The sequence below is a fragment of the Microchirus variegatus genome (genome assembly GCF_963457635.1).
Source record: "Microchirus variegatus genome assembly, chromosome: 6".
In the NCBI taxonomy this organism is placed as follows: Eukaryota; Metazoa; Chordata; class Actinopteri; order Pleuronectiformes; family Soleidae; genus Microchirus; species Microchirus variegatus.
In genome coordinates, this window is record NC_139807.1 from 4153761 (window position 1) to 4297939 (window position 144179).

A 144179-nucleotide genomic window follows, 5' to 3' on the forward strand; every position below is an offset into this window, starting at 1 on the left:
GGAAATAAGAAAGGATGGGACAGGGTGAGGACAGAGAGCTCATAAATAAATGGTGGTGGTGTGCTGCATTGGTGAATAAATTGTGTTATCTGCAATGGCAAACCTTTTTTTTTTATGATCAATGGACATCCATGATTTGATTGAAACAAAGAAAATCATTACTGAATGTGGACAGCCTCCACTGGATAGCTTGTTCTATTAAAGTGATGCTGAGAAATGGGGGAGGGTGTTAAATTTACACTGCCCACATTCACCAAATGGCAAAAATGACACCATGCACAGGATGTGTAAACCCAAAAGTCCTTCAGTTTTACAACAGAGAGGCTCATAGAAACCCTTATACCGAAAAAATACACTAAAGCAGTGCAGACAAAGAGGAAATGCATATGACTGAATATCACAAAAAGGCAAAATAACATCAAACCTGTGCTAAAACATTGTATTTGATTTGATTTTCAAACTTCTTTAAAGCGGACCTAGACAGGAAGTTCCAATTAACGCTGTTTTTTTTTGTGTGTATCCGCGTCATTACCTTGTTTATGAAGCCCTGAAGGTTCAAAACAAACAGTTCAGCCACTGCTGAATATGTCACGTCCGTGTACTGGCCAATCACAAGACAGTTGGGAAGCCTCTGCGCTGACTGGCCAATCACAACACACACTGTATTCTGGGTGTGAGAGTTGAGTCTGAAATATCGCGGCTGGGGAACAGCGTCAGAAAAGAAGACTTCTATCGGCTCGTTTACAGCAACTAGGAGGTTTTTGACCATAAAAACAGGTTAATGTATGTAAGTAGACCTCCATAACTAACATATATGTGCAACAGGACCACTCTATGTGAGTTTTAATGTTTCAACTACCACAGCTTAGCAAAACTAGCATGCTAACATGCTAACATAATGGGACACAAAACGAGGAATATATCTAATTCAAGTGATGAAAAGGTATTGGTTTGAAAATAATATCAATGGAACGGTTCTCAGAGCTCACCTTGAAATATCGTTATTGTTGGGTGATTTCATTTAACTGCGGTAAAGTCAATTTATAAAAGCTGTGGTTTTAATTTATCGATCTCGAGACATGAGCAGAATCTCTATTCAGTCTCGCTGATTGTCACCTTGTAGAGGTGAAGGTTGGGGTCTTCTCTGGGCTGACAGGGATAATCCCCCCCTCCAAAACATTTGTGTTTAAATACTAATCACCGCCCCCGGCATAATTGACTAATCCAAGTTTGGCTCAGGTTAATTTATGTGTGCAGCGCAACGAAAGCTTGAAGACAATCCTAGGTGTCATTTATGTGATAGATCTGTCTCCTTATGCCCTTGTCAGTCCGCGAAGTCTCGTGTTTACATAGATTTCCCAGCCTTGGCTTTAAGATGCAAGTCTCTAGGCAATTTCCATGAAAATGTATCCGCCCACACATTATACTGCTGAACCTACATGTTTTCGAATATTACAAGTGAAGTTCTGTTATAGGTGGCCAACATCTGTGATACTATAATTATTAAACCTTTTATAACAAACGTGTCAGAAGTGCAGTTTATCAGACATGTTTTATATCCCCCATTTGTACAGTTTAGATTACGGATGTTCATTATTGGGGACATTTATTATTATTAATGGAGCAACGAGCGCCGGAGTATAATAATGAAATGCGCTGCTTCTGCTTTTCCGCCCAACATTTGGCTCTTTCTGTGTTACAATTAAGTCAATACGAATATGCATTTAAAATGTGACAGTGAGGGATGTCTATATTATATATTATAGACACTCTTTGCTACAGCTGCTTCATTCATTTATTCACATTTTATCCATATAGATTTCCTTTTATAGATTGTGGCTTTGGTTCTAAATTTACATAAGAAGTAAACAAAGGTTTATGATCAGGGATTAAATTTATGGTGGTGGTGATCATGGCGATAAATTGAAGCTGTTTTTATGTCTTCTGTTATGGATACAATTATAGTCGGTCCCCACTTTAACTTTTACTCAAAAAGATGGTAAATAAAACTTTGGGCCAATATATAGCTATAATGACAATCACATATAATAGTAAACTTTCTGCCAAAATCACTCCAATTGGACCAAGCCCTGTAATTCAGCTTGTATAGAAAGTATGCATTACATAGATTATAAGATCATATCTTTGTTTAGCCACAGGTTTACTCCTGTGAAAATAGCATTGCAAATTTTAGCAGCCATTGCTCAAACATTAAGGTAAACATGTGGGAGTGAATTTGAGACCATCCATACACCCATCCGACCATCCATCCATCCATCCATCCATCCATCGTCCCACTTATCTCTTAAGACTTGCAGGGGGAGCTGGCTGATATTGGGCAAGAGGCAGTTTACATCCTGGAAGACCTTTCACAAGGTCAAAATATATAAACAAACCGTTGGCGCTCACATTCACACATACGCTCATCGTAAATATACATTTGGAATCGACTGCAATACTTTTTTTTTGGAAAACAGTCGAAGTCTACAGTGCCAAATTTTTGGCCAATAGCAATCAATTTGTCCTTGGGTTTGGGCTTTTTTTTTGCTGGTTTTGTTGACGTGGAAGAAAATATACAGTACACACGCCAGGGGTATTCTTTAAGTGTAAGTCATGTCAAATTCCCATTTATTACCCTCAAAAACATGTCCATGAATAAATTTAAGATATGAGCTTTACCATATGTGCACAGCCAAATTGCCATCTGCGGTGGCTGCAAACAAGATGGAAATAATAATTCAAGCCCAAGTGTCAGCTGGGTTTGTGGCAAGGACTTGGTGATGAGGTCTTAATTTGAAGGGTCATCTGGAGAAGTGGCAGAGTTCTGCAGAACGGACCCAATCACCAATCATAAAAATAAAAAAAAATCCACTTGTACCCCAGCAACCCAATTCTTTCATGATCGTAATCAAACTTTTTTTTTAGTGGGGGCATTACAATTTACGGGCAGCATCTTTATACCACTGTCCTTAAAAAAAAAAAAGAAGAAGAAAAGCAGGTTATTATAACCATATCTACGTTTTATAGTTAAGGGACCTCTAGTGGCTCTTGTAATTATTACAGGGGGAATCAGGCGATGTTATACAGTCTGTGCAGAGGAAATGGGGGTGAATGACTATGGTTGACAAAACACTGGACATTCATATTGGAACATGTTTGTTAATGGTTCTGTTTAGCACACTTTGAGCAGGTCAGGGACATCATCAGTTTGTTTACCTGAAAAGTGTGTTTTGGGCTTACACTTCCTGCTAATACAGTGTATTATGAAAGCATCTATTCAGGTCAGTACCATGTTGTTGTGCAGACAACATTAAGAGAACACCTAATCATCCCAGTGTTTGATCTCCGTGTGATTTTAAACCCAGCACACGTTGTTGGGTTGTGAAAGAATTCTAAAAGTAAAAAATATATACTATTTGATATATTTATATAAGTGCCAATGTGTGATTTAGATCTTTCCTCAATTGTTTGAGCAGTGTGTTTACAGCATTGGTTTTGGGATGCATTTGGTTGCTTGCATGCTCTTTGTGTGGAAGTAAACACACTCTGAGGAGACTCTGCAAAGGTGCCTGGATTTAAGAGGACTGTGTCACATTGCCTGCATCACCTAACAGCTCTACTTTACTTGTTGCCACAGGCTCACTTCCTCCGTCAGGGAGAACAAAAAAAAAAAAACAATTACATCAGCTACTACTTTGAAAAATTCAAACCCTGAGCACAACTCTGACCTGGCAGAAAATTGTTGTTTGGAGAATTAAATGAATTATGAAAGTGCAGAAAAACAATTTAGTCTTGCATATCCAGCTGCCGTTCTAATAAATCACTGCCACCCAAAAAGAACTAATTTGTGTTGTTGTACTGTGAGCATGATTGATGAGCAAGCTCTAGGTTGCGGTAAAGGAGACACAGTTCAACAATACTGCAGTATATCTTTTAAAAGTCTTCGAACAAAAAAAAAAAAAATAGTGTCCTTAATCTCTTCAACTACATCCATTATTAATATTGATTTACCTGCACTGTAACCTAGGAACAGAATTTCTCCACAGCTCAAAGACATATTGCCCTCATTGTATTTTTTTTCTGTGTCCATCGCTACAGAAACAAACATTTGAGGAATGTTCCACCTTGAAATCATGCGTAGCAGCTGTCACTGACTGTACGCTGAGTTTATTCCAGTGAGCAGTGTCTGTATTGTCAACCTGGTATTTTCTTTATTGTTGTTGACTACAATGAAGGCTTAGCCATTTTCAAGCTTATTTCTTCACACATGAGTAAAGGGCAGCAGTCTTATATATATATAATACAGGCCACCAACTGTGATAATGAACTAATGATGCTGTGTTACCCTAATGCTCTGATATTGTAGTGTGACTTCTTTGTGCTCATATAGTAGACTCTCTTTCATACAGGATGCATGGACAATAGACATTAACATCATACGTCATCACCAATTATAAAATACTGAGGTGATTACCTTCAAGGACACAGACACTTACTTTGCAAAAGGGAGAGAACGGAACAGTGGTGGCCCTATTGAGTACAGGGGCAGATCTGACACCGTAGACATCAAATTGATATTAATATCTATGAGAAGCCTTTACCTTCTGAGTTATCGCTCTAGCGGTCAAATGCCTTCCAGGGGCGAGGCACAGCTGAGAACATGAATGTTTAACAAGACGGCTGCATAGTTCACCTCAATGCAAAGCCTGCAGCTCTCCGCTGAATTATTAACCACCGGGAGCCGGGTCCAGATTCCTACTGATATTGTATTTATACCTGTATATGTTCGGCAAAGTGCTGAGAAACAACAACAAGAAGTTGGAATTCGAGAGATCCTACACCTTCCACCATGTGATAATTGTGACAGGTTCGTTTTGCAAGAAACATACAGTATGAGTATGGGACACAGGAATCCTTCAGTGATACGCTGAATTAATGTGATTTTAAAATAATTGACAGATGCACAAATGGTAATAGTATGAGCATGTTTTTCACTTTGTGCTCAACCTCTAAAAAAAAAACCTAAGACAGACAGAGACACCTATTCATTTGACATGAGTGCTGGAAGACAAGGTTCGACAAAGGGCACAGTGACAGACAGTGGGCAAAGACTCTAGTGAAGAAAGTTGAGCTGCAAATGAGCTACTGTGTCCTTATCACACTGTTCCGTCCATGATTTGATTTCATAAAACCATGGAGCCATAGCTTGCTTTCGAATGTGTCTATTCATTCAAAAAATTATATATATTTCCATAAACAGAATGTGGCAAATTACATGAAACAGATATAGCATTGTGGCACAAAATCTAATTAAAAATGACAACAACAAAACATACAATTGAGGAGTTACCACCTGAAGGTTCTAAACAAACAGTTCAGCCACTGCGGAGAACGCTGTGTTTTATTGTAATCTCGGGCTCAGCGAGATCTCTGAAAAAACCCGGTCCGGTTACGTAAACCACCGGTTCTCCTGTCACTTCCGGGTACTGGCCAATCACAAGACTCTGTCTTCTGGGTGTGAGAGTTGAGTCTGAAATATCGCGGCTGGGAAACAGCGTCAGAAAAGAGGATTTCTATCGGCTCGGAGGTTTTTGACCATAAAAACAAGTTAATGTATGTAAGTAGACCTCCATAACTAACATATATGTGCAACAGGACCACTCTATGTGAGCTTTAAAATGATTGGTGATTAGTTTCCGGCAGAAGTAGACAAAGGCACGCTCTAGTTTAAGCTAGTGACTATGGATTTTATTGTCGGAAATAACGGTTGCCGCTGGCTGTTTGGACAATTAAAGCGTGCCCACTAAATGCAAAACCATCAGCTCAATGAGTTAGTTAAAAGCACAAATCTCTAACTGACTGTTTAATGTTCCCAATTGTTGAGAGCCTTACAAATAGCTGCTGGTTAGTACTGGTATTCATAGATAGAGATCAGGTAACATCAGAGTCCTGTTCCAACGCTTAGCTTTTAAACTTGCTGATTTTTATAAAATGTAATTACCCATTTGTGATGTTAGAGGTGGGGAAAATGGTGTGAAATTCATCCCCATTTTACTTGTGTTTTAATTTTTATTTTGGAAATAAGTAAGTAAAATCATTATTTGATTGATCACTTATTATGATTATGTCTTTTGTACGGAGCCCCCGAAGGAAAAAAATAATAATTTAAATCTCGAGTTTCCCAAAAAAAATCGAGAAAAAACTTGTTTTTTCCCCACTTCACACACTGATGTACGGAGCCCCTGAAGTGACATGAGAAAAAAAAAAAATGACGGAAAGAAAAAATTATGAAATCTCGAGTTTCCAAAACAATGTGAAAAAAAAAATTGGAAAACAAAAAATGTAATTATTTTTTTCAAAATTTTTTGCAAAAAAAAAAAAAAAGGGAAATGTTTTTTCAAATTTTTTTGGAAACTCGAGATTCCAAAAAAAAATAAATAAATGTTTTCGTCATTTTTTTTTCTCATGTCACCTCGGGTGCTCTGTACTTTTGCTTATTTCAGTCTAAAGAGGAAAAAAAAATACTGCCTAGATGCAGCTGCTTTGTTTGTGAAGTCAATGTTGAGTGGAGTGCTTTTGCAAACTTGGCACAGGCAATGAAAAAAAGAGAGAATTGACTACTGGTATGAGTGTGCGCCGCACTTGTGTGTTTCAAAAGTGATGGATGAAAACGTTTTTTTTAATGTTCTAGTCAAGATATACGATTACTTATCTATTTCTGTTACACCATTAGAATCTTGTACCGCTCATTTTGCAGCTTCACACGACCTGCATGGGTAGGGGTGGACCCCAAGGAGCTAGTACCAGCCATAATGAACAGAACTTGCACTAGGCGGCTGTGTGTGTGAAGCTGTTATGAAGTCCACTGTGTGATTGTCAGCTGCATTGATAAACAGCTCTCTAACAGGCTGCAGATAGGAACATCCCACCCATGACTGACTCTGACAGCCACCCTGCTTTGCTTCAAAGCAACACATCCCCTCTCCTCACTTCAGCACCAGGCCTCATTTTCACCAACTGCCTCGGAGGAAATACATTAGATGGCAGCCATCGCAGCCTCACAAACCAGCCACAACATCCGCACACTTTCTCTACAGTGCAACACACACACACACACGCTGCACTGCAGCAGCGCTGTTGTCTGTTAACGCCGTGATTTACCTTTCGCGTGGTAATTGCTTGATTTGCCTCGGACACGATAGTAATGAATGCAGCATGTAACTGCCGTAGACTTGAAAAGGCTCGGGTGGAGGGGGCTTCTTTTGTGAACGTGAGCGAGGGGGCAGCGAGGTGATGTGGAGTTAAGAGGTCAGCGCGGTGCAGTAAGAAATCAAATACGCAGACACGTCGTTCATAAACCACACATGCTCCGCTTGGTATAACGCCGGAAGCTCTTGTGTAGTGAAACCTGAAATACAGTCAGCCTCCCCATGCGCTGGTACAAGTGAGATATGTTGGTGGCTGGACTTCTCCATCAAACAGTGCTGCACTGCACACCCATGAGCCACATTACATACAGCCAAAAGGGAATTTACAAATATTCACTATACACAGAGATGCATGATTTGCAGAGTGTGTTATTGTCCTCACCAGTAAGATGATGAATACATGCCTGCAGGTCTACATCACAGCTCTCTGTGACGGGTCATTGTAGGTTATAGTTTTTATTAATGGCCATATTACTAAATATATGTATCTTATACATAAGAAAGCAAAGAACCACTTCACTTCATCATGTTTGAAAACTTTGAATAATTATCCTGGCCTCTTAAGATTAACTGCTGGTACATGTGCTGCAGAAGAGCTTGATCATTATAGCAGTGTGTTATTATTATTATTATTAATAATAAGGGTTTGTATTTGTACTCAAAGGTTAACTCACTTTATTGGTGTGCAGTGGAAAACAGCAAGTCCACTATGGTACAAATGATGGACATTTCATCCCCTGCCCATGTCTGCAGTGGTGTACTGTGCAGCAGTGTTGTTTTCGTCAACGATGACGATGACGATGACGAAATCTTTTCGTTGACGCCACTTTTTTTCACGACGATAACGAAGCGGTGACGAGATAAACATGACTCTTTGATGACGAAAACATGACGAGACGCGTGTGAGTTTTCGTTGACGAGACGACAATGGACGAAAATGTCAGTGGGTGTGGTCTGTCAGACGTTTAAAACGCATGACATTTCGTTTTTTCGGCCAATCACCTGACGGTCACGGAGAAAGCACATGGCTACTTAATATGCACGTCCCCCGCTACTGCTACTGCTTCTGCTTCTGCAGTGTGTGTGTGTGTGTGTGTGTGTGTGTTCACCGTTGAATGAGGATGGATAAGGAATATCCCACAGAGGGACTTCTTCTAACCCGACACTTATGTAAGTGGAGTCGTTAGCATTTTAAGCTAGCGATCTTAATGCTAACGTGTTAGCAAACAACAGACAGATGGATTATTTAGGGACATGACAATAACTGGACACAGTTGTTAGTAGTAGTGGCTAAAGTTAGCTCTTGTTACGCTAACGTCAATTCATTACGTGTGTGTGTTTCTTTAGCAGCATGTTTAGCCATGTTTACATTCAGTGACAGCGTGGTGATCTCTTTGTGTGTAATAATAGCCAATCTGCAAGCTCACAGTGTGTTGAACTTATAGATCTGCTGCTATTTTCACAACTTATGTGCGACACTGCCCAACAACAATCTCCAATACTTATTGACCTAAATACATTTGTTAAAAGACTATACTTCTTTTTTCGACTAAAACTAGACTAAAACCCTTTTGAGTTTTCGTCGACTAAAACTCGACTAAAACTATCACATATAGAAGTGACTAAAATGTGACTAAAACTAATAAGCACTTTCGTCCAAAAGACTAAGACTAAATCTAAGATGGTTGTCAAAAACAACACTGGTGTGCGGACAATTTTGTGGACGAACACGGACACCTCCACATTTTGTGACTACGTGGATCGTACTAGCTTTTTCAGTCCAAGTCGTGAGCCCCTCTATTTTTGGTAAAACAAAAAAGACAACAAAGAAGACGGGAACCATGCACATACGTGTATATATGTACAACCCATCATTGCTGAAAGAATACAAGGTGTGCATGGTGCATGTGCTGGAGTGATGAGGACCCTCATTTGAATGGAACCTCGGCTGTGTTTGAGTGAGACCTGGGCCTCATAGGAATAAGAGGGTGGCAATTCTGAGCTAACAGTGTAAATGTTTGTTTCTTTCCCCGTCTCTCATGTTTCCTTGTTACTCCTCTTCTTTTTTTCTCTCCGCTCGATCTGTCCATCAGCACGGTACGGCACGGAGCCCCCGAAGTGACATGAGAAAAAAAAAAAAGAATTACGAAAAAAAAAAAAAAAAATTGAAATCGAGTTTTAAAGTCGAGATCTTTAGTTTCAAAAAAATGTAGAAAAAACATTTCACTTTTTTTTTTTTTGAAAAAAATTTAGAATTTTTTTTTTCCATTTTTTGTTTTCCACATTTTTTTCCATTTTTTTTTGGGAAACTCGAGATTTCATTTTTTTTTTTTTCGTCATTTTTTTTTTTTTCTCATGTCACTTCACGGTCTCCGTACATCAGTGTGTGAAGTGGGGAAAAAACAAGTGCCAGTACTCCCCCTTATCCATATGAGCCATGTATGTCTGCATTACTTAATCAGTAAACACTAAATAATGAAACTAGTTTGTGAGGTCTTAATAAAATGAATGAAAATGTATATCTTAATATCTATTTGTTTTGCTATTAAGACACACAACCTTATGTGGTTTAAAAGTAAATAAACTTGTTATTTCTTGTGTAAATGTGGATTTTGATAGTGAAGCCTTGTTTTTGTTAAAGTACTGCGAATGCCCATCATAATTCCACTATCACCACAACTGGGTTTTGTGCTGCGTTATAGTGATCAAAATGCTTCAGATCAAGAGCGCTGTCAAAATGTAATTGAAATTTCAGTGAGTCGGGAGTTGTTTTGAAGGAGGTGTGGGACAAAAATCTGCAGTCTTTGTTCTTTGCAACAGTTAATCCCAAGTTCAAGAAAAGCAACTGAACCACAGGCTTCAAAGTTGTTTTCTTAGAATCTGTTCCTCCACTGTAGCTCAATATGGAAAACCACTGTATGTCTTGGAAATCACAAAGAAAGATTGAACTGAACGAGTGAAACCTTTGGAAGAACTGTTGTTTCCTGACCTAAAAACACTTGCGATCACAGTTGAGAGAATATTAAGAAAGTATTTAAGCACATAGATATCTCACCTGCTGCCAACGCTGCTGAATGAAGTAAGGTTTCATGCTGTTTGAGTTGAGTGTTCTGTGTGTCAGTAAGTGAAAACATTTCTGCATCTTCCCCTTTCTGTGCCAAATGGCCTCTGTTATCTCACATTTAGAGTGAGGAGGGAGGGATTGAGGTATTTTCTGCAGCTTTTCCTGGTTAAAAGAATGAGTGAAATGTTATGCTGAGACGGCAGATTTGGGGTGAATTCCAATTCCTTGCTTAACCCTCAATCTTAACCCTCAATCTCAAAAATGCGCGCTCCCGCTAGTGCAAGTGCTGTCCCGATTCTCAGGAAAATTAAGTTGAGGGGCGAGTTTAAGGGCTGTATCGCCCTCAATATTGAGAATTTCCGAGACCACCCTTGGGAGCAAGGGCTACCCAGAATGCATTGCGTGATTTGCCATAAGAAAGATGGCGCCGGAAGCAGCGAAACGAGTACGCTACAAATTAGGTGTTTTTTCTTTGTTAATAGAGATATAAAAATGATGAAAACCATTGTATTATCCTAGTTTAGGCCCATATTATGGATTACTGACGTCATTGTTGCGTAACATTTATTTTTATTTTACGATCTTTTGTCAATAGCCGGTCGGTGAGGACAAGCGATCGTTTGCTATGGTTTACTTTTCAATAAGCCGTGGTGTGTGGTAACTGTCAGCTGAATATGTCCGTGGTTGTGGTATTTGTATGAGTATCGTCTTATAACTAACTGACAACCTAATAACTTGACTGACAAACGGATCGTAATAAGTAATCGTGACGTAAATGTGTTCTTCTTCTTCTTTGTTGTAGTTGACAGACTGGACGCAGCTTTCGCGTTATTCTGCCCCCCGCAGTCTGAAGACGTATCTGCATTTAAGGGGTGTCCCATTTCTAAGTGACAAAATAACCCTCAACACTTGGTTTTGAGGGCCAGTTAAGATTAAGGGTTGAGCTTGAGGGTTAAGATCAGAGGGTTAAGATAGGAATTGGAATTGGCCCTTGAACACTGATTCATTAACATGACAAACAAAATGAGCAGTACTTGGACTGGAAGCTTGTGACTTGTTGCGTTTAGCTGTAACATGCGCTGAGAGCAGGTTGGAGTTCATTGTGTTACGATGAAAATAAATGCTGGAAGGAGAATTGTCGACTGGTAAACTTCTTAAGGCGGTTGCACATGTTTGTCTGTCTATTTTTAGAAGCATTACTTCAGTGCTTTTCATACTCACCATGGTTCAACGACAATTTACCCTCTGCAAAAGGAGAAACATGTTCAAGGTCGTATGAGCTGTAACAAATGTCATCTTGTGTGTTTGCAGTCTGTCAAAGTGTTGTTAGAAAAACATCCATCTCGGTTCTGTACACACACGCGTTCAATGTTATTCTGCTCACGGACATGCTTAGATTCAGTCTAGCTAACATTTCCCCCAAAAAATCTCTGACATTCTATCTGTTACTATTTGAAAACTTTACAGAAGAAAGAACCTACTCTTTTAAAATAATAATCACGAGTGAGTATAAGACAGCAGCGTTTTTTTTTTTTTTAACTGTGGACTTTCTTCAGTTATTCCGCTTGGGCATATTCTGGGTTAAATAGCTGAGTGAAAGCTTGAAAAGCAGCGCTAGGAGAAAAGCATAGAGCTGCAAAACCTTAATGCTGAAAAACCCCGGGGCCGCTGCTCCCATGCCTTCCAGTGGGAGGCAGATAGAGTCATCATTAGAAAAGGCTTGAGAGAGAAAAGCAAGGGAGTCAGAATCAAACAGAGAGAGCGAGCGAGCGAGAGAGAAGAGTCAGAGAGAGAGAAATAACAGGTTTCATTTCAACTCCCTGCTCTCACTGATTCTCTTTGAACTCGCAGCCAATTTTGCATGCTCGCGCAGACCTATGCCTCTAAGCCAGAAGAGCCCAGTGCTTCCGACATCTAACCCCAGTGCTCAACCTGTGGAGCTGACTCACATTCGCCGCCTCAGCTACCTGCTTGAGAACGAGGGCAATTTAAAGGAAGGGAGTCGACACGCCCCTCAGCTTCAGTAAACACCTGCGGCATTAGTATATCCCTCTCTCTCTCATGCCCGTGTGAAGCAGTTTTAACACAAAGACACGTGAAATAAATGCTACAAAGCAGATCGGTGATGGTTTTGAAGGGCAAGTGGGAATGTGCACATTATTTTAATACTGAAACCAATATTTGATTTCCTACACAGATCATACAAACAACCTTGAGTGTCATTGTTTTTCTGTGTTTGATCTTTTCAGTAGACATAACAAACCTTGTTGGTCCAACATACCGTACTTCAGTGACACGACATCGCACATGCATTTTAGACCAAAACAAAGTATTTTGTGGCAGCTACTGCTAGTATGATATCATCCCTAATAATGGAAATTATTATAAGGGAGCATTTCTGACATCTTCTCTCGTAAACATAGGGAACAGCCTCAATGGATACAATACAACTGCTGGACCAACTATATCAAAACAAAGGCATCAATAACAACACACAAGAAAAGGGAGTGTGACATCACTCTCTACCCAACATCAATGATAAATTCACATAGGGAATATTTGTTTGTTTGAATGTTGCATATTTTTTTCCAATTATTTTTTCAATAATACACAACACCTTATATGGACATCCTGTGGGTGTGTGTTTATAGGTCACATATATTCAGGCTTTAAAACAGTGTTTTTTTCCCCCGTCTTCTTACGTGTTGTTTTGTCAAAGTAATGATTCATTTGATATCACATATATTTTTAGTAGTGATATAAAGTAGCAATAATTGTGCAGAAGTCACAAAATAGTTTCCTATTATAAATAGTATACCTCACTGTGACGTATTTCCAAATCTGATTTTAAACATTTTGAGTACTTTTCTCTTAGGTGTGTTACTATAGTTGGTGAACATGTTTCATCAGATTGCCTATAGGTTGTGCTGAAAATAAAGGATATACACAGGGTATATGAATGTGTAATTTAGAGTGTCTTATAAGTATGTTTAAACATAGTAATGGAAAAAAGCAGCCACAATGTTCTGTGTTCTAAGGGTTAATACCCACTCTCCATTGATGTCGTCATAGTTTCTGTTTTGTGAGTTGAGGGTCACATTTCTTTGTGTTTTCATATTAATCAGAAACTTAGTCACAAAATATGTTCAATACCTTTGGTCCGTGTGTAGAAGTCATTGTTTGTTCGAATTTCTCATTATATTTCATTTGAATAATTCTATTCAGTTTTGTTTATACCATGACCTTTTTTTCTTGTTTTTCCTCATTTCTCACTTTTATACGCGAGACAATATTTTTTAACAGTGCCTGAGGTACGGATAAAGGTTAGGAACCATAAACACTATAGGAACGGATAGGAAAAATGTGGTTGTGTGAAATAAATAGGCAAATGTTTTAGGACAGGATACATAATCATTTCTCCTGAACCACCATGACCTCCGCACTCTTTCTGCCTCACCATAATAAAGCACACTGTTCCCTGCACTGGCACTGAACATTGGTTTTACACGTAAATCATGAGGTGCAGGTCATCCAATATCGATGTAATTATTAGGGATGTTGAAGTGGACCAGCAGTATCTCACTGTACTTACATACCATATGTCTATATTGTTCACTGGAACAATATGACCTTACCACTTCAGGTTAATTGTTATGCACCAGAAGCCCCTTACAAAATCTTAACTGCTCCATCAATAACCCCACACAGTGAGCAGCAGATTGTCACCCAACAAGCCTCTGTTCCACATGCCAACTTTTCCGCCTCCTCCCTGTTGTTGTCGTCTTCACAGAGGTATCGTGCTCTCTCGTAAGAAAGGAATAAGGCTGGCGTTGGATCTCAATTTAGAGGAGCTGAGAATGTGTGAGAAAGTGAGGTGACAGCACAGATCACTAAGTCATGCCATTGTGAGTCTGTGCACCTTTTTTTTTTTTTTGAGAATAAATGATTTATATCTTTAGCTTCCAGGCCTACAAAGGTTCACAAAGGCTCACTGATTAATGATAACTGCACACATCCTGCAGTTGATTAGTCTGAGACTGAGGTCATATCACAACCTTATCTCCTAAAAATTACACTCCTATACAACGGCGTTTATTAAGTAAAGGACTTACACATCTTTATATGAGGGGCCGTGTAGGCCATAATTCATTTTTTTACCTCTCACATACACAATTTTACCTCTCACATACACAATTTTACCTCACACATTCAAATTTTTACCTCTCGCATACAATTGTTTTACCGCTCACATACTCTCTTTTACCTTTCACATACATTTGTTTTACCTCTCACATGTAATGTGTAACAACATTTAATGTGTGAGGTAAAAACATTTAATGTGAGCGGCGTTTTTTAAGTAAAGGACTTACACATCTTTATATGAGGGGCCGTGTAGGCCATAATTCCTTTTTTTGCCTCTCACATACACAATTTTACCTCTCACATACACAATTTTACCTCACACATTCACAATTTCACCTCTCACATACAATTGTTTTACCGCTCACATACTCTCTTTTACCTTTCACATACATTTGCTTTACCTCTCACATGTAATGTGTAACAACATTTAATGTGTGAGGTAAAAACATTTAATGTGAGCGGTAAAAAAACATTTAATGTGAGATGTAAAATTGTGTATGTGAGAGGTAAAAAAAAAGGAATTATGGCCTACACGGCCCCTCATATCTTTACATGATCGAGTTATAAACAGCTGTGGCATTTTCAGCATGAATGAGGAAGTGAGGGTCATGATAACAATTTCCTGGTTATGAATGTGGTTAGGTTTGGCCACAGTGATTCAAATGTTGTTAGGTTTACGCCCAAAAGCACATGGCTAGGGCTATTTAAAGATAGAGGAAAGACAAAGAGAAAAAAGTAAAGGATGCAAAAATAAAAAACCTCACAACAATCCACAACAATTTGGTCTGACCAAGCGTCATCTGCATCCTGCTTTTGATGAGAAAAATACCTTTTGTGATGTGTCAAAAACAAATGGCACCTGGGAGAAACTTTGCTCTTCATGAAACATAATTCAATACTGCAGCTTAGTTGTGTGGGCGCATACGTTTGAGACATATTACTAAATGGTTTTAACTATACTTTTGACCAGACGACTGACATAAGCATGCAAATTCCCCGTGCACATGCACATAAAAAGAGAATCACACTGAATTATGTCTCAAATGTTACCGTGCCATTTTCATTTTGACACCTTTTCCAGTTTGTGTATGCGATGTGTTCACTCTCTATTTATTTGTTAATCAAAACAAAATATGAACAATATTTTGACATGAATGTCTCGGTAATAACTGCAAGTATATGTATAGTGTTTAGTCTTTGGTCCATGGTTACATGCACTCCTGTCAATTATAAGGTTAGCAGAAAGTGTTTTAACACCAAAGTGCAAAACAGTACAGTGACGCGTGTTCACATTTATTTACACTTTCTGAGTAGTCTATAAACATGAGTGATTCTACTGTCTACATCCAGTCTTTGGTAATCGTAATTTTACTATGTTTACTATTGCGGTTCCTTGTGTGTGTGTGTGTGTGTGTGTGTGTGTGTGTGTGTGTGTGTGTGTGTATATGATATTGCAGCCATATTGTCCTGCAGCTTTGTCAAGATATGAGATGTGTGACTGTTTAGACATACAGCAATATATATATGCACAATATTTTATGCATTGAGGATTAGCCACATTCAGTTTGGTTGGACTTTTCCAAAAGTGTTTTTCTTTCACTAGAATTTTTAGGTCGAGGAAAAACCAGCCATCAATGGCGACAACTCGGTTATAACATACTACAATGTAACATATATATATATATATATATAGTAATATAATTAATCCTTTGCAAAACTCCTTTGCAGTACAGGAATGGTCAGGGCTGCTTGATGCAGAAAGGGGATTTGTCTTTGCAAGTTACATTTGCAGCTAAATACACTGAAATGGGAGTGAGTGAGATTGTGGCAAAAACAAGTGGTTCTCACTGCAGTCTCAGAGAAAGAAGCATATAATACTTTTGTGGAACGTACACGACTGTCTTTTCGATCAAAGGAAACAAAACCCGAGTAGCAGAATATTCTCTCTTTCAACTCGGTAGAAATTCACCCATGTGTAGGCCATCTCCTTACTTTTCAAATGTGGTGTAAAGAAAGGAAGCAAATGATGCTATTAAGTGGCCTCAGTGGAGGATTTTTAAGTAGCCTTGTGGTAATGATAGCTTCCACCTTCTCTCTTTGCTCTCTCTTTCTCTTTTACTTTCTCTTACGTTTCCTCTCCGCTCAGTCCTCTTCTCAGCTCCAACTGACCCTGATAGCACTAAGAGACACTTGTCTCCTCATCTCTTTACAACGAGGGAGAAAAGAAGATGACTCCCTCTCTCTTATTCCACCACCTTACGCATATCTTAGGCACTTTTAAAAGGTGGCTGTCAGAATTTAGCAGGGCCGTTTTGTATTCAGCCCTCTTATGGTAGGGATGAATGCAGATCAGTGCTTTTACTTGAGAATCCTTGATACATCCAAAAAAAAAAAAATCCCTCGCACAAACGATTATGAATTCAGGAGGAATCTTGGTGCCCTGTTTGAATAGCATGAGCTGTGGGCTGATTCTACTGCTAAGAGGAACAGAGGAGATCAGCCCTCATTGTCAGGCCTGACAAGATTAAGCCAACTCGAAAAAGATGATCAAACTAAGCTCGATCCCGGGTGGAGAAGCTAAGCGAGAAGTGGTGGCATAGGTGGCTACTCTGAGGTGCAAACTGAGACATAATGCATTTCTTAGCCCCTTTTATCCCAAACTAAACCATCCATCCATTTTCTACCACTTTATCCTCCACAGGAGGGTCATGGGGGGAGCTGTACCAATCTCAGCTGACATAGGTGCAATAAGCGTCAAAGTGTGCCAGTCCATCGCAGGGCCACATAGAGACAAACAACCATTCACTCGCACTGTCATTGTTTAGAGTGTCCAGTTTTTGGACTGTGGGAGGAAGCCAGAAACCCAAAAGGCCCTTGTTCTAACTGGTTCTAACTCTGGTCTTCTTGCTGCAAAGGCAAGAGTCCTAACCACTACACCAACCGTGTGGCCCTCTACCAAACTAAACCATCACGGAAAAATGTCCAACACTAACCTAACCCTGACATAAAACAAATTCTAAGACTCTTAACCCTCATATACACTTTAAAGCTCAAATGGAGTGGTCCTGTTGCACATATATGTGAGTTATGGTGGTCTACTTACATACATTAACTTGTTTTTATGGTCAAAAACCTCCTAGTTGCTGTAAACGAGCCGATAGAAATCCTCTTTTCTGATGCTGTTCCCCAGCCGCGATATGTCAGACTCAACTCTCACACCCAGAAGACAGACTGTGTTGTGATTAGCCAGTACCCTCTCTCAGAAGCACCCGCTCTCAGAAGCACAGCTCCCCCCTCTGGAACGGTGGATGCACTGCTACTCATTATCAAAACATTGTTTGAACAATGTTTTAGAAGAGCTTCTTCATGACTCCCCGCCTTTTTTATGACTTTGACCCGGAGTCAGACCCAGAGTCAGAAGACACTGTCGCTCGTCAAACACCTCCACAACGCACTTTATTCTTCTTCTGCAGTTCAATGTACGCAACCGGATGTGCCCGGACTAGTGCCCGGAGCAGGACGATCTGCTGTTCCGGAGAACCGCTGTTTACGTAACCGGGCCGGGTTTTTTCAGAGATCTCGCTGAGCCCGAGATTACAATAAAACACAGCGTTCTCAGCAGTGGCTGAACTGTTTGTTTAGAACCTTCAGGGCTTCTTAAACAAGGTAATGATGCAGATACACACTAAAATTGGAACTTCCGGTCTAGGTCCGCTTTAAATTTGTGAGGACTAGTGCAAAAGTGATTGTTATCTTTAACCTCATAATTCTGCTGCACCTTCAGCACGTGTGTGTGTTACCTGAGACATTCTGCTCACCTCAGTAGCGGAGCTTCTTTTTTTTCGGGGGCTCTGCTAATAACTGTCGCCTGGTAATGAATGTGGTTATTACAGGAACAGCTGTACAGTGTAGTCGAAACATAAATCGGGAAAATTTCCCTGCTGGAGAAGACAACCGATTTCATAGCGTATCAGATAAATACATCTCATTTGAAATGTCACCGCATTCACCCCCGCGCCCATCTTCCGTTATTCTAGTTTATGCGTGGTCTCTTATGACCAGCCATGCTAGTTGATTATAACATTATAAGAGTTGCCTGCTCAGCATTCAAAAGTATTACAGCTTCCACTACTGTAACAGCCATGTGTCTTCCTCTCGACATTTTCATCTCCTATGCAAATACAGACCCAATGGAGCCAGTAATCATTCATCAGGAAACTGTCTCCAAATGGTAACTGCTTCTGTCCTGCTCATTTATTATTCATCACCATGGTCCAGTCAGGCAGCAAGAGGCTCCACTGGTGCCACATACACAGTCAGCCTCACTCCACTGTTTATCTCTCTCACTGGGGGTATTGAAATAAGGGGAAAAAGTCCAATGTTCACTTAGCCCGCTGCTGAGTGTCAGAAGTGCGTCCGTGTAGTAGCTCAGTTCACTTCTTTGCCCCCGGTATTGATAAAACACCTTGCCTGCTGCTGATACTCCTGTTCATTACTGTGTTTAATGAGAAACTTCTGCATAGACTGCACACGGCACACATTTCACAAATAAGAGGGAAATTTATTTAGGGAGGAACTGCGGGAAGAGTTTCATCACAAACGTGACAGGCAATACGACAAATAAGAAACTGCCTCATAAACAGGGCAATATACAAACACCTCGGTGGAAATTCATATCGCTCTCTCTCTCTCTCTCTCTCTCTCTCTCCCTCTCTTCTGCTATCATGTGCGGTGTTTAACTGAAATTACACAGAAGCAGTGGAAACATCAAACCAACATGTTAACCAAGCGAAGGGAAGAAAAACGAGCTATCTTGGACGCAGCAGCGTGCTGCTACTATGTCTTTCTGATGTCTTGTCTTAATCCCTGCAGGAATTTCCTGTCTCTGAATTAATAACCACTTGAAAGTGAATGCACTCCCCTGAATGTGTTGTGCATGCATTTAAGAGCTCTATCTTATTCTCTGATGATCCCCACAGCAGACTACATGTAAACATACCTAAAGACAGGTGCTCTCAAACCTTCTTGGCCGCATGGTCTGTCGACGTGTAAAGGCGAACATTATACTTCTCCGACTGCGTAATACGTTATCCGACTGCGTGACCACGGAGACCCCTCGAGCCTTCATACTTCTGAGTCGTGGTGACGGATACTAGCTGCAATTTCCCCGCCCGATCAGTAGGGGTCGCTGCGCAAGGTTGTTGTGCTTTTGGCTACAGTGAGCAATGGCGTTCGAGAGAGAAAGACTGTTGTTGTTGTTGAAACAGTGGCCGTTTCTCACTTTTCTGTGTCACGGAACGCAGTTTTAGGATAATTTGAGGCGAGAAATTGGCCATTTAGAGTCTAAACATGTGCTGTGTGTGTTAAGATATGACGTATTTATAGTTTGGCAGCGATGTTGCCAGCGGTGATCAGCTCCGCCTCTGTGGACACTCGGTGCCCACTGTCAGCCGGCACAGAGCAGCTTCGCTCGGCCTGTCCTGAGGACCAATCGCAGCTTTTACCGTCTCCGTTGTCCCTTGACGGAGTGACGGACACTTAAAAAATATTTTGTGCAGTCGGAGACGACGCAGAGGCTATCGACGCAGAGTGCACTTTACGCAGGAGTATAAATTGGGCTTAAGTCAACTGTGTTGAGTTTTTAGTTTGAATTGTTTTCTACCTGGAGCCTGTACTCGTGATGGATGAAATCCATGTACAATATTCATCAAGGCTGTCAAGTTGTGAAATGAAGAAAAGAGTGTTTGTGTAATGCTATACAACTGTAGCCTGGCAAAGTTTAAATGTTAGGAATGGAACACATCCTGAAACATTATGTTTTGTGTCTTCAAGTTGGCTTATAAGTTAAATTTGTGGCAGTTGACTTTTTGCCCCATGGTGACAACTTTGGCTAGATATGCCAACTGTTTAAGTTTTCAACCGTGAGAGGGTTTTGTGAAGTTTATAAAAAGGGCCTGGGTACATCCCCTCTAGTCTGTCATCACACTTAAGTGAGGCATTGTCTAGGCCCTGCAGCTTCCCCAGATATAACTGCCAGTGATGCAATTTACCCAAGACCCCCCCAGGGCCCATAATTCTCTTTGTAGCTTGTCTGACAATTTGCTAAGCAGTTGAGTCAGGGACACAGAAAGACTGAAAAGTGCAGCAATTACGGATGGTTTTCCCGAACGCGAGACACTGCAGATGTTTCTGCAAGGTTGTGTGAACCATTTAATTTTCAGACATAAAGTGAAAACGGAAATATTGGACTCTTAGTCCCAGCTATCACAAGCCCCCAGCAATACACTGACATATAAATATATAGGGAGTTTTCAGAATTCAAATAATGCAGCATGGGGGGGGAATATTTATTTTGTGGCAATCATCAAAAGAACTACAGATATGGTGCAAGCCAAAGGGCAAAAATTGGCAAAAAAATATATATTTGGAGACCCACTTTATCTGCTATTGGTGCTTTCTTGGCAACCCAGATTCACTGCATCACATTAATCACACTGCCAAGTGTAAAAAATTGCACCAGAGGAAGGCGTTGGCTGTAAGCTATAATGACATACATTCAGCACACATGAGATGCTTCAACTGATGAACTACATTACGTGGAGGGAGCCAAGTCTGTCTATGTGATGATGATGCTCAGCGTTTCCTTCCACATTTCATGTTTCAGACGTTTTTTTTTTTTTGTTGTTTTTTTCTCCGCCTTTTTTATCAAGCCATCTGCAATACTGCAAAACTATCACCATGCTGTTCACAAGGACACCAGTTTCACTGAAAAGTTGAATTTATGCAAAAATCTGTCATGCTGCCTTCATATTTGTGGTAACTTCTGTGTATGTGTGTGGATATAAATGAGGTGCAAACAAGGACAGGGAGAGATAGTCTTTCTATTTTTCTATTTTTCATATTGATGCTGTTATCTATGGAAGTAAAATAATGTTTTCATTTTTCATTCTTTTTTTTTTTTTTTTTTCACCTTCTTCCCTCACAGTAAACCATTCACAATCAACACATAATTGATTGTAAGAGTGAAATTGCACATTACAATCTGGGATACAATTGCCAGAGGGATGGCGTGAAGGAAACTTAATCACAAATGAGAGGACAGGATGAAAGACGCTGCTTTAATTCACCTCAACTGATTTGATAATAAAACTTGAGCCCATTTCACAGTACAGCCAATTATGTCTTCACTAAGTTTTGTCATCACGACTGAAAATACCTTGACAGGACCTTACAAATGTCGACATTTCTCTCCAGCGCTCTCTCTACTTAAAACTTAAGCTCTTTTTTTTACTACTGATTCTGCAATGCAAAAACATGCAAGACGGCCCCAAGGTGACATGAAGTATGAGTCAATTCTTCATGTGAGGGAAGTAATTAATTAGGATGTCAAATTCATGGAGCATCCTTGCCTTCATTTCTCTTCTTAATTGGGAAATAATTTGGAGTTTGGATAGGTGGCAGATCCAATCTAATGAAGATTGACACCTGTTATTCCTCCATGTCCTCGACACCCACCACAGACGTAAAATGTATTAATGTGCCATGCCCTTCTGTAAGGTTACACACACACACACACACACACACACACACTCTTCCTCAGGGTTTCTGATGGACAATGTTGATTGGTGGGCCGCTGTGTACCGCCCTTCAGGGCAGACCTAGGTGACACAACATGACTGCTCTCTCGGGCTTGGCTGCTCATATCCTGTGTAACAGCTGTCACTCCCAGAGTGATGGCTTCATTTTGACTGCAGCGATACCTCCTGGAAGGCTGCTTGAGAATATTGCCCCCCCCCCTGAAACTAATATCACTGTTAACATATGTCCAACCGTCAAGTATACCTGCATTTTCACCCAGCCTGACTGAGGCTGTGATGAGCCCACCTTAAAAATTATAGATCCTAGATGGAAGAAAGATTAATTGACCGACGGGGAAGGATTAAAGGTGCATTATGTAATAAATCTATAGCAACTGGCCATAGAATCCTCCTAATATGTCACAGAGACTCAGGAATAATGTTCATATAACAAACTGAACTTACCAACAACAACAGTGCAGCCAAAATATTTGCATTACAACAATATTTTCCAGCCTGCAAATCATGTTTATGTTTTGAAATCATGTTTTTGGCATGTGGCGCCACCTACCGCGTCTACCAATCATTGCAGTCGGTAGAGTCTCTGCTGCCGAGCAACCACGGGTGGTTGCCAGTTACGTCAGAAAACGGAAACTAAAAGACCTCTGTATTTTGAATTTGAATGTAGTAACCGTTTTTGGCCACATTCTCACATATGGCACCTTTAAGGCTCTTGCTATACACGCTGATAAGGACGTGTATCTAAATGCATGCACACGTATGTAAATCATAACTCACATACAAATATGTGGGTGGTTAACGAAACATGCAGAGGAAACCTATGCACAAAAATATGGCTTACGTGTGTTTGTGCAGCTATGACTTCCGTTCATCTGGGCAGCCTCCATAAAGTAACCTTAACCCTAACCAGTTTAATCCAAACCCTAATCTTAACCTAACCACACTTCAAATCTTAGCCCTAAGCTTAACTACTTCCCCAGAAATGATATTCTGCCTCATTAGGACCAGGCTTTGTTTCCCATGAGGACTGCTGGTCCTGATGAGGTCAGTGTCTGCGCCAGAAAGGTCCTAAAGAGGGAACAAATATAAGTATGCACACACACACACACACACACACACACACACACACAGCTGGTAAACCAGACACCAAATGTCACTTTTCAATCCAGAGCCATTCACCAGAGACACAGAACTGTGCTGTGTTGTCACAGGACAGAGAATCTTAATCAAACCTGAGCTCTGTCAGTATACGCTGCTCACTTTTTTTTTTTTCTGTTTTCTTTTTTCCACACAAAGCCAAATGAAATGTGTGACAGTGGGAAGAATTGCACTTGTTGTGGAGACCTAAACCTGTTTACGCAGTGACACGCAGACTTGTCATCCTTATGGGGACAAAATGCAAACAGGAAACAAGTAGGAACAGTTACTGTTAAGATTAGAGTAAGTCTGTAGTAACTGTGTGTGTGTGTGTGTTTGAAGTTAAAAGCAACAGCAACAGAGGAACTAATACTTATTATTTGTGAGTAGTCAATTGGGCAGTTTGAAATGGTTAAAGGTACAATGTGTAGTATTTATGGGTTTATATAACCCAAAATCCACTTTTTTATACATATTATGTGCTCCTGCGTTGTCTAGTCGCTGTATAATAGTTTTTGTTTCATTTTCGTAGTGTTTCAAAAAGTCATGTAAAATAACATGACCGCGGACCGCGGTTGCATAGCCACTGTTAGCCGCAAGAAGCCATGTTTCTACCGGAGCCTGTAAGGACAAACGCGAGAGAACAAAACAAGCGTCTCTTTACTTGTAGCGGAAGTCCCGCCTCCTCTCTCTCCGCTTCGTCTTCTACGGCCGCGGTAGCTCCGCCCTCTCCCTCGCCTCACGAACCTCATCTGCTGACACGGAGAAAGACAACGAGGACGACATTTGACCAGCTGCGGATACCGTAGCGCTCAGGGAAGGGAGGGGGTGAGCAGAGGAGCAGGTCTTTGTTGTAAATTTCAGCCTCTCCTCTAGATGGCACTATAAACTACTTATTTCCCCTTTAAGAATGACTGGATTAAAACACATTCGTTTTTAAACTCTAATCCTCTCAGTGCCCACTCCTAATACGTTTTTTTATATCTTTCCTATCTCTTACTGAAAGTGACATATCAGATTGGATGCCAGGCTTTGACTCTATCTCATTACAACCTTATCTGACACTGAGGGGTTGTGCACTTTTGGTCAGGTGGGGCCGGCTGGAGTTCTGTGCGCTGGACTCTCTGCCCTTTTTGTTTTAAAGATGCAGAATGAAGATTTTGATGGGGATGGATATTTGTTTTTTTTTTTTTAAACAAAAAAGTATCCATCACACTGCAATGTTTACCGCTTGCTGATATTATAAAATGTAATAGTGGAAATCAACTTATGACAGGCAATAATATGATACGATGAATGTAAATACAAGGCTTCACCTTCACATCTATGACTAAAAAACAAAAGCTCACCTGAAGCCTGAGGTCTATTGACTGTGACGTGTATAAACCTGTTTGCTAACATAATACCTACACATGCAACTGTGCGACGGTATAGTGTTAACCCAACAAACAAGTAGTCTATCAATTTGCGACCTTGATTAGATTTTTAACCGCCTCAAGCTGAGCTCGATCTCACACTGCTAAAAAAAAATCAATCACTTTCTTGCAAAAAGATAATGAAACGTATGAGAACACTGGATTCACTATAAATCAATGGATTTGCTCTCATGGAAGCTGTCTCTAATGCCATATTTCATAACTATCTCATGCAGACAGGAAATGCTATTGTGTTGCTTTTGGCACTAGAAACACAAGCAGAGGGGAGTGAGATTTAAGCACAGTGGCAGAGGTACAGCTTGTGCAGTGAAACAATGTAACTTGTCATTCATATCAAAGGCAAGTAGGTGCACTTTGACCTAGAATAAGTGATCTAACTGGGTCACACGTATATCCAGTACATCCATGCCAAGTTGGGAGGCCCTCAGTGATGTTCCTATTAGTCAGATATATTTTTCTGCTAGCCTCGAAAACCAAATGAGCAAGAAGTGGCTGAAACGAGCAACTGATGATAATTAAATTACATGATTTAAAAAAAAAAAAAAAAATCATAAAATTTAATCGGATACAAAGAATACTGAGACACAAAGATATATACAAAGTGCGTGTGGCTCCTTTTTAAACCATCTCCAGCAATTGTAATTGTGTTATTATTGGATTTGTTTAACACCGAACCGCCAACACTGTTGCTTTATTAAAATGTTGGCATGGGTTTATTGACACTTCAGCCGTTCTCATCGAGCAAGTGGTGGGTATCACAGCTGCCAGAAATTGCACATTTCTCACAATAACAGGACAGAGTGACTGTCCTCCTCTCTGGCATATTCAGTTTGACAGTCGGTAAAATATGACCACCATGTGAATGCAGCATACACTGTGCACTTGAAGCGTCTAAATGGCACATTAGTTACCTCACGTAACACTGTGGGCTCCAACGTACATGCGGTTTAAAGCATACTGTGCAAGTTCGTTTAGGGTGTTGCCAAAATAATGTTTTGCCTTTGTTTTATTATTAATGGATGTTTTTATTTTCTGCGTAAAATGCACCGACTTAACTGGAGACGCCTCTTTCAATACCCCAAATAAGTCAGGTGCACCTGCATTATATATTTGCTACAACAGAGGGATTACACCAGTAAGTAAATGATGTAGACACTGGATGGGGAAATGAAACGTGAAATGTGTGACTCGGTACTGCTTTGCTCCAGGTGTGAGAGAGGGTCCTTAGGATCACTTATTCACACTGATAGTGTGCCAGAGTCCCGTGAGGTTGCTAATAGAGATAGATGCCAGAACCTATGTCTCATTGATCTAAATATGGTAAACCAGCAAAGGGAATGAGGAAAATTATCTCTGAACTTTGGCTAGTATATACTGGACGCCACATAGTGGTAGCTAGTGCATTGCTCCCCAGTACCAATGCAAGACAAGGGTAAGCCCTAGACTGATTAGCATAAACTTTCTACGCTTTCTGAAGGGAGAGAATGGTAGTGGCTGCAAGGGTAAAAATATAGAAACAACACATATATCGTCTGGAGAGTCTGCAAATGGTCCTTATTCGCCTGACATGACGACAAAAAAAAACAGTGGAGAAAGGGTGAAAGTTCAACATCTTTATTTATCCACCTTGAGATGATCCTGCTTTTTGCAGTCCTCAGCAGCAAAGGAATCAGTCAAGAGTCAAGCAGAGAAGAAGGACACACGTCTGTGTTGAAAGTCCATCCTGAGGCTCGGCCACAAACAGAGTTTTTCCTATTTTTGTGATCATCAAGGGACACAACAGAGGAGGACCAACAGCAATATAACCATATTGATGGGGAAGTTTAACTTTGTAGCTGCGGGAGAGATGCTCGATGAAGCAGTTTCTAGTCTCCATTTTTATATATATATATAATCCATTAAATACGGAGCCCCGAAGTGACATGAGAAAAAAAAAAAAAAAGACGAAAAATTTTAAATCTAGAGTTTCCAAAAAAATATGAATTTTTTATTTTTTTTTTATTTCAAAACTTGAGATCTCGACTTTCCCAAAAAAAAATTTAATTGAAAATCGATTTCAAAAAATTATGAAAAAAAATCTCGACTTCCCAAAAAAAAAATCTAGACTTTCCAAAAAATTATGAACATTTTTTTTCAAATTTTTTCTTTTCAAATTTTTTTTTTTTTTAATTTTTTTTTTCAAATTTTTGTTTCATAATTTTCAAAAAAAATATTTTTCAAAAAAAAAAAATCATATTTTTTTGGAAACTCGAGATTTAAATTATTATTTTTTTCGTCTTTTTTTTTTCTCGTCACTTCGGGGGCTCCGTAATTATTAGACTTTACAAGGTGGACAGAGTTAAAAAGTTAGATGTGTGAGAGATGTAGAAAACATATCGTTTCTACCCTAAGTTCCTATTTTTTGTTCGAAGTACACTGCGGCCAAAGATATACAGAGATGTCCAGTGTTCTGATTGACAGCAGCATTGAAAAGACCTGGAAAAGAAGAGCCCATGTGGTAATTCTGTTTGACTCAAACCTCATGTCACTTTGTAAAGTATACTTCATCATCGCAGTGTTCTCGGTCTGAGTTACATTTGTTCCAGTCATACATACATGCCATGTATACTAGTCTGGCGGTCAATGCATAGCTACCTAATCATTCAATACACTGTCCTCGAGCATGTTGCACTGGTTCTGAATAACGTCTTGGAAAATAGCCAGTGTCTAGGGAGCACGAGGAAAACTGTTGACTAGTAATTCCAGAGTAATGCCCCCCTCCCTGAAGAACTGCTGATATCATCTACATCTCTTGGCTTGTAGGGCTCTCATAAATGCAGATGTACGGTTGGTTGAAACACGTGAATGAAAGGAACAACTCAGGTGGAATACAAATAGCGTAGCTTTACTCCCAAATTGTGAAGCGGTTTCCAGGGAAGCAGTACACTTGAGCGTTGATATCTCTCTCACTATCTCTTCCTTTCCCCCCTCTGTCTTTATCTCCGGCTGCAGTGTGAGGCTCGCTATGGGGAAATTGCCCATGAATGAAACAACTGTTGACACAAAGGGAATTATTTTTTTTTGCCCTCGCTCCACTGTACTGGCAGTGGATTATGAAATACTGTGATCCATCCTCAGTCCTCAGGCCTCAGCAAACATTAGCTGACACATGGGGGAAAGGAATCCCCACAGCCTCAGGGCCAGATTGCCTCCTGCCAAAAGATACAGTACCACCCCAATACAACGTAAGAGAGATAATAAAGCCAGTCGGTTGCCAGAAAGAACAATTATCTTAAATATTCAGGGATGAAGGACATTCATATGCCTCAAGGTTGTGTGGAATAATATAAGAAGTGAAGAAACATGCTGCTTCAATGGAAATAGGTAACCTCTGTAAGTATGAATATAGTACGTGGGACGACACCGAATGACTTCCCTCATGTTTATACTATACAGTTTGTTTTCTGCCATTCGAGATTCCTCTTGTTAACAAGCAGCGTTATAGGCATTTCTTTTTTTCTTCCTCCCTTGCCTACACTAAAAATGACATCATTGTTTGTCTGTTCAGATGTCAAATAGTGACAAGGAATTCTATATATGAAGACTGCTGTCAGATGCAAAAGTGGAGATAGCACAGCATTGTAGTGGAACCACAAAAACCTCTTCTCTCAGTGTTTTGGCATGGTACCAGTACCGAAAAAGTAAAAACAGGAAGATGATCCCTCGTTTACCATTGCCAGTCCATGTGAGACTTTGTCCATTCTCTGACTAGGTGCTATGCAGACTGAACCTTTGTATAATTATATATATATTTCTTTCAAAGAAATCCTAGGTTCTTGGTGTTATTGTTTTGGTTCACACCACAATGTGGTTATTGTTCACGCCTGCTCAAATTAATCGGCCCGTGAGGAAATATTAACCAAAATCTTAGGAAAATGGACTTGAATGTGCAGGCGGGTTTGCGAGTTGCATAAATATAAATCACACCAATGCCTGTTCAGAGACCAGTCACAAGGGGGCAAATGTGTGATTGTCAAATGCACTGGGTTGGGCTGGTCTGGGGTTTAGGAGAGGAATATGGAAGGAGGGCAGATTTTGCAAAACAGATGGAAATGGCTGTGGTAAATACATATTTCAAGAAGAGGGGGGGATCATAGGGTCACCTAAGAGTGGTGGAAGATGTTGACTATGTAGAAAATGCAATCTGAAGAAAATAGGAAACTGCAAGGTGATGCCAGGGGAGAACTAGGCAGCATGGGATGGTAGTCTGTCGAAGAGGGAGCAAGTGGAGGAAGAGCCAAGGATTAAATGGTGGAAGCTGTAAAAGGTAGAATATTGTGCAGGGTTCAGGGAGGAGTTGTGACAGGCTCTAAGAGGCTGTGAAGACTTATCAGAAGACTGGAAAAGTGCAGCCAAGGTGGTGAGAGATACAGCCAAGAAGGTGTTTGGTGTATCCACTGGACAGAGGAAAGAGGATAAGGAAACTTGGTGATGGAATAAGGAAGTACTGGAAAGTATCCAAAGGAAGAGGATGGGGGAAAAAAAAGTGGTACAGCCGGAGTGAAAGTAGTCGAAAAGAGATGTGGCATTGTGAGAGACTCGACACCTAAAAAGGAGGGAAGGACTTCTATCGATTGGCTAGACGGAGCTGGAAAGGGTGTGCAGCAGGTTATAGTGATTAAGGACGGGAATGGAAATGTACTAACGAGTGAACAGCATGTGTTAAGATGATGGAAGGAGTACTTTGAGGAGCCGATGAATGAGGAAAATGAGGAACCGGTGCCTTAGGAAGTGCAGAGGATTAGTAATGAGGGAGTGAGGGCAACTGAAAAGAGGACGAAGAGTGGAAAGGCAGTTGGTCCAGATGACACACACATGTGGAGGTATGGAGATGTCCAGGAGAGAGAGCAGTGGACTTTTTGACCAGATTGTGTAACACAATCTTGGAGAGCGAGAGAATGCCTGAGGAATGGAGAAGGAGGGTAGTGGTGAGAAAGTCAGGAGTGACAGAGAAGTATGTGAGGGTGGTGCAGGACATGCATGAGGACAGTGAGACAGCGGTGAGGTGTATGGAGCGACGAATGGGTTAAGGTGGAGGTGGGATTACATCAGGGATCAGCTCTGAGTCCCTTCCTGTTTGCAATAGGGTGACGGACAGGTTGACAGATAAGGCCAGGCATGGAGTCTCCCTGGACTGTGTTGTTTGCAGATGATATTGTAATCTGCAGTGAGAGTATGGACGGGTAGAATAGAACCTGGAGAGGCGGAGGTATGCGCGGGAGAGAAGCGGAATTTACAGTTAGTAGAAGCGAGGCAGAACACCTGCGTGTGAATGACAGTGAGACAGGCAAGGAGTAGACGTAGCAAAAGTAGATGACTTTAATTACCTGGGGTCCATCATCCAAAGGTTGAGAAGAGAGTGCACGCAGGGTGGAATGAGTGTCAGGGGGTTATGTCACATATAAAAAGATAGTAGTGGTCTCCAAGATAGCAGACGAGACGAGCAGAGGTGAGGATGCTGAAGTTTTAGTTGGGAGTGACCATGATGGACAGGATTAGAAATGAGGACTTTAGAGCAGTGCAGGTTGCAGGCGTTGTGAATATATTGGAAAGGTTCATGGATGTTGTGAAGGAGGACATGTGTGACAGAAGAGGACACAAGGGAAAGGGCAAGATGGAGGCAGATGATCCACTGTGGCCTAAAGGGAGAAGCCAAAAGAAAGCGTGTGCTGCATGAGCTTACCTGTAGTATTACAATGAGGAAACTGCAGATTTTTACCTTTAAATATGCTTTGACATTGAGACTTGAATCTAATTTTGAAATGTACCCTAAGATGAGCTAACAGCTACAGGTTTTCCTTTGTCCCTTGCATAGCAGATGCCACTATCTGCCTCGAACACAGTCACGGAGGCTCGAGTCGTGAAGCCGTGACTGATGTGACGTGCAGCAGTAAAACTAAAAGCAACGCTTTTATGGTTGAAAGGCACTGAATTAAAATGAACCTTCTACACCTTTTAAGACCCCATGTTTACTCAGTGAGAACCAGCCCATGTCAGATTGTCTTAACACACCGAGAGGGAGTGACAAAAGGATCAGAAGGGAAACTATATTCTTGTCTCAGGTCTTTGGATTGGTTGCAATGGGCGTGGGCAAACATTACAAACTCTTGTGTATATATTTTTGAAAAAAAGAAGGAACTCCAACTCTCCATGGCTCACCGTATGGTGTTTAAAATACAATCTGCTTACCCCAGACTACTCAGTGCTGGATACACAATTAGTGTATACTAAACAGCATGATATGCCTTTAATGTGTTTTTTCCTTAATCCCACATTGCACAGAGGGATAAGAGTCCCCACCTGTATTCCTGTGTTTTTTCCTACCAAGATATCTGCAAAGGGAACTGACTCCTTCCAGTAGCACCTTGCACCACCTTTAGCACCCAAAGGCTTTGAAGACAGCTAATTTCCATACTAATTTTTTTCTTTTCTAACTACACCCTACACCATAATTCCAGACCAGGCGTGAGGCGAGAAGACATGTCGCTTGATCTAATAGTGGAGGGACTAATTGCATTCTGGTATACACGTCCGGAATTCAAAATGTTCAACAAAAACATGGTGTGCAAGCACACCACATACAACTTTTCGCGACAATTAATAAGCCTCCTTCAGGGGAGAGAATTTGGACTGTCTAGCCTCCCAGAAGACTACACTGGTGCCTTTTATTGATATCAGCAGCCAGATAGAGACAGGCCTGTCATCCCCAGGCAGCATGACTCCACTGGGGCTCCACTGTGACTGGACTGTTATGAGGCCAGCTTAGCCAGCCTGCTCCAATCATAGGCACACAAACAAGCCCCTGACCACACTGAATGCTAAGCCAGATCAGTCTCGGGGGGTGGTTTGTCAGGTTTTTGCAGGGATAACATAGCATGAGATTTTTTTTTCTCACTGTCTTTCTCGTGCTCACTCTTGCCGTCTCTCTCTCTCTCTCTCTCTGTTTCTATCTCTGTCTGTTATTTGAATTCTCTTTTCTCTGAGGAGGAGAATGCCTTTTTTTTCGACACATGCTGACATGCACAAACGCACTCACATCCATACATAGTGGCATAGACACAAATACGCCTGTGTGCTTACACCCACGCGCACTCTCACCGCCTATCTCCCCTTCCACGCGAGCTGCCAAAGCGTTGAAGGTCTCCGCTTATATGGTTCAAATGCGTTTTCGGCGCCGAAATTAAGACAAGGTGTTGACAAGCTAAAATAACAAGAGCCATTAATTTGCCAGACGTATTCAGCCCGTACCATCACGCGGTGCCTGGCAATCACGTATTAAGGTGATGGAGCGTAACGATCTGAACCAACAATCATTGGACAAAGTCCTCATTACCGTGAAGGCACCGGTGGCACATTATGAGAAGCAATGAACAAGACTCCCTCTCGTGCAACTGCATCTATCACACAGGCAACATATGGGTGCCCGCAGGGGTGGCTGTGCTCCCCCCGCCTGGGGTTTGCTAACAACATCGCCGTGGTCAGTGTTAACGTAAAATGTCACAATGTCTTTATGAAAGCTAATTTTTCACGAGCATCGCATTAGCATTTGAGTAAGTAACGTGAAGGTTTCTATCTTAAATGTAAAACGGGCACAGCTGCTGTGGGTTTGTTTGGGAGACGGAAAAAGATAGATAGGGATTGTGGTCTGTGTGTGTGTGTGTGTGTGTGTGTGAGTGTGTGTGCATGTTCTATGGAAGGAGGTTATCCTCTGTGAATATAACCTCATTCTCTCATTTTTTTTGAAGTACACAGGCTAGTCAGGATTTGGAGTATTACCACAGCTAAATCAGCCACAGCAGATCAAAAAAGATAAATAAATAAGTTGGATATTAGGTTTGATGGATTAGCGAGGGAATAACACCGACAATATGCTTTCCTCCCCATATCCCGCGAGGTTACGCAGATCAACAAACACATTTAGTTAAAACTGACATATGTCACCATTTAAAAAAATAAAAAAATAAAAATACAGTTATGTTCAAGCAATCCCAAAGCAAGGTGACCATGGTTTTCCTGTTCCCTCTGGTTGGTTGACAGAGGCACACAGGCACTCTAATTTGTCTTGACAAGAAAACATACCATAAAGACCCCTAAGGTAAGGTGGAGGTTGGTGGGACCAGATAAGCACGGCGTTGTAGAGATGGTATCACATGACAACAATGTCCCACCCAGGTACCACACAACCTTTTCAGGTGCTCTACATCCACAACGCCGTGCCTATTAATCAAAGCTGACGTCGAATAAACACAGCACACACAAAGCTAATTGACTGTGCACCAGGTGAACAGGAACTTGTGTGCAGACTATGTCTGTTGTCTATTCAGAGTCATGTGTGTGTGTGTGTGTGTTTTTCCCCCAGTTATGTTCAGGCCTCCAAACAAAGACAACTGATTTTTGAGCATCAGCGTAATCAGATCAAAATGCAATCTCTGCCATGGTTTTGTGCCTGTGATTATAACCATTGTGCCTCATGCTATATGGGAAAGAAATGTTAAATACTACCATGATTTATGAAATCAAGCATTTAAAAACATGCAGCGAGGTCCAAAGTGCATTGACTCCGGTTGCCAAGATATTTTCTAATGTCCTGTGAATATATTATTCATTGTAAATGGGATTATGTTGTTTCCTCTATGGCCTCCGCTTTTTGGCCACCGTTTTGTCCAGTTTTCACATCTACATTTTATTCTGTAGTGAAATGTAAGGAGATGGATATTGATTTGGAAAACTGTTTTGCCAAATCACCACGTATATATTCCTCTTGCATCTCATCACTTTTAGGCCTAATTTCCGTGATACGGTCATTTAAAAGTAAAGAAAACGGCACAAGTAGTAATTTGCGCGATAAAATAAACGGCTAATGTTTAAAATTGGAATTCCGCTTTGAAGAGAGTACTTCAACAAATAGCCATTTAGAGATTAAAATGCCATTTAACATGCAAACATTCAAAGAGAGACAGTGAGTGCACGCTTGGCTTGAAATATTACAGGACTGTACACAAAGTCTGTTAATTGCCATCTAACAGCATAAATAGTGAAACCAATTATGCACAAATAGAACAAGCTTCACTTAAACATGTTTCATTTCGGTGGCAAATGGGTCATTGGGTTACTAATTATTAATTGTTTAAACCGCCACAAACGGCATATTAAATCAACGCAGCGTTTGATGATCAGGAGTCCCAGCGACCATGCAACTTCAAACAGCCACGACAATTCTTCTCGTTCATTTGCATGCGTACATAACAAAGGGTGCTCGTGTCATTCAAAGCTATGTGGAAGCGGTCATTTCCATAAACCTGAAGGACGAAGTTCAGGGAAAACCTTTGACATTCATTAGAATACATATAAAGTGAAAATCTAAATCTGATCTTGTGTAGAAAAGAGATTAACTATTAAAGTTGTATTTCATTTCCTAACAGAGGTTAGAAAAATGCACTTAATGGGACACTGTGTAGTATTTATGGGTTTATATAACCTCAAATCCACTTTTTTTATACATATTATGTGCTCCTGCATTGTCTAGTCGCTGTATAATAGTTTTTGTTTCATTTTCGTAGTGTTTCAAAAAGTCATGTAAAATAACATGGTCGCGGGCCGCTGTTGCATAGCCACTGTTAGCAGCGAGACGCCATGTTTCTACCGGAGCCTGTAAGGACAAACCCGAGAGAACAAATCAAGCGTCGCTTTACTTGTAGCGGAAGTCCCGCCTCCACTGACGGAGCTGATATACAAAAGACACACTTACACATCTGAATAAATACTAGAATCTCATCTGCTCACACGGAGAAAGACGACGAGGACGACATTTGACCGGCTGAGGATACCGTAGCGCTCAGGGAAGGGAGGGGGTGAGCAGAGGAGCAGTTCGTTGTTGTAAATTTCAGCCCTCTCCTCTAGATGTCGCTATAAACTACTTACTTCACCTTTAATTTCCACTCATGAACCCACCAGAGATTTGACAGGGAGGGAAAGAAACAGCAGTGAGTGATATTCACACTGATTACGTGACATACAGCTAAGCTACAGTGACTGAACTCTTTGTTGCTGAACTTAACCACTACAGGAGACTGGCAGTCTTTTAAAAAAAGAAGATTAAATTCAGAGTTAGACAACAACAACAACAACAACCACAACAACAGCAAAAAAAATAGTTGGCAAACAGCAGAAAGAGTCTGCTTTGTGCACTTGGAGTCATGTTAGTGAGCCCAAGGGACTTCGTGAACCTTCAGATGGATGGAGTGAGTTGTTACTAATCGATGTATCACGGACAGACACGGTGTGGAATGAAGTGGAGGTCGTATCGTCATTGACGAGAGGGCCATTGATTAAGCTTGTTCGTTCCCCTTCCTTTTAATGCCCCCTGGCAAAGGGGTGCTCAGGTGTAATCATGTTTTTTTTTTTATTTTGGAGGAGATGTATGGAAGGAAGCTATTATAACAACAACATTATCCGCTTCCAGCCAGAATAATCACGGCCATCTTGGCCATTTGGAATCAATGCGCCACAGTCTTGCCTCTGCTTGTCTTGTGCTATAGTCACCGTAAGTCTGAGCGCGGGGCCAAGCTGCAGTACCGAGAAAGACATAGGGGTGATAAAGCCAGCATCTGTCAGAGGAGCTTATATATTCCTTTTTCCAAGAAAGAAGCAAGGACAGACTACAGACATGCGCCATTCCTTGGCAGCAGAGAGAAAGAAAAAAAAACAGACATGACATTAAATCAGTCATTCTCTGTGTACTTTCAACTGCACTGGTTCAAGCTTTCTACCACAAATGCTTCAAATAAACTCGAAACCAGTGTGAGGTTGTGAAATTCCCATGGACTTAAATAGTCTAAGTCTTCCTTCTGTGTATCAGAACAAAAAAAAAAAAGTTTGCACAGCCTTGAAAGCGCACACGCACACAGCACAGTGCTACACAAAATGTAACGTCCAGAAATACAAACAAATATCCTGACAATAAAAGAAGAAATATGATGAATTTTAGATCTAATCATAAACTATAATCAAAACAAGAATTACAGCCTCTGGGTGCTGCTTTTCTTTTTGTGCATAGACAAGAATCACAGCCTCCACCACAACAGCTAATCGGTTTGGTGAAGGTATAAATGATCATAACTGCGTCTCCTGGATGGCCAAAAAGTGGAGCAAGACATCACCATGTCACTGTGAAGCTGACCTTTTCTATGTAAAATCTGCTCTTTCTGTCACTTTACCCCATATGGACATTTGTAAGAAGATTAGTCATAATTATCAGATAGATTCACGCTGAAGATATGACTCAGAACCATGTTTTGTGGCCTCGCAATGACCTTGACCCTTTATTTTAATCAAGTCATCCTTAAGTCTGTTTGAGGAAATCTCATCAAATGTTCCTGAAACATCACGTTCATAAGAAGGAAGGACGTACAGTCGAATGGATAAAAAAAAAGACATCAACACAGACTTGGACGAATCTGTTTTCAGTTGTTTTCACACCTTTAAAGGACAAGTCTGCACTAAACATCATATGTCGCTTTATCACGAACTGCACCGAACGCGTTAATGTGATGATTTCTATCTCATTAACAATGTTCCGACACCATCTTGTTTGAGTCGAGCTGCGTGAGTAAATGTCGTGTACAGCTAAGGAACAACAAGTGCACCGCGAATGACTGACAGCTGAATGAAAAGTGTTTAGTAAACATTCTCAGTTTCCATCTTTTTCTCTCTCTCTCTTTCTCACCGTCACATGACGATGGTGTTGAAAACAAACTCCGATGTTAAACGGTCGCTTCGCCGCCTCTCGTGACAGAAAAAATTTAAGGATTTTAACATGGCGGTAAAAATCAATAAAGGACACAAAGAAATGTCAACCGCAGGAAGTATATCGAGGTATATTGTAGCTCGTAAATGAAATATGTCACCGCTCTCTGAGAGAAAGAAATACATTGTGGTTAAATTACTGCACTATGGTTTATGATCAACCCTGCAGCTCCGAGCTGTGTGCTGTTGCCTGCTTTTCACACTGCACTTAACTGCGGGGGGGGGACCATAGCCAACAATTTAGCCCTCATAATGCACCGTAGCTCCAAATTGAGCCGAAACTTTTAGGCCGAGGGATGTTTAACCCTCGCGCTGTAAGGTTAATGGCAGAAATCTAAAACTTTTTCCCTCTCGGTCATGAACCAATCCGCTGTCTTAAGACCTTAAGAATATACAGTAGAGATGAGAATAGTCGCATAAATATTTAACGCACACTTGCGTGCTGTATAATAACACAAATCCATATATAGACTATTTGTTGTACTGCTCATACAAAAGCAGCACGGTTTTTTAATTGCAATAATTACGATTACCCCTGTTGCCGTGTAGCACGTCCGCATAACGTTTCGCCGTCGCCGCTGTAACGTCATCGCAGACTGATAGAAATACAAAAAATGCACTGTGTTGTACATCCGGCCATTAAAAAGCCCGGAGGTAAAATACAGTCCCCTGCCACATGCCTACGGTTGTTTAACTCGATGACATTAACAATTTATGAGCTTAAAGATTCTTCTGCCACTCTCCTATGCCGCTGCATCATAGTCTTGAAAAGTATCACGGGAGAGTGCAAACAAGTTGCTGTGTTGACACTTGGTTTGTTGAGCCGAGTTCAGAATATTTCCATTATAAGGCCATCGCATTCATGTTGCTACTGCTTACTGAGAGATGCGTAGTGCACTTTCGACGAAAAAATAACGTCATTATACGTTCTTGTAGTAACACAATTCCATGTGTTCGCATAATACTTAATTGTATTGATAGTTTTGTATGTGAGCAGCATCTGTCTAATGTCCTATAAGCCCAGAGAATGTGCTACTATTGAGCTGAGTGTTTATTTAATGCATGTATGTTACATTTTGCACTGAATAAAAACATTAATAAATTAGGTTATTTATATTACCCATATTGCATTATTTTCATATACAGTACAATGACTTATTGACTAAAAATGATAGGATACAGCTCAGAGCAAAATCACAGCGCATTAATTGCAGTCAAACTGCAGACTTTTACTCCAGTATGAAGAGGAAATTGATTTGCCGGTGTGTTTCATTGTTATTCTTCAGACTCACTTTTTTTATATACAGGATGAACAGAATCGAGCTGCGCCTGCGGACGCTAGGTGTCACCCTTGTGACTTTAAAATGGGCCTGCCCTCGACAGGATGTGGTGGCAGCTGTGCGCGCCGAAGAGAGGCAGGCAGACTGGCTGCATGGGAGGAGATAGAGAGAGAGGGAGAGGGAGAGGGAGAGGGAGAGGGAGAGGGGGAAGAAAGAGAAAGAGAGAGAGAGAGTTGCTTCTATCTATAAATGAGAGGAGTGAGATGCAGGGAGAGAGTGGTGAGAGGCTGCAATGAGTGCAGGGCTACAGAGGAACTTCATCTCACCCTCCTTTTTTCATTGGCAGTGCGGTTTCCTTTTACTTGTCTTGTCTTTGTGTGACAACAGTGAATCGTTCACATTATGCGGAAAGTGAGAAGGGAATAACATCTAATAATTGTTGTTGTCACCTCCCCCCTTATTTTTGTTGTGGCTCCTTTTCTTTATGACATGCCACAGACCCACTCATCTCATTATTAACCTTTATAAATAAATGGACTCTGCAGCTGACAAACACAGACGTTTTAGTAGCAGGGGGAGGCAGCTTATTCATTTCCATAGGACAATGCAATTTCTATAAAGTTAAACAGTTAAACTGACGTCTACTAGTGACGCGTTCCTGCAGAAAGAGGCAACCCAATTTCAACATCTACAGTAACTATAGGCATTGGAAACAGAACAGTGCTTAATAACCACATTTAATATCCAGGTGTGTGTTTTGTGCATTTGTTCTCAATGGCAATATTTACTCAGAAAACATTTTAGTTGTTTTGTTTTGCTTTTGACAGCCACTATTTCCTCCCCAGCATGTTGCTTTACAACGGAAGCCATAATCTGTGATGTTTGCTTTAGTATTGGGAATCTAATCTTATGGCGCCTGGTGTGTGGTGTCCGAGATCAGACGCAGCTTGCACATGAAAGCACTCCCCCGGTATATGGGCTACATGATGCAACATAATGCGCACAATTGCGGCGCCTGTATGGATCAACAGGCCCGCACTTGACTTTAAATGAGGAGGCAGGGTGAAGCAGGAGGAAACGCGCTTCTTTGGGTACAGTCAGTGGTGCTTTTTTGGCACAGATGTTGCCACAAACTGTGGCGCCGTCACCGTTTTGGATCAAACAGATCAATACAGTGAGATGGTCTTTGCTGTGAAATATCACTTGTTAGGTGTGATTGGTGTCACTGTTGCATAAGAGAAAACAAGCATGCAGCTCTTCTCTGCCTCTCTCTGCTGTGCCTCTGCTGGAGGAAATTAACTCTTTTTTTTTTTTTTCTTCTTCCTCCGACACTATTGGGAGCACTTTTAAATATCCTCCGGGATCCCTCAGACCTCGGTTTTTGAGAATCACATCGTTAACTATCATCAAAACTACTCGTCCTCGTTCGTTCTTCAACTTGTGACGCCTTGTAATCGCTCGTTCAGTCGTCCATCTGCAGGGGAAACAGGTAGTTGGCCGTGTTTCATTGCTGTACACTCTGCCCCACCCACCAGCAGCTCCCAGCTCTCCAGTGTAACCCCTGATTGGCTGAGGGGATTGCGGGTCCTGAGACTGAGCGCTCGCCTCGGAGCTGCGCGTCCTCCAGTGTGCACCAGTGAAGCGAGAGGAGCGCTTGTTGGAAGTCAACTAGACAGTCGACTGGCAGCGAGTGGTGATTTCTTTTTTTTTCTCCTGCCTCAGCCCTGGCTGGATATTGGCTCCTGTGCTTTGCCTTTTGCTGCAGCCTTTAACATGAAATGCGTTTTCTACCTACTGTAGGCATCGTTTTCCTCCCCACTGGCTTTTTTGGCAACATTTTCAAGGGATTTTTTTTTGTTGTCTTCTTTTTGTGTGTTGCATGGACTAATTGCCGGGATATGTGCAGCCCTTTTTTCTAAGTGAGATACGAGGAAAATCAATTAGTAAGTACAATCTTCAAGACTTCAAGCGGAGGGGGATGAAAGACTAAATCAGCTGGAAATAATAATTTTAAAAAAAAAGGTAATCGGGACTTATGTGATCTGATGAGATCTCCCCGCAGTTGCAGTCCTCTTCTTTAAGCAAAGATATCCGGACTTAAGCTGTTGAATAATTTTGTGACTGCAGCTTTTTTTTTTTTTTCCATCATCAGATGTGCAGTGTGAAAGCCTGTATCTGCCACCCGAAGAGGACATTTCATCACTGCTTGTAATATATCGCACCCCCCCCCCCCCCAAAAAAAGGTGTATACATCCAAAACGCGGCGTAAATATTTGCTGGCACGGAGGAGGAGAATTTAACGCGGACTCTTGAACCCCATTACTTCATCTGCAGGGAAGATTCCCCCCCCCCCCTTTTATTGTGGGCTTGCTCGCAGGAATTTTAACATTTTTTTTCACCCCTTCATTTCATTCGACTTTAAAATGGACATTTGCACGGATTTACACGGCTAAATCACAGCGGTGAGACAATTCAGCATGTTTTCACAGCTCTGTTTCGCCCGCTGCAGCAGACCTGAGGATGCGCTCTGCCTGAGAAGAGTGAAGTAGGCTGAGGCACTTGTTAGAATTAAAGCTTCCACATCATGATTTAATTTGCTTTACACACGAGCTATTCATCACCTCCCCCCCCCAACACTTTTTTTTTTCTGGACATTTCAGTAAAGATGATTCATTTGGAACATTTTTGCTGTTTCCTCTGACGCGCATTCCTGTGCGTAATTATCGAGGCTTTTTTTTTTTATTAAGGCAGAGAAGAGAAGAAAAAAAATCATCAACAGGTACAAAACAAACAAAGGACATGGAATTAATACAACTAATTGCTGTGTTCCTCTTATTTTTGGTCGGGACTGAGGCCGTTATCAACCTCAAGTATGGAATAAACGAGGAAATGAAGCCCGGGTCTGTGATTGGAAACGTGACAAAGGACGCACTAAAGCAAGGATTCCAGATCGCACCGCAGCCCCCGTACTTGAGGGTTATTTCCAACTCAGAACCGCGATGGGTGGAACTCAGTCCTGCCGGAATTCTTACAACCCAAATGAAAATAGACCGGGATGTAGTTTGTCGGCAGAACCCAAAGTGCATCATTTCCCTCGAAGTGATGTCAAACTCCATGGAGATCTGTGTCATCAAAGTTGAAATTGAGGATTTGAACGATAACGCACCCAGATTCCCAACGAGCCACATTGACATTGAGATTTCTGAGAACGCCTCCCCTGGTACTCGGTTTCCCCTAGAGGGGGCGAGCGATCCGGACTCGGGGATCTTCGGAGTGCAGTCATATTCTATCACACCTAATGAGCTTTTCGGACTAGAAATAAAGACCAGAGGTGATGGATCCAAAATCGCTGAGCTTGTTGTGCAGAAATCGTTGGACAGGGAGACACAGTCACACTACACGTATGAGATCAGTGCAGAGGATGGAGGAGACCCTCCAAAGATAGGCGCGGTCCAGTTAAATATCAAAGTAATTGACTCCAATGACAACAACCCTGTGTTTGACGAGCCAGTGTATACAGTGAATGTGATGGAGAATTCACCGATGAATACATTAGTGATTGACTTGAACGCAACCGATCCTGACGAGGGCACTAATGGAGAGGTTGTGTACTCGTTTAACAGCTACGTCACGGAGAAAACGAGGGACGCGTTTAAAATTGACCCCAGGTCCGGGATCATCACTGTCGACGGCATTTTGGATTACGAAACGACGCAGATATACGAGATCGACGTCCAGGCCAAAGATTTAGGTCCCAACTCCATCCCGGCTCACTGCAAAGTCACAGTGAACGTGATGGACACGAACGATAACCCACCTGTCATCAGTTTGCTCTCGCTGAACACGGAGATGGTGGAAGTGAGCGAGAACGCGCAGCGCGGATATGTCATTGCGCTGGTGAGAGTGTCAGATAAGGATTCTGGGGCAAATGGGAAAGTGCAGTGCAGGCTGCAGGGAAATGTGCCGTTCAGACTGCAAGAGTATGAGAGCTTCTCCACCATACTAGTCGACGGGAGGCTGGACAGAGAGCAAAAGGACACTTATAATCTGACTATCCAAGCGGAGGACAGTGGCACCCCTCCTTTACGCGCCACAAAATCCCTCGTAGTCAAAGTCTCAGACGAAAATGACAACCCTCCCCACTTCCTCAAGCCACATTATCAGGAGATGGTCATGGAAAACAATCTCCCCGGCTCGTGTCTGCTGGCAGTGTCAGCAGAGGACCCGGACCTGGGGATGAATGGCACCGTTTCATACTCCATAGTCCCCGGTGAGATTAAGCACATGGATGTAAACACATATGTCAGCATAAACCCATCAGGCCGCATTTACTCCATGAGATCGTTCGACCACGAATACACCAGGACTTTTGATTTCAAAGTTTTGGCCAGAGACAATGGCAACCCCTCGCTGTCCAGTAACGCCACCGTGCGCATTGTCGTGCTGGACGTCAACGACAACACGCCCGTGATGACGAACCCGCCTCTCGTCAACGGCACCGCGGAGGTCTCTATACCCAGGAACGCGGGCGTGGGTTACATGGTGACACAGATGAAAGCGGACGACTACGACGAGGGCGAGAACGGCCGCCTGACCTACACCATCTCAGAGGGGGACCGCGCGTTCTTCGAAATCGACCAAGTGAACGGGGAGGTGCGCTCCACCAGGATGTTTGGAGAGAACGCCAAGTCCACCTACGAGATCACGGTGGTGGCGAGGGACCACGGCAAGCCCTCGCTCTCCGCCTCGGCCTACATCGTGGTGTACCTCTCGCCAGACCTGAACGCACAGGAGCCTATTGGAGCCGTGAACCTGTCCCTCATCTTCATCATCGCCCTGGGCTCAATCGCAGCCATCCTGTTTATCACTATGATCTTCGTGGCTGTGAAGTGCAAGCGGGACAATAAGGAGATCAGGACGTACAACTGCAGGTACTGACCATGTCTCTTGTGTGTTTATGCTTTTGTTTTGTTTATGTGTGTGTGTGCGTGCAGTGGTGTGCACAAATATTTCAAGGGCCAGGGGCTCAAGTGATAAAAGGGGGCACCCCCCTCAAAGTTGTTAAACAAAATCATGTCACTTACTTTCATATGTATTTATTTTAATAACCACACACTCATGCAGCTCTTTAATACACCTGCAGATATGACATCCATGAGCACTTTTAATTGATAAATTCTGCTGTAGGCTGCATTGGAAAAACACCAAATAATAATTTTTTTTAAAAGTATAAAATAAATGAAGAGAAATGACCCCACATCATCAGAGGGGCAAACTGGCACGTGCATGCACATCCAGGCAGCGATAGAGAGAAAGTTGTGTTTGACAGTGATCGTGCCTGAAACTGCAAATGGTGTCAGTGTGCACTGCTTCTGTCTTGCAGCATGCACAGGCCCAACTGTGAGGACTGCAGATTATTTCCTTCGACAGCCGAAACCGCAACAAACCTACAGTAAATAAACCAGACGTGCTTTGCTTTTAAATCAGACACATTCTGCTGAGGGCCCACCGTTCCACGCGAGGCAAACGCCTCGATTGATTGATTTAATCCCTCCATTGTAACCAATTGACTCGTAAATATGACGGTTCAACTGTCGTGTTCAATTTGCGGACGTGTTGCTGGACAATTAACGTCCCACTGGTTCAATAGCAGCCCCAGACGTTTATTATTTAATGTCCACCATGACTGATTGTCGGTTAGCAGCTTTAATCCAGTGTGATTATGAGCAATCCTGCAAGATTATTGACATCTATAATCTATAATAATATTAGTGATAATTTAAAAACATTGCAGGTTTTTTAATTGTTTGAAAATGATGCAGGTTCCATTATTGTCGTGAACTATGCTGCTATTTTTAGGACATCATTATATTCCGGACCTGCACATGTGTTTTGTTCATCAGTCTGTACATCAGCCCTGGCTTTGATTTCCCTGTGCCACGTTATCACTTTTTAATTTACATATAGATTGGATTTGAGATTTAACCTGAAGCAATAATCATATTTTGCTCCAGACATAATTCTGCTGATTTGAAGTAAAGTTAGCTCATTTTTCCAACATGTAATTTAGCCGAAAAAAAAAATAAAAAAATCTGAAACTCCCTTTAGCATCGAGACATTTTTTTAAATTTTTTATCAAACACTGATGATTTAATTATCGTTTAATATTTATTTGATATTATCTTTGGCGCAAGTGTTTTTAATTTTTTTCCTTTTTTAATTACAGAGCTTGGATACAGAAATGAATAGTGGTTCTCTGCTCTGTTTGCAAGAGTGACCTTCAAATTGTTAACAGTGGATGTCACACTTCCTCCCAGCACACACACACACACACACACACACACACACACACACACACACACACACACACACACACACACACACAAACTACATTACACGTGTTGCTACTCCAATCTGATTTAAAACAGAGCGAGACCAACTTGATCAAAGCAGCTACTTTTTTCTTTTTTTTTTTTGCAGCATCACTTTTTAACGTCAGTCATACAAGTTTTCCTCGGAGAAGAAACACGGATAACAACAACAAATTCAAAATTCAAAACTGCTGTCAGAACTTTACTCTCCTAGTGTGAGCTGCTCTCCCCGCTGGGCGCTTTAATCACCACTGATGTGTTCAGCTTCTCATTTGCCACCTCAAATATGAGAAGCAGTTATCTCCAATTTATTGCTTGTCCTCTGTCAAGTCTGCGTTGCTCTGAAGATTTTCTTCCCCTCACCAAATTTCAATTTGGGCATGAAGTAGAGACAACATGTTAAAGTGACACGTGATAAACACATTGAGGATTTTCCCACCCTTGCAGCTGTCCATTTCCTTAACTCTGAATCATGGGGGTGGGGGCTATTTTCAAGATGCAATCTAACTAGAAAAATGAAACAAAAGAAATAAAAAAAAAGGACAAACTACAATGGTGCTCCTTAGCCAGTGTGATTTTAGAAGCCGCAGAGGATTAGAGCGGAATTTTAGTGAGGAACAGAGGCCAGTGGGGGTTGTTGCAGCAGAGATGTTGCAGACAAGACAAGAGAGAGAAAACAGAGACATTTAAGTTTTTTGCAATTTCATGGATTACTATAGGTTGTTTTTTGAGCTTTAATGGGAAGCAAACCATATGCTCTATGCCCCAAGGTTGACAATGAACTCTTCCAGAGTTTGCAGTCTGCAAATCGTAAAGAAAAAAAAAAGAAAAAAAAATACACCAATTATTTAGAATATGTCTCGTGAAGTTTGTAGTCATCACTATGGAGCACATAGCATCTGTTGTACTATGGAAAACTGCAAGGCTCTGCGAATAATGGTTATTTCCCCAGTCTGAATATCCTTTGAAAAAAAAAAACCCCCAAAAACATGGCCGTGCTGCTCATTTGCTCGCATTAAAGTCAAAATGCTCAGATCAAGTTTGTATCAAACACTGAGAGGAGCTTAATGAGTTTGAATCTGCAGTTCTCCTGCACTTAGTTTTGCTCGTCGGCTTGCTCGATAATGAAAGAAATAAAATGGAAATTGTGTGGGCTGTGTGCTTTGAATATGATTGCATATACCGGTAGAGCTGCCGAGTACCAGTGTGTCCTTCTGCTTTCGTGGTTTTTGGCATGTTTGCATTTTGTCTGCCTGTTTTCGTGTCTTGTTGATTGTTGAGCATGCAAATGCAAACAAACTAGAGATGACAGCCCCGGTGTGTGCTGTTCCACTCCTGGTCACAGGCAGTGTGCACCTTTGCCTGGCACCTATAGGCTGATGTTACAGTTGCCCTCGCTGGCATGGGCAAGCTTTTTTTGACAGTGTGGGTGGGGAAGGGAAAGGCAGAACATTGCTTTATTGAGTCTGTTCAGTTTCTTCTACTTGCGCAGGGTGGCGGAGTACTCATATGGCAACCAGAAGAAGTCCAGCAAGAAGAAGAAGCTTAGCAAGAACGACATCCGACTGGTGCCGCGAGACGTCGAGGAGACAGACAAGATGAATGTGGTGAGTTGCTCGTCTCTCACCTCCTCGCTCAACTACTTCGACTACCACCAGCAGAGCCTGCCTCTGGGCTGCAGGCGCTCCGAGAGCACCTTCCTCAACGTGGAGAACCAGAACTCACGCAATGCAGCTCCCAACCATGGCTATCAGCACCCATTCACTGGGCAGGCCCACCAACAGCCAGACCTCATCATCAACGGCATGCCACTGCCAGAGGTGAGACACACTGTGCTCTGTTCTAAATCATTGGCTGGGCAGCTTTAGGTGTTATTGTTAAAAAAAGTAATTAAAATGATGTGATGTTTAACCAGCATAAAACAAATACCAAATTATGTTTGATATTTTTTGTAATCGTGATTACCAATGGCTCTGTTCAACGGTGTGGAATCTTAAGAACGACTTGTTAACACGTGCAACCTTTCAACGCATCTCAAGGTCTAGTGGCATTTAACATTCCATTATAGCGAAGATCAGAGTGTCAGTGAAGCGTCTGCCTGTTACTGATGGACACCTGAGCTGTTTGAAGTGGAACTTGTGACGCTATGCCAGTTTAATCTGAGCAGATTCCTGACCTGCGAGTGAGCACTTTGCCAATTCTGGAGTCCTGACATAGTCGATTATTTGGCCTCTACTGCTCCACGTTTTGCTTTCTTTATTTTTGTGCGAGCGCTGAGCTGTTGCATCGAGGAGCATGAGAGTCTGAGCACCTGCCAGGTGTATTGATCCAACTAATCGGCTCCATCACATGGCATTTCGTGTGCTAGCAGAGAGAATAATCGTTGCTGAAAACGGTTTATCAGTGTGTTTATTTGGCTACGTCATCGAATTACCCCCTGACGTGCCGTCCGCGTCCCAAGCAGGCTCCGACGTGACGCTCGGACTTGAACGACGATTCAAGCTGACAGAGTCTGTGCCGACCAGTTGATCTTTAGTTTATAGATTTTTGTATTTATGAACTGGTCTATTGGATTCTTTGGGCACGCTCGCTCTCTTCGTGACCCACTTTCCGTTGATCCCATAGGACGGGGGGGGGGGGGGGACATTTATGTTTGTGAGCAAGAGACTAAATGTGTATGTGTTTATTTGGGGATGTGTATCATGGTCACTGCAGCAAATAAGCTGCACACGCTGACACACACACACACACACACACACATTTGTAATTGATGACTCCAATCTCCATTTGACATTCAGTGAGAAGAAGGTGAGGTGGTGTGTTGGGAGCGGGGGTCTTAAAACAAGGAACACAAGATGGATATTGATATATTGACTGGATGATCCAGAAAACCCCAGGCACCGATGGATCCTCAGGGGTCAATGAGACCTACTTACAGGCATGCTGATTTACCGAGCCTGTGTGTGTGTGTGTGTGTGTGAATAACCCAGCTGGAAAGAATTAGGAATGTTGTCGGCAGTTGTCCTGTAGCATTATCCAGTCAGGCGAGGCAGAGGTTGGGGGATTCGGCAGGTACGTGAATTGACCTGCATGCCGTGATTGCATTTGCTATAGTAGTGGGTCACCCGCTTCCCCTTTAACCAGCGAAAAATAAATAAAAGAGTGGCTCTGGCTTCAAAATAAAATCAACTGCCTTTTTTTGCGGCAACCTCTCGCACCGTCCTGTCTCTGTGGCTTAACCATCCAATATAAGCACATTTGCCACAAGATTAGGGAGAGCCTATATTGGTTTCAGCTCATGAAACCCGGAGAGGGAGATGAAAAGAGCTGAAGATTGATTTTGATTATTCCATATGCAAAGCTTGGTGTTGTTTTGCCAGAGCTAGCAATGTAAGGGCACACGGAGAGATAAGGAGCGAAGAAGAGAGCGAGGGGGGAACGAGTCTTAGAGCCAGGTGTCTGAGCCCTGACTACGTTTTTCTCATTTTCTTAGAGACAGTTGATTGGTTTGATAGAGGCCGGGGCCTGTTTAGCATGCAGCCCGCATCACTCGCCGCCTTACACATGATGTTGACAAACATCTCTTTGACCCAGCCTTTGCATATTTTAAATCGCGTGTGAGAGAGAGAGAAAGTCGATGAGAAAGTAAGTGAGAAATAGATGTAACCACATGTTAACCCGTTCAACCTCTGGCCCCGACGTGCAGTTTTCTTTCCTCCCTATTGTGACATTTGTAAGAGAGACGAGCGAGTTTCTCTGAAACGAAAAAAAAAAAAATTGTATTCCGGATAATCACGATACCATTTATAGTACAAACAAACAACAGTGAAATGACTGATAATTGCTTCGTTAGAATGAGCAAGATTGGGCTTGAAAGCACTTGACTCCACAAGTCCTCAACCCATATCCCATTGACTGGCTAGGACACACAAGTGGCTGCACTGTTGTCATTACTGAGGCGGCTTTGTCCCAACAAAAATTGTTTTCATCCTGAGGGCAACCTCATAATTATCCATGATTCATTTATCCTCAGCGGAAAAAGCTTTTTTTTGTGTGTGTTTACACCGTGGCACGGTGATGTCTCTGTGTTTGTTTATGCTCCAAATATGTAGTTTGAAATTATGATAGCCATCAGAATGTGGATGCGGGGTCACAGTTGGGGCCAATTTCCAATTCCTATCTTAACCCTCAATTTTAACCCTCAAGCTCAACCCTTAATCTTAACTGGCCCTCAAAACCAAGTGTTGAGGGTTATTTTGTCACTTAGAAATGGGACACCCCTTAAATGCAGATACGTCTTCAGACTGCGGGGGGCAGAATAACGCCAACTCCAAAAAAGAAGAAGAAGAACACATTTACGTCACGATTATTTATTTATTATTTTATTTCAGTCAAGTTATTAGGTTGTCAGTTAGTTATAAGATGATACTCATACAAATACCACAACCACGGACATATTCAGCTGACAGTTACCACACACCACGGCTTATTGAAAAGTAAACCATAGCAAACGATCGCGTGTGCGCACCGGCCGGCTATTGACAAAAGATGTTACGCAAATGTTATGTAAATGTTACGCAACAATGACGTCAGTAATCCATAATATGGGCCTAAACTAAGATAATACAATGGTTTTCATAATTTTTATATCTCTATTAACAAAGAAAATACTTAATTTGTATCGCACTCGCTTCGCTGCTTTCGACGCCATCTTTCTTATGTGAAAACACGCAATGCATTCTGGGTAGCCCTTGCTCCCAAGGGTGGTCCCGGAAAATCTCAATATTGAGGGCGATACAGCCCTTAAACTCGCCCCTCAACTTAATTTTTTCTGAGAATCGGGACAGCACTTGCACTAGCGGGAGCGTGCATTTTTGAGATTGAGGGTTAAGATTGAGGGTTAAGCAAGGAATTGGAATTCACCCTTGGTTTGTCAATGGAGGGGGAGAAAGGGATATATGTGCTTGTGTCTCGTTTGTGATGTATGTTTATAATCGATGCAAAGTTCTCCTCCGTTGTTAGTGTATGTGGGGCAGCGAGCATCCTGCTCATGCCCGAGCCGCTCGAGTCGAGCTTTTTCCTTTGCCTCCAGACAAAGCTCCCCGGCACACTCACATTATACACTCACACAAATTCACACCGAGCCGACTTGGCCAAGATAACAGTGACAGGTCTCCCCAAAGGCCTTATACCTGCAATTGCATTGTATGTATTGTCTTCTCCCGTGTGAGAATGTGCACCAGTATATACCCCCCCCCCCCCCCCCCCCCCCCCCCCCCCTCCGAAACATTGCTGTCCATTGTTTTGAAAAGCATCAGCTGTGAGATGTTTGTTAGACCTGCCTGTGGTAGCACTAATATGGACGCTCACTGGAGAATAGAGCTGTCTTCTACGGCTTAATTATAGTGAACCACTTGGTGGGGGGGAGAAACAATTATACAGTAAAGGAATGGCCTTTGGCTAGAATCTGTTTTTTTTTTTTTTTTTGCGTGTAATATGAACTGAGGCTTCTTACACCTGCGAGTCCAGATAATGAGCATAGCAGGGAAATAAGTTATGTTCTTTTATTGATTATCCTCAGTCTGGGTAACAGATAGCATAAATATGCTATCTGCACCATTGTGAAAGGAAAAATATTATTTTCCTTTCACAGTGATGATAAATGAAACGAAAACGGTGATGAATGAATTCCGAAAAAAAAGGGGATGGGGGCTGCTCCGCGTGGTGGAAAATGCTCTTGTTCTTGAAGTTTAGTGATAGTTAATGCATCTTTGTGGTCGGAGTCGACATATATAATGGATCGAAACGAACTGAATTGAAACAAACCAACTGACAGGTTTGTTTTTAGAGGATCTCGGTGCACCGGTTTGGCTACTTTTTCCTGTTTAGAAAGGAAGGCATTTTGTTTTTTTGACGCAGGGGAGGGCGGCACAGAGCGAATTCAGCAAAGGCTGCACAACCTTGCTATCACTTCACATCAGGGCAATTTTCACGGGAGCATTCGAACGTGTCATATTGAGCATGCAAAGTAGATGTCATGCTGTCATCGTACACTACACATCTGTTGAAACTGCCACCCCCCCCCACACCGACACATGTACTTATGAATACACAAGCACACATGCTATTTCCTATGGAGTGTCACATTTATTTGAAGTATGCACTGTGACATTATTATTTACAAGATTATGACCATATACGAAAGTATACCGGGAATCCAACATTTTTTTACTAATCAGACATTGATATTGTGATATTTCCACCATTCTGTGGTGTTAAAAATGTGATTAGCTTTGATTTTCCACAATAATATTTCCTTAATAGTTGTTTTCTTGTGTTAATTACATTTTTAAATATTAAAGCGGATTGCAATCGTTCCTCCTCGCTGAGATAGATTATGTTTTACCTGATTGTAGCGGGTTTTTAAATTGTTTTTGTTCAGTTGAGATGATTGTGCTGATTTTCAATGGCAGCTGGAGTTTTATTTTTAGTGTATCCACAGAGTGTATCCGGCAGAATACTTTAGCTTTGGCGGTTGTGTTGACTTGAGCAGGCTGTGACTGACAGAAAGAACATCAGCAATCGGTTAAACTGGGAGAGGAAAACATGGAAAGCAGGGGGAGCACAAAGTGGAAGTAAAACTCTGTCTTTTGTCTCATTGTCGCTGAACGCTCACTTTGATGCAACTGGGGGTCTCTGATGTGAGATTCTTTTTTTTTTTTCAAAAATGTAAACGTTAATAGCTTGAAATTAGTTTTTCTGACACTGCAACGCAGCGTGAAGGCAACAGGAATTGCACAGATTGGGCATTTTCAACAACAATGATTATTCTACATATCTGAAATACTGATATATAGGAATTTTATAAATCATAGTGAAAAGTTTGCTAAGATGCACAGTAACATTTCCCAGTAGCCTATTTACATCATGGGAAATATGATAATTCAGGTGGATTTATTAAAGGAATTAATGTATTCTTTTTTTCAAAGAGTTGAATGAATAGTTTAATTTAGTTTTATTGTAAATCGGCATAAAATGCAACATACAGCAAAGGCAGTATGAACTCAAAGGGTTTTATGGAAGTAAACTAGAATCCCTTCAACTGAGATCGTTTTTTATTTCAGTGTGTTTATGATACAAAGAAATGACACGTATACTGAGACAATGCTTGATCTTAAAACTAGTATTTTTTTATGCATTTCTGATGTGTTAGAAGAATAGGATGTGTACGCTTCTTTTTTTTTTAAAGTCTCAAAGGAATTGACAAAGGATTGTTTCATCTACAGAAGCTCCAGACGCGCACTGATTGAGTGGCAGATGAACCTGTTAATTATTTGGAGAGGTCATTTTGTAAGGCAGCAACTTCAGAAATATCCCGTTTTTTTTCAAGTGCCAGTGTTTGTAAGGTGAAATCTGTCAGAAACAAATAATCAGTCTTGACAGTAATGTATTCAGTGCCCTCTTATTGCATCCCCCTTTTTTCCTGCTGGCTCCTCCCACTCGCGGAACTGGTGGAGGCCGTGGCGGGGCGACTAAGCGGCGTTACTCGACAAAGACGGTTTTCACTTCGTGCAACAAGCTACGGCGCGGCTAGTTTTTACACTCGGCTGGGTTTTTTATAGCCTTGACCCCGAACCCCGCAAACACACCAGCATGTCATCCTCGATTGTTGCAGCGGTAACGATGAAATGACATAACAACCCAAGGCAGCCAGTCGCAAAAAAACTAGGCCCCGCCGGGGTTGTGCACCTTCTCGTCGGGGTTTAGAGCGCCGAGCAGAAAGAGCTTCGGAGTCAAAACACATGAGTGACGCCGTCTGATGCGCTCATGTCACCGTATGTGTCCTTAACGGCATGTGACTGGCAGGAATCAGACAGTGGGGAGTTCTGTTGTAGAGGAAATGGCAAGGCCAACGAAAGGAAAACATAGGAGAGACACAGAAAAGGGGAGATGGATCTATTTATAGCAATACCAATGATTTTCCACAACCTGTGCGGTGCCTCTGCCTGGACCATGGTTTTTTTTCTGTCTAAATGGTGGTGTTGGATTGGGGAATATATATTATATACCATGATGGAAAGCAAGAGCGTCACACTTTTTTTTGTTCTTCCTCTGAAAAAGTAAATAACGTGATTATTTCTATGTACCCGGGAACATGGATTATGGTATTATTAGCAAAAAAAGGGTAGTGGCTATTTAGCAGTCTCGCAATAAAACTGGCAAATGGCTAAACGTCAGTGACTCGACGTTCGGAAGCTGTCTGCATTAAAAGGCGGAGAATTGCGTCACATACTGTATATAAAAGTAAAATCGTCTTAATAATTCATTTTCATCTCGTGATAAATTTTGCTGGCTTCGAGACAGCAGCACTTAATAAGCAAATATTTTTTAAAGTATTAAAACCTCTATATCGCGTGGCTAGAAATACACTTAAAACCTTTTATGCTTCAAAGGAAATGATTATTATTTTTTTTTTTATTGAGACAAAAGTCATCCTAAAATAGCATTAGTGGTCCCCCGCAATATATATTACCAAATTTTAATGGACAAGTACTTAAATGCAAAAAGAGGTATAATGGCATTAGACTTATAGGTTTGATGAGAGGAGGCTAAATGGAGTGAAGGAAATGGACATAGTAATGATGTTTATCGCTGGGGAAGAGGACATCATTACGCACCTTGTTACCCCGCAAGCAATGCTGCGTGGATGTACAGTAATTACCCATTTCAATGAGTTTCCCGGGGTGTTGTTCCTTTATTTCTCAAATGAAAACCCTCTTACGTAAAAAAAAATGCGCCGCATCGTGTTCTCTCTCGTGAAAATCCAATCAATTCCCCCCCCCCCCCCCCCCCCCGATGAAGAGGTAGTTAAAATGTGAAAATTAACAGAGAAGATTTTAAACACAAAGTTTTTGGCATCAGTTTTGCATAATGATAACTTATGACAAGGAAAGGCTCCAAAACAACAACAATAATAATAATAATAGTCATAATAATAATAATGAACAATATCATCATCTCTCATTAATGCAGAATTTGCTGCCCATGGCGTAAGAAAATGCCTGCAGTTAAATTAATATAGAAAAGAAAAGAAAAGGTCAGCCTGCATATTTAAAAACACAAACCCTGAAGCCTGGTTATGGCCAAGAGTAAAAGCTATTTGCATTAGATGCTCACAATACTATTTTTAACACTGTATGCAACTTATGTCAAGAAGCCCTCTGGTCCTTTTGACTTATTGTACAATGTATTGACAGGCATTAGAAAATAGTTTTTATATACATTATGTATTAGACTTTCCTCACAAATAATAATAATAATAATAATAATAATAATAAGGGGCTCATAATCAGTCTCGAGGGATATGAATTGTTTCCCCCTGTTCTGCTGTTGAACAATAACACCCTTGTGTTTTCTACCGAGTAAACAAACGTTAAGCAAAGAAAAGTTGTGTTTTGGGTTTCCCAATATGATTTGAATTATTTGCCAAGCATTCATTTCATTAAATTGGTTTAAAAAAAAAAAAAAAAAAAAAAGTTAAATTGAAGTGCCACATTGTTAGGAGAGTTCCTTGGGTTTGAGTGACAGGGAAATGAGGAGATGGATTCTGTGAAACATAACAATACACCCAGTGAAGGGAAACTTTTTCCAAGCAGCTATAGCTCTGACACCAGGGAAGACTGACCTTTCCAAGTGTCCCCTTTTTTTTTTTTTTTTACCTCAAACATGGAGAGAGCAGGGAGGATGCTAGTTAGCATTTCCCTGGATTAAATGTCAACTTCTGCATGTATAATTGTAGAGCTCGCAGTGAACCAAATTGCTAGTGAATAAATCCTGAGCTTAGTTAGTTGCTGCATTGCAGATATATATATTGCCATGGCACTTTCAGTGTCATCTGGTTACGCCATTTTAATTGTTGTTATATTTAGATCTGTACATTAGTGCTTATACCTGGCTGTGCAGTAATTGTACAGAAATCCCCTTTCTTCACGTCTAATGCTTTTGCACACAAATCTAAAGAAGGCAGAGCAGACACGACAGCAAACGTCATTGTTTAACACACACAAACGCTGCATTATAGACCTTTTGTTTTGTTTTGCCCCAGCGGTGGAGCAGCCTTTTCCTGTTCCTCTCCTCCTTTTTTTTTTTCGTTTGAGCAAATTCATACCGTGCTTTTGTTTCTAAGACATAAACCTGGATTTGCATTAGGGTATGGGATGTTTGATGAGCACACATGAGCTGTTGGCAGGCGAGCGAGCCGCTATAGGAGCAATATCGCCCGCCTCAGAGGCAGGCAAGCAGTAGGGATGTGGGGAGCAGCAGGGTAGCGTAATTGTGCATTGTTCATCCACAGAACAGAGGCAGAGCATGTAATGAGCTGTAGCATTTTTACCCAGCCAGCCTAATGGGCTATGACCGAGTATAGGCCTCTCAGAGCCCTCACGTTCCCTCTGCCCTATGTGGCCAGTGGCTTGGGCCTCTTCCTTTCTTTTCTCCCATTCTCCCATTTTTCTCTACCCGATCAGCGTCAACCACTCCTTCACCCCTGTTCCCCCCCCCCCCCTCCTTTATCCCTGCTCCCCGAAGCCATTGTCCCCCCGTCTGAGAAAACGGTGGGACCCCCCTAATGTGTTCAGTGTGTGGCACCTTTTTTTCCTCATTCATGATGTCTCTAAAGCGCTCAGCATTCAGTCTGATTCAGGGCTGACATTAATCAGAATAGCTCATTGGTGGCGCACCGTATGCCGTGTGATTACATTCAAAAACCCCAAACACTGCATACAAATAAAAGTTCACGAGGAGAATTTGCTGATGTTCGGTGTAGAGGATTTGTCGTTAGAAGTCGGCTCATTTTTCTATCAAGGGCTGTTTTGCATTTTGATTATCGAGTTTTATCGAAAGCAATTCAGGTTTGGCCTGTATTCTCAGGTTTGTCTTCCTAGGAATGGGTTTGTTTCTTTTTTGTTTTTTTTTCAAAAATGTCCCAGGCATATTATTTACATCCATATCTAGTTTCCGGGCGAGATGGGGAAACATCGTTCCTCGCGTGATACCGGGTCAAGTTGGGAAGACGAGAAACCATTCCGGGTAATAGATTAGAAATGAGTGCAGAGGATGAAAACACTAATGATAATAGTTATGATAGCCTTGCAAGGGAATTGATAAAGACTCCGCTCGCTTCTTTGTGCTCTCTTATGGCATCAGAAAACAATATTCGGGGGGTTCATTCAGTGTCTGGCGGTGGAACACAATGGAACATGAATTTTGATTTTCCCCTCACGTTCGCCGTTTGACATGCCGCGGCTCAGACGGCCAAGTTAATGAATGAAAAGCACTTGGCCTGTGTCAGACTGCTCCAAGTGCTGTGCTTTTCCCAGTAACCTCCTTAGTTGAAGATTATTGTTGTGTACCTGCTCTCTATTTTGTGTTCAGCTCTCCCTGTTCGGTCGTCTAGTGGAGCGATTGCACAGTAAAGGCGGTTTCTATATGTGCAAAAGGGAAGCTTGCTTATCATTCTTTTTTTTTGTTTAAATAATAGGGCTTGAGGCTGCCATTGTGAAGCACATCAAAAGGGTCACTGTAGAGCTGTTTTTTATTCAGTTTGAAGATTTGTAACACTGAAGAAGGCTGTAAGCAACGTTAATACATCGATATACTGTATAATGTACGTCTAGGAAGGCACCGTTAAGGGGGAAATACCTCTTTAGAGGTGTTTCTCTGAACCATTGAAGGTATATTAAAATAAACCATGAAACTACACAAAGACGTCTGGGAATTTAACTCACTTGCTATCTTATGTTAGATTAGTTTTTTTTTTCACTACGTGTTTGGTGCCTAGCTTAGCACAAAAAACTAGAGCAAGGGGGCGATGGTTGACGATTGCCTTTGAGAAATTGTTGACAACTCGTTTTACTTCATGAATGAAGTTTGTTTTGCTTTTTTTACGTTCAAGCTTTCCCTGACAAAGTTGAACTAATCGTCTCTTGGAGTCAGCTTCTTTTCTAATTTGCAGGAAAAGATGTTTCCCAAACTGGAGATTTCCTTCAACTTATCATCGACTAAAGTATTTACTCCTGACAAAAAAAACCCCAAAACAAATACTACTACTACTACTACTACTACTACTACTAATAATAATAGTAATACAAACTGTCTTAACTTTGTTTCTGTTAACTTTAACTGCCCCATTGTTGTTTGTATAGGACAGCAAACCAAATGAAATATCACTGATGATGAAGACAGTCAGGGGAGTTGTGTGTGTTGTGACTTGTCATTTTGTCCATGACCCAGTAATGACCATTTTAGCCTCTAAGTCCCACATTTGGCCTTGTTTTGCTGTGGGACGCAGCATCAAGTGGGGACAAAGCAGCCTTGCCCGGGCTGAGAAGCTTGTCTGGGCTTTAGCTAGTTGGCACAGAGAGTCAGGTCCAGAGCACGGACGACATGTTGATGGTAGTATAACAGCTGGGAAGTTAAAAAAAAAAAAAGAAGAAGTTGTGGATACAGGTGCAAACAAGTTTTCAGGGGTTTTACCTTCAACCGTTTGCCTGGGAGCGAGAACGTCGTCTAATTATAGACCTCCATCCCTTGCCTTGTGAGCAGTGCTGGTAACAAGCCAGTCGCCAGCTTGCATGAGCAACTGCAGAAAGCTGACTTTCGGGTTTAATTTGGAGGACTAGCTATAATCCAGACTAAATCCCTGAAAGCTGAAGCCCCCTCCGTCCTCCCACCGCTGTTGGATTACGGGAGTGTCTTTAAAAGGATAAGGACCTGCTTATCACTGCTCCCCCCCCCCCCCCAACACTTGTTTGGGGACTTGAGATGTGGGGGAGGACAGTTCATCATAAACCAATGTGGCCAGCGTGGATGTGAGTCATAGAGATTAGGCATCTGACGACTGAGATCAATGATAATCACAATTTACAGTTTTTTTTTTTTTTTAAACTCCCACAAAGCCACAAAGGCATATGGATCTTAGCATATGCCTCTGCTCCCGCCCCAATTGAATTTCACCAGTAAGATGAATCCGACGGAAATAAAGCATCCAAATCAGATTTTCCAGCACCACTTTATGCCTCAGCGCTTGTTGCCTTTAATCACCTTCACCCATATTTCTCCAAAGTTTATTCAATTTATCCCAGCTTCTAGAGCCAGTGTTTCCCCCCCCACTGATAATCACTTTATCACCTTACATATAAAGCATCATATTGATGCTATTTCATAAAAAAAATATCAAAATAGTGATGCAAAAAACTAATCTTTGTAAGTGCTGGCACATACACTTGTATTTGGCTTAGTTGCTACTTTTTTAAGACCGGAATGCTGGCTAAAAAAATATTGTTCTAGTTCTTTAAACTACTTCATTTTAAGCCAATGTTAAAATATTAAATACATACTATAATATTAAATACTTGGTTCCAATCAATCCGTTGTAGCACAGTTCAGGTGATTCATACCAACAAAAAAAACAGGAGTTATATTAAAGGTTTACAAGACTGTTTGTATCTCTCACTGCTAATTAAGTGCTGTTTGGAGTTGGGTGCAGGGCGTCAGCGTTACAGCAGGGAATAGAGCCTTATCTTTCGCACACATGAGCACATGTGTTGTTTTAGATGCTATATTTGAGTGCGACGCTGTTACTTCTCTCATCAGGGGTGTGATGCTGGCAAGACGAGGGAGCTCGTGAGTCTCTGGTGGAGACAGACTATGAACCCTGAGGTCTCTCCGCTTTGGGCCAGTCTGGGAGTTACAGAGCGAGCCAAAGCCACGCGGGACGAGTGTAGAAATAGAAGTACCTCGGTGTGAATACTTGTTTACCTTGCTGGCAACATTTTTGACTCAGCTAATTAACCTGTGCACTTGGGTGGAGCAACAAGTCTTTCTTTTGTTGCCCTCCTCCCCACACACCACCTCTCTCGCATGCACGCACACGATTAATAACTATAACTACGATGAAGTGTAAACACATTAAAGTCGAGCTTAATAAACGGATGAAGCGGCGGCGTGATGAGCTAACGATCACACCTCAAAAGCAGGGAATTGATTTCGGCTGGGGTACCAGTTCACAGATACACCCTGTAGCACTTTCTTCAAATCTAATCATCAGATCAATTGAAACTATGTTAGCCGCAAATCTGCTTGCCATTAAAATTGCTTTTCAATTTCTATTATTTTTGAGAACGCTGGGTAAAATGATGCAACTGCAGAGGGGAAGTATAAGCCATAGTATACCTGCCATCTCCATAAGATGGAGAAGGAGTCTCAGCGTTCCCTCTCATCTCCCCCCTCCCTCTTGTCACTCCCCTTTCTTCACATTACCCATTCAACCGGCATCGTCTCTCCAAATTGTTTTGCATGACCTTTGTTACAGTATCTCTAATTATTACCATCACACAGGCCCTGTAAGGCACACAGCTAATTAATGCTGGATTTATCTGAAGGGACATTGGTGCACAATCCTTCATAGGCATGTCTTGGTTGCCATCATTGCGGGTGATCTAAACCCAGGATATAGGGGCAATTTGGATAATACGGTAATAATAATCAGAGTCGCGGTAATTACATGTACAGTTGTAATAACGATGAAGACCGTGCTATTAGCAAAAGGGTTTGAAATGACTTGCTACATGTATGCAATGCCTCGTGTATTGAAAAGAACAGTGTTGTCAAAAAAAAGAAAGAAAAAAAAAAGAGCAAGGGTGAGAGGAGTGCTGTGCAACACGCATAATGACTTTATTATGGAGCCAGATTGGGACTGTTTCTTCCCCATTGCCTCGAATTGATGTTTGACAGTGGTAGTTGAAAGATATATTTTCAAAGGCATTGCAGGATTACCCGTTAATGTAGGTATCAGGACCTTTAGTCATTGCATCTCATAAAGAGTTGTTACTAGAGGAAGCAATATTTTTTTTCAAAGCTCCAACATGAATGAAGAGGGGCAGTTGGAGCTGTCTTTTTGGCTGGCGGGCAACTCATGTAATGAGCCTAAGAGGTTTCCAATTATTCCACTTGCGATCAAAAAAGGAGAAGGAGATTACTTCTCTTTCCCTTTTTTTTTTTTTTCTCTTCTTTGACATTTTGCACAGTAACATCTTTTGATAGGGGCCGAGGGAGAGAGGGAAAAAAAAATTATTGGTAGCGTCTCGTAGTCTTGAACAGGCTCCAGCGCTACAGCCCTTTCTCTCGAGCAGAGACAAAGAAATGCTTTTGCAGCTCACACATATTTTTCTGTTATTTTTCACGTGTGTGTGTGTGTGTGTGTGTGTGTGTGAAACAAAACTTGCTTTTTTTCTTCAGCATGATGCACCAGCTTCCTTTCAGACATTGACAATTGCACCAAACGGAACAAAAGCTTTCATATGACCATGGGCTTTAACTTTTGTTGACTTGAAGACAGATTGCAACCATATTTCTCCAAAGAATAAACATGTTAGGTACCCACTCACTGCAGTTGTTTTCCTCCTCTGTGTACCAGTCTAAGTGATGTTCCATGGAATACAAAGAGTTGTACTTGATTGTGTACAGCTTTTTTTTTTTCTCTCTCTCTCTCCTTTTCATTTATTAAATTCCCAGATTACAAGTAAAAGCACATTAGATGCCTGGGGCTAACTAAAAGGATTTTTTTTTCTATCATGCAATATCAAACTATATCAGCCGAGAAGGAATGAATGATGAAAAACAAAAATACAAACAATATTATGTACCACTATAGTGAGACAAAGAGAGCTCCTGCAAATCTGCATCAGCACAGATAAACATCCAGCCCTAAGATATGTTCTTGTAGATAAGAGCTTAGTGTGTAAGTGTGTGTGTGATTGCCGGCGCGCGCACAAACACAAACACAAACACAAACACAAACACAAACACCGCCGCACATAAGCGAGCAGTGGAGCTTTGATAAGCGCGGAAAATTACGACATGTTGTTTACGGTGGCAGAACAAAAGGATTCACACTGTTCATTTCAAGAAAATCAAGCTGTGGAAAGGTGGATGCAGGGAAGAAGCATTTCAATTGGATAGATTTGACTTCAATAATGTAGACGTAATTGGGGAGAAACAAGATAAGTGCTGGAGGGTGTGTGTGTGTGTGTGTGTGTATTTGAGGTCTGGTAATATAGCGCCATGCCTTCCCCTGTGGTTCCTCTGCAGGGGCAGCACGCAGAGATTCCCCTTCTGTTGCTGTTGACCCTGCATTATTCCCCACAGTGAAAAACGATGTTTGCCTCCCCCCCCCAAAGATGGCCCTTAATTCAAATTAAATTAAATGGAGGCAGTGTGGTTAATCCCTATGTGTTTCAGCCACAGAGTTCATCCCCCCCCCCTCCCACCCACCCCCCATCATGAACGAGTGGGTCAGATGACTGCATCTGGCCTCTCCTCTTCACTGGCCCTGCTACCAAGCTGCTGTACTCCCAGTCCCCGGGCTTCATGCCGACTTTTACGCCCCCTACAACTATACAGTGTGTGAGTTTGTGCAATCTGTGGTATTATTTATTTTTCTTTTACATTGTATTTAATAATTTTTGCTTGTGTTATTTAATTAATTATTATTTCTTTGTGTGTGTGCTATCAAAAGACAGATTTATCCATAGGTGACACATTTTGTCTTTATTTGTTGGGAGCTATCTTTTTCTTATCTTTTTTTTGTGGAGGTCACACTTTCTCGCATCTTAAAGACAATGTGCTAACAAGGCAGTGTAATGGAAAACAAACATTAGCATGCCTATGCTTTGTTCTGCCAGTGCCCTGACAGCAGCCTGTCACAGTCTTTTAACAAGCTGGATTTACAGATGCAGCGGTGATGTGCAAACAGCTAATGCTCTGCTGTCAATCCCCCCCGTGCTGACAGCTGCTTAGAAAGACCATCCCAAATATTAGCACCAGATGTGGTTCCGTTGAAGCGCGCGCGTATAAAGTGGATTAAAAGATAACTCCGTCACCGTGTAGCGTCTTCGTGCGTGCCGTTAGGTTGTAGCTACGATCAACTATTCTATCAACTATGCCGTTTAATTGGACTATTTGGGCATTGATTTTTTTAAGTGTGTCTGCATCCACAATGCCAGGTGGCGATACGACCCCCCCTCTCAGCTTGCGCTTATTAGGTGTCTCTTAATTGACCCATTATGTCACACAAGACAAGGGTGGGAACTGTGGTGCATGAGCAGAGCATGTGGTCCTAAAAATAATTTGTGGCAACAATTATGTGCAGAAACATCCCTGATAGGAGTAGCATTGTTTTTAAAGTGAGCTAAAGAGGCACATGATTTGGCATGAAGCTGATAGGCCTTAAACCCAATTTATACTCCTACGTAAAGTGCTCTGCGTAACCTACGCAGAGCACTTTACGTAGGAGTATAAGCTGCGATAAGGCCGAGCTAACGCTGCTCTGTGCCGGATCACGGTGCGCACCGAGCGTCCACAGAGGCGGAGCTGATCACCGCCGACAACGTCGCTGCCAAACTATAAATATGTGACATCTTAACACACACAGCACATGTTTGGACTCAACTAAATTGCTAATTTCTCGCCTCAAGTTATCTTAAAACTGCGTTCCGTGACACAGAAAAGTGAAAAAACGGCCACTGTTTCAACAAAAACAGTCTTTCTCTGTCGGACGCCATTGCTCACTGTAGCCAGAAGCACAACAACCTTGCGTAGCGACCCCTGCTGACCGGGCGGGGAAATTGCAGTGCGTATCCGTCACCACGACGCAGAAGTATGAAGGCTCGAGGTGTCTCCGTGGTGACGCAGTCGGAATAACGCATTACGCAGTCGGAGAAGTATAATGTGGCCTTTACTGTTTGGTGCACCAGCTTTGTTGTTTGAGACGAGTGCGTCGAGTGAATTTCGGCAGCTGATGTACACAGATATTGTGTATTAGAGAGGTTTTGATGAGGTGGACTACATGTTTGTACATGTGTGTGTGCAAATCTGAGCACCTGCACACATGCCCTTTGAAAAGCCCCCCTCCATGCAGCCAACACACAGGGTAAACATGGTTTGTTTGAGCGAATGGCCTGGGGTAGTTGGATTAATGAGTGCTGATGAAGTTCCACTTGTATCTGGGTGCTGCCTCCCTATTTGCTGGAGTGGCTGGATGTGGTAGTATGTCTGGAGGTGGTGACTCATTCCCTTTACCCAGTGTCAGATTAAGGCATGTCAATAAACAGACCCACTCAATCCATCTCAAGAGTGACTGCATCCGCTCACAGAGCCTCCCAGTCTGTAATGAACTGCTGCAAATCTCCATCCAACTAAAATGTCTGGAAAGATGCCTTGTCACAGTCAGTGAGAGTAAAAAAAAAAAAAAAAAAAAGCAGACAGAGAAGGAAGGAAAGAAAACAGAGAGACTACAGCGGCACCGACGTGACTGGCAGCCAACTTGAAGCTGCTAAGAGAAAATGTACCCAAACTGTGCTTCACCGTGTTTTGCAGAGTGCGAGCGAATCAGCTCGCTTCACGGATCCCCGCATCTCTGCATCCTCGCGTGTATTAGGTTAATCAAAGATTATTTCAGAGTTTACTAATTTCAAAAAGTTGACTTAGAGTAATCCCGTTCATTCAGTCAGTGCTCTCGCGAAAAAAAGCATTCAAAAGAAATGTGTTTACATAATCTGCACTGTTTCTTAATGTTTATTTTTTAAAGCCCAGCCCAGGGGATGCGGGAAAAACCCTTTGGGAATTCCATGTGTGCTAATTTTGCATGCCTTTTCTGATATAGGGCACTAACAAGAGGGGAAATGCTATCTAGTAATGCGCTCAGAAAAAAATAAATAAATGACTGCGCAAACATTACATCTTTGTAATGCTTACTCCCAGAAGCCCTGTTAACTGCAAAAAAAACCACCCTTATTGTTTCCAGTCTGTCAAAAAACTATTTTTTTTTTACGTGGCACCATCCAGGTTGTAATGATAGCAGAGTGAAAACTTTTCAGCCTGACATCTGAATTAAAGAAAATCCTTTAAGACTTGCTTAAAGGGGAAGTTCTTGCTGTTTGAGTTTGATTGGGCTCCAGTGGCTTTAAGAAAAGTAAGCCGATTTCTTTTAGGAAACAGCTTACATTGTGGAGTCTTTTCCTCCCTCGCCCGTCTTTACTATGTAAAACCAATGAATTGTAATCTCATAGAGATACTCAGGTTTTCCGTCTGACTTGCAGATAGAGTAGGTCTGAAAACAAGTGCAGGTCTCGGTGCTGAACAGGTGTTACATGAAAGCCTGTCTCGCCTTATTCGCCCCGGTGACTAGGCGACCCCTTTTCATTCCGAATGGACACTATAACCATCTGAAAGGATTAAAAGCGCTTGCAGCCATGTCTCCTGGGACCAAGACGAAAACAAAAAAAACACCCGCTCGGGAAGCCCCGCAACCGCCAACAGTTTGAAACACATTGGGTTTTGAGAAGTGATTCCCTGGTAAGACAGCAGCTCCGACTTAAGCCTCTTTAGCATCAGCCGACTCTGCTGGAATGCAGACGTCTGCAGAGGGGGGAGGGGGGGGGTCTATTATTTAAAATCTTTTCATCATGCTGAAAGGCAGGGAAATAGCTTTGACGTTGAAAAGCTCATGAATAATGAATGTTGTTTCTATCAATGTATGTATAATTAATCACTTATCTACTAACTGGACTTCTGTGGAGCCTGTAGGCCTGAGTGACATGGAGACTGGTCTGGACAATTGTCTCTGTTTGTGTATCGAAGACAGCTGCTTAATCTGCAGTTTCCTATGAGGAGGGGGGGGGGGGAGGGGGAGGGTGATGCACAGGTCGATGCACATCCCTCACAGAGCAAGGGGGCAATTGTTTTGGGTTTGAGTCGGCAAGTATTTGTCCAGTTTCACAGAGGAAGGCAAAAGAAAATTAGAAGGGGAAATGCCAGCAGGATGCGGCGTTGTGTTCACACATTTAGCGTCATTGTGTTCCTGTGAAGCCGTTGCTTTATTTTGCTGAAACAATGCTCAATGCAAGGACACGCGACGCTAAATTTGTTTTGTTGTTTTTTCGTCCGGTCGCTCCCGCTACTGCAGAAATCGTAGAATCTGCGCGGACGCAAAAAGAAAAAAAGCTCCTGCGAAAAGCTTGCGCCGAATCCCTTACTTTGATGACACGATTGGTTCTCAGATGGGCCACTGGGTTGAATTGATGGGTGATGGAGTGAAATGAGGCAGAGAATGTGGCAGGTTATTTGTCACACATGTACCCCTCTGTCACAATTGATTGTGTATAATTTGAGTTTGCGGGGAGAGCCAGTTGATATTAAATGGTAAGAAGTCTCTGTATTCATCACGGAGCAGGTTCCCTTTAGCAGGCAGAAATAGAAAATGTAATCTCATCCACAACCATAGCTGTGCCTCAGGCACTCTTTCACCCTTTTTACCACTGATCCTCCCCGAGGGGGCCTTGCCCTCTCTAAAGGAAGAGTGAAATCTATAATCTAGCAGATGGCAAAAGGATCTATTGGAAATTCGATAATGGGGATGAAGCTGGCGATGGTGGTCACTGAAGTAGAGGGCAGAGGAGTATTAGTGGTGGAGGGTTATGGCGGCTCAGAAGCTGAAAAGGTGTTTTCACTTTCTTACATTGAAGACTAGAATATAAAGCCCCATCCTGTGCGTGTGCCTTGGTGGTCCGTGTCTTCGTTATGGGTGTCATACAGACTCACTGTGAGCTGCCGGGGTGTCGACCCCGAGGCGTGGTGGTCGAGTGCCAGCACAGTCGTGTGAGTCGGGGATTGTTGGAGCGGTGCCTTTTGTATGGGAACAGAAAGAGAGAGTCTCTGTGTGTGTGTGTGTGTGTGTGTAGAAGGTAAAAAATGTACAAGAAGCTCAAAGTGAGCCATTTCTTTTCATGGTTGCAGTGTGTTTTGGACGAGAAAATGAGTTACAATTACACACAGATAGTGAGTGTGTGTGTGTGTGTGTGTGTGTGTGCGTAATTGTTTGTCATGAATACTCTTTAACTCACTCACAACCAAACTTATACCTCTTTTATTATTTAATTGCAGATCACTTGCTCTGTAAACCCTCTGGATCTATTTCCTTCTTTTTTTTGCATCACCCCCCGCCCCCCCCCCCCCCCCTCTAGCTATGGGATATCAATAACAAGGCACATTATGTGTAACATTTCCTTCCGGGACTTAGAGGGGGGAGTCCATGAGCGACACACACAGAGAGACACAGAGACACACAACCTCAGACTGTTCAAACACAGAATGAAGAAGCAAAATTTGATCTGACAGTATTAATTGATTAGTGTCTGGTCTGTTGTTGTGTGCACATAAACTGTGCGTTTTCAGTGCGGCAGTAAGAGCATACTTTTTTGTCCACAACATGCGTGGGTGCATGTTTTTCTTCAGACAAATTGGTGACATTAAAGAGTTGCGTCCACGTAAAACATTCGCTTTTGTAATCGATTTTTCCCCCCGTCAGATGCTCGATTTTTTTTTTCCCCCGAAGCACTCTTGCATTGTACCCCGCCCTACTCGGAAATCTATTTCCAAGCAATTTATCCACTATTCGGTAGATGCAGTTTGTCTTATACAAGTATAATTGTATTTTTTGTAAAAAAAAAATATAATTTGCAAGATGAAATCACTTTTTTCAAACTATTCACGAAAGAGAATGATATTTTGAAGTGACAAATCGATCGCCTCCTCCGACACTAATTCGTCTTATTGTTTATATGTTGTAAAGTGCATTGTCAGCCTTGATAAAGCGTACAGTAACGCAGCTGTATGACAGTTTTCCTTTTTTTTTTTTCTCTCTCCTATTGGTGTGACATCTGCTAATCTCGTTGGGTGTTTACTGGTGTAACAACTGGTGTCTTCGCTCCCCTCACCTCACCTCCCCTCTGCTCCCTTTTGCCCCCACACACACAATGAATACACTTGCATCCCGACTACAGAACCAATTGTCACGCTGCGAGGAAGGCAAATCAAATCTTATGGCAGCAACTAGGCGAGGAGATTGCTTTTCCTCTCAGTGGCAGAGAAGCGAACTCGTCGTCTCTCGGTGCCTCGGGTTTTACTGAAGAGCAAGAAGCGCAGGGGGTGAAAAGGGTGAAGGCGGCTATTGGGCTGAAGCAGCTGTACTGCAAGTCTCCCGCAGGTCAAGTCTCACCCATTTCCTCCCATCTTCCCTCTCTCTCTCTCTCACCACTCTCTTTCCACTCTCCTCCCCACTCATCCTGACACTGCCCATCAGTCACCCGGCGGCACCCGGGGACTACATTCCTCCCTCCAGTCCTCCAGATGAAACGGAACAATAATTATGGGGATAGAGTGGCTCTGGCCGCCAAACTGGGGCCGCTCGGATCACAACAACACATTGTCCAACCAGATTAAGTAGCCATTTGCGGCATCCTCGCTGTAGTTAAGCACTCCTCATCATCTTGCCTGAAACTTGACCTCGCAGTAAGATATATTGACATGTCCTCCAATTTGAGGTCAATCAGAAATGTGTGTGGGGGGGGAGGGGGGGCACTAGTTATTACATTTCTTTACAGGACGCCTTGGCTAATGCATGGGATTCTTCCTCAGAATAGGCTCTTTTGAGTGACTCATCAAAACCCGAGGTTTATGCTCTGACGTGGAGGTGTTTATTTCCACTGACGGTATGATAAATACAGGAAATTTGTTTTTTTTGCCGCGGCGTCTGTTGATTAATGAAAAGCTGATGTGGTAAAAATATGAGCGAGAGCGGAAGAGATGGTGATGCTAAAAAACACTTAATGGTGTAATATTGTAAAGAGCCTCTTTTGGCTGCACTTTACTGCACGGGGGGAGCTCCATGTAAAAAATTCTGACGGAGTTGTTGCATGATTGAAAGTACAGTTCCTTTTTTCGGGGCTGGCACAGCTTGAAAGCAGGGACGTACTGACTTCCTTTTCTTGCTGTGCTCACATAGAATCTGCCATCCGAACCAATTACAGGCTGCAGTCGGAGTGACATTCACAAGAAATGCTCTATCTTTTCTTTTAAATGAACTTTTCCTCTTGTTTCTTATGCCTCACATTTTCAGTAATTTCTCACCAAATTGCACACAGCTCCTGAGCAAGACGAGGGAAGTCTGATTCATGCTCGAAATTGCGGAGGAACATGTAACATACGCATTAAAACATTGCAATCATTTATTAAATTGAAGTGATATGTTGTATATTTTTACTCTGCGGTGTCGTCACTGCCATTATTTTTGATATTTAATGGAGTCTAGTTGATTTGGAACAAAAGGAGTCAGGGATATTAAAAGAGAAAAACTCCACATGCGCTCCATGTTGAGGTCTAAAAATTCAAATGTTAACTATATCTTTTCCTTTCTATAAATGAGGGGTAAATGGCCAAAAAATTAGCTAACCTTCAACATAAACCACATTGCACCATCATTTTTGATTATTATTATGATACAGGCGTCGAAATAATCAAGAGTCAATGAAAAACCTTTGTTTTCTTAGGAGGTGTCAGCCTCAGTCAGACAGCGCTGCACAGCGTACGACGTCGCGTCTGAAATCGCGAGATAATGCATCACTTCCACAAATCTAAGCAAACAAAACCATGCATTTAGCAGCATTAGCATGTGTTTACATTTCGCATAAGACTGTAAATCGGTCATAGGAGCTTATTTGCCAAAGCCAAACACCGCACACTGGGAGCTGTAATCTACCAGCATCACTTTTATTTACTCGTGCATTTGTATTTCAAGTGACCCGAGAAGAACTGGGACTAATGTTTGACATTTACTTTGCACCCCCGTCTGATCAGACTCCCTGAGCACTGGAGCTTTTCTTCTACGCGGACTCTATAAAAAGTTCTAAACCCTCTAAGCATCTAAAAAAGGAAAGTGTGTGAGAGTTTTAATCCAAATCAGTTTGTATGCCAGCTGTGCTGGGCCACTTTTACCAAATACGTAGCCCACTTGACAATCAGCAACTGTGCTCTTTGTGCTTGCATTAACCTTTCTTATCATGGCTAAGACTTTTTTTTTCAACATTGTTTTTATTTGCTGTAGACTTCCCGCGGAGGACAACTCATGCCTCAAAGCTTTTTTTTATTTTTTTATCAGGATTCAGTATCTGCACTGTGGAATTTAAAGTGAAGGCTCTGCTTTCCTTCTATAGAAAACACCTGCATCTTATCAAAGTTTGTTGAAAGGGTCGTATCCCATCTTTTCACGGGACTGGGAAAGTCCTTTGAGTGGCTTTGATAGCCTTTGGCCTTCAGGCATCTTACCAAGTGTGACTAGATGCTCTGCAGATTCGGGACTGACAACCTGCTCAGAGTACATGCATTTCTCTGTCCGTGAGCTCTTTCTCGTCAGACATTCTCTTAGCTAAATAAGTGTAAAAAAAGAAAGAAAAACACCAAAAAAATAATGCATGTAGGATGCCTTTGAACTGTGTTCTGTAATGTGGGTCAGAGATCTATCGCATGCATATTCTAAAAAGCCTTTTCATCTGCAATTGCGGAGTTAAGATTCCCATGGTACATTCTTAATTTCATACTTCTCTTGCTAGTTATTTATTTAATATTTCTACACGAATGTCTCCTCAAACAGTGAAGAGTTTGGAGAAGAAAAAAAAAGGGGGGGGGGGGGGGAACTTTTTTCTTCCCTCTGTCTGCAAGATAGTCTGTTCTCCCTAATGACTACATTTTAAAGATGGTGGGCTGACCGTCAGTGGGGGGTGGGGGGGGTTGAGGAAGCAAGGGATCCAGAGTGGGAAAGGCAGAAGAGGAGAAGAGAGGCTGCGCTCACTGCAGCACTCTTCTCAGCTCTTAGCTCCCAGTCAGCCGCTCTCTCTCTCTCTCTGTGTGTGTGTGTGTGTGTGTGTGTGTGTGTGTGTTTGTGCTTTGAAAGAGAACAGGATGCAGCCCAATAAAAGCAGGGGGCTGCTCACCGGGGCCTTTGTGTAAAATAACATTTCTACTGAAAGCCAATTACTGGTAACATTATTTTGGTTGCTTCCATTATTAAAAGTTCCTCTCTCTCTCTGTTGCACCCCATCATCCCTCATCTCCACCCCATCCCCCCACCCCCCCCCCACCCCCATGACACCCATTCAACCCGCCCCCCCCCACCCCCTCCCCCTGTATCACTCTCTTGCAGACGGAGAATTATTCCATTGACTCCAGTTATGTGAACAGCAGAGCCCACCTCATTAAAAGGTATGTCTTGATTAGGAATTTGTTACCAGCACCTCGTTACCATTGTTATCTGTAATTGCTTTATCTAATGAGTGCACAGCTACTGTTGCAGCTAAATGTCTCGCTGCGTGTTTTTTCATTCAGTGTAATTGCAGCGGGACAGATAAGATTTCGGGATACATCGCATTACTTCATAATGCATTTTGTAGACACTTGTTGGAAGGAGCCGCGGACCAATACATTCAGATCATGAGATTATACAGTGCGAGGAATCTGGAGTGATTTCACATTACAGATAACCTCGTTACTCTCCTGTAATTTGGTTCATTGGCAAAGCACGTGGCTCGTGTGCTTTACGATTGAATCAAATTCAAGGGACGCCTCTACTGGTTTTTCAAGATATTTTATTTTTTTTCTTGGGTATAAACATTTTCACAAGTGTGTGCTCTTTTTCAGTCCACCTTAAATAAGATATTTGACAGGACTGTGGGAATGCAGGGACTGGGGTGGTTGGGATGGGGGGGGGGGGTTATATAGAGGTTATATTGTAGCCGGGCTTTCAAAACTACAATTCTCTCTTTTTTTTTTACCTGCAGCTACACAACAGTCTAGGCTTTCTTTTGTTTGAGGCCATCCTGGCCTTTTGAAAAGCCATTATGTCAACCCCCCCCCCTAAAAAAAAAAGATTCCCTTGCATTAATGTAAACAAAGAGCATTCAAGTATAGGCCTCTGCAGCACACACTACAAAGAAATCCCCCTCAGGAGCCAGGGAGCCTATGGTCTGGGACAGGTGCAATTACAGTGATAACATCAGAGAGCCAGCATTACCTCCACTGCAGTCCTCTCTCTCTCTCCCAGGCTTGAGAATGTGAAGCTTGGACTTGGGAATGCATGCGTCTTTGTACTGTCCCTCTCTGCCTCTACTTTTCTTTTTTGTCTGTTCACTTTTCCTCTCCTTTCTAACCTCTTTCGTCCGCATTCGCAAACTCATTCATATATATATATTTTTTTTTTTGTCATGCAAGAACACATGCTCATATATTCAGCCCTATTTAGTGTTGTTTGTAAAGCAGAATTTGTTCCAGTGGGATAGAAATCAAATGAAAGGAAATCATGCTGTTACTGTGCAGCTGTTGATTGTGCCCCCCCCCCCCCTTACATCCCCCCACATGCTTTATTGACTGTGAGTCCCAAACAAGACAGATGCTCAGTTTGTATGCTTCCAGCGTTTCCTGCATCCATCTTCCTTCCAGGAATTCCTGATTACTGCAGTATTTGTTTGATTTTAGTGAGTGAGTGCCTCCTGTTTGTTCAGTGCAATGTCCTTGAAGTCAGTTCATCCATCCAAAATGTCCCTGTCTGAAAACCCCCCCCCCCCAAAAAAAACCCTGTAGCTGCTGTGCTTTTAGCTGTGGAGGTAAAAAAAAAAAGAAATGTTCACCTAATCCATAAAGGCTGTCAACAGATTTAAAACTTCTTATTTCATGGTTACCGCAAACGACGCTAGAGAGCAAGTATTTGTTCTCTCGCGAAAAAAAAAAGTCAAAAGATTTGTCCCCAAATCAAATCACAATTCATCCGGCATTTCACGGAACCTGCTCACGTAAAAAAAAAAAAGAATTTCGGAGGAAGGACATAAAAAGGGACAAACGGGGGGAGAAAGACAGACGTCTCGACACGCAAACATTACAAACCTGAGGGCAAAGCAGTGCATGTGAGAGAAGGTGATGTGACAGCTAATCAACATTCCCTTCCCTTCTTCTCCCTCCTGGCCCCCATGTAGCACGTCGACGTTCAAGGACCTGGAAGGAAACAGTCTGAAGGACAGCGGTCACGAGGAGAGCGACCAGACGGACAGTGAACACGACGTCCAGAGAGGACACTACGTTGATACGGCTGTCAACGACGTGCTGAACATGACTGTCCCCCCCAATGTTTGCCAGCTGCCAGACCAAGGTAAGAAAATCTAGCTAATGTGTGTGTGTGTGTGTGTTTTTATAGGATTAGAGAATCCTTTGGAGTTTTGTTTTACCAAAATTTCAAGATAAGATCAGGGTGCATCTGTGTGCACTCAGTCTGGTTTTTTTATGCCTCCGGAGCATCTTTTAAGGCGCATTATGCCTTCAGAAGTTCAAGTAACAATGCAGCTTTGATCTCCTACTCGAGTAGCTAATGTGTGGGATTCTCTGATGGTGAAGGATACCCTTTGATACAGGCTTAGAAAATATTATTGACTCGTAGAATCGTGTCTGCTCTTTAAAGCCACGCTGACTTCAGATGTGCTTGAATGGCAGCAATTAGGCTCACAAAGGTAGAAAGGTGGAAATCTACATATCTCCATGTACACCCTCCATCCATTATTCAGTGGGATCATTTAGCAGGGAATTAATGTTGATGTTTCATTTCTGACTCACCGTTTTAAAAAAAAAAGACATGGTTGGCAGAAGTCGCTATATAAGGGTCATGTTCATTCTTAACTACTGCCGTTCAGTCTATGGAAGACAGAGTGTGGGTTAGTGAGAGGCAGAGGGATCAGAGGAGGCAGGATAAAGCTGTCTGGAGCAGACCAGGATGTTACTATTATGCACCTGAGGGTATTTACAGAAGCTCAAAGGAAAACACCACTCGCACAGGTGCGGCGGCTCAGCCACGAGCACGAGAGTTTCAGTGTCTCTGAAAAATTTTACGGATGACTCGCATTAATTTTAATCTGGGTGAGGAGGAAACACTGGACGTTCTATTTTCGAAGCACACTCTGGAGCGTGTCAATGTGAACTATACACAGAATGTGCTGTGCTCCAGTTTGGGGAAGGCTGTTCCGAATGCACCCCCATCCCTCAGTTTCGCGTCGGCTTAATTTTAGTTCCTAGTTTTACTTGCACTGCCCTAGTCGGAGCATTTGCGCTCTCGTGACGTTGTTCCTCCCTCGTGTCGTGCGGAGGATGAGCAAGAGATAACGCAGAGGAACCTACTTGATAGAAATGTGTAATAGAATGAAGTTCATTACACATCCCTGTCATATTTTACCAGCCAGATACTTCACTTCACAGAGCAATTGTTGATGTTGTTTGACCAGGAAGTGATAATATTAGGCGACCGAGTCATTTGGTTTCACGGGTCTCTGTGTCCACAGAGGGTCTGACGTAGTTATGTAAATAACATTATCAGCTCGTGTCGTTGCACCCATTGCGGATGAACACGAGCACCTCCCCGCGCTTGACTAACACAAACCCTCCTTTTGGAGAAGCAGCCACGTACGCTCACGCGGGGAAATGCAAAGCAGCTTTTGCAGAGTTGTTGTCTGCACATCATGGAACGGGTTAAGCATCACCCAGGCCTCAGAATCAACCAGTACAGTGTGTTCCCTCAGTGGCATCAGACAGTAATGAACAAGGAAAAGGGAATTTGCTGACTGCTGGTTGCCAGGTGTAATTACTTGGCAAGCGGCTAAAGTTCCTGTGCCTCTAATAAATGCATGCAGACAGGTCTTCTAATAGTCGGATCTCATTATTTTTGAGACAATTAGAAATGATGTACACGAAGAATACTACAAGTGGAGGGGGGAGGGCGGGGGGGGCCCTCTCCCTCTCCCTCTCCCTCTCCCTCTCCCTCTCCCTCTCCCTCTCCCTCTCCCTCTCTCTTGGGTAGTTCTTTTTTCATTAACACCACCAATGATTGTATCTGTTTCAGCAAAATGGATGCATGGTTAACACGGCGAGAGGCTATTTCACAGTGCTGTCCCTTGTTATGACCGAGGCGAAAATATGATAACAAAGTGCCTGTTTGGAATGACAATGAGAGGTTTTTTTTTGTTTTGTTTTTTTTTGCGTTGCTTATCTTTCATTTTTTTTCTTTTATGTGCTGTGGTCAACTACAGCCTCGCTTAACTTCCTGCCTGGAATTCTGCCGCTCGCTGAGGATTTAAATAACGGCTTCATATGCACCATTTTTGCTCCCTTTTGTTTTGAAAGTCAGCCGTCGGCAGCATGGTCGCACAAGAGAGTAATGAGAGTTCGTAATGATTAAATGAATTGACCAAAGATCCTTACACGTACAGAAATGTAATGACATAGCAAATGAATCTGTCCCTCTGTTACCATTGCAGCAGTCTAATTACATAGTTAGAAGACATGGTGGGCTGACAGAGATGGGCAGAATCAGCATGAGGTGCAGTTGAATCTGTCTCTCTTGACATAAGAGGATTTTACATTGTCAGTGTGTGTGTGTGTGTGTGTGTGTGTGTGTGTGTGTGTGTGTGTGTGTGTGTTTGTGTCTTACTCCTCAGGAGAGCAGTTGCCTCTTCATTTCCCTGCTTCATTTTCCTCTGTGAAAGCTGCCTTGAGTACAGCAGCAGAAATAGAACCGTTTAGGTTTGTATAATACGAGAACCGCAGCGGTTTTACGGTCACGTGACGATGTGGTTTTTTTGCTCCGAGTTCATCTGTCTTAATTGACAAAAATGGACACTATCCGCGTGTGTGTGTGTGTGTGTGTGTAGTTGTGAGTGAATGGTGGGAATTGTCAGGAAACCCAAAAAAAAAGGGCATGTTCACACATAAACACACCGCTGCTTAGCTGCTCTTCTGGGAGTAATGCTGTTATATAGCGTGCCTCTCCTGCCAGCACAGTTAGAAAGCAAGTCGAAAGAACCGCAATTGCCAAAGGATGGTGGCGCGCACAAGCCGAGGATTGATGCCTTGTTTCTTTTTGTTTTTTTTCGTGTGTGTGTGTTATTATTGCACTGTTTTGTTGATAAGTGCCGAGAACAAAAGGAAGCTGCTATGGGGGGGGAGGAGGAGGAAGGGTTAAACTCTCAGGCTTTTTACAGTGCAAATGTTTACCGTTCCCAGTGCCATGTAACTGTGTTGTTTGCCCAGGAGGCCAGTTGTTACCTTTACACAAAGACCCTGCCTCCACATTATCTTGTAGGCCTTTCATGTGGGATTCCAGTCGTATTCAGCTGTTGACTAAAGGCCACATTATACTTCTCCGACTGCGTATGCGTTATCCGTCTGCGTCACCACGGACACTCGCTGCAATTTCCCGCCCGATCAGTAGGGGTCGCTGCGCAAGGTTGTTGTGCTTCTGGCTACAGTGAGCAATGGCGTCCGAGAAAGAAAGAGAGAGAAAGACTGTTGTTGTTGAAACAGTTGCCGTTTCTCACTTTTCTGTGTCACGGAACGCAGTTTTAAGATAATTTGAGGGGAGAAATTGGCCATTTAGGGTCTAAACATGTGCTGTGTGTGTATAGATATGACGTATTTATAGTTCGGCAGCGGCGTTATCGGCGGGGATCAGCTCCGCCTCTGTCAGGACGACCGGAGCGCACTGAGAGCCGGCACAGAGCAGCTTCGCTCAGCCTGTCCTGAGGACCAATCGCAGCTCTTGCCGTCTCCGTTGTCCCTTGACGGAGTGACGGACACTTAAAAAATATTTTGTGCACCCGGAGACAACGCAGAGGCTCTTCGACAGTCTCTGCGTCGACGCAGAGTCTCTACGTAGCCTACGCAGAGCACTTTACGCAGAAGTATAAATTGGGCTTAACCTTGTGCCATATACCACAGCAGACATTTGTCCCTTTTTCCTTCCAGAGGTTTATGTTTGGCTTTGGTCCATCGCGGTTTCACTTTTTATTTTCCTTCACTGGTGTTCAACAATGCTTTTTTTTATTATTATTCCTGCACAGGCCACTACCAAGGTAACTTTCAGCAAAGTGCTTGTGAGGAGATTTTTGGACTTAAATCTGAGCGAATGCCTCATTGTTGAATCTCTAAAGAGCCGTGTGTGCTCTTTTTGAAAGTCTGACCTGAAATATCCTCACCCGGTGGATTATATGGAAGTTATCCCAAGAACAAATTACATTGAATCTCTTAAGATCTATTAAGACCTATCTTTAACGCGGAATGGCTCCCCTCATACTTCATCTGTCATTACAATAAAAACGGATGGTATCTCCTCAACTGTAAACCCGAGAAGAAGAGCCATATAAAATGATGTCTTTTTTATCTTTATTGGCATGTCTGTGAAGTTGGGGGATTTGGTTGAAATGTGCGACATGGTAGCTTTGGCTCTTTAGCACCATTAGTGTCAAGGGAGAAGCAAGGGAGCAGACTCTGAGGGGCTGGTGACGACGAATGTTAAATCTATTTCCGTCGACTTCCTTTGATTGTCACAGCTCACATTTTAATTCCTCCCGGTGTGGACGAGCCATGAATTTAAGGATTACGACTAATGTTTTGATCGGTCTCTTGGGTTATCTCTGCACGGGGGGGGGAAGGGGGGAGGGGGACAACACGATGCGGTTTCACAGCGTGCAAACGTTGGGTTTTGCGGGGTTTGTCGTCTTCGGGTTTCTATGTCAATGTGTGAGAAAGGGAAAAGTAAAGTAACGGAAAGAAAAGAAAAGAAAATAGCTTTCTCTTGGCCTATTAGACTCCAAGAATGCTCATTTAGATAGAGCAGGGTAACAGTCCTCTTTTATTCTTGACATATTCCATGGCCTCCACCTCTGGAGAATATCTCTCATCTATCTCTTAGCTCCCTATGGGTGTGTGCCTGAAGCAGGAACCCAGGAATGGAGCCCCCCTCAGTGGGCCAAATACTTCTCCATATTCCCTGTTTCCATCAGTGGACCCATAGGGTTTCTACTGTTCCTAATTGATTTCAGCCCTCCTCCTTTTCCCCTGCCTTCACACATGCCTTTCTGTCTCTATCTTTTCTGTTTCCTTCCTCTGACTACAAACGTCTCCAACCCACATCTCCCCCACTTTGTGCCAGTCAAGCAGTACCCTTCCCCTGTTGAATTAAAGGAAGAGTAAAGGCACCTCACAAATTCCTGCTGCAAAAAACTTGCCCCAAATTCAACACGGGAACATTTCTAGTTTGCAGCTCTCTGATCTACTGACGAAAATGCTGACAGGTGTCAGAATCAGGAAGGCAACAACGAACAGGGCTGTGCTGGCAGCATGAGAGGTGGAGTGTGTGTGTGTGTGTGTGTGTGTGTGTGTGTGTGTGTGTGTGAGAGAGAGAGAGAGGAAGATAGAGATGAAGAGATGAGCTGAGAATATAGTAAGCAGTCTTTGCGAAAGAAATAAAAAGAGTAAAAGAGGAAGCAACCTCGCTGACAGGTAGGAATGATTTTTCTTTTCCTTCTCTCGCTCCAAGATAGCTGCGTGTGTGTGTGTGAATGTGCCGCAGGATTTGAGTGATTCTCGTACATACATTTGATTGAATTAAGCAATCGAAAGTCTTTGTTTGATTCAAACTGGCAACAACATGTGTTGGGATATGATGTTTTACGATTAGATTAACACACAAACTCTACTCTGGGACCATCCATTTTGATTTTGGATTTGCCTAATCTAATGTGGAACCTTTGGTGGAGGTAAAATGGCTGACAGTGACAAAGAGCTCGGTGCAATGCAAGCATTAAGGAATATAGAATGCACACACGCACACACACGCACACACACACACACACCAGAGAATGGTTGCTGGCAGGTGTTGCATCTGATGTGAAGATTTTGAGCCTCTGAGATGTTGAGATTTTCACCCATTGTCCATCTGCGCTCAGCATTTTTTTTATTATTATTATTATTATTATTGTTCTTCTATTGCTAAATGAGTTTGAGTGACTCAGAGTGAGGTCTCTGGCTCCAGCTTCTTGAAATTACACCCCGTATAAATAGACCTGACCAATATTGATTTCGTCCCCGGTCAAAAGTGACACCAAAGAGATTTTTATATATATTTCCCTGCAAATCAAATGTGTTTCTGCTCAGAATGCATGGCTCCTATAAAGTATCAGCTCAAGCCAAATTTAAAATAACGTCTGCGGCCTCTTGATGGTATTTATTTGAAAAAAATAAATAAAAAATACTTCCACCCACCAGTTGTCTTTTAGCCGCTCCTGTGAGGGCTCACCACGGTGAATCACGTACCGTATGCGGCCATAAAAAAATATACTTCGCCCATCATGTCTATTACTTACTTTAATAAGTAAACCCAAAAATTCCCCGAAAAGCACCCTGAAACCCATCCTTCTACTTCTCCAGCACATTGTTTTCCCACCTATAATAAGTTGATATAATGTGAGGGGCCCGCTGCCACACGGCGGAATAGTGATTACCGCTGTTGTCTTGCAGAGAAAAGACTCCGGGGTTCATGACTTGTTTTTGCAACGAGGAACCTTTTTTTTTTGCGCGTTCTCCTCGTGCATGCGTGGGTTTTCTCCGTGTACTCCAATTTCCTCCCACATGCAGAGGTTAATTGAACACTCTAAACTGACTGTAGGTGTGAATGTTGAGAGTGAATGATTGTTCGTGTGTGTGTGTTGTCCACCGCCTTTTGCCCCCCTGTGTCAGCTGGGATTGGCTCCGGTGATTCTCGTGTGGAGGATAAAGCAGTAGACGATGGATGGATGGATGGATGTAAAGGCCTTAAATAAACTTGACCTGTTTTGATTCATTGTTAAGTTCACCATCACTTCCCGCTGCTCTTTCCATCGCAAACACAACGCATGTGAAGGAGCCTCGTGTCCGCCCCGGACTGAAAACACACTGAGTTATGTCATAGTACGATAATGGCGCACCTCCATTCCCTCATTCTGCCGGAGCTCTCCTGAATGTATCCAGTGTATTTAATCAGCTCAAGAGGGGACTTCTTATCTCTCTGCACTTGTCATGGATAGCGTATTGAACATATCAGAGAGAGAGAGAGAGAGAAATGGGAATAGTTCATTATTTTCTAGGACTCACAATGAGCCTGATGTATCTCATAGCGGGCACTCCACTGACAGCTCATTTTCGAGACAATTCCTAGCATTCAGTTCACAACATGGCAGGGCAAGAGAGAGAGAGAGAGAGAGAGAGAGAGAGAGAAAGAAAGAAAGCGAAAGAGAGAGGGAGGAAACAGCACAGGCAGAGAAGAGAAAATAGGGCTCCAGATCTCCATTGCTTATTCATGATGCTGTGGCATGCTAGTTGTGTTAATAATCTCCGCAGAAAACCGAGTGAATCACAGGTGTTTGTCGAACACCTAGCCAAACTGGGCCCCAATCGAGAGCAGATGGGGAAAAACAGGGGGGATCAGGATGATCCCAGGCAGAGGGAGGGAGATTAAGAACAAGTAATATGGTGGAATTGATAGGGGCTGGGAATGTATTAAACACAGAGGAGAGACCTGAATTTTAAATGTGCCTCCACCTCTGTACACAATATACTGTGTTGTGTGTGTGTCTTTAAAGGTTAATGCGGAGAAGGAGAGGGTAAAGAGAGAGGGTGAAAGATAAAGAGGAAAGAGAAATACAGTGGGTAAGGATCCCTCTGTGGCTCAGATTGATTCTTGCTCTTGTCTGAGCAACCGAGACAATAGCCATTTATTTTTTTTTTTACCCATGCAATTGTCTTTCTAAATCTTCGAGGTCACGGTGTGGGCACAACCCTTTCCTCCACTGCAGTAGAACACAAGCAGTGCTGAGACTGAGAACGCTGTATGGCTGGAAGGGCAGTAGCTCCCTTCATGCTGGATTTAAGCCCAATTTATACTCCTGCGTAAAGTGTCGCAGAGCCTCTGCGTCGTCTCCGACTGCACTAAATATTTTTTTTAAGTGTCCGTCACTCCGTCAAGGGACAACGGAGACGGCAAGAGCTGCGATTGGTCCTCAGGACAGGCCGAACTAAGCTGCTCTGTGCCGGCTCACAGTGCGCACCGAGCGTCCACAGAGGCGGAGCTGATCACCGCCGACAACGTCGCTGCCAAAACTATAAATACGTGATATCTTAATGCACAAACCACATGTTTAGACTCTAAATGGCCAATTTCTCGCCTCAAATTATCTTAAAACTGCGTTCCGTAACACAGAAAAGTGAGAAACGGCCACTGTTTCAACAACAACAGTCTTTCTCTCTCGGACGCCGTGAGATTGCAGTGCGTATCCGTCACCAAGTATGAAGGCTCGAGTGGTCTCCGTAGTTACGCAGTCGGATAACGTATTACGCAGTCGGAGAAGTATAACGTGGCCTTTACTGGTAGATGTGGTTGAGACAAATGTCTGAAGTGGTAATCCAGCTATTTATTTTCCAACAGGATATTTTAAATTGAATTATTACTCACTGTGCTATCCATTTTATTCTATTTATGTTCAACATGTCACCCACATAACCCCCGGTGGTATTAAAGCTCACTTTCACCGATACAAACTTTGTCTGTATTCAGGATGACGTTCTTTCATCTCCGGTGAAACACACACACACACACACAAACACAAACATTTTGCATCCAACGAGGTGTATTGTTAGAGTAAAAAAGACGCACACACAAAGAGTGTTTTGCAAAGACAATAGCAAGACTTCCCACAGCCTTGTTGTTGTTGACGATGGAGTTAAAAAAAAACCTGACGAGGACATGCAATACACATAGACTAACTCAAAGGAGCCTTAGTGTGGGGCTGGAAATGGACAGGATAGTCACTGAGTGACTGCCAAAGCAAGGCTTGTATTACAGGGATCCCAGGATATCAGACACCAGGCGGCCTGTGCTCCCTCCAGGCAGGGCAGTCTGGCAGCTGGCCTGCAGCCCAGATAGCTGTAATCAGCTCCATTACCTGTAGCACTGACTCCATTTAGGATCCCTCATAGTGGAACCGCGGCTATGCTGCAGGGATTAAGCACGCTGTAAAAAATTTAGGAAAAGTCCAAACAGTATGCGGTTTGCACATTATAGCTACACCCGCTGCAACGCACACACAGGGATATGCCGGTATAGCCGCACTAAGCAGAAACCTGCATGCGGTGAATGGGGAGAGATTTCCTCGCCTCGTTTTTGTGTGTCTTGGCGTGAAGCGTTTGTTTTATCTCCTGCCTTTGTGAAAGGACATATTAAGAATGCGCTCTGCTCTGTTTAAGGGAGGGGAAGAAAAAAAAAAAAAATCAGCTGTCTTCTGACAAGTATATTGTAGCTCGTAGTTTTCTGTCCAGAATACAAAGAGACATTTATCACTGCAGCTGGGGTGGGGGTAGGGGTTCTCCTGCGTTACAACAATGTGCATTTCTTTTTTTAACCCCTATCACTTCCTTGCTGTGGGAAAAACACTATACCTCCATCCTCTTCTAATCCATTTGAGATTCCCTATGTTCTAGTTTTCTTTCATTTCCCTGTGTCCCCCCAGTGCCTTTGTCTTCTCCATCCTGGTTTTTTTTTATTTTTTTTTTATCACGGTGTTCATCGCCTTGTTTCGCCTGAAAATGATATAACTCAGATGGAATATTTAACAGAAATATGTAAAGTAATGTCGTCCTCCTCAGTTGTGGCAACAAAAGGTTACCTCAGGCACACTGCTGTAATATTTCCATATTTCACTCTCCTCATGTATATTCAGCGAGAATGATTTATTCCGTAACATTTCATAGCTGTTGAAATGCAGAGTTTTCTCGACGCGCACGCTGTAAAACACTGCGCGGTTAAAAAAATGTGCTCTTTGGGTTTTTTTTGTTCGCATCAGAAGTTAAACAGAGGTTAAAGCGAAGCCATCCAGACTACCTCCACTATTACTATCATTCATTCACCAATTAGTGTCAGTGTCCCTTGTTGTCCCCTAGATGACCTTGCAGAGAATGCTGTAATTCAGCATTTTGGGAACGTCTCGATAGTGGGAGGCACGTTGTGGCTGCTACTGACCCAGATTATACATTATTGATGCAGGAGTAACAGAGAGAGAAGGGACCTGCTGAGGTTTTTTTTTGTGGACCAAGCGAGCTTATCCCTGACCTTTTTCTGGCCACCACGCGCCCACTATAGACTTTGCTTGCATTTTCTCTCTGTCAATGTGCATATTTGAGAACTTACCAGCATGCAGGTATTACGTATTCAATGAATAATTTAATATGCGCGCAAGTCATTCAGATTGAAGAAACACACATTGCTACGGTGAACTGAATCATCCTATATAATTCAGGTCGGTGACACCGGTCTACTTGTCCGTCAGAACTGCCGGTGTGTCTGTCCTTACCCGGTGGTCTAGTTCTTCCTCCGTTGACTATGCTCATGTGCGGTAAAGGTCAAGAGCTGAGCAGGATGCGGAGTTTCGTAAGCTGTCGCACAGCTGGTGGTGGCAGATGCAAGTCGACATCGATGTTAAAAAAGTGTTATTCGCAAAATCATGTCTCTATTTGTATTGTGTTTTTCCTTTAGGCTGTTACAAGTCTTTTTGGCCATTAAACAAATTATCATATCGCATTAAAATATTCGGGTCAGTGCAAACTATTTCAAAACCAGAGCTACTTATTTACAGAAATAAATTATTGGTATTGCCTTGTAGGTGACTTTACTGTTTTACTGTTTACTTACCCTTTAATGTGCCCAGGGACAATAATATTAACCGATTGGATGCATCTTTTGGGCCAAATGTCGCTTTCCAAATACAATTGTCCCACATCTCCTTAAAATTAAGGATACATGTCATGGGAGAGATCGAGTGTTAAATTTAATGCAAGACAGGAATGTCTCGAAAATGTCTATTTTTAATGATGTTCTTTAGCAATCCTCATGAAAGATGAGTGCAGAATACATATCGAGGACAGGCATGGAATCGTGGCCAGACTCTGCATTACCACCCAACTTCATTTAAGATTGGCAGTGGTGGTTTCAGGCCCCTTTCGTGTGGAAATCCTGGGCTTCCTCTGTATTCAGCTTGCATTACCATCAGAAAATAAATAAAGCAGGCAATCAGGCCATGACCTCTTATATCTATGTTAATGCCTGCCATCCCACCACCACCACCACCACCACCACCCTCTCAGCTCCTTCACTTCACTCTACATAGGTTTAATTAGCTTGGATTTGCAAGTGAATGTCGAGCTTGGTGTTTGGCTTTACCACAGGCCAGGTTGTTCCTCCGCTGTCTCCAGAGGAAAAGGAAAAGTCGAGGATCGAGAGGAGCGATGGAATTGGATCTTTGACACCTGTCACTTCCACTCTGCTGCACCTTGCTCCCCCGCCACACATAAGGACTTTTTTTTATGTCGCAGCTCAGCATGTTATCATGAGTGGGCACAAGGCCTGAGAAATCCAATTACTACCACTGTGTCAGACCCCTGCCATCGTTCTTATGTATGCTATAGTCGTGTTCCTCAAATCAGAAAAGATGTGCCTATTAGTTCCTTCTCTTTTCTTCACTTCAGCTTCCACCTCCATTCCAGTGTTTGTCTTTGATACGAAACTGCAGCTTTTTCTCATGGACTGACTCGCTCCCGACTATAGCTCGCTGACAGTATAGTCTGCAGAGTGTATAGAGTGTAGCGCTGCATGGTGGGTAGCTAATGCTATGGACATCGGTTGTTTCTGTGTGATGTTAAGTGGCATCCCGGTGCAGACCTCACTGTGGTGAATAATAGAGAACCTGGGAGAGAATCAGCATGCCTTTCCGATGCCAACCAGAATGTCCTTTGGACAGAGAAATAGAAAGTGTTGAGAAGGTCAACCCTCTTGCTTTTTTTTTTACGAAATCTAACGCATCTTCAGCTGTGTTTTCCTTATTTCTTTTATTTGGCCGCTGTCAATCTGGTTAAGTGGAGAACAGGGACACTGTCTTTTCAAAAACCACGATAGCCCACGTATTCATATTGTAAATATGTTCTTGCTGAAATCACACCACTACCACTCTCACCTTTATATAGTGTCCTACTTCCAGAGGTTGCTAAAAACCGCTATGAAAAATGGACAACTTTTTCTATTTCTTGAAAAGGCAAACGGGAAACCATACAGTCCCCGGCTGACGTAAAGTGAACATGACTCAATGAAAAAGCCGTATGATATTAATAATGTAGCGGCCACTCTTTTAAAACACAGCAGAAAATCACAGTGCGAGTGAGAAATCCCTAAGAAGCCCAGATGTTTGGGCCTCAACACGCTGACAGGCAGTCGGTGTGTTTATGCAATACATTTTTCAAATTCATTTAATCATCTCAGTTGGCTTTTTTTTTCTTGGATGGTACTGAGTAAAAAAATGTGATTTTCAAGCAGCGTGTGTTGCGGCAACTTTAATTTATTATTGACTTCTTGTTTACTAAGGAGAAACTCAGTGACACACAGTTTTTCATCACTTGGTGTCATATGTATTTCCTTGGCATTTGCAGTTTATGTCTTCCCCCCCGAGCCCATAAGATATTCTAAAACCCTTGTAAATTTTGCTAAAGCTCACATAGAGTGGTCCTGTTGCATATATATGTTAGTTATGGAGGTCTACTTACATACATTAACTTGTTTTTATGGTCAAAAACCTCCTAGTTGCTGTAAACGAGCCGATAGAAATCTGTCTTTTCTGACGGTGTTTCCCAGCCGCGATATTTGATACTCAACTCTCTCACCCAGAAGACAGACTGTGTTGTGATTGGCCAGTATATTCAGCACACCCGCTCTCAGAAGCACAGGTCCCCCCTCTGGAACGGTGGATGCACTGCTCCTCATTATCAAAACATTGTTTTAACAATGTTTAAAAATAGCTTCTTCACGACTCCCCGCCGCAGTCCCTTTGACGACCTTTGACCTGGAATCAGACCCAGAGTCAGAAGACACTGTAGCTCGTAAAACACCTCCACAACGGACGTTATTCTTCTTCTGCGGTTCAATGTACGCAACCGGATGTGCCCGGACTAGTGCCCGGACTAGTGCCCGGACCAGGACGATCTGCTGCTCCGGAGAACCGGTGTTTACGTAACCGGACCGGGTTTTTTTCCGAGATCTCGCTGAGCCAGAGATTACAATAAAACACAGCGTTCTCAGCAGTGGCTGAAATGTTTGTTTAGAACCTTCAGGGCTTCTTAAACAAGGTAATGACGCAGATACACACTAAACAAACAGCGTTAATTGGAACTTCCGGTCTAGGTCCGCTTTAAGGGTTCACTGCAGTGGCAACACACCTATATATTGGTCAGGATGTGGCAAAGTTACCTGTAAGATTCATCAGAAGATGAAGGCTGCATTTTTCCGCAAACATTCAACGTCGGAGATCAGAGTCCATCTCGCTGATATCCCCCCCCCCCCCGAGTCATCTCATCCTCTCCATCAAAAAGCTTTCATCTATCCCTCCAACCCCATACACAGATGTAATCTAAGAGACTGTTTCTGTCCCCCTTTGCTCCTCCCAGACTCGAGGGTTTAGGAGCAAATTAGCTCGCTAGCTCGGTCAAGCTTAAACACAGAAACAACTGCGTTTGTTCCAGTGTATTTAAAGACGTCTTCTGCCAACGCGATGCAGAGGAAACGAGCCAAGCTGACAGAGGCAGGCAGGCAGGCAGGCAGGCGGCCTTGGCAGTGTGGGCAGGTCTATATCCAGGACACCAACGGCCTGTTGTGCTAAATTCTGTGCTGTCGCTTTGGACCCGGAGCGCCTGAACACAAGTCAATTTGAATCCCATCAGTGCAATTTGGATCCGGAGAATTGACAGGGGTGGCATTTGCCGTGCCGTCATATTGAAATAATCTAATCACAGTACTCCATGACACTTGAACTACTGCTTTGATCAAATGCAAAGCTGAAGTACACTGACGTTGTGTCAAATTATATCCGATTCAATTATTTTTTGCGTTCATTTATTTAAGCTTCCAAAATGTTTTTTTTTTTACCTGTGTCTCAGAATTAGAGCGTTCTGTGTATGAAATATTACAACTCTATATATTCCAGGAATGAACTGGCACTTGCCTCTAGGCACTGTTTATTTGTGTATAATATTAAATCATTATTATCTATTACCTGTTACATCTCAGTCTGAAGATTGATGGAAAGGGCTCTGAAGGTTAAGAAGTCAATAGTCTAACAAGGAGCAGCCACTGTGCCGTAATTTCCAAAATGGCAAAGCGAAAAATACAGGGTGTTTTTTAGAAGTGTGGAACGCCCAATAATAGAATCTGTATATTAATAAACAATGCAGTAAAACAAATGACTAGTATCGCTCGTTTGAGATCGGTCACATTAAAATGATTCATCCCTCTCTCACCACAGTTTCTCATTTTAAGTGGATGTATAACACATTATGTGTAAGGTTTTGCTCAAGTTACAGTTTAATTTGTTGACTTTAATTGCATTCTTATTCGTCTTGTATCTCATCACATTTTAATAAAATAACTGTCCTTTTTAAGACACTTCTTACCCAAATTTCCTCTGATGAAATTCATCACCAAATTACATCCTTGACTAGTTTCACTTGGCCACATAATTATCTAATTTACGATCAGAAACTTAATAAGCAGATGTTTTTTTATTGCAGTCACATCTATATACTTTCTTTTTTTATATATATATATCATTGTCATACATATTACAAGTTGTTTTTCAGTTTGCAGTGCTTATGTATGCGGAGCCCACAGTTTTTGTGACTGCCTGTGAGACATTCGCATATTATGGCTTGTATTGGAAATCTCTTTGCAGCCTCCTTTTCCCTGTTGAGCCAAATGCAGCCGTAGACTATAGAGTCCCTGCTTATAGATTTAAACACCCACCTGCTCATGTAGTGTATGCACATTGTTATGGTCTGGCTCACAAGACCACAACAAAAACGACCAAGGGAGGACGGAGGAACGATAATTAAAGATATAATTTATTTACAACTAATAGAATGTGCAACATAACCATGACCAAACAGAAACCAAACGAAAAAAGGAAACGGTGGCTCGGACGGAGCTTCGCTGGCGGCAGGCAGAGAGAGACCGAGCAGACTGCAACCCTCTAATATAGACACAGGTCACAGGTGTTTCCCATCAGGGCCCCGCCCCGCCATCAGCCACTGCAGGGGGGGAAGGGAGAATACAGAAGGAGAACACCTAGACCGGCCTGGGCCGTCACACCCCCCCCCATCAAAACAGGGTCCCACCAGGAACCCTGTGGACCAACCAGCCACGACAATTACAACAATAATATAAAGTACATTACCCAATAACTACAATAATATACATTACCCAATACCCAGTTTTCAACATGTGAGGAAAACACCATCTACTCCCAACATCACCTGCGTGACCCCCATCCCTCCCAGCAACTGGTACCTGGAAGCAATTTAAGAGAGAGAGAGAATACACAACAGAGAAGCAAAAAATCAAACAGGAGCACGAGACAAAGCGTCGGCCACCAAGTTGTCCTTCCCTTTAATATGCCTTATATCTAAAGTATAGGCCTGGAGAGACAACGACCAACGAATAAGCCTCTGATTTGCACACCGCAGTGAGTTCAAAAATGTGAGAGGGTTGTGATCTGTGTAGATCACCACTGGACCTGAGCCCACATACACTTCAAACTGTTGTAAGGCCCATATGAGAGCCAGGGTCTCTTTCTCCACCACAGAGTAGTTCAGTTGATGTTTGTTGAACTTCCTGGAAAAAAAACACACAGGTTTGTCAACAGCAACATCATCTTCCTGTAAGAGTACTGCACCAGCACCGACAAAACTGGCATCAACCTCCAACTTAAACGGACTGTCCAACCGAGGTGCAGCCAAAACAGGAGAGTCGCACAAAATCGCCTTGACATTCTCGAACGCCTGTTGACACAAAGGAGACCAGGTAAACGTAACTTTTGCCTTCAACAGGTCAGTCAACGGCGCAACAACAGTAGAAAAATTGCGACAGAAACATCTGTAATAACCAACCAAACCCAAAAACCTCATCAACTCCTTTTTTGTCAGCGGTGGAGGATAACCAGCAACAGCCTGAACCTTCGCCAGCAGAGGGCGCACCTGGCCCTGCCCAACCTGTTTACCCAGGTAAGTCACTGTGGCCTGAGCAAATTCACACTTTGCTAAGTTCACAGTAAGCTGCGCCTCGGACAAACGGACAAACAACCTCTGGATACGGTCAATATGGACAGACCATGAATCAGAAAAAACAACAACATCATCCAGATACACTGCACACCCTTCCAGATCACCAACGACTTTATTCATCAAACGTTGGAAGGTGGCAGGCGCGTTTCTTAAACCAAATGGCATGACCTTGTAAGAATACAACCCAGCCGGAGTGACAAAAGCAGAGATCTCCCGCGCTCTCTGGGACAATGGGACCTGCCAGTACCCTTTTAAGAGATCGAATTTGCTGATAAACTTGGCAGAACCCACCTGATCTACACAATCGTCCATCCGAGGCAAAGGATAGGAGTCTGGTTTGGTTTCCCTGTCATTTGACAGGTGTGACACGTTTTTATGTATGCTGAAACACTTTTCTTAACCCGTGGCCAGAAAAAATGACGCAAGATCCGGTCATAAGTTTTTGCTACGCCCATATGACCAGACTCATCATGCGCAACACTGAGAACCACATCACGGAATTTCGACGGTACCACAACCTGATACACTGGTTCCCCCATGAAACCCTCTCCGTGCGGCACCCACTTCCTCAGCAACACTCCTTTCTCCACAAAATAACCCTGTGCCAGGTCCTTTACCTCACCCACAGGACGCACAGACTCAAACAGCTCTGCCAATGTGGAGTCGGCCTTCTGTTCCTTCACCAATTCACTGCGAGATATAGAAAATGGAGAGTTAGACACACGTGACAACAATGATTCAGCAACAATGAGTTTTTGGTCAGCCTGATCCGCGCCACCGGCGTCCGGACAAGCTCTCATCATTGCGCGGGTCACAGCGCATGCCTTAAACACCTCCGGGAACCTCTTCTCGTTTTCATCTGGCCCCCGAGTACCAAGCGGTACCGGGACAACCAGCGGACGAGCCGGCTGATCCGGCCAGACACGGCCCCCTGCAACATCGTTCCCCAAAATGACCTGGATCCCTTCTACAGGCAGAGCAGGACGCACACCCATGTTCACTACTCCACTGAACAGATCAGACTGTAGGACCAGTTTGTGTAATGGCACACGAAAAACTGACATCCCCATGCCTCTTATGGGAACAAAAGAACCCGTATCCGACTCCTCGGAAAACGGCAGAGCAGACCCCACAATGAACGAATCAAATGCCGCCGTATCCCGCAACATTATCACCGGGACTTTGTCCTGGCTGCCCACCAGAGACACGTAACCTTTTGAAACAAACGGCAAAAATGATTTCAAATCAGGATTCAACTGAATTGACGACGGAACATCTCCACACTGCCTCACAGCACCAGAAACGGGCGCAGCCATGGCAGCTGGCTTCACAAATCCGCCACCAAACTTAGTTCGCGTTTTACGCACAGGGCACTCATTTTTCCAGTGTCCTTTTTCGTGACAGAAATGACAAAAATCCTCATTCTCGCGGCCCCGACCTGGCAGCCAACTGTTATGACCCCGATCATTCCTCCTAGCCGGTGAAAACCCAGCTCGAGGCCTGTCCCAGGAGGACACCCCCCCCACTGGACCATCAGCACAGACAGGGAAATCTCCTCTGCCTCTCTTATGTGTCAACAAGTAATCATCAGCAAGCGCGGCCGCCTCCGCCGCCGTACTCACTTTCTTTTCACTGATGTATATTGCCAACCTCTCAGACACTGAGTTTTTAAACTGCTCAAGCACAATCAGGTCACCCAGCCCACCAAAATCTGTTACACCGGCAGCTGCACACCAGCGGTGAAAATGCGTTCCCAACACACGTGCGAACTCCAAATGAGACTTGTCCCCTTTTCTCCAGCTCCGAAACCGCTGTCTATACGCCTCCGGAACGAGCTCATAACTTTGCAAAACCGCAGCTTTAACCTTTGAGTAGTCACCGCTGTCAGACGCCGGCAGCGAGGAAAATGCTTCCTGTGCGCGCCCTGTCAACACACACTGTAACAACACGACCCTGTCCGCGTCGCTCCAAGCTCTCGTATTGGCTACACGCTCAAACAAGACAAAAAACGTGTCCACGTCTCTTTCATTAAACTTCGGGACTAACCTTAACCTACTCAAAATATCACCGGAGTCACCACTTCGACCCCCAACAAATTTACCGTCGCTCATGAGATTCAACCTCTGAGTTTCCAAGTCCAATTTAGTCAACTCAACCTGCTGCTTTACTTTTTCCAGGGTCACAGCCTTCTCCAAATCAGCCTTTTGCCTCAGCTGCTCCAATTCCAGTTCCTTCTCTGTCTCTAACCGGAACTTTAACGTAAGCAACTCCTTCTGCTGCTCAAACGTTAAATTTGAATCTGCAACCTGTGCACTGACTCTACCGGCAGCCTTTCCCTCCGCAGGTGGCCCCGACGCACACGCCAACACACCCTGATCATACAAATTCGCCAACACAATTGCCTTCACATTGTCTTTCAACCTTTTATCAGAGACATATATCTTATAAACCTCAGCGAGTTTCAGCAATTGCTCCTTTGTGCACTGCTCCACAAATTCCTCTGAAGGTGCCCTCACAAAATCCTCTACTCCTGCCATGATAACAGACGTGCAAAGACAAACTCACCAAGGAAACGAAAAAGAAGACACGATTATGGCCTCAATCCCAGCGGATGAACCCCCCCTAACTGCCTATCCATTTCTACCTAAACTCAACCCTAGTCTTCAGGGGATACTGATGGCGGGTACTTACGCACTTTCTACCACTAGTGTGACCAAGCGACCAGCAAGCTGGCAACCCGTCCGCACTATGGACGTGCTCCCGAGACAATCGCTCTAACCACTTTCACCCCACACTACAGTGGCACCACGAAACCCAAAGGGGAAACGCGCTTATCCTGCCGGGGAGACACCACACTGATTGCGAAAACCGAGGCCAACACGCAACTTCTCCCTGTATCCTCCTACACAAACACACTCACGTCTATCACAGCCACATACTTAGCCCAAAACAATTCCTCTCGTACAATCCTCACCTACGAGCGTTCCGACGGGGAATCCCTCACGGAACCCCCAGAATGACGTCACAGCAATCAACGCGCGAACATCAAACAAAGCGCTTCGCAAACATCAGTCATCAATCTCCGCAGAAGCAACATTACGCAACAACTTACACCAATAGGACGAGCCCCCATTTGTTATGGTCTGGCTCACAAGACCACAACAAAAACGACCAAGGGAGGACGGAGGAACGATAATTAAAGATATAATTTATTTACAACTAATAGAATGTGCAACATAACCATGACCAAACAGAAACCAAACGAAAAAAGGAAACGGTGGCTCGGACGGAGCTTCGCTGGCGGCAGGCAGAGAGAGACCGAGCAGACTGCAACCCTCTAATATAGACACAGGTCACAGGTGTTTCCCATCAGGGCCCCGCCCCGCCATCAGCCACTGCAGGGGGGGAAGGGAGAATACAGAAGGAGAACACCTAGACCGGCCTGGGCCGTCACAACATTTATACAAAAAAAAAACACACACACACACACACACACACAAGATCTAAGCATTAATTTCTGCCAAATGTATATCGGTTGCATAAGACCAAATGTAAAAGTCTCATCTCAAGAACTTAGGGTGATACTTTTAGAGCCTTAAAGATGTATCCTCTTGTAGCCAGTGATGGTAGAAGCAGGGCATAATAAGGTGAGAGTATTCCCACAGTAAAATAATGTTTTTTTTGCTATCATGTAGCCTGATGCACTTTTTAAAGCAGTTCACTGGCTACTGGTCCTACTTTTGGACAAGACAGTGCAATATGATGACATCAACAAAAAGCTATTGCCTTTTTTTCCTCTTTTGCTCTGCTGTTAAACAGATGTTGTTTGCACCAGTTTAGAAGAAAGTGCTTTTTTTTTTTTTTTTTTGTCAATACCAGTTTGGAAGTTCATCCTTTATAACCAGGACCTGCTATGAAATGCATAGGCTATAGGCTGATTGTGTGAGCAGTGCGGGAGGAAACGGGGAGAGTGGAAGTAAATATTTCAGAAATAGGTGTGAATATAACTGGCGTTATATCATTATGTCAAAATTTAAGTTAACCATTTTTTTTATTAGCTCTGGGAGGATTCTGAAGAAAGCTGGTCCAGGTTACACTGTGTCAGGCGGACGTGTTGTATATGAATTACACAGTGAATTTGTCCCCGATGAACCGACTGGTACTAATTCTGAGAAATGGAACCGATACCAGAATAATGCCTGGCTTCACCAGCCATATGACAGCGCTAACAAGGCTTGCCCAGTGGGTCTAATTTCCTCAGCAATTAATATTTTCGACTGGAAGTGTAGAATGAATTCCGGTCAGATAGGAAGAAATTGGAGCGAGGGAGTTTTGAATGAAGGATTTATTTAATCACACCAATATACAGTACGTGAGACAGCCATACTGATGAGATGAAAGAGGGAGGACAGAAGGAGGAGAAGCATAAAAGATGAGCTTGTGGGGGGGATGAATCTGGCTGTATGGGGGGGGGGGGGGGGGGGGGGAGCTTGATGTGACTTAACCAGATGCTTTTGGGAGAAGGCGAGGCCTCGGTGCTGTGTGGAGAATGATAGCTTGCACGGTGCAGTAAGGGTGCCCCTCTACTGTTTGTAAAAACAAGACCATCACACTCCATCTTGCTGCTCCCGCAGGAGCCAGGCCTCCAGGCTGATTTATTAGCCCGTAGACTGAATTGGCTTGGCCGGGATGACAACAGTGCCTTGACTCTCCTTGGTGAGGAGTGGAGGAAGCTGTTGGCCAGGCCTCGGCCTCAGCTGGCCGTATAGCGCTGTCCTCTGTAATAGTTACGGCGGGCTAGAGGTCAAGCTTCATCCCCAGCGTTAGGATCGGGCCACGGTGAGTCCTTTAGGTCTCAGACTCCACCAAGCCAACCACTGACACTTGCAATATATTGCTTCGGTTGCCATACTTTTTTTTATTTATTTTTTTTATTATATAATTCCCCTCCCTTCTGATACTTCCATTAGCTTCTGCATCACAGGCTCCATCAAGACTCTGTAGTAACAATTTAAATTTAATCAATCTTTGCCATGTGACTGCCAGGATGGAAAATTAATATGGAGAGCAATTAGAAAACAGCCATCTCACTGTCATAGATACACTGGAATACCCAGATCAGAGCAGAGAGGAGGAGGAGGATGTGATTTTAGCAACCACTCAGACGCGTTTTGTCCTCAAAAAAGGGTCAGTTATGTGGCGACCACGTTTATTTATCTTTATGTTAGACTGACTTTGTATGTTCGGCCTCTCTTTTTTAAAAATCGAAAAGAGACACAATGGAAGAGTTGCCGTTGGATATTTCAACCACCGGGGTTGAATAAGTGTGTTTTCAGACTGCTGATGTGCGATGTTACATTGTTTTGTTGGAAGGGTTTATCAGAGTGTATCACAGCGACACAGAGACAAACAGGAAAGCAAAGGAAAATCAAAAGCGGAATGTGTAAAGTCCACAGACTTTACACGTAAATAAAGCACATCTTGATTTAAATAGCTTTAAATGAGTTTTTGCTCCCACAAACAACAGCATCGCAGTAAATGTCTTCTTTAACGCTGCCTGAGTGTCTGCTCGCTGGTATCTTTTTTTCCATGTGACAAGACGAATCAGGACATTTAATGTTAAAAAAAAAAAAAAAATGTCAGCATACAGAGGAAATACAAAAAAAAAGTAGTTTAAGGCAAAAGAGGCAGACATTTTGTTATAGACTGATTTGTCATGTCATGTCATATCGCTGTTCCAAATTCTTCTATGGTTGGTTCATCACGCTGTAAAACCAAACTGACTGAATCGTGTCATACCGCAAGTCTCCGTACTGCGAGGCCTACTGGCTCTACTTAAACCAAGAAATATGAAATGAAAACTCTTGTCACCAGATTGCGGGTTGATATTGACTCAACCCTGTCTGTGGCCCCTTCGGTCTGGATTTATGTTCCTTGTGGCTGTTTTCACTAATTTTTACCGGATTCGTATCGTTCTTTTTTAACCTTGACGTTGTGTACATCATATTTGGAGGAGGGAAAGGAGTCTGTTTACAAAGTCAATGTAATAGTCGAATGGGATGCAAAATAGCTGGCATAAGCTCAGGGAGTTTGAGCACATCCCTTCCATTTCATGTCGGCGGGTTTTTTAGTCTTTCGACTGAATCCTCCTTGCAACATTGGCAACAAGCAAATAGCCCCTGCAGCTCGTATGACACCGAGCTATCATCATTTTGCGGCTCATAACCGTAAACTGAGCAATGAACATGTCAGGTTGTGCGATCCTCGTGTTGAAGGTGCAGATCTGTCTGCTGTAACTTGAAGTTAAGATGGCTTCACCTGATTGAGAGAAACAGACAATTGAAGAAGATTGAACCGGCTGCTGGCAGGCTGTAGATGTGAGATAAAATGGCAGGGGGATTTAAAGCGTTTTTTTTTTTTCTCCTTTGATGTAAAGTGATTCTGTTCCAGGAATATACAAATGGACAAACATAAGGCAGCGCTATCAGAAGAAATAGACTTGTTTATTCTTATATTCTGACTACATGTATGATTTTTCCACATAATTTAATTGCTTTGCTAGTTTTTAAGACTAAATTAAACATTGTGAAAGTGGCATACGTCTGATTTGACAGCAGCATTCTTATTTGATATGTGATACATTAGTGCGTCTAATGTAATGGTAATGGTTAAGTCTGAAAGAAAAACGTTGCCATAGAAATGCTCCTGGTGACGCTATTCTCATTTCTGTGCTTTAATTTGTCTGATTGGCAAGCTTATTTTCCTGATGTCTTTGAATGCACATTCACATTAGGGGGTTCCTTAATAGTATTTTATTGTGCAGTTGTTGACTTCCACAGCCTAGCTAGTGCCATTAATTCATCTCTTACCATTACAGTTTGCTCTCATTTTTTTGGAAAAGGGGGGGGGGGGGTTGTGTTTTGTTAGAGGTCCATGGCCTTTTTTTATTTAAATTTTGCCTCCTCCATTTTTCGTGGGTCTTTTAGAGCAACATCTGCGTTTTATGAAGCAGTGAGTAGAGGCAGGATGTGTGAGTGTTAATGGCACTTGGCTTTCATAACAATGTCATTTACAACCCAGTTGCTCTTTCATAGACCCCTAAAGGAAAGGATAAAAAGCCATTCACTGTGTACGCATGCACTGCTAAGCAGATAGCACGCAACTTGTGTATATTTTCTTTGTGCCTCGAGGCATTTCATGCCTTTAGAAATTGCTTCGGGCCATAGAGAAAAGCCAACGTATTTAGAGGAAACGACATTCATTACCGAGATGATTGTAAATCTTTAATCAGTGCAGGAAAAAAAGATCTACTTTGTCAAACATGTCAAAGGATTTTGGAGGAAATGTCAGATTAAATCCAGAGCTCAATCTGCCTCTCCCTACATAAGCGATGCATAGCTGGACGATGCATTACTATTGTGACTAAACTATTGTCTAAAGCGTAGTCATTTTGAGCAATCTTTTTTTTCAAAAAAGGGCATAAAGGGGGTTACAGATGTGGGAAAACACCATTACATAGGATTAAAAAGGAACATGGGATTTTAAAAGGGCTTTAAAAAATACCATTGCAGTGGACAATATAATCTAGTGTGTGGGCATGTTTTTTTTTCTCATTTCTGCATTATGTCCCCGGTACCTGGTAAAGGTTTCCTGTTGTGATTACATTATTACACTCTGATTGGATCCCACTCCGTTCAAACAAAACCCCCAGGTTCATGCCTTTTGTCTCCTTGATTGCCGCCGGTGCGGTTCCAAGGACCAATCAGCATTCATGCAAATGTACAGTGAGTGAGCTCATAGAAAAAATATTATTCATTCTCGCTCTCGCCCCTTGCTTTTCAGCCGGAACTGATTTTAACTGCGCCGTAGATTTTTACGAAGCCACCTACATAATATATGCCGTAGTATGGGTACAGTGGATAATGGTATGTTACGATATTTCACAGTGCTAATACTGTCACCCTGAAGAAATACTGTAGGATATTAACTTGCGTTATTAGAGTTTAAAGTGTCATAAATGTAGAATGTAGTTTAAGATTTTTATTCACATTCTTTATCTTTTAAGGAAGATCTCGGTATCGGGACTTATTTTCTACCCAGAATTCAACTTCCCATCGCCATAGTCCACGATAACCTTTTACTCATTTGTTCATTTAGTCACACTGCTATGTGTCAAACTCATCAGATTATTCTATACGAGATTATTCTCTGGCATATCTCGTCTCGGAAAGCCTGTCTCAAATCTTTAAATATCGATCCCTAGGGCCCAAGCTGAGGTGCCTCGTATGAGTGCAGGACAGAAGAGCGAGGGAGAGAGAGAGAGGGAAAAAAACAGATCATTAGTGATTTTAATTAGGTGATCTGTCAAGCCGAGATTGTCAGATGTAAGCGTATGCATTTGGGTTGACGGTAATCTTTCTCGCATTCCTTTCTTGTCACCTTGGGCCCATGGAGGGGGGGGGGGGTTGCTCTTGCAAAAAGTCTAACAACCAGTGGGGGGGGATGCAGAAATATGTCATCGCCAAATCATTTTCCAACCTGATTTGAGTAGCACCCAGTACTGTTTTTTTTTTTGCAAATGGCAATGCAGTGTTAGGGCCACGTTATACTTCTCCGACTGCGTATGCGTTATCCGTCTGCGTCACCACGGAGACGCCTCGAGCATTTATACTTCTGCGTCGTGGTGACGGACACTCGCTGCAATTTCCCGCCCGATCAGTAGGGGTCGCTCCGCAAGGTTGTTGTGCTTCTGGCTACAGTGAGCAATGGCGTCCGAGAAAGAAAGAGAGAGAAAGACTGTTGTTGTTGAAAAAGTGGCCGTTTCTCACTTTTCTGTGTGACGGAACGCAGTTTTAATATAATTTGAGGCGAGAAATTGGCCATTTAGAGTCTAAACATGTGCTGTGTGTGTTAAGATATGACGTATTTATAGTTCGGCAGCGGCGTTATCGGCGGGGATCAGCTCCGCCTCTGTCAGGACGCCCGGAGCGCACTGAGAGCCGGCACAGAGCAGCTTAGCTCGGCCTGTCCTGAGGACCAATCGCAGCTCTTGCCGTCTCCGTAGTCCCTTGACGGAGTGACGGACACTTAAAAAATATTCCGTGCACCCGGAGACGACGCAGAGGCTCTTCGACAGGTTCTGCGTCGACGCAGAGGACTCTGCGTGGCTACGCAGAGCACTTTACGCAGGAGTATAAATTGGGCTTTATGGCATGGTTAATTAAGCTGCTTTCGGACATTTATTGAACTCTGGAGACTAAGTCTAGAGGGCCTGTACAAATGTCCAAAGTAGCAGTCGTTTGGAGATTTCTTCTGCCAGCTCTCCAAGTATAATCTCCAGTTAATGTCCAAGTGAACTCATGTGAAAACGCAGCAGGACAATCTCCACAGCGAGTGTCTGAGAGCGTTTTTCCGGTTTTCCGGCGTGCTCAAGCCAGGTGCCTCCCCCTTCGCCAGGATCCTTCAGAGATCCTTCTGCTGTTAGGAATGCATTTCTCCCAGACATTGTCCTGCTGTGCTTGTCATGATGTGATCAGCAACCCCCCCCCCCCCCCCCAGGGTATTATGTCCAGACCCAAATCCCCCAAACAATATTACTCAGAACTCATATCTGAAAAGGCTTAATTTTGTCCTCCGTTCCCTCGAACACACCATAGTGCGTGAAAAGGACCACAATACAGACTCGGACAAATCTTTTTTTTAACTCCAGTTTTAAACATCATTACATATTTATAACTGGAGCTAGATGGCAGAAACAGAAAGTGAGAAAGAAAGATGAACCAGAAAAACAACACTGTAACTTGTCTGGTGTGTCTCTCTGAGATATTTGATATTCACGCTGTTTAAACATGCCTCACATCCATTGTTACTACGGAACGCCCAGTCATAGAGGGGCTTCAAATGGACATTTGGTTTAACAATGCATAATTGAATTGTCATTTTAGAATTTCCCCATACATCCAGCTTTATGCAAGTAGAAGCCTCAAGAGTAGTAGTAAACTTTTGAGTGGATAGAGGAATGCAGCACAAGTGAAAGGAAATCATTTGGAGGTATTTAAGTTTGGCTGTTTTGATTTAAAAACGTGGATTTTCTCGATTGAAGGCCTTGTGGGAGAATTATTGCGAAATCTGTTTTCAAATGAGTGTAAAAACTGAAAATAAAGTTGGTTTTTCAGACAGAGCTAACACAATATGTTTTCTCTTTTTTTTCCCCCACAGATCCCGGTGAGGGATTTCACTGCCAGGATGAGTGTCGCATCCTAGGCCACTCCGATCGCTGTTGGATGCCTCGCGTGCCGGCACGCGCCAAGTCGCCCGAGCACGCCCGCAACGTCATCGCTCTGTCCATCGAGGCCACCACGGTGGACGTGCCCCACTACGAGGACGGCACCGCCAAGAGGACTTTTGCCACCTTCGGCAAGGATGGCCCCGAGGACGTTGAACGGGGAGAAATGAAAGGAAAGCGGACTCAGGAGTCTCAGGTGTGCAGCCCCAAGGCAAACGGAGGGGCCGTCCGCGAGGCCGGCAACGGGCGCGAGGCGGCCAGCCCCATCACCTCCCCCGTGCACCTGAAGAGCCCAGCGTCGAAGCCGCCGTCCGCCTACAACACGCTGAAATGCCGCGACGCGGAGCGGATCGCCAACCACAGCTTGCTGCGGCAACCGGAGGGGAAGGACAGTGAACCGGCCGTCAGGGAGATCAACACGCTTCTCCACGATGGCAGAGACAAGGAATCCCCCAGCAGCAAGCGCCTGAAGGACATTGTGCTTTAGCGAGCTTCCGTACGACGCCGAACATCATTACACGCATACAGTGTAAACTCACATATATATACTCCGCAATAGCTGTGTGTACACAGACGAAAGTCAGGTCGTGGAAGTAGAGAGACACACCCATTTGCAGTATACAAAATATTCAGAAACCAGCCTGGGCTGACAATGAGGAACTGTCTGTATACTGCAGCTAGTTGTGTGCTCAAGCCGAGGTAGTGGATTGTGGCTTTGTTGTAGTCGCAGTACTTTTTCCTTGTTTGCTTTTTGTTCCATTTTCTTTCTATCAATCTGCAACGAGTGGACGCGGGCAGGTTACTGTTGACTGCATGGACATTGCCGGTGGAGCTCTCCAGCTCCGAAGCAGGATGCTACGTTTTTTTGGACACCCCGAGGTGCCAAAAATCCATAAGTACAGTTATGCCTTTGAACTACTTTTGTATCACAAACTGATATTTGCCTTCTTTGGTTTTGCAGTTTGTTCTAGCTGCCAAAATCGTTCTTTGTTCCTTTGTATAGTGAGCTCCGTCAAGTGTAATAAGCGACAACAGAAATACACACAGGATTCAGCTAAAAAAAAATATATGTTTTCGGGGGGTGCATTCAGAAGAAGGGAAGAGAGGCCTTTCAATTTCATTTGCCCCTCTCTGTGACTATAAAAAAGAGAAGCTTTCTCTCTTTTTTATCCCTGAGGATATCCTAGTGTCATCAGACTGTGAGATCTTGACAGTATTTATATTTTAAGGCAAGGACGGAGCTAAATGAACTCACACAATCTGCCCAGCTGCTCTGAACACTGGAAGTGGGACAGACATCCTTGTGTTCAAATCGAGTCGTATGAAAAGAAGACTTGCTGATTTTTTTGAAATCTCCTGTGCCCAACCTTGATTGTAGCCCATGGAGCACACATTAGAACGTTGTGCTCTGGTCTTGTACTTTTTTGACTTTTGATTATGGGGCTAGGATAGAAGGGATCGTCATTCATGTCTTGCTATGTGAAACTCTGTATAGGGTTTACTATTATCATTTTTAATAACCTGTTGTTATGTGACAATCCCTTTAATGTTTTGTTTCAAGAGAAAAAAAACAAATAAACATTGGTGTTCAACTGAAGCTACAGTAGCGTTTGTTACACAAACACAAAAATAAAAAAAACATATATGCCAAAATATATTTTATAAATAATTTAAAAATGTATAATGAGAATATTTAATGCTGTGTAGTTATTTTATGAGTAAGTTATACTTGAAATTAACTTGCTTTTGTTCATTTGTCTTTTGCTTTTATATTGAACCTGATTTGTTTTTCATTTTCAAAATGAACTTGGATTTTTTTTTTTTTTTTGTTTATCGTGTGACCCCTGGCAAACGTTGACTTGCAGTCTACCTTGTTGTAAAGAGTTTCTTATTGGTCAGTTCTTGTGCCATCAAGTTTCTGTGTGGGCTAATAGAAAATGTAAAAAAAAAAGACAAAAAAAAAAAATCAAACAAACAAACAAAACAGAAAGAAAAAAAAAATGACGTCAAAAAAAGCGATTTCAGCACCAACATTAGTGTGTCAGTTCAACGAGCTTAGAGTGAGATAGCAAAAGAAACCAAAAAAAAAGGTGCAAAGAAAACCTTGAGACTGCCAGATGTTGCTTAAACTTAGTATTTAAAGAGGTGAAAGAACGACTCCTAGTGCTCTTCAAGCAAGTAAACAGGGTTCCATCTATCTGTCTAATGAGTCAGCTTTCCGATTGGGCCCAATCAAGTTTAAACAAGACTTTTTTTCCAGCTTCAACTCGAGGACATTTGGATGTTTAGTATAGCTTTGGTCAGCACTGCTGTCACCTTTTTTTTCGTCATCTGTGCTTACTTGATCTCAAAGATAAGGTTAAGACCAGACTGGTATAAAGAAGGCTCTCCCCCGTCAATGGGCATCACAGACCCGACAGACCCCCGGTGTAAATGTGTGCAAATGAACTAAGGTCCTGGAAGAACCGTGTTGCGCATCGGCAATGTGGTTTTTTTATGTTGCTTTGCAGTGAACTGTGTACAATGTCGAAAAACCCTGAAAATGGACAAATTGCATACAACAAACTAGATCTTGTAGCTGAATGTTTTGCTGGTCTCACCCATGGCTTCTGGCAACATGAAAATCGGAAATAATCACTGAATGTATACAGCAGCTTATAATTAAACTATTAAATGTTCTCTGCTTTGTTTCCTTGTCTTTACTTAGTCAATTTTGAGGTTGAAATTAAAGTTAATTTCTCTCCACTCTATGTGTTAAGTCTGTATCTGTGTATGAAGATCCTGTAACTATTGTGCAAATGTACAGTATAGAGTCACAGATTTGAGTCAAAATTGGCAAAAACTCGAAATACTTTGAATGTCACCTTGGTCATAGGTTTACATAATCTAAATTTTAGATTATACCAAACTGAAAATATATATTTTTTTTAATCTGGAATAGTATGGATGTATTCTTAGCATCAGGCCCAGGCCATTTTTTTTTTAGCATGTCCTTGTGCCACTCATGTTTTTCTCTGCTGTCACTGTAAACACATAAATTCAAATTAAGGCCCTGAAATGTCCAAACATAAACGTCAGCCGTAAGTAAGCAGAGGGTGAGAAATTCCGCCTATTGGCGCACGCATTATATCCAATATGGTATTAATGAGAACTGTTCTTGAAAATAGCATGTTAACACGTGGAGTGATGTCTATTCAATTTGTCATAATGTGATGGAAATGGAGCAGTTTGAATTGAAGCCCTGGCTTCAACTCTGCGCATTAATATTCTATGCATTTATCGTTGCTCTTTCCCATTATTTCCAAAGCAGGCCTCTGGGAACCTTCCAGCATGGAGCTGAGAGTAAACTACTGTCCATCTCCTGTGCTCTCCTGTCTTTTGCCGAGTGGAGACATTTAACATTCCAAATGTCTCTGAAAATACTAAGACACAGCCACAGCCGATCGGCACCATAGTCCCGTCGGTGAGACTCAGATACAGGTATACGGATGGCGGTTAATGTGGTTTCACGGCCAGCGGTGTGATGTCATTACAATACCAGGATCCCACTTGAAATATTGACGTTTTAGTCCACTTTGAGTGGAAGGTACTAAAAGCTGTGAAATAGGTTGAAAGGCAAGACAGAGCGTCTGGTTCTTTCTCTGCTAGTCTTCAACAATTTTTTTATGACATTTTTACTTAATAATAGCTCCAATTTCCAACTCTACCTTATACAGGAGGTGTTTTTCTTGAGTAGGTTTGTATGGATCGACGAAGAGAGAGGCAGAGGATTTGACGTAGAACGGGATACATTCCTGCGTTGAAGACGGAGCAACGATGAGAGAAAAAAAAACAGCTGCCACGCAGTTACCCTCTATGATAAGAAAAGGAGGTTGGCTTCATTTCTATAATTAATTTGCCATTCCCTCTTTACCCTCTGGTGGAGCCAACATGAAAGCTGGTCTGAAAGCTCACTTGCTAACACATCCATTAGTCTATAAGGAGGATCTTCTTTCTTCCAGCTAAGTTCATTTCTCTTGGGCAATATCACGATTCTAGCTCTGCCCCACCCATATGAATAACTCATGCCCTTTCACTGTGAAGACCCCTGGGTTCTCCATAACAAATTTGCCTGAACCAATGGTTCAGTCCTTCCTTCATCTGAAGGGCAAAGTGAGCATTTAAACAAACAGCCCCATTATAGTTAACCTGAAAAACTGATTCAGCGGTGGAATACTTTTTGTTGATCTTCCAAAGCTATTTTTGACAAGTACAGCTGTAGTGCATTTAAAAATGAACCAATACATTCAACAAAATGGATTCAGACAATGCTGATTAAGCCTAACAGCTCCACACAACTCTCTCTCTCTTGCTCGCTGTACTCAGAGTGATTTCACAGTTGTTTTTTTTAATCACAATCACGATTTTGGGTTCTCGTGAAGGTGATTGTCCAATTTTGAAAATGTCGAAATGTAAATCACCGCCTGCGTGTGCCAAACGCAACGCAGCTGATGCTGTTGACTGCAGCGTGCAGTCATGGATGAAGTCTAGACAAGTAGTGCTACTGTTATGATAATGTGTATTTTGTGTGTTTATGTAGTTAATCCTCCCTGACAGAGGGAGGCGCTGCTCCTGTTGTGATGTTCCTTCCCTTGATTTTTGCTGATCGGGTCAGCTGTAAAAGGATGCCAGTGAGTAGCCATTTTGTTTGGGGACCTTTTTTTTTTTTTTTTAATCAAAAAGATTCCTGTATTTTCTTTTACTAGTTATTATTTTTGGATAGGTAAGTTCGGTTTCTATTGACAGAGATTGTGTTTGTTATTTTGGCCTTGCTCTACTTTTGTGTTTTACGCTCAGGTTAATAATAATAATTTAGCGTAGGAAGAAGAATGCACTTCTGTTTGGCAGGAGGTAAGAGCTGTGTTCGTTGTATTTGTTACCTTCTCGGGACCAGTAGATCTCATGGGGACCAAAACCTGATCCTAACGAGGCAGAACCTCATTTCTGATGAATGAGAAAGGGCCACACGGTTGGTGTAGTTGTAAGCACTCTTGCCTTTGGAGCAAAAAGACCCGGGTTCTCCCCATGTGTGCGTGGGTTTTCTCCAGGGTTCTCTGGCTTCCTCCCACAGTCCAAAAACACACAACTCTAATTGACCATAGGTGTGAGTGTGAGAGTGTTTGGTTGTTTGTCTATGTATGTGTCCCTGCGATGGACTGGCGAACTTTCCAGGGTGGACCCTGCCTATTGCCTTAGGTCAGCTGAGATTGGCACAGCTCCCCCCTGGACGGATGGTTATGGTTAAGGTTAGGGATAGGAATAATGCTTAGTGCAGGCTGTTTCTAAATGAATAGAAATCAATGAGTCATTAAAAAGATAGCTGCACAAACCTGTGTTTCGTGTGTGAGAGAGAGCGAAGGGGGAAGAGAGAAGCCACAATTTAATTAAATTAGACATTTTACAAAAAAAAGCTTCAAACTACATTTTCCAGCTTCAGCAACATCCTGTGGGCCAAAACATACTTGCATCACACTAGCCCTATATGTATCACCCCCGACATGTTTAATTACTCCTGATTCAAGACAGTCGTGGAGAATATTCTTCATTACAGCATGATATACATCAAAGGTTACTGGGACACTGCGTGCTATTAGTGTTTCAATGATCATTTTGCCAAATGGTAAGGGGGGAATCGGAGAACAATTACGTACGATTTACATCTGACACAGATGTGCATTGCAAAGGAGCAGAAGGACGCACACCCTTGCATTCCTTCAATAGAAAATAGTTCACTGCCTGTTCCTTTGAGTGAGACACTCTCAACCCCCAATCAGGCGCACTGATCTTTGTCGCTCCAGTGACCTCATTCTATCAAAAGGGCCTGCAGCTGCTCCTGCCTCATTATGACCCAAGCACTCCACTGACTAACCTAACCTCTGGTGGAGGTTTACCATGGGATTAGGTCACAGTCAACATGTCTGACAAACTGGTCAAAATCTTGCAAAATCTTGTTAACTTAAAAGGGTAGTAAAATAAAAGTAATGTAGGGGGAAAAAAAGACAGCTTTTAACAGCATTCATGGACATTGTTTTTGGCTGTATAGCTACAGAATAATGAGCCACTTTGGTTTTTATCTGTTGTTTGATATAACTTTAAAGTTTGATGGTCGTTTATTTCAATGACTCTGCCCCCAAATACAGTATCTGCGGATAATGATTCATCCCTCACTCGCAGCCATTAAGTCCTGTAATGATGAGACCTTAGCTCTGCAATGCCAGAGAAAAGTTTGTAGAAATTATGAAGACTTTCAGGGACGTCTTTTTTCTTGAATGGAGGGAAAGTCTAACCAAACAAGAGGAAAAACCTTTTGTCACAGCTTTATATTGCATTAAAAAGGATAGTCTTTGACACAATGGGGAGTGGGCTGGTCATTGCTATCAGCAGGAAGACTGATTACCCTCTCTATCTCCCCACCACAACTACATATCTAAAAGGGCCTGGCCACTTCTCTTTGTGGTCATCACAATGGAACTTTGATCACCACGGAAATGAGTGGCTCAAACAATAGTCCTCATTCACTGTGAACACCGCTGAGCCCTCAGTGAGATGGGAAGCAGTGACTGCCACATTCCCCCAGCCAGCTTTAATTGGAAGTGATGCTAGACAGATCATATCATAACCATTAGTGATGCCCTGATAAAACTGACCTGGGAGCTGCTCTGTAAAGCCCCTTTTGTCTGAGAAGGGTCCTGTGAGCCCCGGGACCCTTCTGCCTGCCATCTTCAGTAGCAATCACAGCACGACCTTAACCACCTCGCTCAGTCCTTAATGCCCAGGATGCTGGCTCTGGGGCTGTGGAACAGGAGCAGTTGACCTCCTCCTCTCTGGAGGATAAAAACGCTGATAGCAGGGACAAGAAATTAAAGACTGTGGCCTTTGAAAGCCTCCATTATTGTCAGAGAGAGCATAGCAATGAATCTCAGCGGCTCTCTCCATGGACATGCATTATCGGAGGGGTGATTATTTGACCCAAAGTCTCTGTTTGCCAGTAATTTATTTTACCCTGGCATGGCTACATTCTCTGGCCTCTCTACCCTTGTGACAGATATCACCTGGATTCTGCTGGACCTTTGGCATTAAATGACACTAATGTTACAAGATGTTACAAGATTTTTTTTGGTGCCATCACCAGCCTGTTGGAGTCCAACATGAGACCAAAATGTGCTGCGAAAGGCTAAAGCCAAAGCAAACTGAAAGACATTGTCATTTCATAGTGTGGAGGTTTTTAGACAAAATCGAACCGATTTATTGATTAATCGTGGGGTATATATATATTTTACTACATTTTAGGGTTAGAGTTTAAGGCCACATTATACTTCTCCAACTGCGTAATTCGTTATCCGACTGCGTCACCGCGGAGACACCTCGAGCCTTCATACTTCTGCGTCTTGGTGACGGATACGCGCTGCAATTTCCCGCCCGATCAGTAGGGGTCGCTAAGCAAGGTTGTTGTGCTTCTGGCTACAGTGAGCAATGGCGTCCGAGAGAGAGAGAAAGAGAGAGAAAGACTGTTGTTGTTGAAACAGTGGCCGTTTCTCACTTTTCTGTGTCACGGAACGCAGTTTTAAGATCATTTGAGGCGAGAAATTGGCCATTTAGAGTCTAAACATGTGCTGCGTGTGTTAAGATATGACGTATTTATAGTTTGGCAGCGACGTTGTCGGCGGTGATCAGCTCCGCCTCTGTGGACGCTCGGTGCGCACTGTGAGCCGGCACAGAGCAGCTTCGCTCGGCCTGTCCTGAGGACCAATCGCAGCTCTTGCCATCTCCGTTGTCCCTTGACGGAGTGACGGACACTTAAAAAATATTTCGTGCAGTCGGTGACGACGCAGGGGCTCTCCGACAGGCTCTGCGTAACCTGCGCGGAGCACTTTACACAGGAACGTAAATTGGGCTTTAGGCAAGCTGCATAGCCCTGCACTGGTCTGCATCTACAGTAGCCCAGTGTCGGCAGAGATTGGCTGTGGTGTCATCTGCAACCTTCAGTTGATAAAAAATGTATGAAACATTTATCCAGTTCACCTAAATGACACTCTATTTTCACGTGGAGCGGGCAAAGTAACGACTCAATGCGTTGATCTAACACAAAAAATGAAACAAATAAAGAAATAAACATTTACAGGACTGTAAAACTCAACACTCTTTTAGTACCAAGCTATGGTGAATAACGACGAGCACTGTGCAGCCATCACACACTCGTTTCCTCAACCGTGTGTGGTAATGTTACCCCAAGACGGCTCTCATCTCCGGTCACTCAGCAAAATTCAAGATATTAAACTGAATTGACAGTGCAGGCAGTAAGTGAGCTGCTTGGCTGTCTGTTTATCCCAGTAAACCAGCGATTTCACCCATGCATGAGCCAATTGTTTTCCGTTAAAAAGACAATCTCTGTCATTCTCTTGTGTACGATGCAATCAGAACGATGCTAGCAGTGAGAGACATGAAGGCCGGGGCAGAGGCATGTGATCTCCTGGATTGTGCCTGTGATGCAGTAGACACTCTGGAACATCATCATTATTCTAAACTATGTCATTATTACAAACATGTTAGGTAACGCTTTCTTTTACAGTCCCCTAATTACCTGGTATTTAGCTGGTAAATTCATGGTAACACTAAAGTGTTGCTAGGTAATTACCAAGGGTAATAAGATAAGTAAATACAGTGAAACCGTTGCCAAAATACTGAGTAATGCATGGTAATGTACTCGGTAAGTAAAGTAAAACTGTACTGTAAAAGAAAGCCAAGCTTGTTTCCATGTAATTACACACATTTTTAGGGTTAGGTTTGTTAGATTACCCCTTGGGTAAATAGCTAGTAATTAGGGGACTGTAGGTACCTGCTTATTACCAGTTTATAACCCAATAATACACTAACATTTACCATAGTTTTGCCATAGTTTAGCTGTACATACCTTCTTATTAACAGCAGTAATAACACGCTATAATTAACTATATAGTTACCAGGTAAATGCCCAGTATTTTGGCAACAGTTTCACTGTATTTACTTTCTTATTACCATTGGTAATTACCTAGTAACACTTTGGTGTTACCATGAATTTACCAGGTAAATACCTGGTAATTAGGGGACTGTAAAAGAAAGCGTTACCACATGTTATAATAATTCCAGTGACTACAGGTTGCCCAAAAGTTGAATGCAACTTCCAATGTTTCTGACGGATTGCAAGCTGCTTCCACACAGACAATGTATGGGCTCGTTTTGGACTTTTCTGTGTTTCTTTTTCGGAAAAACATCCTCTGGTTAACAATATTGCTGAAAACTACGCCGACAAACGGTGTCTGTAAAATACAGAAGACACATTCGAAGTCCTGTCCCGGGTTAATTTGCTTAATTTGTCTTACTATTTCTGAGTTTAAATGAGTGAACACTTTCCAGAGGCAGCTCTTTCTCTCGCCCCAGGAACAGAGCCAATTTCTTAACACTGATCAATCATCTTTTTAGAGAAGAACTGAGGCGATGGAATGTGTGTCAGGACCCCTTGTTAAATAACTCGTCACATTTTAAAAGTGGAATTTGGGGAAGTCGAGACAATAAGCGAGCAAACATTTTGACTTGTGGTTGAAAGACGATGAATACTGAGAAAAATATAGTCAGCTCCATCACCGTACCAATGTAAACCAATCGAATGCCAGCTTTGCAAAAGGTGGAGTATAGTCATAAATGAGCAGTCACTGCACATATTGAACAACGTATGAACCAAATTATCAAATTTATTCATGTTAAATGACAACATTTTGATAAAACACAAAGTTACACCGAAACTTAATTGTATGCAAATGAAATGTCACCATGTGACACAGGAACAATGTTTACACAACACTGTTGTAAGTAGATGCGTTTGTGTTCCTTCTAAAAGCCAGTGACAAAAAAAAGGTTTGAATGGGTTTCAGTGATGTGCAGAGAATAATGCGAGATTACTCAAAGAGGTGGAATTGGAACGGTGTGTAGAGTGCATGCTGCTTATTGTTCTTTATGTTATTTAAATCTCGGAACAAAAGCGAACGGATTGCCTGGAGCTTTGACTACAGGTGCGTGCAGTGTTTTTTTTTTTTTTGTGCAGCTGGTGGAAGAAATTGGACATGGTTTTTGTTGAACCTAAGTTGTAGAAATGGTCCCAGACAGATTTTCTCCACAACACAAAAAAAGAGAAAATGAAATTGCGTCTGGAATGAAAGCACTCAAATAGAAAGAGTACGCTCCGGCCATAGTGGCGGGTAGCTGCATAATCACAAACACATCTTCACAGATTACTTGTGGGTGTTTTTTTTTGCAATTTGTTACTTGATACTAGGGGTGGTCAACACAAGCGTATTCTTCTACATGCTGTTTGGTGTTTGTGCCGGTAAAATCCTCAACACCAGCATACAAAACGCCAAAGATTTATGCACCCTTATGGGCGCACAGTTAACATGTATTCATGTGTATTCATGGCTAAATAATAGCTTCAGTCCTCATTGTTTGATTGAAATGGATGGTGTAATAATTTTTTTCCTTTGAAAGTGTTTGTGGCAGTGGGGTGGGGTTAAGGCGGCGGCTGCTGGAGGAGGAGAGGGAGGAGCGGCTCAGCCGGAGATCAGAGAGCTGGACAGAATCGTGGTAATCGGTCAGCTATATGAGCACGTTTGTAACACGATTCTGGTCTCTTGCATGGATGTATTATATGAACTGGATAGAGCACCGCCCCCTCTGCCTTGAAGACAATTTTTACATGGTGGCCACTGTGGGTACTGCAACAGAAAACCCAATGGAGCCCAAAAAGCAATTTTCCCATTGACCGCAATAGTAAAAGTGTCCACAGGACACCTCGGGACATTGACACAGGCTTTTATAGATATCTATATGGTAGTGACACTACTACGCATGCTCTATGGGCCCCAAAACCAGGAAATAAAAAACTTTTTTGGCATATGCGCTGGGTGAGCAGCTTCATAGGAATGAACGGAAGCAAGGGGCGGAGCTCTATCCAGTTCACATAATACATCCATGGTCTCTTGCAGTATAGGCTGGGTCTAGGGACGGCGAGGAAACTTAAACCTCAGACGTTAGAGTGACGGCTGTCCTTGTGTGTTTGATTTTGTTTCACTGTGAGCCACGTTTTTTTGCTGCCCGTACGCAGAATAAAAGGACGATTTACCCGCAGTCTCTCCGTCCTTCCCTAATCGAGCCGTGGGCGGCGAAGCTCACAGTGGTATTTAGACTTCGCAGGTCAACACAGGTCAGTGTAATGGAATTCAGAAGTTAACAAACCCACGGACAGTATAGGTGTCTTTGTTCCATGTGACCTCGTGAAGAATAGGTTAGTCTGGGCTAAGGTTTACCCCCCAAATTCTTGTAGACAATGGAAGGCCTGCATGATACCACCAACATTGCACAAGGGGGGGAAGAGGATAAAACCTCCTGTTGATCCACAATGACTAAACCACAGTGTGTTACAAACCCCCCCCCCCCCCCCTCTGTGATTCTTTTGACTCGTCTCCTTTGACTCTCTTGGGAGCTTATTCTCAAGTTAAGGATTTCTTCTAATGAAGAGGCATCTGGATGTCCAAAGTGAGTAAGCATGTATGTGGAACAATGTGTCACCATTCCAAGAAGGGACTGTGTTTGTTACAGCCTCAAATGTGCAATTAATAATTCACTTTATCTTTATCTGCAGAGTATTCAGGTATAGATCTCAATACGAATGCAATGGTATGTTTGTTTGAGGTATAATAGCAGTGAGATGAGCCAAAATTTGTTCAGTGATCATTCTTTGGTCAACATTTTATGCCATAGCAGAACATTTACTGACAACAGTTCAGCTGTGTTATTTTTAATGAATAATTAAGCAACTAACATACCCAAGTTAATGATTGTACAGTGTCCTTACAAAGGGCTCTCGGATACAAATGATGCTTTTTGCTTGTCAGGGCAATGCTATTTCATCAGTGAAATGCTATGCTTCGTTCCGCCAAATTGTTTTCCTTTTTTTAGTTTGCAGACCAACAATCTGTCAGTCAATGTAACATCACAGGTTATAGTCTTGGGCGTCAAGAATAAGCAACAAATGAATCATCTGACCTATATCCCCAAAAAAATGAATGGCTGCAAAAATAAATGATAGGAGATAAAAGGTAGAGTGTAATTTGTCTAACAAATCTCCTCCAATAATTCTCTCGCGAAAAGTGGATGGACCTCAATGGGAGCACTTTGTTTCCTTCATTCTACGTATTGCTAAGCAATGGCAAGATAGGACCCCTGCTACCGTGTAATGTTGCCATAGAAATATAGCTATTCTGATGATTATTAATCAAGCAGAGACCAGCGTTCTTGTGCCTCAGTTATTTACGTCACCGTTGGGATTTAAAAACAAAATTGACTACAAAAAGAATAGCTGATGAGCCTGAGGGCTGCGTTTCATTATCCTGGCATTGTAAAAAGAAGAGCGTGGTGAAAGTATACAAATGGTGTCATCAAAAATAAAATGCCAATACTTTTCACGAAGCAAGAAAAAGGCCATTACAACCCAGTGCCAATTATTTAAGTGTGTGTTTCCTTTCGTCCTTTCTAGCACTGTGGAAAACAAGAGCAGCTTGATGATAAATTCAAGGACTGAGCACACTGGCTCATAAAATGTTATCAGCTCAAAGTTACTGTACCCTCACAAATAAGCAACAATTGAAACCAACGCCTGTCTAATTTTTAATAATTTTTTTTTGTCAATAAACAATATAAACAGGGTTGAGCGGTGTCATTTGGATAAGAATCGTTTTGCCATGGTTGCAGTGAGGGTCAACAGAGCAAAGCTTGTGACCGTCAAAGTGTTACAGGCATAAAAGCTCTGCACTCTGGTCTTGCTGCAGCACCATAGCCTTTACCCAGATGCAGGCATTCATTAAAATTGGTGTTCTGCATGATTAATGGCACATGCAATTTACAATAAAATCTACAGACTTTGTTGCGGATGAAAAACTGGACTGCACTGAATAAAAGGGTGGGTGGTCCTTACTGTGCTCCAGTATAATCGGGGGACAAAGGGATAAATCTATGGCGCACAATGACTTGATTTCACATGGTGAGTAGTCTTATTTCTTTTTTTTTTCTTTTCCTGATCATTATTTCCTCATTTTACATGAATTTAATCAGAGATAATTTATCTCTGTCTGCTTTAATGAAGTGATAATTCCATGATAATTAACGTAATCCTGCACCAAAGCAAATTTGCCTAATGACTGTTGTTTTGATAGGGAGAGTTGGTGCATGGGAGTATGTCCACAATGGGAACAATCAAGGCTCTGTGCCAGGAGAGGAAACAGGACGACGCCAAACTCAGGAGCCAAATGGACAGAGAGAAGTTCCAGAGAAACCTACTTTGTGACCTTAACGTTCTGTGGCAGGGGGGGTGAAAGGACCCCACAGGCACTTTCTGCCCAGCACCTCAAATAATAGCGCACCAATTGGTCATCTCAGTGAAAGAAAGCCTGTTTGGTCTCTGTCCTCTTATGTCTGACTACAAATACATCTGCCTGGAGATAATGGGCCAGGTGAGGGAGTGCCCGGGCACGAGGTATTGTTCTTGACATTTCATTTGTTCGGAGGAACCAACTTTGACATTTCATTTGTTTGATATTTGTTCGACTCACACACCGGGAAAAAAAAAAAGTATAACCTTCTCAAATCCTGGATTAAACATCTGTAAATACTCCCTCCGTGGTGGAAATGAATAGATTATCATTGGATACAATGTCACAACTGATCGTGGCATAATATGGTCAAACATGGCTGACCCTATACAGCGATCATGCTGATGAGAAAGTGCTCTGTACACAGCCTCTAAAACAATTTGTTCACTTAAAACAATGTATGCTTATAGCTTCCAGTCATTTTCTACCTTTTTTTTTTATTCTTGTTTCCCAGTAAGGGCTTTCATGTAGGTGGATATATAGCAAGATGAGTACAGACAAGTTCAACCATGCTCATTAACTCAAAGTATTTTTGCAATATACCAGACTGCTCACGATATTTAACAAAAAAAATGTGCAACAAAAATAAGTTTAAGTGCATTGAGTCACAAATGCTCCCACAATATACAGTAGATTCATGTTCTGAACTTCTTTATTTTAATGATGTGATGTGAGAACATTGAAAATGTACACAAGACACACTTTGTTATAATAACATCTGTCATCAGGAACATTATGTTACCTATTATGTAACATCTACTCATATGTGCTGCATCATCTGTATTATGTTTTCATATCATTCATTGTTTTGGTGGTGCGTTGAGTGGCCCCCTCCCTTCCTGCTGTGGCGCGCCACTGCGCCACCGGACCTCAGTGATTGCTGCGCGATGCCATGCGCAGTTATATATACAGGTGCGTTGGTCGCGCGCGCGCGCTCTCCCTCTACTTCCGCTTCCTTTCTCTCCTGGTGGTGGTGGCGGCGGCGGCGGCTGTCGTGGTCTGCTCTTGTGTTTTGCGGTATAAACACCGTGCGCTCATTGACGTCGCACCTTTGCCCGTTCGTCTCCACCTTTGCATGCGCAAAATGCGCGCTGGTAACGCGGTCTGGATAATCGAAGGTTCCGGTGGCGGATGGGCGGTCTGTCTCTGCTGGAGGTTCTCCTGTGTCTGCAGTCTCGTTTCCGGGAAGGTAGGTCGGCGTTTTCGTTCCTTCCTTCTGTCCGTCAGTCACTGAGCTCCCCTTGTTGTTGATTGTTGCCGTGCGTTTTGTGCTGCAGTGTGTTTGAACCATAGCGTGGAATGTTCAATGATATTCATCGTGATTGTGATTGATAATCACTCTAATCATTGAATTTTCTATTAAATGATTTGATATATCCCTCTTATTTTGTTCGAGGCTCCAGTTTCAACTCTTTTCATTTTCCTGGTCCTGGTTCAGGCCTTTAGTTTTCCTCCTTGTGCTGTAAGAGCTTGGGCACAATATATGGATGTGCCACATGTGCAAATAACTTTAAAGGGGTGCGTGTTTTTACCATTTGCTGTTCATTTTGCTTCTGTATGTTTTTTTTGTTGTAAATAGTTTCTGATTGTTTGACAATTATTGCTTTAATAATTTGGATTAGTTGTGGTTATATTGGAATATTTCTGTGTTTCATTCATTTAAATGGAGTTTCTCGTGGCATGGCTGCTGATGTGTCCCTCTCTGTTGGACAGGTGCTGTGGGGATAAGCGGCGGTCGGCTTTCCTGGTGGTGGTGTTTCCTTCACAATCCCGATTTTGGATGGTGTGCAGTGTCACAGGTGGACCCCCCCCCCCCTCCGCCCGCCTATTTTTTATTTTATCTTCTTGTGTCTATCTTTTGGACTTTTTATTAAAACGATTTGGAAAAAAATAAATTATGGTAATATAAATAAATTACTATTTTCAAAAACCCCACGAATCTCGTCTCTGCCCAGTGGTAATAATGAACCTGTGTGACCTTGTCCGATACACTTCGTGGGGTGAAATTCCCCAGATGGCACATTGTATTCACTTATATATTCATACATTTCTTAAAAGTTTGTTACCTGAAGGTATACTTTTTTCCCCCCCCCACTTTCCTCCAACTCTAAAGTGGCACAGATGAACAGAAGGTAATGTTAATGACAATGTATAAACTTCATTAAAATGTTCGCAGCTTTATTTTGACACTGCCAGCAGGAGAAACATTCACAAACGACACATTCAGCATTCAGTAGAAATGACACGGGTTTTTCTGAAGTGCCAGCAAATGAAACAAATTGGGATCTCTCTCTCTCTCTCTCTCTCGCTCTCGCTCTCTCTCAACAAATGAAGCACGAGCTCAAAGACGGGGCCTGGATTAATGGTTCTAAAGTGAAAATGGAGCCGGAACATCCAGCTGGCTTGATCAATCCACTGGCTCACCCTGGATGATGTGGGGGAATACTGGCAACCAACAAATCACCACCACCACCACCACCACGTCGGTGTGTTTTACATGATTAAGCTTGTGGCGCGAGCGTTAAATCATCCTTATCTCGCTTGACAAAGTGACAGCTGCGAGACCTCCCTCACGTTTCTGCGCGCACGTATTGACCGCAAGCGACTCAAGCAAAAGCGTCGCCCTTTTACCGACGATGACGACGATGAATTAAGAGCGTCGGACCTCTGAATGCCACCTAATCAGCATTTAGCGCCGCGTAGTGTAGTGTAATGTAATGTAAATCACTGGCGGTTATTATCAAATGAATTATTAGACAGTTTCCAGCTTTTCAACGTTATGCAAACCGCGCGCGTCATTATAAACCACTTCATTACTCTGTGTTCTCGTGACCATACATTGGTTTCGGTTATGTCCGTGCAGCGCATATCGACAGCGTTGCACCTGCTCATTTCGCTTAACAGATGACCGACTTGCAAGGGAGCTCGCACTTCATAAGCTCCCGTGAAGGGGTCCGCGGGAGTTATGTGATGTACCTCCTTACCGACACACACGCTTATACTCTAATGAGAGATTTTCATTTTATCTGCAAGGTGACAATTTTTTTTTGCTATTTATTCAACTCTAATTTACTCACTGGCGTGTGTAAACAGACAGCAGCAGATGGCCGCTGAAGAGTAAGCACAGGAATGTTGCAGCAATTGGCCCTTAGAAGAGTGAACCAGGGAGCTATACAAACTGGCAAGCAGGACACAAATTGCTCTGTAGTAAAGCAGCTGATGAGGTTTGGGTCGGAACCGATTACGGCGTTGGATAAAAGAGGCTCAGGTCAGACATTGTTTTCCGTGCAAGTGTTAAATACTTTATTAAACATACAATTTATACAAAGTATACTGTAGTGACTGTACATTTACAGGATTACAGATACAAGTGTTCATTATTTACTTTGCTTTCAACTTCTCCCTCTCGAGGTGTCGCCACAGCGGTTTTGCATATAGGACTTGGCAAAGATTTTTTTTTTTTATTATGCCGCAACCCTGCCATCTATCCTGGTGTGGGACTTTAGAGTGTCCAATAATGTGACTGGGGGATCTTGCTCTGAGGTACACAGCTCTTGACCTGTCGATATTCAAACCGGCAACCCTGCGGTTACTAGCCAAGTTCTCTTGCCACCAGGCCTTAGGCTGCCCAACAGTGTTCATTAATTGATCTCAGTAGAAAAATCGCATTTAAAGTGTAACTAAACCACTTTTTGTGTGCATTTCTATGTCATGTTATTTGTTGATCCGTGTGCAAGTAACTGAAATTATTCATATTGTGATAAGAGTCAGGGTATCCACGGCCTCCCTGGTCAAACGCCAGCTACTGTGTTCAAATTTTCCCATCTCCAATCAGTGAAAAGCTCATTATCCCAGACCCCTCCCCCTGTTTCTAAATGCGGGAGCTGTTTGCTTTTCCCTCTCAACTGTGAAGCAGTGAGAGCAGCGTTTTGTTCGACAGCCTGATCTCGGTGACTAAAGGCCACATTATACTTCTCCGACTGCGTAACCGCGGAGCCTTCATACTTCTGCGTCGTGGACGGGTACGCGCTGCAATTTCCCGCCCGATCAGGAAGGGGTCGCTGCGCAAGGTTGTTGGTGCTTTTGGCTACAGTGAGCAATGGCGTCCGAGAGAGAAAGACCGTTCTTGTTGAAACAGTGGCCGTTTCTCACTTTTCTGTGTCACGGAACGCAGTTTTAAGATAATTTGAGGCAAGAAATTGGCCATTTAGAGTCTAAACATGTGGTATTTGTGTATTAAGATATGACGTGTTTATAGTTTGGCAGCGACGTTGTTCGGCGGTGATCAGCTCCGCCTCTGTGGACGCTCGGTGCGCACTGTGAGCCGGCCCAGAGCAGCTTCGCTCGGCCTGTCCTGAGGACCAATCTTGCCGTCTCCGTTGTCCTTTGACGGTGTGACAGACATTTTAAAAAATATTTTGTGCAGTCGGAGACGACGCAGAGGCTCTCTGACAGGCGCTGCGTCAACGCAGAGCACTTTTTACGCAGGAGTATAAATTGGGCTTTACCCTAACCCCTAACTGCTCTGCACACTGTCGCTCCTCCTCTTCCTAACTCACTGCTCAGCCCACTTGTGGTCATTTTTCAAATCAGAAGTTAGCTGCAGATGAGAACTATTTTTCCATTCACCTTTTACCTTAACTGTGTACTATTATCGTCATCACAAAAAAAAAGGTTTCTTCCAAAGACGACACATAAATCACGCTATAATCTTTAAAACTGCACCTGACTCATTTAGCTAAAAACAAGACTGGAGATGAAAGTCACGACAGCCGCCGCGACGCCAAAACAATAATGGGACGAACTGTGGGTACATTTGTGAGCAATTGTCGCCTCTTACAGATTATTTTCAAGAAAGTGGAGCAATTATGCTGTTATGTTATTACCCACACACCACGGCGCTCGCAAATGGCATTCTGCTCGGCTTTCTCTCTGTTCATCAAGTCTTTCAGATGTCCTGTAGACGACCCTTGTGGAGAAAAGAGGAGTAGAATTACAACGAGATGTCTGAGGCACACGAAACAGATGCGATGATTATTTTACACGGGCACGCTTATGCCTCAACATCGGCCAACTTGGAGACTGTGGCACATTTTTGTCATTGATTCTTATTACAAAATGGATCAAAGATATTTTGGTCCGTGCATGTTTAAAAATGGTCATTGCAGTAAAGTGATACGGTGTATATATATGAAATCAACATAACGGATGTTTTCTCAGACCTGTAGTCTGGCTTGAACGACTGCCGAAGACAATGTTGGGGTAACAAAGCGGCTGCTCATTAAAAACCTCCCAATTTACAGAGAGAAGCATTGGCTATCATGGCTCAATAGGCCTCTGCCATGCTGGAAGCGGTGTGTGTGTGTGTGTGTGTGCAGGTGTATCAATTAATCCGGCTTGTTGGGGTTTCTCTTTTCAAAATACCAATTTAATTTTAACATCAGGGGTCAGATCCTATTTACCACCGTGAAGCTGTGGTCCGCGTTCTGACGGCGTTGATCGAGCTACAAATGACTGAGAAAACTGAAGAGAAACGGGGGTTAAAAAAAAAAAAGAAAGTGGCGAGAAGTGAGAGAGAAAGGGGGAACACGGATACAGTTCAATACAGCTACTGCTTAGGTGGGAACCATAGAAATTGGCTCTCGTGCTTCTGTAACTGCTTCCATCAAACTGGATTAGGAAGGTGAGCTGGAAGGTGGACCCCTGATGGTTAATTGAAGTTTTATTAATGCGGCTGAAATTCAACTGAAAAGAGCTGATATGACCGTAGGGCTTCCGCGGTGCAGTGTTTTAAACCAATTATAGGTATTTTCCTGTATCTTTATCCTCACACCGTTGGCAACGAAACCCATTTTGCTTGACCTTGAACGTCCCTCTGCGGTTGTCTGCTCTAAGGATAAAGAGTAACTCCCCGGTGAGAATTCTATGTATTCTGTAATTAATAATTCATCAGCTCATTGCTACCATTGCAGTCTGGACTGACAGAGAGAGAGGGGGACTGACACATTAGCAGTTTGGAGCAGCGTCTTCACTTAACCATAATGAGTTGTTTTACAGCCGATTATGTAAGTGTCAGAATTATACACATGATCTGCGCTCGGTTAAGTCGGATAAGGTTTTCGCCCTTAAAAATAGAGGGACAATTTGTGGTTTGATTCGTGGTGGTTAGCGTTCTTGCCTTGGGTTGTATTCCATGCTTCAAAAAAAATTGGCTTTTGGTGCAAATGTGGTTGATTGTGTCTGTATGTGATGGACTAGTGACCGACAACTACCCTCTCCATCCTTGTTCAAGTGAGGGCAGTGGTGACCCTCAAGGAATAAGCAGTTGGTAATAAATGTGTGAATGTGTGATGGACGCAGTTGCCCTGTAGAGTTGAGCAGAATCACATTTTTACAGGAACAAATAAACATTTTTCGGGGGGGGACTCCCGTCACGTGCACGGCACATTGCCTTGTTTATCCTCCGTCTTTAGACTCTTTTTAGCGATAACTGTTGTATTTCCACTGACATCTCTTGCATTTTTCATTACTGCTGTCTGTGACACCGCCTTATCCTTCTTGTTTTTTCACACCGATCGCTGTTTTGTTTTTATGGCGACGGGAATCCGTAATGTTTTCCCTAGTACCCGTCAAACTCTCGCCTTTGATAGGCATCTGCGAGAAACCTGAGGAATCGGTTTTGCGGAGCAATACATATATATATCTGTTGTTTTTCTACCGATATCTCTTGCATTCCTTGTCCAAACACGCCGCCCAAACTCGGGGAACCCTCGTCAAGCGAAGCGTTGGACAGTTGTGCGATTACCAGACAGTCGTTCCTGGATTTAATGAAGAAATAAAGAAGAAGAAAAAAAACACACACACACACACAACTGTAACCACGAGTCTGTGGGCTTGCCCACATGGAAAAGGAGGGAAGGATTGGCCTAGTTCTGTCCAAAACATAATTAAAATAACAAACAAAAAACATGGTACACTGGTTATATCGAATGTGATTAGTCTGCACTGTGTAAAAATAGTGATTCGGTTACTTCTGAACAGAGTCAGTCTCTTTGCTATTCTAACGGTGTCTTGCCAGTAGCTATACATGTTTCATGTACAGATGGATATAAGAGGGGGCAGTGATCCCTTTACTCAAGTGAAAATGCCTGTTTTCCCAAAATGTCAAACCAAACATCATTTTGTTCAGCAGTTATTCTAGATATGTATGACAGACCCCTTAGCATTAGGAGAGGTTCTTCGATTTCTGATTTAATTTGTGTCCCATCAAGACCATCGGCTTGGGGAAGAGGACATGATGTCGCTGTCACGGTGCGTCTGTAAAGTAGTGTATGGATGAATTGACACGTCTGCTGCTGGTGTTACTAGTGTCAAGTAAAATTGCACAGGCTGTGGCAGCTGTCATCATAAATGTGACTGTGATGGTTGCAGGCTCTTTACTGTCCTGCCAGGATCAAGGTTGAAGCAGCGACCAACAGTTTTATCAGTTTGGTGTTCAAGTGGATTCCATACGTATGCTGTCGTTGTTGTGGTGATCAATATAATCAGTCAATAGTCAAAAGTGATCGATATCCCGAAATATTTAAAGGTGCATTATGTAATAAATCTAAAGCAACTGGCCATCAAATCCTCCTAATATGTCACAGAGACTCAGGAATAATGTTCATATAACAAACTGAACTCACCAACAACAACAGTACAGCCAAAATATTTGCATTAAAAAAAATATTTTGCAGACTGCAAATCATGTTTCTGCATGTGGCGCCACCTACCGCCGTCTACCAATCATTGCAGTCAGTAGAGTCTCAGCTGCCGAGCAACCACGGGTTGCCAGTTACGTCAGAAAAGGAAACCTAAAAGACCTCGGTATTTTGAATTTGAATGTAGTAACCGTTTCTGGCCACATTCTTACATATGGCACCTTTAATACAAACCCTGTGTATTTTATTCGGGTGCCATGATGCCCGTGGACTGGAAAATTAAATGGCAAAAGCACTTATAACCCTGTCCTTCTGCAGGATTGGACCCTCCCAAATAAATTCTAAGTACACATAAAAATCAGCAGAAACAGCCGTTCGACTGACGACCCCCTTCTGCCGCTGCAGCTTCCTGACTTTACGGCATTAATATTCATTTTCTTCATTTTAACGAAGCAGGCAACAGGCACGGGGAGCCCTGGGAGCACTGCATTTAGCATCAATGGTGATACAGTCAAACAACCAAACACAGAGGGAGGAAGTTGGCTGTCTCCTTCCCCCGGGCTCCATATTAATGAGACAATGCCACACTGTAGCCAATTACAGACACTCTCAGACAAATGCCTTTAGTCCGAGACAACCCGTCGTAGACTGAACCCCCCCCCCCCCACCTCACCACAGTCACCAGTTCTTTAAATGAGCATACATACATCATTTCGCCCTGACAAAAATCCATAGGATATACAGAAACCAACAACGGACTACAAAGTAGAATTTTAAAAATCAATCTCACTGAACAGAATTGGAAACCCACCCATAAAATACATATTATTCCATTCACTTGTTGATTATCCAGGTATCCTCTATTTGCTGAGCTGCTTCTGTTCAGGGTTATGAAACCTGATGCCTCGTCCAGTGCACACATTGACAAAAGGCTGCTCGGGGCCTAACAGGACTCGGGCTCTATTTTAACAATCTGTGAGCAAAGTATATAAAACACATAGTGCAAGTGTGTTGTCCCAATCAACTGGTAGGAAAATAAGGAGGAAAAAAAAGGTCGCAGAGCCAGAAACATGGTTCAAGGATTGTACTAATAAATGTCTCCTATTCCCCTTTTAAAGTCAGGTGTGCCGGAACCTTGGCAGACTGACATTTTAATGGTGGATTTGTCAGTCGTATCACAGAATGCTTCGGGAAGACAGTTTAATTTCACACAGGAGATGACCATCTAGGTGTGTCATAATGCATTATGACACGCATAGATGATGTGTCATAATACATATAGTGTGTAATGCCGCATAATCCTGATAGGACTGACAAGCAAAGGGCATGCGTTGCATCTTGTCAAACACGCCTTTAAGATTTACAGGGCCACTGACTTCAGATCAGGTTTTTTACTGCCTCAAGATCATAAAGTGCCAACAACTACACCTCATTTAAAGAGTAACATTTGAGAGTATGAGTTGTTTTAATTAAATGGTGAAATTGCCTTTGTTATTTTAAGTATTTGCCAAATAAATAAAAATACTTAAATCAAACCGACAAACTTTTTTATCTCTGCAGTTTTTGGTCTGCACACAGGAAAAACAAACAAACATGTAAACAAATAAAAAAAACAAAAAACATAAAGGCTCTAACTGATCGATTTGAACGAGAGCAGCGTTCTGTTGTCAGGCGCCTGCTGGTCCAGAGTCAACTATGATCCATCATAACCTTTTCAAAAAGAGGATTGCAAGAGTTTTGACGATGACTTTCAATCACGTTGTCATTATTTGGCAGCCATATAAAATGTCATCCTGTAGGTGACCAATCTCACCTGACAAAGGACACCAAGTAAGTGTTGTTGTCAGTAACCTCACTACTTAAAAGGTCCTAACGCTCTGTGAGATGCTTTGTGAGTTATACATTTCAACGACACAAGGCTACCTTTTACCAAGTGCTAAGCCTAACCCTCCACCTTGGATTGGGAGGCTTAGTGTTATGGCTGCACTCGGTAACTGAACTGAACAACTTAACTCCAAATTGTGACCGCGAAAACCATTATCATTGCTCAAGCTCCTTAGAAAATGGCCCGCAGCCTCATAGAACGCGCATTTATCCAGAAATGCACTGATGCACACATGCTGTAAAATCACTACTAGTTTTACAGGTCATGTTCCCGTAACGAGCCAGTTCTTTTTACGTCCCATTTATGTCTCGCTTGGTTCTAAATCAGGTCAGAGTTCTTTAAATATATACACATTATCCTATACAGTATTCAAGCCACTGAGAAATGCACAGAACCAGCATTGGTGAACTGGCCATGCTTCCATAAATGTGTAATATAACATGCCTTCAAAATGCCTTGTCTCTATAGCTGCTGCACACAGACATTCAGTGTATTAGCCTTAGTGGTGGCATGCTGCATGACCAGAAAGAATACCTAGCTATGCATCAAAAAAAACTGTTACTAGAGCAATAGTTATTGCAATCAAATGCTGTATATTTAATTTTTTGGTATTTGTATCTATTTAATGCCATATTGAATGCCCTTGTTTATTATATCGATGAAATCTACAGTCTTGCACAATTTTGTGATGCGACATATTATGGTGGCTCATCCTTCAAGTGAAGAAAACCTTTGTTTGACATCGTGAGCGAGTATGGAAATAGAAAAGGACTGAATCTGCCACTGTCTGGCAGCTCAGAAAATGTGTGCAGGCAAAGAGCTGGCCCATTTTGAGAATGGAGGCAGACAGACACCAAAAAAGGGGGTCTGGGGACCTGAAAATCATTGGACTTGGCTGGAATTCAGGGTGAATCAGGGCCACTAGTACAATGCATCGGCCCAATACAACTCAGGGGAGAGAGAGAGAAGGTGGCATGACTGGAATTAATGCCTTGTGATTGAGGCAATTGCCAAGGTTACTGCAGAGAATCAAACAGTGGAATGTCACAGGAAGTATTGTTTTCAGAGGCACAGTCCTTGGCCACCACTCATAATAAGGAGATGCTAATGAGAGCTTTATCTTGTATCCTGTATTCCCATGAGGCAAACTATTTTCTTTGCTAAGAACCATCATCTTTTTTTTTTCCAAGGGGATCCACAGCTCAGCCCCCTCTAGTGGTTTATGATTTGATGTTGTCAATCAAGAAACCAAAATTAAAACTTGTGCAAAAAATGATGGCATGCTAAATGGACCTGAGCAGAAACGGAAATAGTAAATCCTGGTCTTCATGACGCAAATAAACAATAGCGTAACTCATTGCAGGTTAATTAGATCTGACCTTGGCTTTGTGAAGAACTGAGGAGTTCTGGTGTAATAACCATAAACAGTACCCACACAGTGGTTGGCACTCGTGCCTTTGCAGCAAGAAGACTGGGGTTTGTGGGCCGGTTGGAACGTTTCTGCAGGTTCTCCTCTGTTGGACTCTGCGTGGGTTTTCTCCGGGTTTCCGCAGAGTTTCCTCCCTCATTACAAAAACATGCCGATTTGGTAATTAGGCAGATTGGGCACTGCACTTTTACTGTATAGGTGTGAGTATGAGTGTGAGAGTGGATGGTTGTTGTTGTCTCTATATCTGGCCCTGTGATGGACTGGAGACCTGTCCAGGGTGTACCCCGCCTGGGATTGGCACCAGCGACCTTCAGCGACCGATATGGAGGTAGAAGATGAATGAATGAGTCCCCAGACAACCATTTCAGCAACATGTAAATCAATTGTATAATTTTTTTTTTTTTTTTTAAATGATGACACATTCAATGTATAGTGAAATTATTTTTCCATTGCATTCATTTAAAGGTGCCATATGTAAGAATGTGGCCAAAAAGGGTTACTACATTCACATGAGGTCTTTTAGGTTTTCGTTTTCTGCCGTAACTGGCAACCCGTGGTTGCTCGGCAGCTGAGTCTCTACTGACTGCAATGATGGGTAGACGGCGGTAGGTGGCACTACATGCCAAAACATGATTTCAAAACTTAAACATGATTTGCAGTCTGCAAAAAAAAAAAAATGTATGCAAATATTTTGGCTGCACTGTTGTTGTTGGTGAGTTCAGTATGTTATATGAACATTATTCCTGAGTCTCTGTGACATATTATGAGGATTTTATGACCAGTTGCTTTAGTTATTTCTACTGCGTCTTTAATTGAAATGTCAGAAACTGAGCTGTTATGCGAGATAGCAAAAACATTACAGTGTTAAAACGTTGCAAACAACTTCCCTTGTCCGACTTGTCCAACCGGAGATCGATAAATGGCCTGTGGTCATTGTTAAGTCGAGGCCCAATGAAATTTCTGCTTTGCGTAAGAGTCAAAAACACTGTGAGACTCCTCCACCTCACGTCGGATAATTAGCAACAGGTACTGTCATCGGTTAGCCTTGCTGCCAAGGAGGAGCAAGGCTAACTGAGGAGCAATGAGACATCAGGAGCAAAGATAGCGGTCGTGGGCTGTCATCGGCGGGCGGAAATAATGTTTGCTTGGCAAGGCTTGTAAATGACAGCTCTTGTGGGGCAGATAAAGCAAAGAAGAGAGGGGACCCTGCAGACCGACCGTGCTGCCTACACAAGACGGCTCTGGGCGAAAAAAAAGGATGATAGAAATTGCTATCCTAAAAAAAATATGTATCAGGATTATAGTATTTAGTCAGATTCAAAATTAACAGCGGACCATGCATCGTATTATTAACCAACTTAGCTTTAGAGAATAGGGCTGACAAACATAGTGTACGCTGACCTTGGAGGAAGTCGTGTCTTCACATTGACCTGCTGCACTGCGGCCTTCTCAACAAATTGCACCAAGAGACCTGTTTATTAAATTGCCTTCCGCAGGTTTGGCTTTGACTGCACACTGTTGTCATCAGGCCAGGGCTGACTGCTTCTGTGTCTTCACCGCTGTGCTGGCCGTGGAGTCCATCCTAGTGTGATCAATAGAATGAGAGGATTGGATGTATCACTTTGCACACACAAGGTCAAGGAAGAAACTCCGTTGAAGGTAAGGCCACGTTCTCTTCGCTCTGTGCAGTGTGACGCCGCATTTTGCTGCTCAGGTTTTTGTTTGTTTTTCAGTATTCAGAGCTTGGAATTTTATCAACCTTTGTTTCTGTTTGGCTCGCTTGTGCTGCTTGTGATGCTCACTGAGCATCAGGTCTATTATGGACCCATATCATTGTTTTCATCATACGCCGAAGCTTTGCGTTGTTGCATCAGCCCGCTGTTGTGCGCAGTGCTCGGTGCGGCGACTGCGCTAATGTTTATTCTGTTCGACTTCTGTTGCTTCAAACGGAGTTGCTCTACGTGGTGCTGCAGGAACAGATATCACACTGTATCTACCCGTATTTAGGCAAATTAAGCAGCATTAGATATAGTTTTTCTTTCTTTTTGCCCTTCGCTAGTGCAATACGATTTGCATTGCAACTACGACTAGTTTGCATGAATGTGGCAATGAGCAGTGTCACAATAGATGCCTTACTATATACGGTGCAAATGATTACATGCACATTAAGGCTGTGGGATAAACTCATGTTTGATTTTTTACTAAACATTATACAGTGAATTTGTGGAGGAAAATACAAAATCTACCGAAGAATAATCTGTATCTATCTGTATTACTCCTATTACGTGTCATTTTTATATATTTCATTCTCAGTTAATCAATGCATTGTTGGTGATATATAACTATCAAAATATAAATGCAGGTGGACATTTCACATAGCATGTTTTGTTATAGTAACAGTCAAAAGCCTAAGGTGGCCAGTGTGTTTTTACATAATATTTTAGAGGTTGGAACTAGGAAATGTTTTCACGTTGTAGCTTGAAATTCTTTTTAAACTAAAGTTAACCTAAGTCAACGCTTCGTCTTTCAGTAAATCCACAGAATACTGATCCATCTGTATAAATTATCTGGATTCAAATACCTGACACGTACCTCACAATCATTCCTTGTGACCACGACACAGGGATGAGCACCAAGAGAACGTGATAACTAATAATGTAAAGAAATTATTATCAGCTATTTGAGGACATATTTATCTGTGGCGCACTGACTGTAGAGCGATTCTCCCATCTCTTTATTTTTCTTTGGGCTCAATCAACTATATGTGAATCGTCCAATCATAACAAGGGAGCGTAATGCTCTGTCAAAAGACATAACTTTATTCGGGATGTCAATAAAATATTTCCTCACTGCTCTGAACAAAGTTACTGTTCTGGTATTGTGGACTTAAATATGAAATATCAATATATTTCCAGGGCTTAACTGATACCTGCATGTGCATGTCCCATTGAGAACAGTCACACTGAACAGAGTGTTGCTGCTCCTCTTGTTTTCTCACACTCTGAAAAGTTGGCATAAGCATTTATTCAAATGGCAGCAGGAACCACTGTTTTATCTGAATAAGAGCAGGCTTTCAGCAGCAAACTGGAAACTGTAGTCAGTTTCATGGACGATGAAGCACAACATAGGGACTCGCTGAGTGACAGCTGAACTACAGTTGTCACAGTTTTGGTTAAGAGAGAGAGAGAGAGCGATGGTAACCCTGTTCAGACCGGGTATTAACATCCTTCTAACTAAATCGCTCCAAATGATGCCAAATTATTTTATTGCCTTATAGTTGTACTATAACCTAAATGCCTTACTCCTATGCTAATCTAAGGGTGAATTCCAATTCCTTGCTTAACCCTCAATCTTAACCCTCAATCTCAAAAATGTGCGCTCCCTCTAGTGCAAGCGCTATCCCGATTCTCAGAAAAATTAAGTTGAGGGGCAAGTTTAAGGGCTGTATCGCCCTCAATATTGAGATTTTCCGCGACCAACCTTGGGAGCAGGGGCTACCCAGAATGCAGTGCGTGTTTTGACATAACAAAGATGGCGTCGAAAGCAGCAAAACGAGTACGCTACTTTATTGATTGACATATAAAAATTACAAAACCATTGTATTAGTTGAGTTGACAGACTGGACGCAGCTTTCGCATTATTCCGCCCCCCACAGTCTGAAGACATATCTGCCTTTAAGGGGTGTCCCATTTCTAAGTGACAAAATAACCCTCAACACTTGGTTTTGAGGGCCAGTTAAGATAGGAATTGGGATTGGCCCTGAATCTCAGTGTTGTCCAAGTAATTGCCCCGAATTCGATGGACAGTTCATCTGGTATAAAGGGGAAATTATCTGCAATTCCTGCATGGTCACTGTAAATTTGAAGGTGTGTGACATGCTGAGAAATAAAATTGCAATAAAATCAGGATTTAAAAAAGATCTCAAAGCATCTCTTGTTATTATAGAGAGGCAGTGAGAATCTATCTCTTCTATCTGAGAATTTGTTTTACCTGTACTGTGGATCGTGATGAGAAAATTGGCACAGACTATTCAACTCCAATTCAATTAAATCTTCAAACTTTGAAGACTCACAAGAGGGCCCATAGCAGTTACAAATAAATAAATAAATAAAAGTAAGCGTACAATCCACCACGCGATTAATCAGACACCATACAGATGCAGGCTATCTCTCCAGTGTTTTCATAACCTGGATAAGCAACAAAAGGAGCTTCCTCGGGCTGATGAAATCCTCCACGACGCCGTTTGCAGACCAGGCTGCACATAAAAAATTGTACTTCAAATTTCTCAAAAGTGCCTCACGTAAAGGGACACAAGTGGACACAAAATGTTGACTTGCACTCTGTCACCTGGGAACCTGAGGCAGCCGCTTCATTGCGTCATTGCAAGCCACCGCAAGCTTCTTCAAACTGCTTTTCTTATAACTGAACCAAAATATTATGTGCCGTGTACCTGGGTGTGTGAAAAGCTCAAAATAACGAGCACTGACAGAGGAGAATTTGGACAATTTACACTCTGTTAGCCTGAGCATACAGTTTACAGCACGGTCGATAAACATCTCTGTCATTATTCGACTCTGTTTTTATTGCTTTGCATGTTGCTGGCGTCGTGTCACACAAGTAAAAGGCAGGGAAAACACATTCACATCCTGTCCTCTCTGCTTTTCGTTCCTATATCCAACCTCCCCCTTTTATTTCTAAAATCCTTGAAAAAGCTGTAGCAAACCAATTATGTGATTATCTGCACAGCTGTGATCTGTTTGGGGACTTTCAGTCAGGATTTATAAAACATACCGTAGCACTGAAATGGCACTATTGAAAGTCACCGACCTTGTGTGGGCCACAGACAATGGCCTTGTATCTGTACTGGTGCTATAAGATCTTAGTGCTGCATTCGACACTTGACCGTAACATTTTATTACAGAGTCTGGAGCATGTTATTGGGATCAAAGGTTTGCTTCTCAGACAAACTCTTTTCACCTTGTACTGTATGTGCTTCCTCGAGGTGGTATTATTAAGAAACACAACCTGAATTTGATTTGATATCAACTTCATATGCAGATGACTCACAGTTGGACATATACATGAAGGCATGTCAGTAAGGAAGTTGTATAGCTCCAGGAATGTCTCACAGACAGTAACACCTGGATAAACCATATCACCCATACAACACCTGTAAGGCCACATTATACTTCTCTGACTGCGTAATGTGTTGTCCGACTGCGTCACCACGGAGACCCCTCGAGCCTTCATACTTCTGCGTTGTGGACGGATACGCGCTGCAATTCCCCGCCCAATCAGTAGGGGTCGCTGCGCAAGGTTGTTGTGCTTTTGGCTACAGTGAGCAATGGAGAGAGAAAGACTGTTGTTGTTGAAACAGTGGCCGTTTCTCAATTTTCTGTGCCACGGAACACAGTTTTAAGATAATTTGAGGCGAGGAATTGGCCATTAAGAGTCTAAACATGTGCTGTGTGGGTTAAGATATGACATATTTATAGTTTGGCAGCGACGTTGTCGGCGGTGATCAGCTCCGCCTCTGTGGACGCTCGGTGAGCACTGTGAGCCGGCACAGAGCAGCTTTGCTCGGCCTGTCCTGAGGACCAATCGCAGCTCTTGCCGTCTCCGTTGTCCCTTGAAGGAGTGACGGGCACTTAAAAAAATATTTTGTGCAGTCGGAGACGACGCAGAGGCTCTCCAACAGGCTCTGCGTCGACGCAGGGGACTCTACATAGACTACGCAGAGCACTTTATGCAGGAGTATAAATTGGACTTAAAGGTACAATATGTAGTATTTAGGGGTTTATATAACCCAAAATCCACTTTTTTATACATATTATGTGCTCCTGCATTGTCTAGTCGCTGTATAATAGTTTTTGTTTCATTTTCGTAGTGTTTCAAAAAGTCATGTTAAATAACATGACCGCGGACCGCGGTTGCATAGCCACTGTTAGCAGCGAGACGCCATGTTTCTACCGGAGCCTGTAAGGACAAACGCGAGAGAACAAAACAAGCGTCTCTTTACTTGTAGAGGAAGTCCCGCCTCCTCTCTCTCCGTTTCGTCTGCTACAGCCGTGGTAGCTCGCCCTCTCCCTCACCTCACGAACCTCATCTGCTGACACGGAGAAAGACGACGAGGACGACATTTGACCAGCTGCGGATATCGTAGCGCTCAGGGAAGGGAGGGGGTGAGCAGAGCATCAGGTCTTTGTTGTAAATTTCAGCCTCTCCTCTAGATGGCACTATAAACTACTTATTTCTCCTTTAAGTAGGTCTATTTCCACCTGCAACACAACACAAATCATAAACGTCCTGTCATTGAAGGATGTTGAAAAGCTCGTTCACGCCTGTAATTACATATTACAGTAACGCCTTATTATCTGGACGCTGTAAAACGTCTTTGAAGAGCGATCAGTTGGTTCAGAATGCAGCAGCACAGTATACTGACGGGAACCAGGAAAAGAGATCACACCACTCCAGCTCTTTACACTGACCACCTGTAAAATCTAGGACATAATTTATAGCACTGAGTGATCAGGCCCCATCATATCTCAAAGAGCTGATTATTCCGTATTACCCAAATAGACCTCTCTGCTCTGATAACAGAGACCTGCTTGTGTTGAGTTTCTAAGCGTAAAAAATGGGAGGCAGGGCTTTCAGCTACCGAGCTCCTCTCCTGAGGAACCAGCTTCCAGACACATGCAGACACACTCCCTACATTTAAAGTTTAAAAAAAAACTTTCCTCTTTAATAAAACTAACAGTGAAGTGAACTCTGTACCATCACTTGATTATGCTGCCTTAGGCCTAGACTACTGGAGGAAGAGGCATGTCACATCCTGGAGGAGATGATGAAGATGGTAATGATGATACTATAATGTTACTGATTCTTGAAATACACAGTTTCAATTCTCTGTCGTTCCTCTCATCTCTCATTTCCATTCTTCCTTTCACCCAGCTCTCCTTCACGAACCCCTTTCTTTCTTCTCCTCTCTCCTACCCCGAACAGTCAAGGCAAAGGGCCGTACACTCTGGTTCTTTTGGAGATTTCTTCCTACCTCTGCTGTTGCCAAGTGCATGCTCATTGTGTTCCATCTCTACAATAAATGTAAAGCGCCTTCAGATAATGCATGTTATGAATCTGTGCTATATATAATAAGATTTAATTTAATTTAATTTTGACTATCATGACGATACTCTTTTGATGCTGGCAAGGGCGATGAGTCTATAGTTATCCATGCCCTTCAGTTTACCAGCCTTAATTCTAGTAACAGACTGAGTGAGCGGTGACAGCCACTGTAAAACTGAAGTAATTCTCACAAACTTTATAACATTAGCTACACACCAAAGTACTTTGGATGTACTTTATTCTTGATTTTAAAATACATTTTAAAAAAAGCCTGAAAGTAATGAAAACAAAAAAAGTCTAACAAAAAAAAAGAATCTAACCATGTTCACACCTTTACTTTCCAGTTGGAATAAAGAGACACTGAATTACACAGTGAACTACACATTTTTGCCCAGAGCCCTTAAATCATGGTACGATTGGAACAAACTCAAAACTCCCCTTCGGCAATGACTGTTCAACCTTGTATAGGCTGCTTTTGCCTCTGCCCCTGAAACATCTCTTTGTGGCTGAGGTGTTTTCCACAGTGACAATTTGCCATTAGGTCTAAGTAATGTGATGTGGGCAGACAGAGCCACCCTCTACCACCCCCAACCCCCCCCCCCCCTGTTGCTTCCCACAAGGCAAAGAGAGGCCTCTTGTCTTGTCTAGGTCAACTTCTCTTTGTAGCGGACAGCACTTCAAACTACAGGGACTGCAGTCACCTCTAAGCCACCCATGTGCCTCACAGAGAGCCTTGGCCTTCTCCCCTCATGCAATTACAACCTACAACACCACAGCACTGTTGCGTCTGCAGGAAGTGTAAAGAGAAGCGAGAGGTGCAAACTTAGAGGTGGTTTTAGATGTACCATTGACGCTTTTTTTTTTTATTACCAATTACTTGTGGCTGCAGTCTGCAATTTGATATTTGGAAGGGGAAAATGGGTCTGAAGTGAAGCATCATTACGGTCCAACTGCACTAAATCTAATGTTTGGTTTTTGCCGCGATTAGTTTTAATAGCACCTGAATTTTTAGTTGAGAAAATGGCTGCTATATTCAATCGTGCTGCACTCTAAATCAGACAAAACTAGCACTTGTACCTTCGAGGGAGACGTGAAGATTGGTGTGCAATGTTTTCCATCAATGGTGCCATTAAAGGCTGTTAAAAGATCAACCGGAAATTTTTGTCTGTCAGTTTATTTTTTATTTTTTTTGTTATTATTTCCCTCACTGAAATTAAGCAAAGGCAGCCATTTCATTAGGGATTGGGAGTATTATCTAGATTTAGGTACAATACATCACTGTGAGCTCCACCTTATGTGCACAGCTATACATTTGTATACCTACTGTAGAGGAATGCATGATTCATTTATACTTGGTCAACTCGGGCATCAGAAAATATGGTCTAGAGCAGGGGTCTGCAACCTTTAGGATGAAAAGAGCAATTTTTGTCGTCTCTCCGCCAAAATAAAATTCATTTTGAGCCGCAAAAAAAGACACAAAATGAAGATAATAACACGTATAAAGGTTTTTATACAGACAAACTATATACGATAGTAATAGTCTCTTCCATTTATGACATTTAAGAAATGCTGTTCAGTATATACCCAACCTCTAGACCCCGTAGACCTGGTTCTTCCATTGTTTCATTGTTTGTGGCAAATGAAATAAATTATAATGAGCCCACTTTGAAATAAATGAAGCAAATATTTGGATTGCATGTTGTTCGTGCTCAAGAAAACGGTATGTGGATCCAAAGATGGACAGGACACATCCAAACATGTACTGAATATTGCATTTTACGGCGTTGGATGTGATAAACAAGATATTGAAAGACTTTTATTTGTCGCCTTGATCTCTAAAGGTACAAGGAGCCGCAGGTTGCAGAACCCTGGTCTAGAGGGGACATGGCTCTTTAAAACATGTTAGACAAAGTATTGGTGGTTTTTTGTGTCTGTTAGTAACATATTTCAACTAAGAGCCTGGAAAGTGTGTGAGAGGGGTCTGAGAGCTGTGATGCACTTGAATGTGCTTCCTGGTCCTGTTGTCACAGAGGCTTGGGAGGAGGGCAAGATACATACTGTGATTTTCTCAACAGATTGTATGATGCATCATAGCCCAGTGCTTTCATGGTAGATGGCTACTATAAAATAATCAGTCACGGAAAAAAATAGAAAGAGCTCGGCAACGGCGGTTAGCTTATGTGGCAGCTACTACAAAGCTTCACGATCTTGAGAAAAGTGAGGAAGGTGTTACTTTTTCTGCTGCCTGTGATGTTAAACGGCCGCCCGTTGATGGTTCCTATGCACAGTTCGATTGTTACTTGCACAAGTAGCACATTAAGGTGCCTCAAAAGCCCCACTTTGCACATTCGGACACTCATCTGTATGAAAAACATTTGTGTGCCGTGAAAATTGTTTGTCTTCTTTATGCTTGAGGGCTTTGTATCACAGATCAAACAGCTGACATAGTCACAAAAGGATTGTAGACTTGTCGGTATCATTTGAAAAAAAAATGCACCCACGGGAAAGAGGTGGCTGCCTCTTGTGCTTTGACCTATAGTCGGAGCAGAAAAGTCAAGAGACATGGCATGAAAATGTGCTGATAATTACTTTAAGAACCTCCTATTGTGAATTAACACTGACATTATTTCAAGTTGTCATCAGATAACATTTAGCAGATCAGAGGTGCATGGCCAGAACACTTTGGGACAAGGGATCACACTGTGACATAAAGGTATTACATGCACGGTTCAGCAGAAAGCGTAACTTTATGAATGTTTCCAAAAATAGGTTTTTAGTTGAATCAAGTATTTAACTAATTATTTCAGATTGAGAGTCAAATATGCAGTATGCCATGCATGTGATATGGTAATGTGTTTCTTAGAGACAAGTGAACCCATCCAATTTGAGTCTCATGAATATCAGCACTCCCTGATTACCTAAGTTTTGGCCATTTCTGGAATACTGCAGACTAGTGTTGGCATTTGCCACATCTTCACCGTGTGCTGTCATTTATAAGTTTATTATATATCATTTGCTGTTTTCAAAAACAAATTCTGCACAGGATGGATGTGAATGGTACACCAGAGTGAATGAAATAAAACAAAACATGATAGAAAACCCCTTTACTGATCTTCTTCAAAATTCTCCACTGTGTTCTTGTTAATCAACTTTCAAGGGCGCCAAGTGTCAGTAAAATATTTAATTCCCCAAAGATGGCCATCACTCAAGCTATATCAATTGAACAACTCAAATCTGTCTTTTTCAAAGGGAAATAGGAAAAACAGATAGAGGGTATAATATGTAGAATGTCAATACCTTGAGACAGGAGTTGATTTCTCTTTTAATCCCCGCAAAAAGAATAAAAACATCATACAATACTAAAAATACATACATTTGAAATGACAACTTTGCACACATTTTTCAAACTGCCCGCATCAGCTAATTAGGATAAAACAGAGCTATTTCAAAGATAAAAAAAAAAAAAAAAAATCTGATGTTATTTTTTGCTAACTTCACTTGTGTCTATTTTTAATTCATAGAGCCTTTCTTCAGCAGTTTGTCCGTTAAAAATTTAAAGATATGGTACATGGCAGCGATGCAAACTGGGCTTCAAAGAGCAGATTTATTTTTAAAAATCAGAGATTTAGAGTTCTCATTCAGGTTGATTGTGTGTCTACATGTGAGCTTCAAAGACAAGTATTACAGATGAAAAGGCATGGTGCAAAATCAATGCATCCCATTTAATTTACACATGCTGGATTCTTTGTGCATCAAGAGAACTTCTTGAATGGCTCTTTTTTTTCTTAAACATATAAAATAATAATAACACAATTTTCATCATCTGAATTATACATATTGACATAAACTGTGCAGTCTGCATATGACATTTTAACATTTAACTCCGTGTAACTTGACAGTCTGCCTCACTGAGTGTCTATGGGAAGGCAGAGAGAACAAGGCTAGAGAGGTCAGCTTCTTGCTGCTGCTGCTTTCAACATGTTGAAACAAAAGGCAGAAGGTCAGATCTACTCCCACCAGGATATGAAAAGAGAAAAAACACTGCCTTAGCAAGCCTTTGTGTGTCTAACATACATGGGCTTTTCCCACAGGTGCTAGACGTTCATGGTCCCCAGGGTTTTGAATGGGTCACAAGCTTTTGGGGTAGAAAGGACAAGAGGTTGTCATACAGCTTTCCCAAAGGTTGGCATCTACGTCTGCCGTGCCCCGAAGCCTTCAATAGGAAACAAACTGTTGCTCTGCTGTTGGAACACGGGGATATTAAAACAATATTTCTCAGCACTTTACCTCTGGCGAGACAGCGAAGATGCTCTTTGGTGAACGCTTGATACACTAATCACACTCACATCCTACTTGCTACCCCCGATTTCTGGTTTGCATGGTTTTCTTTTTAACGATAACCTCTCATAACCCTTACCATGAAAACACTAAGTGATGAGCGGCTGATGGCTGCTGCACACACACAAAAAAAAAATAAGTGCACTCTCTTCCACCGTCTCATCCACAGAGACACTTGGAAGAGGATGGCAGCAGCGTCCCTACAGGAGACTCATTTTCTTTTCAAATGCAGACAGCTTCCTGAAGAGGGCTATTTTGGTGTCTGAAGGCATGGTCCTTACACCTCGTTCTGCATGTCCATCTGGTGTCTACATATCAAATTATGTGGGAGCGTGTATGCAAGCTGTCAGTACTACTGTCCAGTTTTAAACAAAGCTGCCTCATATTGCATTATCTAGGCTCGGACATTGTCAGATATTGTTTATATTTTGTTTCTATGCTGCTACACTCCTTTTGTATAGCATCAGCGTGTATTGTAACACATTTTTAATGGTACAAACAGCATTATTACATTAATACAATTCAGTAAACATCAGAACACTTCATGAATGTTGACACACAAACACTTATCCGTGATGGTAATGCTGGGGCAATTTCCAAGTGACGCTGTTCAAAGTGGCCCTTATGAATCGATAGATTTTACTGACTGATGGGAGTGACTATGTCATCATGGTTGTCGACGGTCTTTTTGCTAATTTTCAGGAGAAAATACCCCCAACATACTAGCAGTGTGATGCCTGGTTGCCTATAAAGCAATGCTTGTATACATATTGCCTCTGAAATATGCATTCCAGCCATTTTAACACTTTAAAGACAATGATTTAAATAGGAACATCAGTGGCTGACCTCCACCCACAGTCACCAAAGCAGTGATTAGTGAGCGTGCTGTGGTTTGCATGAGAATTCTGCTAATAATTCAGTTAAGTTTTATTTCTATTGTACCAATTCATAATGTAAATTATCTCAAGGCCCTTTGCATCGTAAGGTCAAGACCTTACAACTATTAATAGAGAGATCCAACAGGAACACAATGAACAACAGTGGAGAGGGAAAAGGGAAATATCTTGACTGCACCAGACTCTGAGTGTCCAACCATCTGCCTTGACCAGTTGGTGTAGGAAAAGAGAGAAAGGAGGGGGAGGAAAGGTGGTTAGTGACAGAGGGAGGGAGGGAGGAAAAGAGAACGGAAAGAAGATAGAGAAGAGATGGAGACATGGGACAATTGTCTAACAGGTATATATTCGAGAATAAGAGATAATCAATGAAGGATGGATGAGGATATTGTTAAAGCTCACATAGAGTGGTCCTGCTGCACATATATGTTAGTTATGGAGGTCTACTTACATACATCAACTTGTTTTTATGGTCAAAAACCTCCTAGTTGATGTAAATAAGCCGATAGGAATCTCTCTTTCCTAATGCTGTCCTCAGCCGCGATATTTCAGACTGAAATCTCACACCCAGAAGACAGAGTGTTGTGATTGGCCTTGGTAAACAAGGTAATGACGCAGATGCACACTAAAAAACAATGTTAATTGGAACTTCCGGTCTAGGTCCGCTTTAACATTAGTAGTAATGGGAACAATAACAGCAATACTTGAGCTGTGGTGTTAAATCTGTATATTGAAGCTCTGCTGTTCTGCTCCTGCAGAATGAGAACAGACTTTCAAGAGCATCCTGATGGGGACTTACAGTAATCTAGTCCAGAGGTAATAAAGGCATGGACTTGCATTTCTGCATCCCTTAATGACGGAATGTCTCTGATTTCCATTATGTTGTGCAGCTGAGAAAAGGCTGACCACATACCTGTGAGTCAAATGATAAACATGAGTCAAAAATAACTTCAAGATTCCTTACAGTAGAACTGGAGGCTGTTCTGCTATCTAGGGTGACTTAATGTTCAGACAATGACTCTCAAAGGGGTTTAGTTTTGTCTGAGTTAAGAAAGAACAGGTTATGGGTCACACAGGCCTTAATGTCTGAGAGACATTTCTGGAGCAACTTGATTATAGTCATCCGACGATCGTACAGGAGCGTGTCATCTGCATAACGATTAACATTGCGGTTGTGTTTTTAAATGACATTGCCCAGAGGAAGCATGTACAGTATGCAAAGTGAAAAAGTAATTGCTCCAAGGACTTCATTTATTCATCACTCACACGGACGAACCGGAGTCTATCTGATGAGACCGAAACCAGTTTAATGCAGTTCCTCTGATCCCAAAACGACTGGCTCCCAGTACGTCGGTGACCGATGCCGAGCGAAAGATGAGAATGTTGCCTTTAATTACCTCATCAGTCTGCGAGTAAAATACTGCAGTCTCATCCGTCACTGTGCTGGCCGGAGCCCAGGTTTGCACACTCGTGGCTGTCACTGGGCCTCGCAAGAGATGGCTGCAGTTCAGCCACGGCCAAACATGCCAGTAGGACCAACTGTTTTTTTGGAACGTGCGTTTAGCCCCCTTTATAAAAGCTGTGTTCACCTTCATGAACAACCAGGAAGCATTAACCTGAAGTTTCCCCTTCATGCTTTTTGCCTTTGTAAGACTGTGCTCATTTACTTTGATTGCCATATTACAATATTCAACTTGGTTATCATATACATATAATTCTACATCTCCTTCTGAAGTATTTGATAGATTCTATGCTATTGGATTCTGACGGGCTGAAATAAGATAGGCAGTGTACGTTTCAGTGTGCGCTTCTCAGATGTGAGTGAATGAGACTGTTGTCTGCAAACCATTGTGAAGACTATTGCTATTGTTTTGGCAGTTTGAACATGCATTGAACAGCGCTTCTGTTTTCCACAATGATCTGTTTGAGAGCACGGAGTGCAGCGCAGTTCTCCCCACTTGGCTCCACTTTTCACTTCTCAGTTGCTTTAAACGTGTTCCACCTTTGGGCAGCATAAATGATATTATAAATATTTCAATATTAAGAAGCAATTAGAGGCGGAAAAAAAGAATGGCCAGTCCCGCATTTGTCACACACTCTCACATCTTGTCATTCATCAACAAGTTTTTCAATCCTTAAGTGGTGCCATAAATGGGTATTAAGTAGTTTTGTCTGCATGCGTATCAAACCTTTGGCTGTAACACCGTCTAATTTTCATTATCTGCATCAAAAACAAATTAAAGACTTTATCTTGAGCATTTGGTCGCTGTTTACAGTTCTGTCATGCATTTTCCCCTCGTAAAAACACACTTGGATTGTCTGCTGGTGTTATTTCCATTTAATCAAAGTGAATAAACAATGCGGCAACAGATCGAGGCTATAACAGGTCGAGATGCTGAGAGGTTACACAATAACTGTGTGTCAAGGGAGTTAAAAAAACTCAGAGTAAGACATGGTCAACTCAGGTTGGCTGCAGATTTGCAGAGTTTAACTTGATTGCTGTTAAAGAATGAGCAAAAATAATGAGTGATTAAGAGAGAACATTTTTCAAATGAAGGGAACTGACTAAGACACAGCCACTCTTTGTGATGTTCAAGGTCACCCAAAGCTACTGAAACGACACTGTGTACAAAAAGCCCATCAACGGCATTCTTTGAAAACAGTCGGTTATTTCTCTGTCTTTCTTAAAACCGCGGTCCCAGTCTGTCCTTCTACCTCGTGTCCTCCAATCCTTCACTACGCGGCATGACTAAATGCCAACACATCCACACAATGAAAGTCTGTTCTAAAAAATGGTGTTATGTTCCACTTCCACAAATACAAACTTGCAAATGCGAAGACATTTTTTTGGGAAAATAATACATGTTAGTATCAGCTCCCAGAGTTGCTAGCCCTGTTATAAACATTATTCCATTTCCACAGTGTTTCTTTGTTAATTATTATTTGCCATTTGTTAATCCATCTGGTGCACCAACTAAAATTTGAGTGAGTCTTATGCAACAACTTTGCATTAAATTCTAGCTCCTGGCGAAAGCACTGCAGAGATATTTTGATGTAACTGTGTTGTTATTTTTGAAGGCTGTAGTTTATTCTGCTGTTCCCTAGTATTAGTGTAATGTAGTCGATGCAGCAACCAACATATTTTATAGTGACAACAGATCAGGACACGCGCATCACGATCTTTTGAGAAGGCTGTCCAAGAAGACACACACGTTCATTCAATTACCCTATAATCTTAATCATCTCGACTAAATATCTATCCCAACCTAAACCTTTATCTTAAAGGGGAAATAAGTAGTTTATAGTGCCATCTAGAGGAGAGGCTGAAATTTACAACAAAGACCTGCTGCTCTGCTCACCCCCTCCCTTCCCTGAGCGCTACGGTACCCGCAGCTGGTCAAATGTCGTCCTCGTCGTCTTTCAGCAGATGAGGTTCGTGAGGCGAGGGAGAGGGCGGAGCTACCGCGGCCGTAGCAGACGAAGCGGAGAGAGTGGAGGCGGGACTTCTGCTTCTCTCGCGTTTGTCCTTACAGGCTCCGGTAGAAACATGGCGTCTCGCTGCTAACAGTGGCTATGCAACCGCGGTCCGCGGTCATGTTATTTAACATGACTTTTTGAAACACTACGAAAATGAAACAAAAACTATTATACAGCGACTAGACAATGCAGGAGCACATAATATGTATAAAAAAGTGGATTTTGGGTTATATAAACCCATAAATACTACATATTGTACCTTTAATTTGTGAGGAAGTGCTAAAATGTCCTCACGATGTAGGCACACACACGCAAGCAAGCGTTATCGTCTGTCGCGTCTGAGCGGTGTCGCAATCCTGACTTGCTTTAACACTTTTGAACACATTTGGTACCGGATTTTTTTACAGGAACAAAACACAGAAGACAAAACAATGTAAGGTGATATTGCTGTTGCAATAGACGAGGCTCTGTGAGCAAATGATGCAAATAGTAGTACAGTGTATTTGCAAGAGCAGGAAACGCATACAAATTCAGCTTAGGTGACACTGGACGCACTGATGAGCTATTAGCAAAACTCTCTCTGGCAAACTGTGACATTTTTCTCTTTTTGCAAGTCATGCACTGAGCTGAAACTGAACTTACCTCACATTTGGAGAGCATGAGCACAACTTAAAAAAGTGTAATGGAAAACATTAGTGCCTTGTGCAATCTGGAATACTACCACATTTGTTGCTCAGGGCTCACTGTCACTGCCCTCCACCATGGTTTTCCAAGTGACTGCACAGTATTCACTAAAAGGAGAGAGGCTTTCATGATGAGTTTTGCTGATATCTAGTGAGAGACAAGGAACCGTTTCATCCCTGTTCATGACATAGACGTAGATATTTGGATGCATAGATTTGTGGCGTTTACTTTATTCATAAATATATAATACTGTCTGCAAGTATACCCTTATTACAATAAGGCTTTATCACTATCATTGATAATACATTATGAGTTAGTCTCTGTGTTATGTTAGGCAAACGTTGTATTTTCTAAAATAATGTGTTTGTTACACATGTAGAGGAAGGGATTTCTTAGAAATGTAAGTTTATTGTTTACTAGTCTGTGATTGTGATCACTCTCTGATTACATGTAATCCTGTTTGTAAGGCAACCTCTAATTAGTATAAGACAGATGTGCTTGAGATGTTTGACTGTTGAAGATGATTAAAAATCACACCAACCCCCCCCCCCCCCATTACATGTATATTCAATTTTGTGTTCCCATAAGCAAAAACTTAATTTGCACCCGAATGCATCAGAATAATCATATAGAACTCTATTTTTTTAATCATCACCAGTGTTTGACATTGAAATTTGAAATGCATTGTCTTTGTAATGCATTAACTGACTACATTTGCAACAACAACAACAGCAACAATGACAACGGCAGCACAGTCTTTCTAATATTAGGGCAGGGCAGGAAGTGTGCAACCTCACTGTCGTTGACTCACAACACGTTGTTAAAAAACCCCTGAGGTTGGCTCCTAACGCAATGTTTTTAGGAGCTTTATGCACCACTAGAGAAGGGTAACAACAGCACGCCATAAGAAATTGATACAACACAAAAGAAACTCTACCTCCAAGAAATGTTCCCTCTGGCTCTTTATGTTCTTGAAATGGCCTCTTTCAAAATACCACTGGGCAAAACATCTCCAGAATTATTTTACTTCAACGTCGTTGAAGCCATCAGATCTGCCAAGGCAGGCCAGCGCTTTCAATTCCGTATTTGGAAAGCAGCAAACGAATAAAATGAAACTTCACAATGCAGAAACCGAGCAAAACTCATCCCCCTGAATTAGGTTTTTGAGTAAATCATCCATCAACCTCTTAACTATCTCATTTCATCACTTACGAATAACAAACACAGTATAATCCAACACCAGTGATTGTATTTTATTTGTTGATGAAAATGAATCAAAAATATTTAACCCCACCAAGACATTTACAATGCTGGTATCATGACTGCTTGGGTTTCGATTGGTGATTAAAATAGCAAAAAGCAATGTTTTCCTCTACTCTAAACAGACAATAAACTAGGTTTATAATAATTTAGCACACACCTCAGTGTCAGTGTCAGTCACAACAACAACAACAAAAACAAAAACTGAACATGCAATATCATGCATCATCAGCCAATCGCGTGCTAGATTTGTGGCACATCATGTCCCACCCACAACTGTTAAACCATTGACGCCAAAGCTATCAATCAGAGAACTCGGATCGCCCACTGACTGCAGCACAGCAAAGTGATTGCTCGCAGGTCTGGACACAGAAATGCAGCAAAGCTGAACACACAGTTGCTTGCGGCAGTGTTCCCAAATTGGCAAATGCATCACTAGATTTAATAACTTCTTCGACCTTTCTTGGTGACTAAGCTTACAGTGACACGTGTTTTTTTTTTTCAGTGTCCGCAAAAATGATTGCGTAAATATTGTAATGTGTTTTTCAGTAATTGACACATAACCGAAGCATTTCTTAGCCGTTTGCCAGGGAAGGCATACACATACCCCCCCCATTCCACTACTATCTTTGGGGAAGAAAAAAGGGAACAGGTGGGTTCATGATCTCCTGTGACCTTGCCACTGGTCACAGGTGAGACAATTCATTTTCACTACAGAGTGAGCTGAAGCTCTGGGGAAGAGATAGCAGATAAAAGACCTGTCAACAACTGCCTGAGGGAAGAACGGCAGCTAATACATTTTTTTTTTTTTTTTTTGCTGAGAGTAATTTAAGCAATAATAGTAAGTAAAGGATAATCATGACTTCACCACTGTGTAGGTTCTCACTGCTGTGGTGTCCAACTTTCCTCCGTAATGTTTTTTATCTATTCTAGTGGTGCGTATTTTCGAATGAGGTCAAGGACGTTGTCAGTCAGCTCAACAGCAATAGCCCGGGGCTGTATTGATGTCGCAAAAAATGGTGGCTCGTACATTTCTTTGCTGTACCATCTTTTCATCATTCCATTTTTTTTTTGAGGATGACATGAAACTAGTTGAAGCATTTTTTGTTACATCTACATTGGATCACTGCAACGTGCTCAGTGATCCAATGGGATCCGTCAGGATAAGTCCGTTAAAACCCTCCAGTTAATTCAAAAAATGCCGCAGCACGAGTTCTGACGGGAACTAGAAAGAGTCCCCGTTTTGTGAGGCTATTATTAGCGGTAGTAGTTTTGTCATCATTATTATGGTATGATTAATGGTGTGACATCAATGCGGCCCCATGGACGAGTGGAAAGGCAACTTGGCCTGTAACCAGAGGTTTGCAGGTTCAAGTCCTGCGGTACCCCTGAGCAAAGTAGCCAGCTCCCTGTGGCTGCCCACTGCCCCTAATTCTAGGAAGGTTTCCATGAGAGGATGGGTTAAATGCAGAGGAGTAATACACATTACTTCTACAGGGGATAATAAACAATACAGATTGTAGTACTGTAAACATGCCATAGCCGATTCAGAACTCTTCTGTCTTGATGCAACTGTTGTGTCTGCCTCTTCTGTCTCTACCCCACATTTCACCCCAACCAGCGGAGGCAGATGGCTGTACATCTTTGAGCCTGGTTCTGCCAGAGAAAGGGAGTTTTTCCTCTCCACTAATGCCTAGTGCTTGCTCATTGTGTGAACTGTGTACGGGTTTTTAGGTAACGCTTTCTTTTACAGTCCCCTAATTACCAGGTATTTACCTGGTAAATTCATGGTAACACCAAAGTGTTACTAGGTAATTACCAATGGTAATAAGAAAGTAAATACAGTGAAACTGTTGCCAAAATACTGGGCATTTACCTGGTAACTATATAGTTAATTATAGCGTGTTATTACTGCTGTTAATAAGAAGGTATGTACAGCTAAACTATGGCAAAACTATGGTAAATGTTAGTGTATTATTGGGTTATAAACTGGTAATAAGCAGTTACCTACAGTCCCCTAATTACTAGCTATTTACCCAAGGGGTAATCTAACAAACCTAACCCTAAAAATGTGTGTAATTACATGGAAACAAGCTTGGCTTTCTTTTACAGTACAGTTTTACTTTACTTACCGAGTACATTACCGTGCATTACCCAGTATTTTGGCAACGGTTTCACTGTATTTACTTATCTTATTACCCTTGGTAATTACCTAGCAACACTTTAGTGTTACCATGAATTTACCAGCTAAATACCAGGTAATTAGGGGACTGTAAAAGAAAGCGTTACCGGTTTTTATTCTCAATATAATATTGTAAGGTTTCTGCCTCACTATGTACAGTGGGCCTTGAGATGATGCATGATGTGATTTGCCGCCATACAAATACAATTGGATTGGATCGCAATTAAAGGATTCATCCTTGGGCCTAATTTCCGCCCCAATGCAATGACTACTGCCAATACAGAGCTAACCATGATATTGCTTCAGAGCTGTTTCAGGTCTCCGACATCATAAAGAGCAATTACCGGTCATGAGTGAGTAACATATGCTTACGACAATCAAGGACCAAACGAATGAAGCAAAATTGCAAATAATAACATCACACGTGAGTTTTGGGATTACTGTACAGCCCAAGAAACACAGTGTTGGAGACGAAGGAGATGTAATTATTTACTCTGCTAAAATATTGATTGTTCAACAGTGGAAAAACAATACTGGCTAGAAAGTATTTTAACAATGCACTTTGCAATGAGTGACATATTTCAATGCCTGAGCCACCAGCTCTTATTTCTTCAAAGTTATCTTGTTACCCTTGATTTCTTGTAAGTCCAAAGACACCGGTTTGTCTGGGCCTTTCCCAGGAGACACCGGCCATGAGGGATGACTGAAACTAAAGCTCAGGGTGAAGGGATTGGTCCCTTGTGAACCGCAGCATATCAGAGTTTAGTACCCTTGTGACAGTAAAGGCTCTAAGAGAATGAGAATTCTGGGAAACCCTGAATAAAGACAAGAACAGAGAGAATAAGAGAGAGACAGCCAGGCAGACATTACTCTTCTAAGCCCATCAATGCAGTTTTCGTTTACACCTATTCTTTTCATTGTCACTGGGGGCCTTAGCCTGTTCCAGTATGCACTCTGTGAGAGGCAAGGTACCACATTGACATGTCATCCGCTTGTCTCAAGGCAAACAGACGTAGACGAACACAATTTATATTTTCAAACCTTTCTCCTTGTAAAACAGGTAGTCAGTTAATTTAACATATATACTTCAGTCACACTTAGACTTTATATATGTGTGCTGTGGTTGGTTAACAGGTATACTTTTTTTTTTGGGGGGGGGGGGGGGGGGATTCACACCTCTGACCCAGAGGATTTGTGCTCAGCTGTAAAAATGGCTGTAGCCACGGTAACGATGGCGTTAGTTCTGCTAGATACCAATTTGAACCAAACAAACCATTTGGCGAGAATGTTGTAAGTAAATGTAAAGACAAGGCATTTTAATGTACATTGTTAAGGTCAGTACATGTAAGGTATAGCAGACCTGTGCAAAAGAGCTATTCGAGAAAAGGGGGAAACCAACAAATCACAACACAATTGTATACAGACATCCCTAAAACGTGTGTATCGACAGGACCATGGTCTTAAAGGTACCATATGTGGCAGAATGTGGCCAAAAACGGTTACTACATTCAAATTCAAAATACCGAAGTCTTTTATGTTTGGTTTTCTGACGTAACTGGCAACCCGTGGTTGCTCGGCAGCTGAGACTCTACTGACTGCAATGATTGGTAGACGGCGGTAGGCGGCGCCACATGCCAAAACATGATTTCAAACATAAACATGATTTGCAGTCTGCAAAATATTTTTTTAAATGCAAGTATTTTGGGTGTACTGTTGTTGTTGGTGAGTTCAGTTTGTTATATGAACGTTATTCCTGAGTCTCTGAAAACGTCCTCATCCAAAGTGCAGCACAGACAAGTCACCTCTCGCAAGAGCCAGAATAATCCTTGTGCAAAAATATCCGTTAATATCCCAGGCTTTTTCCATATTGGCGGCAAAATTGTTAATTTTGCCATGGTATTTCCATCTTCAGATGACCAAATTTTCTGACTCAAAAGGAAGTCTGTTTCTAATCCTAATGAGGAGTGTCCTATCACTTCACTGGACTGATTAGAGACTAGTCTGTGACACTCAATTTTCAAGACCCAAACCCTATCAAAGAACTATCAGTGATGGGACAGCTGCAGGACCATTAAGTGAATGTCTAATTAACTTATTATAAGGCATTTCTGAGCTGGCTATCAAATCCCTCCTCTAGGCACCAATGCATCCTTCTGACCTGATTTGATTGCGCAGTCACATTAATGAGCTCTGTGATGTCCCACATACAGGCTCACCTCACTTTTTTTTGCTGTAGCCAAATGCAAACTGGAGTAGGGAGTGATTGAGTGTGAGACAGCGAGAGACCAGAGCTCTAATAGATGTACGAGCACTTAAAATGCCCCTACTGGTATTTAAAGGTTAATTTGTTTGTATCTGTGATTAAATGGCTTTCCATTAACTTTTTTTTTTTGAGTGCGTGCGGG

General features: G+C 42.4%; 1 protein-coding gene across 2 annotated transcripts; it reads left to right on the forward strand.

Moving 5' to 3' along the window:
- Positions 1 to 40503: 40503 nt before the first annotated feature.
- Positions 40504 to 97802, forward strand: pcdh19 (protocadherin 19). 2 transcript variants are annotated; one of them, XM_083890771.1, is made up of 5 exons: positions 40504 to 42641; positions 45556 to 45901; positions 69175 to 69233; positions 70997 to 71169; positions 97242 to 97802. In XM_083890771.1, the coding sequence occupies exons 1-5, from the start codon at positions 40510 to 40512 to the stop codon at positions 97793 to 97795; spliced, it is 3264 nt and encodes a 1087-aa protein (XP_083746897.1). In that variant the 5' UTR covers positions 40504 to 40509; the 3' UTR covers positions 97796 to 97802. The 2 variants fall into 2 exon arrangements, with proteins under 2 accessions (XP_083746897.1, XP_083746896.1); XM_083890770.1 differs by having other exon boundaries at positions 40554 to 42641; positions 45574 to 45901.
- Positions 97803 to 144179: the final 46377 nt, after the last annotated feature.

Coding starts and splice junctions, on each gene's coding strand:
- pcdh19 (XM_083890771.1), top strand. CDS start 40,510: ATGGAATTAATACAACTAATTGCTGTGTTCCTCTTATTTTTGGTCGGG. Junction 42,642..45,555: donor ATCAGGACGTACAACTGCAG/GTACTGACCATG, acceptor GAGTCTGTTCAG/TTTCTTCTACTTGCGCAGGG. Junction 71,170..97,241: donor TTGCCAGCTGCCAGACCAAG/GTAAGAAAATCT, acceptor TTTCCCCCACAG/ATCCCGGTGAGGGATTTCAC.